At 40.0% G+C, this 117,221-nt stretch overlaps 2 protein-coding genes across 2 annotated transcripts; both read left to right on the top strand.

Moving 5' to 3' along the window:
• Positions 1–2,815: 2,815 nt before the first annotated feature.
• bri3bp.S (BRI3 binding protein S homeolog) lies at positions 2,816–23,817 on the top strand. Its single transcript, XM_018244185.2, has 3 exons — positions 2,816–3,208; positions 20,494–20,596; positions 22,387–23,817. The coding sequence occupies exons 1-3, from the start codon at positions 3,020–3,022 to the stop codon at positions 22,803–22,805; spliced, it is 711 nt and encodes a 236-aa protein (XP_018099674.1). The 5' UTR covers positions 2,816–3,019; the 3' UTR covers positions 22,806–23,817.
• A 22,461-nt stretch (positions 23,818–46,278) lies between these two features.
• aacs.S (acetoacetyl-CoA synthetase S homeolog) lies at positions 46,279–88,867 on the top strand. Its single transcript, XM_018244183.2, has 18 exons — positions 46,279–46,479; positions 51,311–51,414; positions 52,047–52,167; positions 55,108–55,221; positions 56,091–56,188; positions 59,658–59,772; positions 60,834–60,915; positions 64,046–64,196; positions 65,761–65,841; positions 67,381–67,505; positions 70,251–70,315; positions 71,611–71,733; positions 79,215–79,328; positions 82,202–82,327; positions 82,774–82,843; positions 84,031–84,089; positions 85,686–85,888; positions 87,048–88,867. Exons 1-18 carry the CDS (start codon positions 46,350–46,352, stop codon positions 87,183–87,185), a joined length of 2,019 nt encoding a protein of 672 aa, XP_018099672.1. The 5' UTR covers positions 46,279–46,349; the 3' UTR covers positions 87,186–88,867.
• The last annotated feature ends 28,354 nt before the right edge of the window (positions 88,868–117,221 follow it).

The following is a 117,221-nucleotide window of genomic DNA, read 5'->3' as shown; positions in this document are numbered from 1 at the left end:
CCCCCAACTCTGATAAGCCAGCCTATCCCCCAACTCCATAGGTCTAGCCTGCCCCCAACTCTCATAGGCCCAGCTTTCCTCCAACCTTGATAGGCCCTGCCTGCTCCCAATCCAACCAAGCCTGCTCCCAAGCTGAATCGGCCCAGCCTGCCCCAAACTAATTGGCCCAGTCCACTCTCCTATTTCCTCCCTCTCTCACTTACCCTGTGTGCCCCTATTATGTGCCCCTATTTCATCCCTCTCACTCTCTTACCTTGTCTGCCCCTTTACTTTCTATTTTGTGCCTGTATGCCCTTATTTTCCTAAATACTTGGTGTGTCAGTAGCCAGCAACACTTTGTCTAGGGGCCCCGCCAACATGGTCCCAATTGGGCCCCACATTTGATGGGATCAGCCCTGAGTGCTTTTCTCATGGGGCCCCTTATACTGTACCTCCTAGGCCCCCCTGTGGCAGCAAGATCTGCTTCCTCTGTAGTTATCCCTTGTGCAGGTTTACCACAGCAGCTCCTGGTATAGAACTATACCTGTAAAATACTTTTCTAGGAACACTTTGTTGCAACACTGGTGACTTTCATAGGACTTGCTGTATGTTTTGGCACAGAATTCATTAACAGCCATGCCAAATTGTTATAACAAGTGTATTGTGTCTTAATTCACTTTTTACAAAATGACTTACAGATCTATCTCTGTTCTGCAATTCTTATGCTTAATGTTGAAACTGGTATCTGGTTTGAAGATCAACGATTGGACACAAAGATAAGAAATTGAAGTAGGTAAACTGTTCTTGAAAAAATAGACCGTCACAGACAAGGCTGCTCTTGCAATGAGGCAAGGTGAGAACTAGGGGCAGCAAAAAGGCACCTCTGGTAACTTTAAAGGGCAGATTTATCAATAGTCGAATTTCGAATTTGAAAAACTTTAAAATTCGAATTCAAAAAGACCAACTGAAATTAAATCTGTTTTTTTTTTTGCCCGAATAGGTCAGTTTTCGTAATTATGCATTTGATTTGATTTTTCCAAAAAAAAAACCAAAAAAAACAAACAAACTTTGACTTTTCAAAGTCCACAAATTGACTCCATATAGGTTGTAGGAGGTCCCCCATAGGCTAAAACAGCAATTCGGCAGGTTGTAGATGGCAAATGGTCGACGTTGAATTTTTAAAGAGACAGTACATGATAAATTTCGATATTTGAATTTTCTAATTTGGACTATTATCTAGTGGAGTGGGAGAAGGTACAGGATGTTAACCTGTCCCTTCCCCTCTGGAAATGTGGGCAATTTTCTGGCACAGATTGCCAGTCCGGGCATGCATGGGTGCACAAACTTTCTCAGAGATAGGCACGCTATAAGATGCTATCTAGTTTCCTGCGGGCCAGGTCTGGACTGGGAGTCAAAATAGGTCCGCCATTCCAAGTACACAGAGGCCCAAACAGCCCCTACCAGCCCACTATATGGTAGCTTTCTATGGAACCATACAGCAGTCCCTCTGGCATTTGCCAGAACCCACAGATTGCCAGTCCCACCCCCCACAGTTACACCACTGGCCCCTGGTGATAGGGACGTTCTACTGTGGGGAACAGACTGCTGTGACCTCTATACAATCTCTATAAAGTGCTATGGAATCAGGGCCGCCATCAGGGGGGAGAGGGGGGACAAGTGTCCCGGGCCCGGGAGTGCAGTGCTGCACTTTTGAAAGCGACGGGCCCCCCTAGAGAGCGCCGAAGCTGTGCGGCCATTTTGGAAGTCCCGAACAGCCGAAATGTGGAAGTGCCAGAAAGCTGAAGGACCCCACGAAAACAGCCAAAGCCAAACTCCCAAAGCAGCGAAAATACCCAAAGTCACGAAAACAGACGAAATTTAAGTTCTGAAGCAGTGAAAAGACCCAAAGTCATGAATGGAGGCGAAGTTGAAGTGCTGAAGCCATGAGTTCAATTCTACTGACCATCAATAGCTTTTTATAACTTGTGTGTGTGGGGGATTACTTTTTTAGCGCTGATGTCTGTGTGGTCTTTTAACTGTGATGTGGATTGGGAGGGATCTGGGGTGGGGATCAGGCCCGGATTTGCGGTGAGGACGCAAAGGCCCCGGGCCTAGGGCGGCGGAAGCTCAGGGGCGGCATGCCACCCAGCCGCACTTAAATTTATGCCTAGGGGGCCCCGAAAATTGTGTTGTATGGCCCTGTGATTTCTAATGGCGGCCCTGTATGGAATACATTAATGCAATAAACAGATAATATAGTGAATAAAGTACCCCCTCTTGTAAAATATAAGGATATTATAAGTTACCGAGGAGTTTCATGACCATATAAAAACACGAGGCCGAAGGCCGAGTGTTTTTATAGAGGTCATGGAACTCCGAGGTAACTTCTAATATCCTCATATTTTGCAACTGGGGGTACTTTATTTATTATAATACACAAGTTTCAGTGAGTCATGTGACGGAAATGACATCAGAACTCACCGTTTATAACTGATGACATCAGAACTCACCGTTTATAAGGATATAATTTACAGGATATTCATGGCTTTTGTGTATTATAATTAGGATAACAATAAAAGAAGCCTCTCAGTCAGTCTGTTTGGTTGCCAGGGGTCAGTACAAGCAGACACAGTGGTCCATTGGAGACTAGGAAAATGCAATAGAGGGAAAGATAATTAGCAATTAAAATTTAGACATGGAGAAGACAGGCATCTATACCACCCAGGTGACCCAGCTAATAAACTGACAAGAAGTCACAAACAAGCAGTTGTTGCTAACTATGCCTCTGTGCCTCAGTAGCTTTATGTTTCTCGCCATACAGAGATCTACGCCGGTTTTTCCAGACTGTCAGTTTAGGCCGCGCACAATGTGGTGCTTTCTGACAGTTGGTTGCGTGCGGCGCTGCTGTGGAAAGTGGCTGCGCTAAGGAAGGGGCTGTTCTTCCGGTGCGAGGAGGAGTCGGACTGTGCTGCTGCTGCTGCCAGAGGATTGTATCAGTGCTGCTGCTTCTGCTGTTGCTAGAGCCCCGCACTGCCTGCAAATGGTTTCCTTGCGCTCCAAGCTGCTGTGTCTCCTCTTGTTGCTCCTGGTGTCGGGCACATTGGGAGCCCAGGCCAATAGGAACCGCGGCCATGACAAACAGAACAATTCCTTCCGCAAGGCTGCTACCGGCTTCTACCAGACCATCAACAATGTCTTCGGGGAAGAGAACGTGCGAGCCGTCCAAAAGGTCAGCAGGCGCCTTGTCTCTGTATTAGTGTCTGTGCTATCCATTTGCGCTCACATGCACGTCATACATTTCATTTGCGCTCACACGCACGTCATACATTTGCTACTAGTCCCCTAAATGACTAATTGTCTTTGTGCCCGGCCAGCCTGTGTGTATGTGTCATACATGTGATTCATTCAGTGTTATTCAGGGAACGTTAGGGGAATTCAGATAACATTTTATTAATCCTAGAACAGTCTCAGCCTATTTAGAATTGCATAAGGCAAAATACATGCAGCTGTTCTCTGCTTGTGTCACTTCTAATAGAATACTGCTAAAACAGGGGTTATTTTAATATGGGGGGAGGGTGTTGGTTCAGTAGCTGATTTGCATCTAGGTTACACTAGCAGTTTTTGCTCTCTATTTACAACTTCCCTCCTAGGTCTTTGCAAGACACCCACAACTTAGTATTGGGTCATATTGTGAGCAGACATTTCCTTTAAAGGAGAACTCCACCCAAAAACACTTTATTTTAATTTTTTTTTTTGCCTCTTGAAATAAAATGTCATTCTAATCTTCTGATATATATTCATTTAACAATTTCATTGGTTTTAAAGGTATTTGTAAATTGAATCGGAACACGTTTGTCTGGTAGCAGCACCCCCAGTCTTGCTGTCAATGCATACTCATGGGGGGGGGGGGCTGGCTCGCTTGGCCTGGCTCTGTTTGGCTGTCCCTTTCCCCTAGGGCTTTTGCACTGACATTCTGTGTTTTTTCCCCCTGCATTTTATGTGCATTTAAACACAGGTTTGAATGCAAATAACGCATTAACTAATAGTGATGGGCAAATTTGTCGCGTTTGGCTTCGCCTCAAATTTCGCGGGAAACTGGCGAAACATTTTCGAAACGGTGAAAAATTAGCGAAATGGGTGCCAGCGTTAAAGTTGACGCCAGCAGCCATTAAAGTCAATGGACGTCCGTTAATCGTCTCCAGCGTCAAAATTGGCACCGGCGTCGGAAAAACTTTGATGCTGGCGTCGGAACCGTTGCAAAGTCATCGCAAATACATGCCTGCCGCATAAATTCAGCCATCACTGTTCACTAATTGTTTCCATTATATTCTGCCTGGTTGTACTCATGAGTGTTCTGAGTTGCATCTCAGTGCGTTTGTTTAGACGCAGCATGTCTTGCACTTGGCACATGTTCAGCTATCAATAGAACACAGGGTTGCTGTGGAACGGAAAAAAACTGCACTTAGTTGCCTGTGTGTAAAAGCCCTTAGCCTTGAAACAAAGTAACAGGTCAGTTATTCTTCAGGACCTGTGCTGTTAATCAGCGGGGTTCTCCAACATTGTTTCAGAAGATGGACTAAGGTGGCCATACATAGTCCAAAAATTACAGTCCAATAATAGATCCAACGCTTATTGGCCATGTATGGGGCCCTCTGACTGGCTTCCACAACCGATTGGAGAGGTTTAAAAATCTTGTTGGAACGAAACCACATAGGCTCATTGATGTGGGCCTCGCTATCAATGTATCTCCTTCATTACAATCTGATCGTTGGGCCCTATATGCTCAATTCAAGGTGGGGACCTCACCAAACGAGCAGACTTTTAAATGTATGGGTACTTAAGATGTGCATGGGATGCAAACAGCAAGTGAAAAATGTACCGTATATTGTAAAGCTGGTTATAATTAGATTTTCTTTCATTGTACAAACAACAGTTTTGGGAGGAGTTCAGCAGTGGTCTTTGCTATATAAGGTAAAGAATTAGACTAGCAGACAAGAAGAAGCTGCCCCATTCCACTAGGTATAAGCAGGCTCCAAGAGTTCCAAAAGATATTATTATTGTTAGCATGTTTTTATAAAACGCCATTTTATTCCATAGTGTTGTACAGTAAATGGTTGTATACATTAAACATACAAGAAAACATGTAAACATAACCAATACAAAATAATGAAATAATGCTCAACATGCGAAGGTCCTAATAAAGTGTTCATATTGCCAAAAAGTAACTATTTTGGGTAAAAAGTGACTTTTAAAGGGATACTGTCATGGGAAAACATTTTTTTTTCCAAAAGGAATTAGTAAATAGTGCTGCTCCAGCAAAATTCTGCACTGAAATCCATTTCTCAAAAGAGCAAACAGATTTTTTTGTATTTAATTTTGAAATCTGACATGGGGCTAGACATATTGTCAATTTCCCAGCTGCCCCAAGTCATGTGACTTGTGCTCTGATAAACTTCAATCACTCTTTACTGCTGTACTACAAGTTGGAGTGATATCACCCCCCTCCCTTTTCCCCCCCCAGCAGCCAAACAAAAGAACAATGGGAAGGTAACCAGATAGCAGCTCCCTAACACAAGATAACAGCTGCCTGGTAGATCTAACTCAATAGTAAAACCCCATGTCCCACTGAGACACATTCAGTTACATTGAGAAGGAAAACAGCAGCCTGCCAGAAAGCATTTCTCTCCAAAGTCACATGACCAGGGGCAGCTGGGAAATTGACAAAATGTCTAGCCCCATGTCAGATTTCAAAATTGAATATAAATAAATCTGTTTGCTCTTGTGAGAAATGGATTTCAGTGCAGGAGTCTGCTGGAGTAGCACTATTAACTGGTGTGTTTTGAAAAAAACATGTTTTCTGATGACAGGATCCCTTTAAGGCATAGAGGAGGGGCAGGCAATATTTGATTGACAGCTGAGATTTTTGAATGAGTTTACAACAGCTATGAATGCTTTAATAAAAAAGAGAATTTGGATTTTATGTTTAGGACTTTTATTATACAGATTTTTATATCTGGGTGACAGGTAGACTGTCCGTTACATTACAAATAAATTGTCAAAATGCTGTTTACTAGGTACTACATATGTCACATTTATTCTCACAGAGGTGCAATACTCAATTTTCCTCATATGGTTCATAATGATAAAAAGTGATGGAAACAGGAACTAGTAACAAATAAAAACAGCTCCCCTCCCCTCCGCCATCTTTTTTGCTTCCTGAAATCCCCCCTTACTGTGCCAGAGTGGAACATCTCCCGCGTTGAAGCTCTGGGACCGGGCTGAGTGCCTATGTGAGTTTCCAGAGGGGCTGGCGAGTCCTCGGCCATCCGTTGCCGACAGCGTAGATTCAGCAATTGTTGCCGACAGCGTAGTAAGCCGCAATGCCGGTTCCTTTTCCGTTGCATGCGCAATAAACCGGACCTTTACCAACATGGCGGACAGGTAATGCGCATGCGCAAGAATTTGTTAGCAGCGCTACTGGTGTTCAGAGTGGCGTCTTCTCCCCCAAACTTGCTGCCATTACAGTGTGTGAAGAAAGTTAGTCCAGCACCCACTGTTTCATGAATAAAACGGCCTTTATTGGACCAAGGGCATTACAGCAACGTTTCAGACCAACTGGTCTTTTATCAAGCTAACCAACATGTGATTCAATAGTGCTATTTATACACTCACACACCATCTAGTGGTCATTAGTGACAATTAATATATAGAGAAAATGGACTAATCATTAAATCATCATTTTGCATATAACAATATGTCATTATAGCAGTATACAAAATCAGTGCCAAATATAAATAGGAAGACGACCAAATGTGAAAAATATCTGTAAGACATAAAAGATAATACAAAAAATATAAACAACAGTATTAAAACAGATAAAAGTATCAATAAAATCATCGGAAGATAGGACTCAGATCATACTCTTTGTTTAGGCCCCCAGGTTCCAGAGTTTCCAATTTTCTGATCCAATAGGCCTCTTTATACAACAGCTCCTTTAGTCTATCTCCTCCCCGACGCTTAGGTTCAATAGTTTCCATAATCTGAAATTTTAACTGATTAACTCTATGAGCATGCTCAATAAAGTGACCAGCCACTGCTTGATCTTTCTTCCCCGTCCTAATTGCAGATTTATGCTCACGTATCCGTTCACGGACCGTTCTCTTGGTTTGTCCCACGTATGCTAGTCCGCATGGACATTTAATAACATATACTGCATACGTGGAGCTGCAAGAATAACGACCTCTTATTTTTATGGGGTTACCCCTTCTGGGGTGAAAAACATTTTCCCCTGTTTGCACATTTGAGCAACAATTGCAGTTAAGGCAGGGATAAGAACCAACTTTCCCCCTGATTTCCATATTTTTATGTTTACTATTACTTCCAATATCTGAGTGTACTAGCATTGAGCCAAGTGACCTCCCTTTCTTATACGCTATAACTGGGGGTCTGTCAAATGCCGTTACTTGGGGTAAGTTATCTTTGACTAGTGGCCAGTGTCGTCTTAGAATATTTGTAACCTGTTTACTCAGGGTGTTATATTCTGTTACAAATGTGACATGATTTTCCCTGTGCTTCTCTTTCCCTTTTAGCATCTCTGTTCTTTCCTGATTCTTTATTTCTTCTAGTTGACTATTTAGAAGGCTATCTGGATATTCCCTCTCACGAAATTTGTTACACATTTCCGACAATCTTTTCTCTGCTTTCTCACTAGAGGTTACTATTCGCTTTACTCTACTTAATTGAGATTTAGGCAGTGCTCTCTTAAGTTGTGGTGGGTGGAAGGACCGATAGTGTAGTAGCAAATTTCGATCCGTGGGTTTAACATACAAATCCGTCATTAAGCACCCATCTTGTTTGTACACCCTAGTGTCCAAAAATGGGATCTCCTCCAGATGAGCATTTAGGGAAAATTTTTGAAGGGTAGGGAACTGTTTATTTCCTGAACAAACCTCTCAAGGGTCCAATATGGCCCCGCCCACAGCGCAAACACGTCATCTATATAGCGTATCCATTTTTTACAGTGTGTTTTAAACAGTTCATTATCATATATAAATTTTATTTCAAATTGATTCATGAAAATGTTTGCGTATGCGGGGGCCACATTGGACCCCATTGCCGTGCCCCTTATTTGCATATAGAAGTCATTCTCAAATTGGAAATAATTATTATGCAAGAGTAATTCCAAACATTGTAGAGCAAATTTTTTTTGGGAACCATCCATGGAGTCATCTTTTAGCAGCTCAGATGCGACAGCCTCCACACCCCCATCATGTGGGATGGAGGTGTAGAGGCTCTCCACATCAAGAGTCACCAACCAGACCCCTTCGATATCCTGTGAAACGCTTGTTAATATAGTCAAAAAATCACTGGTATCTCTAATGTATGACTGATGAGCCACTACATATGGTCTGATGACTTTGTCAACAAAAATTGCAATAGGGGAGAGAATTGAATCCACACAGGATACAATAGGTCTACCTGGGGGATGTTCTAAGTTTTTGTGAATCTTGGGGAGGACATAGAATACTGGAGTGAGAGGACTACGTTGCTGTAGGAACGCTGCCAATTTCCCATCAATTATTTTTATTTCCAACGCTTCACTGAGCAATACTTTGATTTTTTGTTCGATTTCAGTTGTAGGATTTTTATTTAATTTGCGATACGTTGTATCGTCACTAAGTTGGCGTAGTACCTCAGCAACATAGTCCTCCCTGTCCAGCAACACCAGTGCCCCTCCCTTATCAGCCGCCTTAATCACGATTTCCGGTGAATCTACTAAATTTATCAGTGCCCGGTATTCATCTTTATTCAGGTTATTCGGTAATAGGTGAATATCCCCCTTCCGATACTTTTCCTCCAGTTGATGCACTTCCCTGGAAACATGCTTGATATACGTTTCTACAAAAATGTTATCACTCTTGGGCATAAATGTACTGGGGGGTTTAAGATCTAAAGAATCCCCACAGAAAGTATTAACAGGATTCAATAACTCCCCACTCTTGACATTGCTGAACTGCACCTTTAAACGTAATGTTCTATATAACCTGAAAAGTTCAAGATCTAATTTGAAAAAATCGGGTTTGTTAACAAGACAGTATGATAGTCCCTTGTGTAGTACCTGTATTTCAGTCTCAGTCAGTATCTTGTGGGACAAATTCACCACCGCATCCGCCGGCGTTTGTTGGCCCCCTGCTGTTTTATTCTTGTGGTGTTTTCTCCCTCCTCGTTTGTATCTGCGCGGTCTGGCGTGATTGAGCCCTGCGATCCACCTAAAAAAGAAAGAGAAGTGTCCTGCGAGTCAGACGCTTCCGTGGAGGCGCGTACCCGTCTGGTCTCTCCTGTTCTCTTAGCGGCGTTCTGTGGCCTTCTGTTTGCTGCGGGATATTCGTTCCGGTATGGCACCCATTTGTACACCACTCCGTCCTCATAGTCCATCGCATCACGCTGAAATTTATTGCGCTTGCGGGTCTGTACTTCCATCCGAAAGCTCTGAAGATGGTCCGTCAGCTTTTTCTTCCCCTCTGCAACCACCGCTGGACTAGCATGGTTCCGCAACTTGGTTTCAACCTCATCGCTACTTTGTATCACACGAGGTAATTCTTTATGGATCTCTTCAATTATCGCCACCATCAGGTCTAGGGAGCATTTGTTCAATATAGCTTCCCATTTTTGACAAAATTGTGCATTATTAGAGAACATGGTGGGTCTCAGGTGGGAGCGCAAGCCACGTGGGATCCGCTTACATTTCACATATTCCCCCAATGTTTGGGCATGTAATTCAAATGCAATTTGTTTTCTTTTAATTTTTTCCAGCTCTTTAAAATCAATAGAGACATCTGGCTTGTTCAGAAAATTTTCTGATTGTCCGATCATGCCAGTTATACGTGTAATGTCCGCATCAGTATATACAAAAGTCATGGTGAGATTAATTAGTCGTGCACGACTTACGTGGAACAAACAATAGCAGATTAGTAGTCAGCACAACTGCAACTCACTTCTTTGGCTGGGTGCACGTCCTCCAGTGGCCACCTTCCACTGGCAATATTAGCGAAGAAAGTTAGTCCAGCACCCACTGTTTCATGAATAAAACGGCCTTTATTGGACCAAGGGCATTACAGCAACGTTTCAGACCAACTGGTCTTTTATCAAGCTAACCAACATGTGATTCAATAGTGCTATTTATACACTCACACACCATCTAGTGGTCATTAGTGACAATTAATATATAGAGAAAATGGACTAATCATTAAATCATCATTTTGCATATAACAATATGTCATTATAGCAGTATACAAAATCAGTGCCAAATATAAATAGGAAGACGACCAAATGTGAAAAATATCTGTAAGACATAAAAGATAATACAAAAAATATAAACAACAGTATTAAAACAGATAAAAGTATCAATAAAATCATCGGAAGATAGGACTCAGATACGCAAACATTTTCATGAATCAATTTGAAATAAAATTTATATATGATAATGAACTGTTTAAAACACACTGTAAAAAATGGATACGCTATATAGATGACGTGTTTGCGCTGTGGGCGGGGCCATATTGGACCCTTGAGAGGTTTGTTCAGGAAATAAACAGTTCCCTACCCTTCAAAAAATTTTCCCTAAATGCTCATCTGGAGGAGATCCCATTTTTGGACACTAGGGTGTACAAACAAGATGGGTGCTTAATGACGGATTTGTATGTTAAACCCACGGATCGAAATTTGCTACTACACTATCGGTCCTTCCACCCACCACAACTTAAGAGAGCACTGCCTAAATCTCAATTAAGTAGAGTAAAGCGAATAGTAACCTCTAGTGAGAAAGCAGAGAAAAGATTGTCGGAAATGTGTAACAAATTTCGTGAGAGGGAATATCCAGATAGCCTTCTAAATAGTCAACTAGAAGAAATAAAGAATCAGGAAAGAACAGAGATGCTAAAAGGGAAAGAGAAGCACAGGGAAAATCATGTCACATTTGTAACAGAATATAACACCCTGAGTAAACAGGTTACAAATATTCTAAGACGACACTGGCCACTAGTCAAAGATAACTTACCCCAAGTAACGGCATTTGACAGACCCCCAGTTATAGCGTATAAGAAAGGGAGGTCACTTGGCTCAATGCTAGTACACTCAGATATTGGAAGTAATAGTAAACATAAAAATATGGAAATCAGGGGGAAAGTTGGTTCTTATCCCTGCCTTAACTGCAATTGTTGCTCAAATGTGCAAACAGGGGAAAATGTTTTTCACCCCAGAAGGGGTAACCCCATAAAAATAAGAGGTCGTTATTCTTGCAGCTCCACGTATGCAGTATATGTTATTAAATGTCCATGCGGACTAGCATACGTGGGACAAACCAAGAGAACGGTCCGTGAACGGATACGTGAGCATAAATCTGCAATTAGGACGGGGAAGAAAGATCAAGCAGTGGCTGGTCACTTTATTGAGCATGCTCATAGAGTTAATCAGTTAAAATTTCAGATTATGGAAACTATTGAACCTAAGCGTCGGGGAGGAGATAGGCTAAAGGAGCTGTTGTATAAAGAGGCCTATTGGATCAGAAAATTGGAAACTCTGGAACCTGGGGGCCTAAACAAAGAGTATGATCTGAGTCCTATCTTCCGATGATTTTATTGATACTTTTATCTGTTTTAATACTGTTGTTTATATTTTTTGTATTATCTTTTATGTCTTACAGATATTTTTCACATTTGGTCGTCTTCCTATTTATATTTGGCACTGATTTTGTATACTGCTATAATGACATATTGTTATATGCAAAATGATGATTTAATGATTAGTCCATTTTCTCTATATATTAATTGTCACTAATGACCACTAGATGGTGTGTGAGTGTATAAATAGCACTATTGAATCACATGTTGGTTAGCTTGATAAAAGACCAGTTGGTCTGAAACGTTGCTGTAATGCCCTTGGTCCAATAAAGGCCGTTTTATTCATGAAACAGTGGGTGCTGGACTAACTTTCTTCGCTAATATTGCCAGTGGAAGGTGGCCACTGGAGGACGTGCACCCAGCCAAAGAAGTGAGTTGCAGTTGTGCTGACTACTAATCTGCCATTACAGTGTGTGTCTACTGCTCAGATCTGAGGGTCAGGTTGTAAGTAAAATAACCTGTTGCATGTTACGCTGAGCCTTTTGACGGATATTTTTTCTCTAAAAACCTCATGTCATTAATTTTTCAGTGACTGGTGTAATGATTTCAAGTTGCTCTTACTCAGGCTCCAGGGGGTGAGTTCTTCCTTCTTTTGCTTCACATGGAACTAATAGAGATGTTACTATAACAAGGATTTCCTTCTTACAGAAGTTCCCCTAAGGGAGAGGAGCAAAGGAGAAAGTCCAGCAGATCAGAATGTCTGTCTTGTGGAGAACCAGCATTGCCAAGCAAAAAAGCATGCAGGAAATGCATGGAAGAAGCAATGGGTGTCAATTCAAAACAATTCACAAATCTGATGGATTGGATGCAATAATCCTTTAATAACTCCATGACAAACATAGTCTCCCAAGTTACAGACAAGATTCTGAATAGCATAAATTCAGAAAATGCCAGCACAAGTGGAGCTACTTCCAAATACAGAGAAAAATCTCATTCTGTTTCAGAAGGTGAAATTTCAGGGAGGAGGAATCTGAGATGTCATTGGATATGGTGTAACCATTTAATCAAAGCTATCAGAAAAACCCTGATCCTGAAAGACGAACAGACCCGTCTACTAAAGATAAAATGTTCAAATCGATACATGATGTAATAAAGAAAAACATGGAGTCCGAATGGGAAACGCCAGATAGAAAACTGGCTCCTTCTAGAAAATTCAAGAAAATGTTCCCTTTCGCAGAAAATTATTTGAAAATCTGGGACAACGTTCCAAAGGTGGACGGGGCTATCACCAGGGTAGCTAGGAGAACAACTCTCCCGGTGGATGAAGGCGTGTCACTCAAGGACGCGATGGAAAGTCGACAGGATTCCACTCTAAAGAAATTATACTTGGCTAACGGGGCTATCTGCAAGGCAGAAGTAGCCAACACGACAACAGTAAGAGCCAACAAGATCTGGGTCAACGAATTGGAAAACGCTATAAACGCTGGGGTAGACAGATCCAAACTTCTTGAAATGGTCCATGACATCAAGGTGGCAAGTGATTATTCAGCAGAAGCTTCTCTAGGAAACCTGAAATTGGCAGCCAGAGCCATGGGGTTAGCAGTATCAGCTAGAAGATCTCTCTGGCTAAGGCTTTGGAATGCAGATTCCCAATCCAAACACAACCTATGCTCGTTACCCTTCAAAGGAGATCTTTTGTTTGGAATCAAACTTGACCAAATTATTTCCAAGGCCTCTGCGGCTAAATCCGCCTTCTTACCACAAGAAAAAACGGATAACAGAGTTCAGGGAAAAAATCTACGCACTTCCTTTCGGGATTCAAAACAATACAGGCCAGGCAAATATAACAACAGACAATGGAAATCCAGAAGCCAAAATTTCCAGAATTCCCAAAGGTTCAAACGGGAGCCCAAAGCCGACAAAAGTAAGGCATGAAGGTGCGAGAGTCCAACTGCCTTACTTAGGTGGAAGATGGCAGTTTTCAAGGTAGTATGGGCTCGAAAAATACAAGACAGATGGGTGGTGGATACCTTGTCAAACGGTTACCGTCTAGAATTCAAAAATAATCCCGAGACTCTTTTTCCTCTTTGGAAGGGCCAAGAACAAAGCAGGCCATAAGAAAACTCAGGGCTACAATAAAGAAGCTGCAGCAAGACAACGTGATCGCTACAGTTCCTACAAGCCAAAGATTCAAAGGCATTTATTCACACCTGTTTCTCAGGAGGAAAATAAACGGGAAATCCTGAATTTAAAACATCTAAACTAACATCTTCATGTTCCAACGTTCAAGATGGAAACCTTGAAGTCAATCTCTCTAACTCTGTCCAGATAAGACTGGATGATAAAACTGGATTTAAAAGATGCGTACTTACACATACCAATACACCGAGACCACAGAAAATATCTGAGGTTCAAGATTCTGGGGAAACATTTTCAATATGCAGCAATGCCGTTTGGGTTGGCCACAACCCCAAGGATTTTTAAAAAAATCCTAGCTCCAGTCCTTGCTAACCTGAGACTGATGGGAATACAAATCTTCGCATACTTGGACGACATTTTGATAAAAGCCCAATCACAATATCTGCTGTTAAACCACTTGGAAGTGACAAAGCAATACCTAGCAAGCCTTGGCTGGAAGATCAACTGGGAAAAAACAACGCTCATCCCAAGTCAACGAATAGAGTACCAGGGTACAATCCTGGACTCCAGGAAGATGACCCTCAGCCTCCCGACAACAAAAGCAGGGGATCTCTCAAACAGTATAGGGAATCTATTAACGCATCAGTTTAATTTTCTTGCGCAATGGAACAAGAATCGGAATGCCCAAGACCAACTTATATTCCTGTTGGAGGAAACAAAACAAAGTTTGATGTGGTGGATGCAAACAAACCAACCTATTACCAATGCCAGCAGTTCTGGGTGGGGAGCCCACATGGGGGAATACAGAACCTAGGGATGGTGGAACAAAGAAGACAGTCTAAAATCTTCCAACTGGAGGGAACTAAAGGCGATTCATCTGAGCCTTCTGGCATTCAGTCCCCTCATATCGAAAAAAGTGGTCTTGATTAAATCAGACAACACTACAGCAGTAAGATATATCATGAAGCAAGGGGTAACACGATTCTGGAGTCTTTTGTCCTTGACCATAACTATGTTTGCCTGGGCGGAGAAAAATCTACTATTGATAAAAGCCACCCACATTCCGGGTCTGAGCAATGTGTTGGCAGACAAGCTCAGCAGAGCTCCCCTGATGGGAGGAGAATGGGAGCTCAACCAAGAAATGTTCAAAAAAATCTGGAAAAAATGGGGGCCATTCAAAATCGATCTGATGGCTTCCAGGCACAATGCAGAGATGGTGACCTTTGGCTCGTGGAAGAAAGACCCCAAAGCTGCAATTTTGGATGCATTCTCAGTAACCTGTAACTGGGGGCCGCTATACATCTTCCCTCCAGTAGTGTTGCTCCAGAAAGTAATCAAAAAGATTGTATAAGACCAAGCAGATGTAATTCTGATAGTACCTTGGTGGCCAAGACGGGTTTGGTTCCCTCTACTTCTCAACTTCGCCAAAGGGAACTACTGGAGACTCCCATCCAGAAAAAACTTGCTCACTCAGGGGTCACAGAATTACCCTCAGCCGGGAATGTTTTCCCTAAGGGCATGGCGTTGGAAAGGACCAAACTAAAATCCTTAGGTCTTTCAGACAGTTCAGTTTCCACTCTCTTGGCTAATAAGAAATCTTCCACAACAGAGAAATACTACAGAATTTGGGAAAAGTTCTCTGGTGTAAAGATAATGATTCCTCTACAAAACAAACTTCCGAAATGCAGATAGTGGAGTTTTTACAACAGAGAGTCAATTGTGGCTTAAGTAATTCCACCCTCAAAGGTCAAATAACAGCCATTTCGCACTTTTGAGGCACAAACTGGAGTGCAAAACCTCTGATCAAGAGATTCTTCCAAGCCCTCAAGAGAATCAGACCTGTGATAAAACCTGTGCCTGCTTGGGATCTCAGTTTGGTTCTAAATGCTCTGACGGAAGCCCCATTCGAACCTCTGGAAGAAGTGCCTCTAAAACTGGTTAATATTAAATTAACCTTCCTATTAGCAATTGCCACAGCCAGAAAGGTAATCGAAATTCACGCTTTATCGGCAGAGAAAGATAAGATCACTTTCTTACAAGACAAGGCTATCCTAACCACTCAGGATGGTTTTACACCAAAAGTAATCTCTAAATTCCATATGTCACAGGACATCATCATTCCCACGTTTTTCAAAAACCCCCTCTCTGTGGAAGAAGAGAAATGGCACACCCTTGATGTAGTGAGATGCCTAAAGATTTACCTGAGCAGGACAAAGGAAATAAGAAAAAACAATTCCTTATTGGTTATAACTCAAGGCACTAAATCTGGAAGACAACCTTCCAAGAACACTGTAGCAAACTGGATCAAGGAATGTATCCACATGGTATATTCACACCAGTCAGTCTCTGTACCCTCCAGAGTTAAGGCACATTTGACCAGAGATACAGTGGCGTCCTGGGCACTCCGGGCCCAGGTATCTTCTGAAGACATCTGCAAAGCAGCGGTGTGGAGCTCCTGGAACACCTTTATAAAACACTATAAATTTGACTTATACTCCAAAAGTCTTTCAACATTTGGTTCCTCAGTTCTGAATAGTGTACTCTCTCAGTAAAAGTTTATTATCCCACCCTTGTTTATTTGTTGCTTTTTTACGTCCCTTGTGGAAGGAACAGCAAAATGGAAAATCAATACATACTTACCGAGATTTTCTTTTCCTGGACTGGAACATGGCAGTGGGCAAGGCTTCCCAACCCTAATTTTGGGGGAATTGAATAAAGTCCAAAGATGGCGGTGGAGGGATGGGGAGCTGTTTTTATTTGTTACTAGTTCCTATTCGGTCCACATGACAGAAGGGATTAACCCTATTGTGCCCACTGCCATGTTCCAGTCCAGGAAAAGAAAATCTCTAAGTATGTATTGATTTTACATTATATTGCCTTATTATTGTTGCATACAACGTTTGAATGAGACCATTGACTCTCTGTGTTTTGTTGTTCGGTGTCCAGAATGCAATGGAATAAAGGCAGTGCACTCCTGGGTTTCAAGACGCTATGTTTACTAGATTGATACTATGTTTAAATAAAGTATAACATTTTTTTAACCAACTTGGAGACAAGCGATCAATTTTTGAAACCCAGGAGTGCTCTGCCTTTATTCCATTGTGTTGCTGTTGGCGTTCCCCCTAGAGACGGACTCGGGGCTGGTTGCACCCGGGTCACAACGACTGCAGGGTAAGAGTTCAACTTCATTTACTTTGATTTATATGCACTACTGAAGACTGTGGAGATCCGATCTTTAAAGTTTGAGCGCAGGGTCTGGGGCGTCTAGCACCCGGACCAACTGTTATTTACGGTGAGCAGGATTAGGTCTGTGATTTATTAACAGTTGTAACTGAACCCGCAAGTCGTCTTTATTAAGGAGAGTGAAGTCACTAATGGACTTTTTTTTTTCTTCTGCTTAGAATAAATCGGTGTTCAGAATGCACTTGTTTTTCAGTAGAGCATACAGGAAAGATCATCAGCACCCTGGGCTGTTTTTTTTTGCATTGGGGTCTAGAGATTGTGAGTAATTGTGCACATAAAAAATAGTGGTCTTGCTCCTTTTTGTTTGAATTTATTCTTTACTTAGATGTGAGAAATCTATTTTTTCTGATTCTGTGAGCATGTGGGTAGTCCTCAGGTAACCGTCTGGGTACCCGGCTAAGGTGTGGGACTTGATCCTCCCTAGTGTTGAAGGGAAATTTATAGTCCCTTTCCTGCTGAACAAGCGCTGGAGTGACTTCACTTGCGGTCCCTGGTCAGAAGGTAAATTTAATGATGTAGGGTCCGGGTTGGATAACGGCTTAGGGAGGGGGGTGTATTGGGTGGCAGGTGCAGGTCAGTGGGTCCGGTCAGGCATGGGTCCTTCTGGATAAGGTTTTTTTTCTCCATAATTTGGATCTTCTTACCTTAAAGAGATACTGACACCAGAAATTAAACTTTTTTTTTACATCTATCATAATATTGCCTTTGAAAGCTACTTAAAACTTTGCCATTAAGTATTCGTACAATGCTTTTACATTACCTGTCTGGTGCTTCATGTTCCTGTATGTGTGCGCTGCCATATTTGTGCGCTGCCATATTTGTGCAGCAGGAGAGACTGAATAAGAGACTGGAAGGTGAATAGGAGATGATCTGAATAGAAAGAAGAGTAATTAAAAGTAGCAATAACGATAAATGTGTAGCTTTAGAGAGCATTTGTTTTTAGATAGGGTCAGTGACTCCTATTTGAAAGCTGGAAGGAGTTAGAAGAAAAAGGCATCTTAAAATATGCTATTATATTGAATTTTATAACACCAGTGCTTCCTGCTGGTCAATTTTTCAACTGTACAGTCAGAAAGAACATGTTCAGAAGCACAGCAGAGAATTGTTCTGATGTTTCACTGCTCAGGAAAGACCTGAGAAAGGTCATTTGAGGTTTCTGGTTTATTTTCTGGGCAGAGCAACATCAGGTCTTTTATGTTCTGCTAACTGTAGGTGGAAAACTGACCAGCAGCTGGTACTGTTATTAGTATAAAGTTCATTATAAAAGGTCATAAACAACTTAATTGCAAAAAAAAAAAGCGAAAGTGCTTAGAAGAGCTCTCAAAGCAATTTTGTAGCCATTCATTACTCCATTGTTTATCATGCGCTAGTTTTATAGCTGTAGCTGTCAGACCGGATTGCACTGAGGAAGCAGTTGGCCTGTGGGGAGGGGAATTAAAAAAGGAAATGAATAAGCTGTGGTTTTATGATAGCAATGAAGCATAACGTTATCTATCTATGATAGAGATAGAGACTTTGCATAGACAAGAAAGAACTAAGCACTTGTAAGGTACAGCAGAAAGATATGTTCATTTATGCTCTTCTAGTTTTTATAATTGTTATTTGGGCAAACTTATATAGGGCTGTGTAGTTTTGATAGCAAGCTTTTAGGCTAATACATGGTATGGTATGGTATGGTAAATGCCATTTTTAAAAAATTCTGATCGACATGATTATGCCAGTGCATAAATAAACAAATTCAAGATTTGACCAAACTTTTTCTTTTAACATTCACATACTCCATTGTGATTATTATTAACTTCACGTTCCCTGTGATGAAAAGCTTCACTACGTTTTTGTAATCACAGTTATATGTCGCATCCAATCTGCCTCCGTTAAAAGGCAAACGCTCACAATTCTAACTGTAACAGGACAATAATAGCGTCAATCTGTGCACTATCCTCCCACTATATCGTTCCCTGGAAATCAATCCATGAGCATCCATCTGGATACATTACTGCAGCAGCCTTCCATATCAGGGTTGTCATAGAGTCATAGCGTTGCTTCTGATGCATTATTCTAGCGACTATTTTTCTTAATTATTATAGCTAATTAGAGCACAGCAAACTAGTACAGGTATAGGATCCCTTATCCGGAAACCCATTATCCAGAAAGCTCCAAATTACGGAAAGGCCATCTCCCATAGATTCCATTTTATCCAAATAATTCAAATTTTTAAAAAGTATTTTCTTTTTCTCTGTAATAATAAAACAGTACCTTGTATTTGATCCAAACTAAGATATAATTAATCCTTTTTGGAAGCAAAACCAGCCTATTGGGTCTATTTAATGTTCACATGATTTTCTAGTAGACTTAAGGTATGAAGATCCAAATTACGGAAAGATCCATTATCTGGAAAGCCGCAGGTCCCAAGCATTTTGGATAACAGGTCCCATACCTGTATATGAACAAAGGCACACTCCATTCAATGCTTCTGCAAAAAAGCCAAAGTTTTCTTCATGCAAGGTGAGATCTTCGCAAACGTTTCGGGGTCAAGTGACCCTGAAACGTTTGCTGAGATCTCACCTTAAATAAAAGAAAACTTTGGGTTTTTTGCAGAAGCATTGAATGGAGTGTGCATTTGTTTATATACTAGTTTGAATTACACAATTGCTCTTGTTTGCAGTGGAGCTAACATTGGTCACCTCTCATCGGTTAAGGTGAATAAAGGCAGAAGGAAGCTTTGGATTGTGTGTATGTATATGTATATGTGTATATATATATATATATATATATATATATATATATATATATTTATTTACCACTATACACTCCTGGGCACTTGGTGATGGATATATTGGAGATAATACCCATTCTTCATATGATATATATCTATCTTGTATATATTGTACATATCCTGGAAAAAATGAGTGGAGACTTATGATGAACACTCTCCTACAAAGCTCCACTGTGATGCTGATCCTATATAATAAAGTTGAAGTGTCTTTGCGTCCAGTCCCTGTGTCCGTGGGATTGCACTACTGCCCATGTGCCCCACGGACCATCTCTGGCGAATTCGTCCAGTCCCTGTGTCCGTGGGATTGCGCTACTGCGCATGTGCCCCACGGACCGTCTGACTACATATGTTCTAGCGCCCGTTAATTTAACAGGCTTGATGTCTAGTCCTATATAATACACGTAGCAGACTAATTCGCTGTAACTAGGTTTTTTACATTTATTCTTCTCATTTGTTTTTTTTTTAACATTTTATTTATTCTATTGATCAGATTATATGGTTTTAAGATGCATTCCCTAAAAAGTAAATTGTTTAAATGTCTACTTATCTTTTTTAAAATACATATAGATTGTGTCACACATTGATATATTTAAGATCCAGGCTGACTGGACCTGGGAGAACATTGTTGTATGCATGCAGTGGCTGGGGATGAGTTTCTTTAAAACATATTCATAATCATGTATGAGAAGTTAGAAATAAACAAAAAAATACTAATGGTTTGTTTTCATACCTGTCTAGTTCTTCTCCCGACTAACAGAGAGGTTTGTGTATGGAGTAGATGTATTAGTAGAGACACTCTGGAGGATATGGACGGATCTCCTAGATGTTCTTGGAATTGATGGTGAGTGGTTGATACACAGCAGAACATGTTTGCCAGGTTATTTAAAGCATGGGTGCCAGATGTCCTATTAAAACACTCTAGATAAGGCAAACTGCTCTCAGTATGAACTTTCTGATAGAAGAGACCTTTCTCTTCTTTATTAACCCATTTTCTGCTGAATGGATCTATATCTTATAGCAAAGCTATACAATACCTGATTTCATCCTTTCTAAATTAGCATTTAGGTGCTAAAATGAATTCATTTATCAAACATAAAAGTAAAAAAAAAAAGCAGCTTAGAATTAGATTTAAGTTTGCAGGCAGCTGATGAGCATATTGGGTCATACATGCAGATTTTGTCTGCTTTAGCAACCAGGTAGCACTTCCACTTTTCATTATACTTATGGCATATCAAAAGTTCATTCCTATAAAATGAAAGTGGATATTTAGTTTTCCGATATATATTTCACATACAGTTTTATATATTTATTTGAATCCTGTATGTCAAAGGGTCTGTGTGCTGCTGTAAATTAGGACATGCTTTTCTATTGTGCCGCTTTCATACCTGAAATTCAAACTGGTTGCTATGGTCAGGGACTATCACAACTGATCGCAACAAAACACTGTTTATTACTATATTTAATATGTCACTACAGGCTTGCTCCTGTACTGCTGCTAGCAGAAGGAGCATTTATGTAAGAGGCTGTTATGGTGTACCTCTTTAGCAAGTTAAAACTTGTTTCATTTTTTATCTTGGCATTGCCACTTTTTATAAGTCTTAGTAGTAGTGCTTTAAGTTTGCTAAAGTATTTGCCAGTCTTATTACCTATGCATCCAAGGCAGTACAGGTAAAGAAATTATGCCGTTAGAGAAAGTTCCTTTATTACCAGTTTCTCAGCAACATAAATCAGTTTAGAGCACTGCCTTGAAAGTATTGTTATACATTGTTAAACTTGGGTGATTATACTTACTCTGCTTCATCTTTCCATTCTAGGTAGCCACTCTACCCTCAAATTGTCCTTTATAAATTTGCTTCGTACAAGATTATAACCAACACTGGCATTTTAATCGACTCTCTTGAAATAGACTACAACAATACTTAAGGAGTTGTCCCATTAATCAAGAGTTCCACACCCACAATGACATTATTTCATGGCTCCTTCAGGCTACTTAATATGGGGGTAATGGCAGGCAATAAGAATGCTTGTGGCCAGCCTGAATGAGAGAAATCCCCTGCTTAAGCCACAAGGCCAATAACTACCCAGAAGCTACGGAATACAATTACAAAAGGAAACAAATTATTGTACATTTATCCCTCAACATTTTTATTAGTGAAAGGAAAACAAAACAAAAATAAGGTATAGTGACACTGTAAGGACATAAAATCTATGGTGGTGTTAAAATAGTTCCCGGGTACCAACACCATTTTACAGTTCCATGCTGTGCCATGTGTTTACTGCCAGCACACAAGTGTGCCAAAATTAAGTGTATTGGCACTTAAATGTTAAATTTCCCTAGGGAATGATATATATATTTTCTGATAAAATGGTTGTGGGGCAAGAATTAATGAATGGAGGTAGTAAGAAACAGGCAAGTAGAAATCACGCCTATCCTTTAGGTTTTTTATAGTCAGTGCTGAGAGAGAGAACAAAAAAACTGTCTGGCACATGGATTTACTTGTTAAACAGTTAAACAAAACTTTCAGACACAATAACCTTTAAAATGTTATCAGTATATAATAATGTTTACTAACTTTGTCAGGTGCAGATATATATTTAATATTCCTGTTTTCTCTGCCTGTACCCCCACAGCTTCCAATCTGACACACTACTTCAGTCCTGCAGCAGTTGCCAATAACCCTACTAGAGTCCTCATGCTGGTCGTCGCCATCCTCCTTGCCTACTGGTTTGCATCCCTGCTGCTGGGATTTTTCTTTTATATCCTACACGTTATGTTTGGGCGATTTTTCTGGCTTGTCCGCGTCTCTCTGTTTGCACTGTCATGCATTTATATATTACAGAAGTATGAAGGGGAACCTGAAAATGCAATGATCCCTCTGTGCTTTGTGGTGGCTGTTTATTTTATGACAGGGCCTGTTGGACTTTACTGGAGGAGAAGCAGCACTAACAACCTTGAAGATAAGATTGATCGTCTAGATAACCAAATTCGGCTTCTAAATATCCGTCTTACAAGAGTGATAGAGAGCCTGGACAGAGCCAGTGAGCAGTAGCCATTTGGTCTTCAAAACTTCAAAACACCAGCTTTTTTTGAAAGGGAAAAGCACTGTTTTTTTTTTGTCAAAATATTCATAAAGTGGTAGCTATGGTAGTATTGTATGTAGTAGAAGTATGAGGTGAGGTACATGGTCAGGCTTCTGAAACTGGTCCCTCTGCACTGAAGTTATTCAAATGACAGCTACATAATAAACCACTTTTATAGATTTCTATAATTACACAATGTAGTACATAAATGTTTTTCAAGCTCACTTTTTTATCTGCATTGTATGAGTACATCATCAGTGAGATCCTATTTTAAGACAGTAACCCAAAGCTATTGCTACCAAATGTATTTCTAGAGACTCTTGGGGTGGTTGGAATTTTCCATCTAAGGCAGGAGGTAAAGTTTCCCAAATCTGAGTAAGAAACAGATAAAAACATAATGTATCTGTGTTATGTATGTGTTTATCCAAGCAGTTCGCTGCCTAGTATTTGTATTATGCTCAGTCTATATGAATTTCTTCAAGCACTGCTCTGTCGAGATCATTGATTAGGATTTGTAAAATACATTTTGTGTTGGTTTTTATGCCTTTTGCTCAGTACTGTGGTGTAAGGGTACACTTAGATAAAATGTGCTGTCATTTGTGCTCTTTTTTCATTTGTACATTTAGAGTCGATTTACAGGTCATTGCTTAGATGAATCAGCAGTGGAAATGTTACTGTATTGTTGCTGCTTTTCTTTCTCAGGTTTACTAAGCAGCAATAAATTGCGTCCATTTCCGTTTTTTTTTTTTATGTGTGCATTGATATAGATATACGCCTGTGATCATTTGTAAAAGCAAATGCCTACTTATTAAACTGTTATAATGTATATAGGAAGATATTATTGATTAATGTGTGTGGTAGTTTTAGTCTGGTGAGGAGTTAATCTAAAATTGGTGTTTTGCCAGGGACCTCTGCGCAGTTGGAATAATTTACTTCACTGGTGTTGTAAACATGATCGAATGATTAAAAATTCTATATTAACATGTGCTGCTAATTCAACTCTGCTGTGCAACTTGAGTCAGGGATGGCACAGCTATCAGATCTATCATTGGCAATGCTTGGTACCAGGGATTTTCCAAATTGGTTTTCTTCTGTATTTCATATTGTCATGTACCAGTGGTGAACTTTGAGGGCTGGTCCCCACCACCCAGAATCACAGGTCACCCTCAAAGCAGACTCATGTCTAAAATTTACTGAAACACAACCAAACATAAGAGAATAATTCATTTAAAATTGGCTTATATTGGGTTAGTTGACATCTAGGGGCAGATTTACTAAGGTTCAAGTGAATTTTTGAAGTTAAAAAAGTTTGAATTTCGAAGTAATTTTTTGGATACTTTGACCATCGAATAAGCTACTACAACTTCGAATTCGATTCAAAGTTAAATAGTTTGAATATTCAACCATTCAATAATCCAAATTACTTTCTCTTTAAAAAAACTTCGACTTCAATCCTTGCCAAATTAAACCTGCCGAAGTGCTATGTTAGCCGATGGGGACCTTCTGCAGCATTTTTCTAAGTTTTTGGAAGTCGAAGTAAAATTGTTCGCTCGTACTATAAAATCGTTCGATTCGAAGGATTTAATCGTTCCATTGAACGATTTTACTTCGATATTCGAATTCGAAGTATTTTTTACTTCGAAATTCGACCCTTGATAAATCTGCCCCCAAGTATAAGACATGGCCTTAACATTACAAAGGAAAAGGGAACAAGCAAAAAAATTACCATTTACACAGTCATATAGACAATTATGTCTGCTGGTTTTAAATATTTGTGGGTAATAGAATTCTGAATAATAATTATTTTAAGAAGCCCAATCACAGACAAAGGTTTCAAGCAGTACACAGGTATTAAAGTGCCACTAAACCCTCAGATTTTCCTGCATGAATTGAATTGTGCATGCTACTATAGTCTTTATTCTCTCTCGATTAGCCCATTTTAACCTGGTCTGCTAGTTCACATTTGCTTCTAGCTTCTAGTAATAGGGTAATAAAAACAATAGAAGGCATGTGGGAGGTGATATCAAACCTCTGGCTATCCTGCCAGTGAGACTTTGGGTGCATAAACAAAACTAAAATCACAAGTCTAACCAGAAATAGTCTGTTACAACTGAGCAATAGTGAAATAAACATGCATTCAACTCTTAATAGTTTCATTCGGAAAATCCAGGGAACATAAAAAAAATTAAATTTTTCTAGGCAATTCTTTTAATAAATAGTACCATCTATAAAACATATCTACTGACAATTATATAGTGAATAAAGTACCCCCTATTGTAAAATATAAGGATATTATAAGTTGCCGAGGAGTTTCATGACCATACACCCACAACAGGGGGTACTTTATTTATTATAATACACAAATTTTAGTGAGTCATGTGACAGAAATTACATCATTTCTCACAGTTTATAACTGAAGACATCAGTATAAACTCACCGTTAATAAGGATGTAATTTACAAGATATTCATGGCTTTTGTCTATTATCTAGTCATATTCAGATTTATATAATAGCAATAATTATCATTGGTTTATTAGGGCCTTGTATGTTATATTTGCTGCCTCAGTGTAAACTGTTCAGCAAGCCGCATTTAATGTAAGCCCTGGTACACTGTGTGTGCACACATACCTGTGATCAGTGGCTCTGTAATTCATTGACACAAGGCATGCACTTGTAAAGTTCAATATTATTTTCATTGGGGTCATCACTGTTTGTCAATTAGTAGAGTTTATTATTATTTTTGGGGTCATCATTGTTTGTCAGTTACTTGTTTATATTTTCTTGTTGATTGTGAACTATCATCTGAATTTGCAAACTGAGCAAAGAATGCTAGGGGGCAGACCAACACAGATGTTTTGTAATATAGAAGATCTATTATATTCTGCTGTACAGTTGCTTGCAAACAGGGGTATGCAGGAAGTTATTGGGGGCCCAGATGTCATACAGGGAAATGTAATTTTCTACATACACAAAAGTTCTGGGTCCCCAGCTCTGACATGAAACAACCTATATTGGTTGCTTTAATGATCACTGGAGTCAATTTCTGAGCTTGCTTTCTCTAATTTGTACAAACAATGTGTATATTTTTGGGGTGACAAATTTTAAGGTGCGAAAAATAGACAATTTTGGCCATAGTAATGTTCAACCATGTCAGATGCATCCCCTCTCCTGTCTGATCAGCATTCATAGTCTGCCTGCAATTATATGAACAGGGCAAGAATGAATCATATGGCTGGCACATCTGACTGCTCCACGTCTAAAATAGGGTAAAATATGCCCAAGAATTACATAACACTATCTCCTGCTTACAAAATCAGAACAATCCAGGAAAACTTTTTGTACTGGTTGCTTTTCCAGCAGTCTTAATTTTCACTCCTACTGTAGGGAACAACAAAACAGGGAGGGATGTTTATACATTTAAAAAACCTGTGTGTGAAAGGGATGTATTGTTTGAACTTGTCAGTATACCTACAAGGTGTATGTTTCGAATGGGTTACATTTGATAGGTCTGACCTGGGCAGCTTTCTTATTTCTGTGTATGAAATTTGCATGGAGGCAGTGGTGCCATAGTATTTATATTTGTACCACTTTATATATACTTACATTATTTATATAATATTGTGTTTAATCATTGTTCTTGTTAATACTTTGTCAAACAGCTTCCCCTCAGTTATGTTATGTAGAAGTGCACTGAATGAGCCTCAGGGAAATAAGACACTTTTGTACTTGACACGTTATTAACAAATACACTAGGGGGCAGATTTATCAAGGGTCGAAGTGAATTTGAGGGAAATTTCGAAGTAAAAAATTATACTTAGAGCATCGAATAGGATACTAAGATTTCGGCTTTGAATTTGATTTGAAGTAAAATAGTTTGAATATTCGACCATTCAATAATCGAAGTACTGTCTCTTTAAAAAAACTTTGATTTCAATACTTCAACAAATTAAACATGCCGAAGTGCTATGTTAGCCTATGGGGACCTTCTAGAGCAGTTTTCTAGTTTTTCAGTCAAAGTAAAATCGTTCGATCGCTAAAATCCTTTGAATCGTTCGATTCAAAGGATTTAATCGTTCGATTGTTCAATTTTACTTCGACCGCAGAATAGCCAAATTCGATGAAAAAAAGTTTGAATTCGATATTCAAAGTATTTTAATTCGATGGTCGAATTTCAAAGTATTTTTATCTTCGAAATTCGACCCTTGATAAATCTGCTCCTAGGTATACCCTAAGAAGTTGCAGTATAAGAATGATTAAATATTATACACAATTAATCATGAGTGTTATATGCAGACATTATGTGCACAGAAAGTGGCATATTTATCAAACGGGGAAAGAGACCTTGCCACTGGTGGACCAGATAAAATGAGATTTCACTGTTTGATAAACATTACACTATACTCCTCTGACAATTGGGAATTTCTCTCTAACCAGCTCTATTTGACCTTTTTGGAAAATATGCCCAATAGAGAGAGAAAATGATTGCCAGCACACAATAATATATATCAATAATTATTTTTAAAAATTGGGCCTCCCCAGTATCCTCATCCAACACTTCTAATAGTTCTGAATCTGACATAATAGTCGCAAGTTCCCATTGTTTTCAGCCTAAATGATCATTCCTGTGACCATCGCTTGCAGAAAAGATTTTGTTTTTGTAGAGCTGAATCATCAAATATACAGGTAGAACCAATAGAATTCTATCTGTATCTGACGATTCAGCAGTTCAGAAGGCTGAGGCGAGCCAGCCGATATCCTTGTGTTCTGCCGATATTAGTCATCTCATCTCCTGCCATACATGCACCAGATATAGTTTTGTACAATGTTAACTGTGCGTCTATGGCCACCTTAAATCTTCAAATACAAATACTGGAATTTATTTCATTGAGGGTCATTTATCAACACTGGGCAAATATGCCCATGGGCAGTAACCCATGGCAACCAATCAGATTTCTGCATTCATTGTTCTACTTGCAGCTGACTTTAAAAAGCTAATCACTGATTGGTTGCTATAGCTAACTGCCCATGGGCAAATTTGCCCAGTGTTGATAAATGAGCCTCATTGTCTGTTGTATGGCAGTTTTTTTTTTTATTAAAAAAACTAGCTTGTATGTAAAGTTTTTATTACATAAATCTGATATTCTCATCTATTCTGATATTCTCAACCAGTTCTATGAAAACCAAGCAGTGATGTTGTCACATACCCTTAACTGCTCTAGCACATGAAATTGTTGAATGGAAAATGATTGTTTACTCCTAAAATCCACAGAGCTGTGCCTAAAAAAAAGTTTGACGATTGCTGTGTTTATAGACACAATGAACCATTGTCTCGAAATGCAAATGTGTGTTTTGGATGGATAATAACTCACGTGTGCCATAACTAGAGAAGTTAGCTCTTCTCAAAAATAGCTCTTGGCATTATTCAGAGGTAAAGGAAATAAAGAAAGTACTGTAATGTTAGAGCCTCTCCAAGACACTTTTAATAAAATGGCAATTGATTTTTAAGCTAATGGCATACAGAGGGGTTTGTCCATTGCTGCTATCCTTTGGACAACACTGGCTGACAAAATGCCCCTATCCACCATGGTGTAACTACAGATGAAGCAGACCCTGTGGCTGCAAGAGTGTCAGGGTCTGCTTACTCTGTTGGGGGTTTGCAGGTGATCTGTGACACACAAAATTGCATGTCTTCCGTAATCTTTCTGTGCCTTGCGGGTGACCTGCAATTTTGCCAGGGTTGGGGGCCTGGGCGCCCAAAATTACGCCACAGACCACCCTACATAGAGGTCCATCTGTTGTTATTCCAGTCACAACTTACAAAGCTGCCATTGCCTTAAGATCACAGATGGCTGAACTTACTAAAAACAACACCACCCCTAATACAACTCACATGTATTGCCAGAGGGTGTCCCCAGAAGTATGATCTGGTGTGGCGGGACTGGTTGGAAGCCACAGAGGAGCTTTAATGTCAGAGATGACAAGATAACAGTAGCATGGATATTTATACTACCTATTTAAGTGATCTAGGGCTAACAAATCCGGAATTATAAATAAATCAAGGTATACACACATGTACAGGATCTAAATATTTCAGATGCTTACGTGATACTGTGATATTTACAATAAGATGGAGCCATACATGATATAATGTTTGTTTATTTATTGTTGAAAAATGCAAAATAAAAAGCCCTGTTTTGTACAGTGCTCCCAATGCAGTGTCCAAAGGAGCGGAGCAGCTAACAGAGCCTATTCTACTTTGTAGGAACAGTACCAAAAGGAGCACACTGAAAATGCCATATGCATATGACACACAACATTCCATATGTATTTGGTGTTTCAGTAGGGTTAAGGTACTGGCCCTATAGAGTAGAATGGGTTTACCCCTGTGTTATCATTTTGTGAAATACACAAAAAAGCCACTCTATGAGATCACAGAAAAAGCCTGTAAGAGCCCCAATGGCCGTGTATTAATTAAGAAATGCATTCCTTGTGCCATCTAGCTCCTACTGAACTTTGTTCCACTAATTTTCTACTAAAGGTGCTGTTCTACAGAAGTATCTGGTTTAGGCCTCTGGTGACCCAAGAAATAGGGAATATCTGTGCCATCTTTTGTATAACTGCAAATTAGACATGAGTGATTGTCTTGTGTAGAGAATATGATTATGTGTTACTCTTTGTTTAAGGAAGCTTAAAAGGCAGGCAAGCTTTGCATTAAAGGACAAGGAAAGGCAAAAAAAATAAAATCCCGTTTTTACTTTCTTTAATGAAAAAGAAACCTATCTCCAATATACTTTAATTAAAAAATGTGTACTGTTTTTATAAGAAACCTGACTGTATGCAGTGAAATTCTCCCTTCATTTATTGCTGTGGATAGGAATTGTCAGACGGTCCCTAACTGCTGAGCAGGGAAACAATCATACTTATGAACAGCAGGGGGAGCCCCCGCCTTACTTACCAGCCATGCAGAACTCAAGCAGCTTAGTTTATGACGATGCCTAAGCAGCCCAGACCACACTGAGCATGTGCACTTAGTCTTAGTCTTGCAAAGATGTATAACAAAGTTACAAGATGGTGACCCCCTGTGGCCAACTTTGAAAGCATAAATCATTTGTTTGATTAGGCTTGTGGTGCAGTAAGTTTATGTTTAGTATACAAAATACATCATTTCTAGCCTTATTCTATTTTAGACTTTCCTTGTCCTTTAAGCTGATCATGTCTCTTATAAATGGTAAATATTTAAAGACTTACGACAGATTTTGTTGTTCTACTTCGGGTATAGTGTTGCTGTTCAATATAATATATATGTAAGGTATTTCTGTGACAAAGTATTTAACAAAGTATTTACTTTTTAAACCAATATAGTTGTAAAATATTGATTTTCTATATTTAAATCTTCTATCCATGTAGGTGTATAGATGGTTATTTCTAGCAATTTGAATATAAAATAGGTGGATTATTATTCAGTGGGTATATGCTAGGCTTTAATGCTGTATTAGTGTTGTACACTACAAAGAATATATCTTTTTTTATGGGTAATTTTTTTAGTTCATGACTGTACCATCACCAGATCATTGTTGCTGTAGTGAAATATTTTGAAAGAGAAAAAATTAAATATTGCCTAAACAAAATGTCTTGGTCCTTATTTCATTATGGCTTTAACACTGCTAACTCTACCATGGAATGTGTAATAAACTGATTTCTTTACTCCAAGCAATGATGGCGATTGTGTAGTTTAAAAATATTTTTTACCAAAACAAATGAGGTGTTAGTACAGGTATGGGATACGTTATCCGGAAACCCATTATCCAGAATGCTCCGAATTATGGAAAGGCTGTCTCCCGTAGACTCCATTTTATCCGAATAATCAAATTTTTTCTAAATGATTACCTTTTTCTCTGTAATAGTAAAACAGTACCTTGTAATTGATCCAAAGTAAAATATAATTAATGATTGTTGGAAGCAGAACCAGCGTATTGGGTTTATTTAATGTTTACATGATTTTTTTAGTAGACTTATGGTATGAAGATCCAAATTACAGAAAGATCCATTATCCGAAAAGCCCCAGGTCCCGAGCATTCTGGGTAACCGGTCCCATACCAAAACCAAACTTTGGCCAAAATATGTAAGCTTATGTGCCACAGCAAGGCCCCTCATGTAAAGTGAGTCTTACACTGGCTATTCACATTCTAAATCTGTGGTGCATTTGAAATCAAGTCCCATGACAAACAATTTGATTAAATAGTAAGTCCCTGTTGAACTTACTTACCCATAACTCAGTCTAAGTCTGTAGTGCGTTTAAAATCAAGTCCCATAGCAAACATTGTGGCTTCCACTTATGAGATTTGTTATTCCTTGAGCTAAACAGGGAACATGGAAATTGAAGCTACTCCATGTTTGGTTCTTGCAAGGTAGATAATTCAATTGCCAATATACAATCCACTCCTTTCACCATCTGTTTTTACGGTTTTGTTAGCAAGAGTTAAAAAATTCAATACAAAGGTGTTTTTGAGAAATTACACTATTTGAGCGTTTAAGCACAGCCAATTTTCATTTTTGTCTATGGAAGAGTATTTTCTGGCATTTTGAAGCAGCTACAAAATGCAGGTGACAAATGGCTCCATGTGTCATTGTCCCTATGCAGGGCGATTATATGTGTACTGGTAGTCTATTTAGGAAAGGTAACTGCTTAAAACTGCAATCTCAATTCACAGAGGTGAATAAAAAGTTAAAAACAGTCACTTCTCGCCCTGACGCACGTTTCGCCATAGCTTTCTCAAAAGGCAAGTGTCACTGTGGCGAAACGTGCGTCAGGGCGAGACGTGACTGATTTTTTTTTAACTTTTTATTCACCTCGGTGAATCGTGATTGCAGTTTTAAGCGGTTACTTTTCCTCAACTTTATCTTGAATCTGTATTTCTCTCTAAGAGCTGGAGGGTTTAAATTGCCTCTTTCCAACTAAGATAGAAAAGATTAACAAACGAGACCGCAGCCCTTCAGTCTCTGCCGTCTCCCATTTTGTGGTGCTCCTAGGGAAAAATTAACTAAATTTCTCGGAGCAACTCCACCTACTATCTCTATTCCAATTTCCTCACTTCCGATCAAGGAGCTACTGGGCTGACTCTGTATTGGGAGGCATATTAGTTTTTAACAATTCACCGAACCACTAGCACTGGTCACTTTATAATTTTTTAACACAATTTATTAATCATGAATATGGAGTGAAAGGTTGGATCCTATGAATTGATAAGAGCACAGGCACTTTACAAATCAATAGTAGCAATCAATATTAATTAATGAATTAACAAACAGGCACTTTATAAGTTATTGTGATAATCAACTATTAACTGAGAATTTATTTAAAAAACACACAGTTGACGGAGTGATAATTTATTGGTTTCATAAAAAAAGCACTGGCACTTTATATTTATTTGTTATCACGTGTGTGGGATTAATAAAGAAATCACAAATGTATTTTATAATTCATTAATGTTGGTAAAAATTATTAATTGATTGTGTAAATATTGGGAACCAAAATTCATCTCCACAGATTATATTAATAAAGAGTAAGTGGGAATTAATTGAGCTAAAGGAGAGATTTGTCCAGTATATATTGAAAAACCAACTCCCAAAGTGGGTTTCAAATAGAAGGTATTACTCACCCACAAACAAGGTTTTTTTTTCTCTCTTTTAGATTTTTGTGTGTGTGATTAAAGGGGTTGTTTACCTTCCAACACTTTTATCAATTCAGTTGGCTTCAGATTTTGCCACAAATAAAGACTTTTTTCAAACACTTCCTATTATCTGTTTGTGACCGTTTTCTAATATTCAATTAAATTTAATGTTTCACCTTATGTCTTTCTGAAGCAGCTCTGGGAGGGGGCTTGCCAATTCTGTAAACTGTTCTAAACTGGTACATTTGTTGATAAATTTCTTATCTTAGGCCATGGTGACAGGATTTGTAGCGAGGCCACAAAGGCCCAGGCCTAGGCGGGAAATTGTTAGGACCGGCAAATTGTTAGGGGTGACATGCTGCCCGGCTGCTTGCTGAGGAGCACTGGGAACACTCAGATCCCCAGTGCTCCGGTATTTGCGTGGACGCGAGGACCGTGAGGTTGCGCCACAGATGGGCACTTGCGATCCAAATCTATCCCTGCATGGTGAGCAGAATCCCATTTTTCCTATCATTTAAGGCAACTGTTACAATTTGCTACATTAATTGATACATTTCTCAGCAATAGCTGTGTAATATTAGGAACTAATGTTCCACCTGCGTTAGGCCCTTAAACACTCCTGTGTCAGTACAGGGAGAGTTAAGAGTTGTGTACGTTCCTTCCTGCACTCCCCTGCGGCTGTAAACTGACCACAGAAGAAAACAAAAGAGGACCCCTAATTCAGGAAAATGGTTAAAAATGGAAAGAAACTGAAAAAAAGTCTTTATATATTGTGAACACTGTGAAAACAACTGAACTGGAAAAAGTGTTTGCAAATTGAATAAACACTTTAAAACAATGATCAAGAATTATGTTTAATTGTATTCACTGAACTTGTGTTGAATAAGGGGTGTACTGTCTCTTTAGCACACTGTTTTATGATCCCCTTTTTTTTGTTATCACAGTAGGTCACTGGCTGTATATAACAATCTGTATATCATTGTATCGCTCTCTCTCTTTCTTATCTCTATCTCTATGAGGGGACCCAGAAATGGGCAAAGTGGCCATGAGGCTTACCCTGGGATTCCATCCTTGTGAAAATGCACAAACTATACAGACCGTGGCATAACAACAATGGGCCGTGTCCCTCTTTCAAAGAAACAAAAAACTTTGGAGGAGCCTGCAGTCCACACAGCAGTCCTTACCTAGCCATCCCTTCAGCCTGCTCACGCCCCCTACTCCCTGCCTGCTCAGCCAGGATAAGTTAGAGAGCGGCTGCAGAAATAGGGATTTCTAAAAACTATAGAGAAAACAGACCCTGCAGGCCATTGCCTACAGAAAACTGTGACCAGGATTCAGGACATTCAGCACTATGTGCAGAGCGCAGGGCAGAATGAAATCAAGTAACACATGTGCTGCTGTACAGTTGGATGCATAAAATGCCTAACATGGCGAATAAATATCTACAGACCACAACTGTGGGGACATTTGCTTGCAGTCCTAAATACTTACAGATCTATAGCAGAATGATGATACCATGGGGTATATTTATCAAAGAGTGAAGTTAGAGGTGGCCACAGTCCTCTAAAGTGAAATTCCACCACTCTCCATTCATTTCTATGGAATTTTGAAAGGTGTATTTATCAAAGGATGAACTTTCTCCCATTGATAAATACTCTTTTAAAAATCCCATAGAAATGAATGGAGAGTGGCGGAATTTCACTCTAGAGGACTGTGGCCATTTCTAACTTCACTCTTTGATAAATATACCCCATAACGTTTTCATATATGTTAACCCTATAAAGGGCAGGTCTTAAATAAGTCCAAGCCCTGTCCTGAGTCAACTTGGGCTCATGACCAACACTGGGCATATTTGCATCTGGAAGAACCCCATAGCAACCAATCAGCTTTTCAGCCAATTGTAAGTTGAACAATGAAAATTGGAATGGTTGCCGTTGGTCTGCTCTTGCCCAGGGGCACATTTGCCCAGTATTTAAAGGACCAGTAACATAAAAAAAAACACCAAGGCAAATTAAACGTTAAAACGCATTGCCTTTATTAAGAAATAACCTACTGAAACTCCGCTTCCGCTCCTCTTCAGAAAAGGCGACACATCGACAATTCATCGTGCAGCGTTCGAGTTCTCCTCCCTGGTTATCGCCTATAAAGAAGGCAGAGAGGAGAAATTGAGCGCCGCACGATGGATCGTCCGATCGCTTTCTGAAGAGGAGCGCAAGCAGAGTTTCGGTAAGTTATTTCTTAGCAATTTTAAAGTTTAAATTATCTTGGTGGGTTTTTTTTCGATGTATCCTAACGATTTTTTTAAAAAAAAACTTTTTTTGATGTTTCTGGTCCTTTAAAGCGTATTTAGCTTTAAAGTATAAATAAAATGCCCCTCCCCCGCACATATTGCAGTCTTGCAAAATCTCAGCACAGCATACGTCACTGAACCATTTAACAATAAAGGCGGCTTGAGACAAAAGTCATCGCACGTTATTTCATTTAGATCGGACGGTTGAAGGTAAGTGGTCGAACACAGGGAGGCGTGGCTTCTCACTATCCAATAAAAACCCCATAGTTGCAACACGCGCTATTACTCATAGTTCCGAAATGACGGACGCGCCTCTCTTTTTCTAAGTTCTGATTGGATGTGATGTCATCGGCGCGCTTACACCATTGGTCTCTCCTTCTGACAGCTTCGCATCCTGAAGCTAAACTCTCGGCTGATGTGGAGCCAGAGAAACGTCAGCCAATCAGAAGCCAGGAGCTGGTGAGGCTTAGAAAAATATATCACTCCGCCGTATGGGTCAACTCTGCATCGGCTTTGACACAGAATTGGAGATAGAGTTGAAAAGTGTTAGATGCGAAGTGCTGTACTCTTAGCCATGTATTGAAGTTTAAATGCAAACCCTCTACTTCGCTCCACAGTTAAATGATTTTGTGATAGTTAAATGATTTTGAGATATTTTTCATAAACGTATAAATGTTATTCACAAAATAAATGGGGTTCTTATATCTAGTAATGTCCATACCACACCCAACTGTGCCGTTTTTAGAGGGACAGTCCCTCTTTTGACAGCTCAACCCACAGTCCCTCATTTGTACTGGAAAGTCCCGTTTTTCTCTGCTCTGACACAGACAGAAAAAGAAACAAAGTTTCTCACTTAATTGGCTTTTGGAAGAGAGCCCAGAACAGCCACAACAGAAGATAAGATACATTTGTTACAATTTCTAGATAAGCAAATGAGTAATTGTAACAATATAAGATAAACGGGTCTCTTGGGAGAAGTTAGTCTCACAACTTAAAGGGCAATTCACCTTCATTAACAAAACTGTAATAACTGGGAGAAAAAAACACAGAAATATGTTCAAACGTTCATAACCTGCCAATTTTTTTTAAATGAACATGGTAATTAGGGGGTGTGGCCATAGAAATGGGCATGGCCAAAACCATTTCGCCACGGTAGGCGCACCAACTTTTTTGTCCCATTTTCCAAAATGTTGGGAGGTATGATGTCACTGATCTAAAAACAGCAACAGATTTCTAAATAATATTCCCTTAGGCTGAGCCCCCTAAAAATGTGCATTAGGCACACACTCATCCTTACACATACCCGCAGCACTAAGGACTGGGTGCAGGAGATTCAAATAACTCTCAAAATTTTAGGTGTGCTCCAGGTGTCTGTGGGAACAAAGAACTACAGACACAGCTGAGCGGCATCCCACCCCACAGTCTCTGTTAATCCTGTTCTCCCTGTAAAACTTCCCATAGGCTTGATTATTGGGTTTAAGTCATTCAAGTGCATGTATGGTATAAATGGAAGAGCAAATTGGCTTGGGGGCGTCATCGTCAGAGAGGACTTTACGGCTGGGGGGCCCAGGGGTTGGTGTGGGGGCCCCTGAGGCTGCAGGCCTATATATATATATATATATATATATATATATATATATATATATATATATATTCTGTTTGTTTAATCCGTTTTTCACTTTGAGAAAGGCTGTTGTATCAGCCAAAACACCAGCGATTTTCCACAAATAAAAAAACATCTATCTCTTCTAAGACCTGCGAGTGCGATCTCTATTATTCCCTTAAATTCTACTTCACCGAAGACTGCACCCAGGCATACCTGACTTCATTATAGTGAGTGCCGGTTCTTCTTACTGATATATATATATATATATATATATATATATATATATATATATATATATATATCACACAAAGAAGGTCCGCACTCTCAGGACTTAAATTGAAATAAAAATGTTTTATTGGCAAAACGACTAACGTTTCGGCCTCTCCAAGGCCTTTCTCAAAGTGACATAGGCTATACAAAAATGCATTATATACCTATGATGGCGGGAGAAAGAACTTAATTGGCTAACGTCATCATCATCATCATCACTATGCGTCAAATTGTTAAATGACATAAAGCATTTCTATGTAATTATTAAACAAATAAAACAAATCAAACAAATACACATTTATGTTAAAACCCCTTGTTAGGCGAACCACACAGTTAAAATTAAAATCATGTATTTTGTAACTCTCTGTGATACACAGTCTAAAATGTTACTTATGTTACAAATATCAACATTTGAGTAAAGATCAAAGGTCTGTTTCAGGAACCCCTCAATAGCGATAACTAAATTGCAATCTATCTTTACTTAGATGCAGGTGTAGTGGATTAGATATACCTAGGCGGTCTAATTTTCATTGTATAGATATAAGCGATATATTATCTAATGTGACATGCCTATTAATTTAGCCGTTAACCCGTCAGTGTTAGGCCGAGAATAGCTTGTAAACCCTCATTGTTAGAATCCCAAAAAGCCTCGGAGAGGCCGAAACGTTAGTCGTTTTGCCAATAAAACATTTTTATTTCAATATAAGTCCTGAGAGTGCGGACCTTCTTTGTGTGATGAATACTTCAATAATTTTGGACACTGCACCCAGGCGATGTTGAACCGTTTGACGAGAGTGCCGGCTCCTCCATTGACTCTACTAAGATTTATTTGTGCCTGGCACCAGTGTATTTTTACTATTTATACATTTTTTATTCGAATGCTAATACCATGGTTGGCGCTGCAATATCATTTCTTTGGACTGACGCTTCAACCCCTGGAGGTCTTTTAATGGTCTGGAGTGTGGCTGACTAGGTCGAAGCCGATGGTGATGGCCGACCGACAAGAGGGGACGTAATCAGTCTGCTGCTAAGTTCCCCGCAGCGAGTAGGAGCCATATTTCGTGAGCGCAATGAGCTGCGCTCGAGTGTTGGCATAGCGCTGTCGATAGGGCGCCATGGGCCGGATGGATCACTTTGGAGCGTTGCGATCGGGCGACTCTGTGCATTTGCACCTACACTAGGGGCTCTGGATACTGAGACGCTGGTACCGCATGCAATTTACCTCTCAATTAACTTACATTGACGCTCTCGATGCAGCGTGTGTGCACAATGAGCTATTTGCCCTTTCAGTGCGGGCTCTCCATACATTACATCTCCAGTCCGAACATGCCTTCAAGTCAGGTGCAGAGGATGATGGGATCTGATCACGGCCTGTTTTGCTGTACGAGGCACCCACATTATACATCTCCTGATAGTCAGAGACCGGTGTATACGGTTCAAGCTGGAAAGATGCGATACATGTACTGCCGTTTTCTCCCGAGTAAGTTAAGCTATTCAACCTTTGTGATGAAGATTGCAAGCCTTCTATCTCTGATGCCCAGATGAACATATTACTTGTTTACACTGAGTATATTTCTTGCTTACACGAAGCATACTTTTCTTGGAACATTGACTTTCTATACATCACTCGATTGACTTTGGGTTTTTTTTAATTTTTTAATTTTTCTGTTTTTTTGCTTTTTCTGATTTGTACTCTAATTATATATATTATTTCTATTATTATTTATTTATTATATGTTTTATATTAATATTGGGACTTGTTTAGCACATAGATTGTTTTGGGGATTGTTTAGGTAGATTTTTAGACAGGCTCGATACTCTTTATTTGTATATTTCACTTACTTCATCACCTTACGCAATAATTGGCATTAATTGACACTAACAGGGAAACATTTTGATTTGCAAATAATATCCTCTTTTCTTTTAGTAGTACACTTATTTTTTCGGGCTTTTTGGGATTCTAACAATGAGGGTTTACAAGCTATTCTCGGCCTAACACTGACGGGTTAACGGCTAAATTAATAGGCATGTCACATTAGATAATATATCGCTTATATCTATACAATGAAAATTAGACCGCCTAGGTATATCTAATCCACTACACCTGCATCTAAGTAAAGATAGATTGCAATTTAGTTATCGCTATTGAGTGGTTCCTGAAACAGACCTTTGATCTTTACTCAAATGTTGATATTTGTAACATAAGTAACATTTTAGACTGTGTATCACAGAGAGTTACAAAATACATGATTTTAATTTTAACTGTGTGGTTCGCCTAACAAGGGGTTTTAACATAAATGTGTATTTGTTTGATTTGTTTTGTTTAATAATTACATAGAAATGCTTTATGTCATTTAACAATTTGACGCATAGTGATGATGATGACGTTAGCCAATTAAGTTCTTTCTCCCGCCATCATAGGTATATAATGCATTTTTGTATAGCCTATGTCACTTTGAGAAAGGCCTCGGAGAGGCCGAAACGTTAGTCGTTTTGCCAATAAAACATTTTTATTTCAATTTAAGTCCTGAGAGTGCGGACCTTCTTTGTGTGATGAATACTTCAATAATTTTGGACACTGCACCCAGGCGATGTTGAACCGTTTGACGAGAGTGCCGGCTCCTCCATTGACTCTATATATATATATATATATATATATATATATATATATATATATATATATATATATATATATATATATATATATATATATATATATATATATACAGTTCAAGAGGACCCGCACTCCATGGTTAAGACCCGCACTCCACTAAGAAGACTGGTTCGGAGTGCAAGCGTTTGATTGAGATTGTATATATAAATATATATATAAAGTATCAAAAACAGACCGCACTCCAAGGGCTTTTAAGTGAAAAAAACTTGTATTTTATTCTCGACGTTTCGGCGCCATAACTCGGGCCGTCCTCAGGAAGGTATATATAAAATCATAGAATGCAGCTTATCCCCATGTTGCAATTAAAACCAGTTGGGTGCATGGGTGTGTGGCTTGTATTATATATTGAACAAAACAAATTAATATAGCAAAAGGTTGCAGGTGAACACCTCGTCTCTCAATATCGTGCACGGTGCTTGGGGCATAGGAGGATGGGACCTCCACTACTCAGGACAACTACTGACACTAAGGATAAAAAAAGTAAAGAGAAATACAAAAGAGAAACCCTATTGGCCAGACACTTCTACAATGCGAAACATAATGTCTCCCAAATAAGATGGCAGGTTTTTAGAAGTTATATATAAAAATGCAGGTGTTGATTTTAAAAAATCATTATTGAGGAGAGAAGCTTATTGGATCTGGCGTCTGAAAACACTTTCGCCTAAAGGCCTCAATGAAGATTTTAACTTGACATGCTTTTTGTAATATATGTGGTTTTGTAGGTTTTAGATATTTATACACTATTTAATAATTTATACAATCACCCTTTTCCCTTTACAGATGAAGTTTCATGATAGCCCAGTTACACATGAGAGGTGTTAAGATATTCCAAATATTTGAGCTAAAGTAAACGCAACCAGGGGCAGTGAGTAAAAAATGTTTTTTATTAATTGAAGAAATATATGTTTATTTACAACATTATTTAAAACATGATTTATACTGATATGCATTGGACTTGAATGAACTTAATGAGTTAATTGCATAAATGGCACTAATGAGATGTTACACAGATGAGATGGGAGGAGCTAAGGGTATAAAAATATAGCACTGTGCACTTTGTGAATTTATCCTGAAGAAGGGAGGCTGTGTTCCCCCCGAAACGTTGATTGTTGGTGGCATTAATAAAAGGGGCACAATCCCCGACTGCAATATTGGTGTGTGTGGACCGTTTTTCAAAACTACAAAGCGGTAAGGAGACCTGGCAAGGTCAACGGAGGACCAGCACCACTACGCAGTAAAGTGGAAGTAGGTGTGCGGTAATAGAAAATCATATTGTACCTCCACTACTCAGACCAGCACACGTTTTCTGCTTAAGGGTTAATACCCGTATTTAATGTCAAGCCAAAAGGTTACAACATTTCGGGGGCGTACCCCTTCCTCCTCACTCAGCACTCCTATTATAAAGCTTTTAGGAAAAATCAGATTGAAAGGAAAATGTCTGTATTTAGTAAAAATAGACACTTTTAGTTACATAATACATAAGCTGCGCCCCACCAAGGCAGTGTCCATGCATCAGTCCTAAATAATTGAAAAGAGTATTGTCTTTGGGAGGAGAAAGACCATACCTGCATTCTTTGATTTTGTATATTTTATAGGGGAAATTATCCGTGGCAGTCGGCAAAAGACAGGACCGGACAATGGGGTAGGCGTCAGAGCAGGTACATGCCTGGCGCCCCCCCAGCTTTGCGCCCTAGGCACGTGCCTACTCTGCCTACCCCTAGTTCCGGCTCTGAGTGTAATCATGTCCCCTCGCATGCACCTTTTTTCCAAAGAAAACAACCCCAACCTTGACAGTCTACCCTCATAATTTAAGTCTTCCATCCTTCTAACCAATTTAGTTGCACTTAGTCTCTGCACTCTCTCCAGCTCATTTATATCCCTCTGAAGGACTTGAGTCCAAAACTGCACTGCATACTCCAGATGAGGCCTTACCAGGGACCTATAAAGAGGCATAATTATGTTTTCATCCCTTGAGTTAATGCCCTTTTTTTATGCAAGACAGAACTTTATTTGCTTTAGTAGCCACAGAATGACACTGCCCGGAATTAGACAACTTGTTATCTACAAAAACACCTTAGATCCTTCTCATTTAAGGAAACTTGGCATTTTTGCCAATGTGCATAACCTTGCATTTATCAACATTGAACCTCATTTTCCAGTTTGCATGGACACTGCCTTGGTGGGGCGCATCAGCTTATGTATACTTTGTACAAACGATGTAACTAAAAGTGTCTCTTTTTACTAAATACAGACATTTTCCTTTCAATTTGTTTTTTCCTAAAAGCTATATAATAGGTGTGCTGGGTTAATCTGTTTTGTTCAATATATATATATATATATGATTCCGTAGGTACCTGTCCACGTTATCCACTTTTTGGGTGCTTGGTCAATTAATTATATATAAAAGTTCAAGATGGACCAGCGCAACCAGTTACGTCAATTAGCAAGTTTTATTGCAACATCACTGTGCATCCAATGTGGGCCGAAAGACAGGCAGAATTCAAGTGGCAGATAATTAAAATGAAATTATACTGGAAATATGTTTTATATCATTGCCTACCTTAAAAGGGGCCATAAGGAGTCAGAACAACCTTTATGGGGTCCAGCTTCACAAAAGTACTCGATGCCCAGAAAGAATACATACTGGGTCCCCTGCAGAACAGCAGTCATAGGCTGGAAGTAGAACAAAATGACCATGGTAATGAAAGAAGGTGACATCTTCTTGATTATAAAAACTGATTTTACCCATTGTGCAGAAAGTCAGTGCTATAATCCCAGCAGATGCTGAAGGGCCAAAGGTTAGATCAGAGGTCCCCAACCTTTTTAAACCAAGAGCCACATTCCAATGTAAAAAGAGTTGGGGAGCAACACAAGCATGAAAAAGTTACTGGGGTGCCACATAAGGGCTGTGATTGCCTATTTGGTAGTCCCTATGTGGACTGACAGCCTACATGAGGCTCTGTTTGGCAGTACATCTGGTTTTTATGCAACCAAAACTTACCTTCTAGTCAGGAATTTAAAAATAATCACCTGCTTTGAGGCAATTGGGAGCAACATCCAAGGGGTTGGTGAGCAGCATGTTGCTCATGAGCCACTGGTTGAGGATCACTGGGCTATGTAGAACTAGTCTATAAAACTAATTGAATGCTGGTTTTGCTCCAGAGCCCTAACACTAGTAAAGGCAGCTCTGACAATGGAAGTCTTTCATTTCATTTTGATAATGGGATTCTGTTCATCAGATGCAATGAAGCAAGCTGAATGCTGAGTTTTGCAAAACCCACCATAGGTCATTAATTTAGAAATGTTTTCCAAATATGTTGAAGGAACAATTGTCTGCTAATAATGTGTTCCCTTGACCTTTCTTCCTGTGAGCAGTTTTGCAACTGATGACATTTTTGGTAAATCCACACTACAATTTTGCCATTGGTCTGTTTTTGCCATAACAAAACTTGGTCTGCTGCAGCAGAGAAAAAAAAAATGCAGATGTTATAACTAAGCACCCATTGCCTTCTACATCAACATAGGAGAAATGTGGTTCTTTAACAAAGTAGGGCATTGTTAATGTTTTTGCAGAATTCATCTTTCCCAATGCATTTAAGTGGAATTCTGCAGTTACATGACACTAAATGCTTTAAGTTTGATCATCACTGTTGATGAAAGAGGCAGGATCATTGTGGTACACATGTCAGATATAGAAAGATGAATCTTGGGCTCAAATATTGTGTCTGCTGCTAGTATTGGCCCCATTGAGGTATGCTGGATGTATAAAAATATATCAAGGTTTTATTTATCTCCCATCTTGTGGTTATAGATCTATATGAGTTCCATATGAGTTGAAGTACCAGTGGCAATCTCAGAATAAAACTCCTCACTGCATTATTCTTTTATTGGCAAAGCTACAATCAGAATCAGAGAGCTACAATCAGAGAGATATAAGTTGTTTTTCTCCCTTCATCCCTTACTCCCTAAGTTTTTCTAGGATTATTAAAGTGGACCTGTCACCCAGACACAAAAATCTGTATAAGAAAAGTCCTTTTCAAATTAAACATGAAATCCAATTTCTATTTTTGATTAAAGCATTCATAGCTGTTGTAAACTCATTTAAAAATCTCAGCTGTCAATCAAATATTGTCTGCCACTCCTCTATGCCATGGGCATAGAGGCGGGGCAGACAATTACTTTCACTTTCCATTCAGCACTTCCTAGATGTCACTGCTCTCAACATATTCCCCTGTTCTCTTTACCATTTAATTGTGTAGCCAGGGCATGGGGAAGGACGTGGGGTCCCGCATTCTGGTGCACAAACAAGATTCTGACATGATGCAAGTCTTGCCTTAATAACAGTGTCCACAAAATGGCTGCTGCCCTCTAGTTATAATTTTGAAATTCCAAACTGAAGGAAGCAAGATTCAAATAATTTATACAGTGTAATTAAATTTAATTTTGCTTGACTAATGTAATAAAATAGGATTTTGAATATTTTTTTTGGGTGACGGGTCCCCTTTAAGGTATGAACTCGTCAAATTTGAAATAACATTTTAAATAAACATGAGTGACCACCCCTTTTTTCCAAACCAATTTTACTTTCTTAGTGATTTTTTTGGTTACTGGTTTTATGGAAATATTTGGTGGTGGGGTTGTTTTGTCTTGAATGACTGGAGCAGAGGCGGGCCAAGCAAGCCGGGTGCCCTATTCAAGTCAGCCAGTCAGCTTGCCCCCTCCTTTCCCCCCATCACGTGCGCATGCGTAGTAAAGCCGTTCCTGGCACGCATTCGCACTAATTCCACTCGCGTGTGCATGTGCGATAACACCGCTAGAGCATGAACCGCAAGGCCACTCGAGTGCGCATGTGCTGGGAGCATATCGCAAGCAGAGTTCCAGGTGGTCTAGGGGTAGGCAGATGAGGCAGCTTCCCAGCGACCCCCAATCATTGTGCCCGAGGCAGCTGCCTCTTCTGCCTGCCCCTAGTTCCGGCCCTGGACAGGAGGCTGATTACACACTACAGACCTTATAAGTCAAGCCTTATTTGTGGTCAAGTTGAGAGCCAAAATCATAGTTACTTCAGCCCTACCACCAGAAGGATTAATGTAATATAGAAAAAACAGTAGGCAGGGTCAGACTGGGCCCCACACCTAATTCGCCCTGCCGACTCAGACCCACTCCCTGGCTCAAACTATGGACATTTCAACTGTCCTCCCTCCAATTGTGGCTGCAATGGAAGTACAAGGTCAGCACAGAGGTGATGAGACTGTGAGAGAGAGGTTTGTTAAGGAATAGGGTATTTTGGAGGACTTCACGACTGGGGCGGGGGGCCTGTGGGGGTGCAGGCCTGGTGGGCCTTGGACTCCCAGTCCAACATTAGCAGTAGAAACAAAAGAAGTCTCAGTAGCAGGACTTCATTGCTTGCAAATGTGCATTTAAAGAGACGTTTTGTGTAAAAAATAAGAACGTACCAAAAATGTGTTGTACTCATTTAGATATAGAAGAATTGTGCTAGCAGGACCTGATAGGGAACTGAAGCCTGTCTTTACTTATGTGACTGCAGGGCTGTGATTGACTGTCCCCCACCCACTGTGCTTTTGGCAGGGACCATTAGGGACCATGTCCACCCCTCATTTGAAACACAGACAGGGACCAGTGAACATATAGGGAGCTCCAATAAAGGGGTGATTTTTAAAGATAATATCTATTTTTAGCAGTATGTAAAAGCAACACCATATATTACTTATAATTGCTTACAAAATTAGGTTTTTTTTCATTTATCCTATATGTCTCCTTTAAACATGAATTAAGTCCTGCTGCTGATCCTGCTTTTGCTCCTTCTTCTTCTTCTACTATCAGGGCCGGATTTCTTCCCCGCCCGCCCCTAGGCCGCGCGGTCCGACCAGGCGGCCGCAGCGGTCCTATCGCCCGCCTTCCCAGCGCGCCGGCGAAAAAACGCCGGCGCAGCTGGTGTAGTTGAATGGGGACGCGAACATCCCCATAATGCGGCTGGGCGGCATGCCACCCCTATTTTTTGCCGCCCTAGGCCCGGGCCTATGCGGCCTTGCCGCAAATCCGGGCCTGTCTACTATACAATCACCCTATCAAGATGGTAAGGGACCAATATTTTAAGGTGGTACTGTGTGACTAGGGTTGCCACCTTTTCTGGAAAAAAAATACCGGCCTTTCTATATATTTATCTTTTTTCCCTATTTATAACATTGTGATCAGCCATCATTTTTACCGGCCAGGTGGCAACCCTATGTGTGACTGAGCCCATAGAGCACACAGCAAATACATACTCACACCACTCCATTCAGCAAACCCAACCAGAATACTAGAGAAAAGAGTAATATTAATGGCTTGGGGTTTAGGGTCTGACTGAGCCAGGGGGAAACTAGCCCTCGCGGGCCCCAGGTCAGACCTGCTCCCTGCTTTTCACTGTGGTATCTTGGCCTTTTTCCAGGGGGCGTGGGAGGCATTGGGTCTACCCATTTATCTGTATAGAATCTTTTAAAAAGAGATGCTGAATGGACCAATAGACCAGTACCACTTGCTACTATTTCAAAAGAATTCCCACTGTTAAAGAGCACTGCTCTCATATTTCTCTTGCTGTCCATACAAATTATAATTCAAGGACAACACTTTATGTCACTTAAATTCTGTGCAGTTTTAAAAATCATGGACAAAACGAAATCATTGTCAATAGGAGGTTCAGTATCCTCTGCCCTGTAAACAGCTGTACATTATCATATGGATTTTCATATGTATTTTTGTTATATTATATATTATTTAGGACAATCTGCTATAAAAAGATGTATCAGGTGCGTGAGGAGCAGGTTGGCTCCGCCTGTTGTACGTAAAGTTCGGCACTATTTTTCCTCCTGTGCCGGAGGAAGGATACAGTAAGAGGGAAGCGTGTACATAAGCGCGTACTGGATGCCTGCAAAGAACAGTGTGTTGTAGAGGTTGGTAAAGGGATAGGAGGCTGCTCACACACACCCAGCACGCGCATTCAGCATGTCTGACAAGGGGGAGCTGATGGAGGAGATCATGGAGGCCAAAGTAATGTGGTACCCGGACTCCAAGAAGATCACCCAGATGGATCAGTTCAGGAACAGGGTGAATAGGAATCTGGGGCTCCGCCTGGGTGAGTGGCACAGGGATGCGGGTGCCTCCAGGGAAGGATACACAGTGTCAGATGGGATTGCAGCACTGTTATGTGCCTTTATACACGTGGGCAAGCACAGTTGGGAACATGTACACAGGAGTTCTTACACTAGCCAGTCCAACAGTGATGGAGGGAGTTGCAGCATATATAGTGGAGCTTAGGGAATATCAGGTTGCAGTAAGGCAACAGAGTATGGGCAGGGCAGATGCAGAACCCTGGAGTAGAATTAGGAGATTGCATAAAGGGCTTTTGCCCAGGGACCCAGCATCTTTTGGATCTTTGGGGTGAATGGGAAGAATGTAGATAACATGAATTAGGTATATTATAATATAGTGCAACAGTGTTTAGATATGTTAGAATATACTTCAGGATGTTAGGCATCCAACCATTGTTGAACTGAAACTTTTTACATCCTTCTGACAAAGGAAAGCTGTTTGGGAGTTATAGTTTAACAACAGCAGGAAGTGCTGCAGGTTAGTTGTCCCTGATAACTCCTCTCTTACTTTGGTTCTGCATAGTTTCTGATTTGGCAAAACAATGTGCTGGAAATGTGAGAGTGGTTCTCAGCTTGTGTGTCTGTGACAGCTGCAGTCCCTAATGTCACCAACAACAAGGACACAGCCCAGCACTGTGGGTCATGGGAGAGCAAGGCTAACATGTAGAAGCATGTCTGAAGAATAATGACATAACTGATTTCTACAGCCCTCCTGATATACATAGAAGTACAGCTCAAAGATTCCACAAGCAACCAGAGCTTGGCTAGGCATGCTGGGATTTGCAGTTCAGTCACAGATGATAGACTGCAGGTTTCCAGTTGCTGATAATATGCCATGCCAGACCTACTTAGTGACTATTCTTAGAATAATGTAATTGTGCTTAAACCACCCCACCCTGTATGTAGGTAATAGTGAGAGCAGCCACTGAATCATCATTCTGTTGCTCCACGAAGGAGCTTGTCATTTGCTGCTGACGTGCAGCTCCGCTTGTCACTGACTGGAGAGGTATTTCAGCTGCAGCTGGAGTGAAAACATCCTATACTTCCCCTGTGTAATTAGATCTCATTCATAAGAGGCTGTTCTATCTGTTGTGATAATAAACAGCTAACAGCACGGTGACAATAAAGCCAGATTTCAAAATTAAATAGAAAAAAATAGTTTGCTCTTTTGAAAAATTGATTTTAGTACAGAAGTCTGTTGGATCAGAGGCATTTTTTTTTAAAGAAAAATTGTTTTCCTGTGACAGTATCCCTTTAACAATCTGCTTTGCAACGGCAATTTGTCTTAAAGGGGTTGTTCACCTTTGAGTGTGATGTAGGGAGTGATATTCTGAGACAATTTGCAATTGGTTTTCATTTTTTATTATGTGTGGCTTTTGCGTTATTTCGCTTTTTATTCAGCAGCTCTCCAGTTTGCAGTTTCAGTAATCTCGTTGCTAGGGTCCAAACAACCATAGCAACCATGCACTGATTCGAATAAGAGACTGGAATATGAATAGGCGAGTGCCAAATAGAAATATGATTAATAAAAAGTAACCATGACAATACATTTGTATGCTAATAGAGCATATGTTTTAGATGGGGTCAGTGACCCCTCATTTGAAAACTGTAGTGTAAATAGTCGGAAGAAGAAGGCAACTAATTCAAAGACGATGAAAAATGAATAATGAAGACCAACTGAAAAGTTGCTTACATTTTGCCACTCTATAACATACTAAAAGTTAACCGAGAGGTGAACCTCCCCTTTAACCATTGACAGATATTGTTTTGCCCCCATTTGCTACCCTTCAGCTTCCAGTGGCTGAATATTACAGACTCCCAATAACTCTATTAGATAACGCCTGCCATTTAGTAAGTAGGAAGATTATCCTTCTGTAACAAGATAATGTTACCACTAATAGCGCTTTTATTAAAAGTCTCTTACTGCTCACAAACCTTTGCACTAAAATCTCGTAAGTGCTTGGGACAGGCTGCATTCTAAGAGCAGAATAATATATACCTTAATGACTTTCTTTACAATTTGAACATGTGAAGAGCTATTCATTTAGTGAGGTCACAAAACAAGTGAATCTTGCTCCGTTATGCCCTCAAGCCAAATGATCAGATCATAGCACTGTCTAAGCTGTCAGGACGAGGAGCTAATACAGGCCCAACTGGATTTTTTTAACCCGTCTGATTGCTTTTTGGTTGATTATTATTCGGCCTGTCAGCAGCTTTTAGTTGTCTGTGTATGGCCACTGTAATACAGTGATCAGCAGGTATTCTACCCTATCAGCCAATGGTAGGCTGGAGTATCACAATACTCTTATCTGCTCTGTGTTTACAATAGGAGCTCAAAACATATGGCCCAATTCAGCTGAAACAAAAACTACCCCCTCATCTCCGGTGTAGGTTATTTCCACTTATTAGGCTAAAACACACTCAGAGGTGCAGAAACTTAAGACATTGCATTTCGAGCGGATATTTCGCAAGTATGAGCAGGGGTTAGGGGCTGAAATCAGCCTGCGGACTTTAGCAGGTTGATTTCAACCCCTTCTAGCTTTAGCCTTTAAATGGGGGGCACTCTCCAATTCATATTCCCATCTCTCATTCAAACCACTACCTGGTAAATAGCGTAAATAAGACCATAGAAACCAGATAGCTGCTAAACAAAAAGCTAAATAACTGAAAACTTGGGTTGCCATCTCACCCCTTTAAAACAAACACATATGGAATCCACAGCCTGCATGGCTAATTAGCACTTTATTTAGATGCATGGCTGCACATAAGGGCTCAAACGCAGGTTGAGACGCAACATGCTGCATTTTTCCTGCGTTCGGCGCCTAAACGCGCCTGTGTGAGTACAGCCCCATTGAAAAGAACTTAATGCGTCTATTCCTGCGCTCCCCTGTGGCTGAACGCAGAAAAACGGAGCGCAGCTTCAACCGCTCGTCAGTAAGAGCCCGTAATCAGTTCAGTCTGCAGCCTACATCTAAATGAATTGCTAATTAACCATGCAGGCTGTGGATTCCATATGTGTTTGGGTTTTAATGGAGTGTGGTGGCAACCCTACTGAAAACCCATAAGAAAATGACAGCTGATTGCAAAATGTGTCTACACCATTCTAAAAGTTAATATAAAGGTGAACTACCCATTTAAAAGGATAACTTTTATTACACTTATATAAATTTTACATTTTAGAACTTGTATCAAAGGGATATCCCCAATACATTGGGATTTGGTTGAAATTTAGTCCCAATCTCCCTCCCAGTGCAAAGCATCATTGACAAGCATCATTGGAGGCACTTCCTCCCTCTCACTCCTGGCTACCCTGGACAGGATAAATAAGTTAAAGTTTATTTTTCTGAGGGACTGAACTGATGTGAGTGTGCACCAGCATCAGTTTCAGTGACACCTCTGTATTGCACTGTACCACTATTAAATGGTTGTATGCCTAGATAACATGCTATCTTTATTATTGCACAGCCCTGCAATAAACCGTGCTACCTGACTTTCTAGTATCGCTATAAAATGGAATATGTGTCCTTAGAAAGGTGATTGCGTTGTGTCCTAAGTACCAGCAGGAGGGAGTGCCGAGACATTAAATGAGAGGGCATTGCAGGACGTACGAGGAGGAGAGAGTGTTTGGGCTCTTGCCAATAGGAACAGTGACACGCCTGTTTATTTTCCTACTTTCACGCAGCAAATCCAGCGTGGCTGATGAGCAATGTGTTGCTGTATATTAAAGCTGACCTTTTACTAGGCAAATAGTTGACTGAAGTTCTAAAGTAAATATGAAAAGGCCTATAATATGTGCCCTAGTTTGTTTAACATCCATGACGTTTAAAGGAACAGTTCAGTGTAAAAATAAAAACTGGTGTAAATAGAAGGCTGGAGTGACTGGATGTCTAACATAATAGCCAGAACCCAACTTCTTGCTTTTCAGCTCTCTAAATCTGAGTTAGTCATTGACTTGAAGGGGGCACATGGGACATAATTGTTCAGTGAGTTTGCAATTGATCCTTAGCATTCAGCTCAGATTCAAAAGCAACATTTATGGCCCATGTGGCCCCCCTCAAGTCACTGATTGGTTACTGCCTGCTAACCAATTGGTGGAAACCAAGAGAGCTGAAAAGCAGGAAGTAGTGTTCTGGCTATTAAGTTACACATCCAGTCACTCCAGCCTTTATATATTATATTTTTGGCTAACTAACTATATTGAAAACATTTTGTTTATTTTGCACAGCCTATTTACCCAGTTTTTATTTTAACACTGAACAATTCCTTTAAGGCCTAGTGTTTTCCCCGGCACTGATCTGCTCCTTGTATTACGAAAACGAATGGATGAGTATTAAAACATGATAATGACATTATTTGTTTATTCTATTTGGTGATATCTCAAGCAAGGACCCTCTGGAATCTGTGATACAGAGCAGGTGACTAAACATTTAGACTCAAGTATTTGGGTACAACTCCCAGCATCCTTTACTAGCCTCTGCACTTTTGCTTGTGTCCCTAGTTCAGAATAATCATATGGAGTGAGCGACCCTCCCCGGAATGTTGGGATGCAGAGTTAACTAAAGGCTACTTAATCAGAGCTTGATATTGATTTATGGTAAAGAAAGGTGCAGAATTGTGCATGTCACTACTCGGATGATGGCAAATATAGTTTCTGTAGTTACATACCAAAATTAAATGCACAGTATCCTGTGCACCTCACATTTTTAGGAACAATAACAATTAAATTAAAAGTATTATTTAAAAGAAAACACAATACTGGCAATAGAGTGTTCGCAACAAATAAACCATATATATGTGTTTTTTTTTTTATTACAGCCAATTACAATGAACTGTACCAGTGGTCTGTGGAGTTTTATCCGGAATTTTGGGCAGAGTTTTGGGACTTCAGTGGAATTGTGCACTCTAAAACATACAATGAGGTACATTATTCATCTGTTCATTTTTCTACAAGGGCAAGTGATTCCTGATTGGAAACACCCGGGGAGTGGTTATTGGAAGTTTTCAGTTCATGAACCATTTGGTGGTAGGTTCCTTGGGCAGGACCCTTCTAAATTCATAACAAGTTTACAAATATAGGAAAGTAGTGAACTATTAGATATTTAACCATTCCAGGAATATTTTGGACAACAACTAAATTTTTACAGGACACTCCGTAACAGGTTTTAAATTGTGTAAAAAAGTGAATTGATGCAAGAAGCTATTGTGACCTAATTGTAATTTGATATATATCATTTATTGGTAACTCCCTCTTTTCAGCCTATGCCTAACCAAAATGGTCTACCCCAATAGTATATATGTAACATAACAAAATCAAAACCATGCATTAACATTTTCTAGCTGCCCTGATTTATGGCACAGGATGCTCTTTAGAATGGTTCATTTAGCAGTCACTGCACTGCACACGTTTATATTAATCTAGCAAACCTACTAGTTCAATGTTAGGATGAATCTAATTATATAAGCATATAGTGTGCAACATTTTATAGAGCCATCGATAATTGTGGGGTTCCATATTTTTATTGGTAATTTTTTTGGTCATTGTATTCTGCAGGTAATTGATAGATCGAAAGGAATCGCAGATGTACCAGAGTGGTTTAAAGGGAGTCGCCTGAACTATGCAGAAAATCTCCTCAAACACAAGGAAAATGATAAAATTGCTTTGTATGCAGCAAGTGAGTATTTGTTAGACTGGACAGATCCTTGACCCTGTATCATTGCAGATGAGCACAGATATTTACATGGCATTAGCAAAGAATAAATTAGTTATTAAAATAAGGCTTCATGGAATGGGCATCGACCAATCCCCCCCCCTTCCTTTTTTCAATGGACATTATAGGGCTCATTAACTATGGCCCCAGGTAGAAGTGCAAGAGCGTGTCCTAACTGTTCATATAGAGGGCACTGCCCAAGGATTTAACTGTTCTCTACACTTAGCAGATTGTTCAGGGTTGGTGGGTGCAGGCCACCTCTGTCCTCTGCTTATTAACTTGCATATTTGCCTGTACATCATTCTTGGGGCAGTCACAGGTTCCTGTGCTTTGAAACAGAGCACAGTGACATGTGGCAATGATCAATTATAACTCTAAAGAAGCAGTATGCCCCCTTGTCCAGCATGAGTGCACAGGGCTTGTGCAAGACATACTTTGTTTTGTTATTTCTTGAGCTAAACAGGCAAAATAGCATATTAAACTGCTCTGTGTTTGATCCTTGCAGATTATTCGATTACTAGTGTACAACTAGTGTTCATCCTTTGTGTTTTGGAAGCAGGAGCCCATTATGCAGGGCCATTATCTGTGAATTTGGAATCTTGAAACATGAAGTAGTTGAAATGATCCCATATTTTCCTTTATTTGTAGCTAAAAATATCACTATTTCTAGAATTCTGCCAGATATTGAAAATAGAGAATAAGTTACTCAAACTGGGAATTGGGAATTTTAATTTCTGTTTGTTACTGGATCTTTAGTCCAGTCATATGTACAGGTATGGGACCTGTTATCCAAAATGCTTGGAACCTGGTGTTTTCCCGGATAAGGGATCTTTCTGTAATTTGGATCTTCATAAATTGGATCTTCATAAGAAGATCATGTAAATATTAAATAAACCCAATAGGCTGGTTTTGATCCAATAAGGATTAATTATATCTTAGTTGGGATCAAGTACAAGGTACTGTTTTATTATTAAAGAGAAAAAGGAAATAATTTTAAAAAATTTGGATTATTTGATTATAATGGAGTATATGAGAAACAGCCTTTCCGTAATTTGGAACTTTCTGGATAATGGGTTTGCAGATAACGACTCCCATGCCTGTATTTGTAATACATACCACGATTTTTTGCATTGCCTTCAGAATCAATCTTTATATTTTATTTATTATCATTCTTTCTCCTAAAGTCACCTATGAGCCCAGTGTCAGACTGGGGGGCCCGGGGCCCACCGGGACTGCTGTCCAGGGCCCCCCGCCCCCCTTGCTGCTCCGTGCGCTGCCTTCCTACTGTTCCGTGCTGGCGCACATGCGCAGACGGCGTGGGGCTCTGGCTTTTTTTTTATTTTTTAAAAATACCACGATTGGTCTGGCCCGGTGGGGGCCCATGATGGGTCGGGTCCACCGGGTTTTTTCCCGGTCTCCCACCGGGCCAGTCCGACCCTGTATGAGCCTTAAGACCCCCATACACGGGCCGAGAAAAGCTGCCAACAGACCAAGTCGTCAGCTTATCGGCCGAGTGTGGGGCCATCCGACGGCGTCGTCGATCGATATCTGTTCGAAAGTCGGCTAGATGCCGATCGGGCAGGTTAAAAAATCCTGTCGGATCGCTGCCGCATCTTTCCTAGGGCCAATGATTGGATCAGCCCGATATTACCCACTTCAATGTGGGCATATCGGGGAGAGCTCCGCTCGTTTGGCGACATTGTGTATGGCCACCTTTAGTCATGTATTAAAGTCCCCTAACAAAAGGATGGAAACAAATAACCTAGTAGCATAGGGTGTTGTTTTTTGTGGCTTTATTTATTACCATTTCTGAAAGTCAAATTAGCATCTACTTTGGTAAGTCAGTAACAAGTTGCAGTCCCCCCTGCTTTTGTGTTCCAGAAAGTGGAGGTAATAATTGCATTAGTGTTTGATTCACTTGGCACAAGTCAGTTGTAGCTATTGACTTGCCTGCTACGGGAACCCTGTCATTATTGCTAGGTTGAGTATTATGCTAATTCCCAGGTTCCCTTGTGTCAGTGTGTACACACTGTAGAAACGAAAGAGGTGCATTAGTATGCAAGTACCTTTCTGAGTAGCATTAATGTTTTGCATCCATCTTATTGTGTGTGCTTGCATTCGTAAATTAACCCTCTTTGCTGGCACTTTAAAGGAGAAGGAAGGGGTGTATTTACTTGAGGGTGCCAAAAGTTATGCACCCCTAAGTGATTGTATTTACTTACCTGAACCCCCACATTTATTATTTGTGGTCCCACCAATTTATAATGCATTTTCAATGGATGCATTTCCCTGATTTTAATTTTTTTCCTAGATTTTATATAAAAATGTTGTCCTGATGTACCCAAAAATTGCTGTTTGTCCTCTGTGAATGTTATTATTAGTGAAATAGAGGTTTAAAATACTAACCAGATGTACATTTTGCCATTGTTCTGCCTGTAAATGGTTAATTGCAAATAGTTTGCCCCTCCTACAGTTATGTACCAATCACTTATTGCTGTAGGTTGTGTATGTGGCCTTGCACATGCCCCCCATAGTGCAACATTAATGCTGTTATTAACACAGTATTAACAGTATTAACTGACTTGTGTTTTTATATCCTTTTGTCCTTTATATCCTTTCAATACTTGAAGAAAAGCTGCTTTAACAAATTTCCCTGACTTTACATTTTCCTGAATTTGACATAATTTTTTATTGGTCCCCTGAAAAACGTATGGGTTTCTACTGCATTTATTTCAGAATACTGGCCTTTCAACGGTAATCACCTTTCCCCCAGATATAATGCTGAGGAGTGAGCATTGTATTATTGTGTTTGCTGAGTGGCACATTCTCACGTACTAAGTTATTTTCTAATTTCTCACCATTCAGGAGTATGTAAAGCTATTCTTGACCAACTTGTTTTTGCAGGGGAAGGGAAAGAGAACATAGAGAAAGTGACATTTGGAGAGCTGAGACGGGATGTTGCTCTATTTGCAGCGGCGATGAGGAAAATGGGCATCAAAGCAGGAGACCGGGTTGTAGGTAAATATATATTCTCAGCTATGGTCTCTTACAGAATGAAATATAAAAACAAGAACAGCACACAGACCTGTTCAATATCTACCCGAAGTTTTCTCTTTTTATGGTAATGTTAAATTTTATTACAAGTGTTCTGTCATTCAAGCTTTTTCCAGCGTGGTGGACTGGCAACAAAATGCTTAGAATTACATAGTAACATAGTAAGCTAGGTTGAAAAACGACACACATCCAAAGTTCAGCCTTTCAGGTCTATATATAACCTACCTAACTGCTCGTTGATTCAGAGGAAGGCAAAAAAACCCATTTGAAGCCTCTCCAATTTGCCTCAGAGGGGGAAAAAATTTCTTACTGACTCCAAAATGGCAATCAGACTAGTCCATGGATCAGCTTGTACTATGAGCTATCTTCCATAACCCTGTATTCCCTCACTTGCTAAAAAAAACATCCAACCCCTTCTTAAATCTTTCTAATGTATCAGCCTATACGACTGATTCATGGAGAAATTTCCATATCTTCACAGCTCTCACTGTAAAAAAAAAACCCTTCAGAATATTTAGACGGAACCTCCTTTCTTCTAATCGGAATGGGTGGCCTTGCGTCAGCTGGAAAGACCTAATGGTAAATAAAGCATTAGAGAGATTATTATATGATCTCCTTATATATTAATACATAGTTATCTTATCACCCATTAAGCACCTCTTCTCTAGATCTCGAGATCAGGACAGTGAGCATGTGTAGCAGCCCTGACCAAGGAGTTGGTGGGGGACGCGCTGAGAATTTATTCCCACTATCATTTCAATTACTTCCTCCTGGTTTGTAGCATAAGAACAAAGAAGAATGGAATAAAGGTGTTGACTTTCACTTTCTTATAGGTTATCTTCCAAACTGCATTCAGACAGTTGAAGCAACGTTGGCAGCAGCGAGCATAGGAGCAATTTGGAGTGCCACGTCTCCCGACTTTGGCATCCCTGTAAGTGAACTGAGCATTCCTGTTTTCACTCAGTGCTTTACTTGCTTACTGGCAGTCATCCCACTCATGTATTCCCTATCCATACACCTCTCTCACTATTTCCTCTATTGCTTAATAACTCCTCCATATGCCTTTACTGGTGTTTCAGAAGGTGCAAAGCTCTCTCCTCCATAACTGATATTACAAAGATTTATTTCTCAGTACTCATCTCGCTTGTACCTGAGCATGGCTGGTGCCATTGTCTGTAAATTGGCTTTTTATACCAGTTACTGTATGAGGCCCCTTGTATTCAGACTTGCACCAGTTTGTTATATAGTGTGCTGCATGGCTTTACTTTTTGAAGCAAAATAATGAAGGAGAATGAAGTTATAGTAGATTAGACTCCTGTAAAACCCTAAATACTGTATATTTACTGTAGTATGGCTACATCCATGCCTGGAATAGAATGGCAGACAACAGGATAGTTTTTGGCTCTTTCCTTTTTATAGACTGTAAACCTTTGAAGTATGACACCTCTGTATTAGACCCCTTTTTCTTGGAGACTTTTGAGTGTATGGTTTATTTAAACCCAAATAAATCAGCCCATAAAACAAATGAATATCAAATTAAATAATCTTATCTGGCCTAAAGGCCTATTCAATTTTTGGGCCTAATTGTTTTCATTTTTCACTGATACTATAATGAGACTCTGGGAAAGAAATTCAAGTATTCTTACATGTTGTTAGTTTCTCATGTCGTGGGGTTTGTGCTCTGATAAACCTCAGTCGCTCTTTAGGGCTACACTGCAAAATGGGAACCCCCCTCCCATTCTCAACCCAGCAGTTTATCAGCAGATCAGTGGGAAAGCAATCAATTAACAGTTCCCTGGTACATATGAGAATAGCACTCAATAGTAAAAATCCAAGTCCCACTGCAGTAGTAGAAACAATAGCTTATCTGATAGCAGTTCCATTGTGAAGTACTGGCTCTTTTTGCAAGCCATGTATCTGGCACAAATGACCTGAGATGGCTGCCTACGCACCAATATTACAACTAGAATAAAATACACTTGTTGGTTCAGGAATACAATTTTATATGGTACAGTGAATTTCATTGTCATGTAAATAGTGTTATTAAAAAATAAAAATGACACCATTGAAATCAAGACAGAATCCCTTTAAAGGAAAAGGAAAGCTACAGAAGCAAGTTATTGCCAATAGATTAGCCACAATAGTTCAAGCTATAACACTATATTTATTCTGTAGATTGCTTTACCATACCTGAGTAAACGGCTCTACAACTTCCTTCTGTTTGTTTAGGATAGCAGCTGCTATATTAGCTTGGTGTGACATAACTTCCTGCCTGAGTCTCTCACTGCTTGCTCATAGTTCTGGGCTTAGATTACAGCAGGGAGGGAGAAGGGAGGGGGAAAGGGAGAGGGGAACAAACTGAGCATGCTCAAGCCTGTGCCTGTATGTTTACGATGAAAGAAGGAAGTCTGATACAGAAGCCCATGTGTACACAATAGAAATACTGTGTTTCTTTTGACAGAGGACTCAGAGCAGTATTACTTTGAGGGTTTACTGATCTATTTATATAGACATTTATGTTAAAGCTTGCTTAGTTTTAACCTTTCCTTCTCCTTTAACAATACATTTTTGGCAATTGACATATTTTCCACCCATATTTTCCGCGTCTGCCACTAGAGGACACTAAAGTTCCATTGTTCATCAATTCATTTTTAACCATGGAGACAAGCAAAGAAAATACATAAATTCTTCCTTACACAAATTACTTTTAAAACCTTTTTTTGCTTGGAAGGAGGGGTTAGGAGGTGCTAAAGCTGAAATTTCAGGACTTTATATTTCCTTCCAAAATGCTTGTACTGTAATTCTCATTGTTAGAAATCTATACTTTCCTATAATTCTCTTTCACAGAAGCTAATCATCTCTTCTGGACTGAACGGTTAGCAGATTGTTCCGCACTAATTCATCTGCTAGACTGAAATGACACTATAATATGCTCTGACTATTAAGCACTCCCATCTCTCTTCAACAAGCTACATTTCATGTTCTACACGCGTATTCATTCTATTGCGATCAAATAGCATCTGTATATTCATTTGATTTTTATATGCATATAATTCAATTTCCCCCAACAAATCACTCAGAATAAAACGATAGCACCCTGTGGCGCTTTTCACATAAGCAGCCATGATGAATCTTGGGTAATAATCACGGTGTGCCATACATTTGCCAATGCTACTGCAGGACAACATTGCATGTCTCTTGGATGTAGAGTGCCATGGTATTTTGTAGGGATGCACGAATCCACTATTTTGAATTCTGCCAAACCCACGAATACCGAACCAACTCCTAATTTGCATATGCAAATTAGGGGTGGGAAGGGGAAAACATTTTTTACTTACTTGTTTTGTGACAAAAAGTTGCACGATTTCCCTCAACGTCCCTAATTTGCATAGGCAAATAGGATTCAGATTAATTTCGGCCAGGCAGAAGAATTCGGCCGAATCCGAATCCTGCTGAAAAAGGCAGAATCCTGATTGAATCCTGGATTCGGTGCCTCCCTAGTATTTTGAAATAACACCCCTACAGCTTTCAAAATCTTTACTGTAACCATGTGTTTTGCCAGCCGCTAGTAGCTAATGTGCAGCACTGTGCATAGGAAGGGCATCCTGGAGCTGAGACATCAGTGGGCTGCTAAGTCAGGGAAAGATAAGAAATGTTGCAATAAACCAGCAGCTACTGCCTATGTGACCACAGATCCTCAGATGAAACTTGACACAAAGCCTCTATCATGAATAGCAGACTGTGTGTTTTAATTAGCTAATGTTCTATAGATGATTACATTTAAGAACAAATTGACAAATTCAGATCAATGGGAAAAGGTTATTTTATGTTTTTTTTGTGTGAAAAAATATCAGCAGGATTTAATTTGAGGCGAAAAACTTTTCTCCTAATTCAGTTCCAGTTTTTCCCACATAATTCAGTTTTTTATTTGATAAACTGGAGGGGAGAAGGCTCTCCATTGCATCTGGCTCTGGGAAAATCTGGAATTGAATTTGGACATAAGATTTTCTTATTAAATTGAATCTGGCCTAAAGTGTATAAATGTTTTTAATGAGAGAATTTGCAGCATTTGCAATGACATTTTTCGATAACTGTTAAATTTCTTGTACTAGCAACAAAAATCTGCTAAGGCAGGGATATGCACAATTTATATAACTGCAAGAAGTCAATTTTTATCTGGAAAGGATACAGTACTGCTCTGATTATTTTTGGTAAAATTGTTACCCATGCCTAATTATTTCCGAACCACAATGTATCCATTCCAAATGAAAACGGACTCCTTGCCGTTATGAAAGCATCTCATGTTAATGAAATGTTCGCTATTCGGTGATGCCAGTATAAAATATACAGCGGATTCATGCTTATTTTCCAGGTGGGTTTTTTTTTGTTCTTGTTTGCAGGGGGTATTGGACAGATTTTCACAAATTCACCCCAAATTAATCTTCTCTGTCGAATCTGTGATTTATAATGGGAAGGAACACTCTCATCTAGAGAAACTCCAGTGTGTAGTTAAAGGTACGGTGTGATCCTGTGCATATTGTCTATATTGTCATTGTCACAAGATATTTGTCTCAGTGCTGTATAACACTATAGGGGTTATTTATAGGGTTGCCACCTTTTCTCAAAGTTTTTACTGGCTAGTGGGGGGCGGGAACAAAAGGAGTGTCCAGTGATGTAAAAAGGGTGAGGGCCATGTACTGTGCCACAAAAAGGGGTGGAGCCACACCACGCGATGGCCAGAAGGTCAAAAAAAAGGTAAGTTCTAAGCGAATTGGGGACAGGCCAAGGTTTTTAAAGGGTATTGCAAATTTACCGGCAACGACATTGTCAGTAAATTTGTAATACCGGCCCTGGCCTTGGCAGATGTTTTACCGGCTAGGCCTGGTGGCAACCCAATTTAATTATAATGCTGAAGGAGGTGTAAAAAAGCTGCCATGTTTATCAGACTTTGAACACATAAGAATACAGAGCTGCATTGTATGCATCATGGTCAGGTGGGGGAGGCACTTAGGTGTCCCATATCATGCTCCCTACCCACCTTCCGACACGTATTCAGATGCACAAGGTGCCCAGGGAATATATAAATGAGGCTCCTTTGTGTCACATACTTGTGCAGTATTTCATTTTACTTTAGGTTTAATGGCATAATCAAAATTGCTGAGCCTCACAGTAGAATCATTTTGTGATTAGCTTTGCTTACAGTATATACACATTATAACCTGAGCATAAGTCATGACTCCAACCAGGTTTTATATACCCCAATGCTCCTCAGCAGCCACTGGGAATGACTTTTATTTGGTGGCTGAATATTGCTCATTGGCATCTCCAGACAAAATGCAACTTTGATGATGTGGTGTTAGTGATTGTATGAATCCATTTTAAATATCTCAGAATACCCATGTGTAAAGAGATGACTGCCAAACCCACTAAATGACCTCTATATCCCTTCTATATGCCCTGAACTGAATTGTATGTGTAAATAAAACTGTAAAATATTTAAAATGCATTTGTGTATTTCTTATCATTATAATTATATGTTCCTTTTTTCATAATCTAAAATTTGTTCTCATTCTTAGGGTTGCCAGACTTGAAAAAGGTGGTTGTGATTCCATACGTCTTACCGAAAGAAAACATAGATATCTCAAAGATCCCTAACAGGTATGATAGCAGAGTTTAGGGACACTGTGTTTACTAATAGGGATTATTAATGCATTAAATATTTACAAAGCTAAACTAATACTAACTACTACTCTAAGTAAGGTAGTAACCCTACATGGCCTTCTTAAAGGGAAAGTAACATCAAAAAATGAAAAGTGTTTTAAGGTAATGAAAATATATGAACTTCTGCTCTGCATTGTTAAAACTGTTATGTTTGGTTTATATTCTGTACATATTGTGGGATGCAGGGTGTTGTAGTTCTGCAGCAGTAACTGAACCAAAGGCTGTCTATCTGCGGCCCAGTGGCAGTACTGCATAACCATATTGTGAATGAGTTTAATAAAATGTAACTATATTGGTGCCCCCAATAACCAGGGGCATTTCGGGGGTCCTTTCTGCCTTGAGGCGGCCTTTCTGAAACTGCCCCCCTTGCACAGCATTGCTAGTGCGGAGAGCGAAATTGCCTGCTGCTGCCGTCTGAAGTGAGTTTCTGAACGTGCCTCATGTCAGCAGTGCCCCTGCCAATAACAATATTATTTTACATTTCAGGGCTGTCCAAGTGGCGGCCCGCGATCCCCACTTGTGTGGCCCCCACCTACCTGCTGTGTTTGCTTATATGTAAAATTTAAATAATATCAGTACAGAGATTAACTGGCCCCTGCATTGTTTAAACCTCAAATTCAGATTCACATCCCTTGTATTGTTCACACCTGTGATCCCCCTGTATTGTTCACACTTGTGACACCTCTATTGTTCACTCCCCTAATGCCCTGTACTGTTCACACCTGAGACTCAGACTGAAACTGCCCACATTGTTCACCTGTTCACACTTTATACAAAATGCTAATGGGGCACCAGCACTGTGTCACTGTATGTAGTACATATGAGACTGGTCCTGATAGGTTTCCCTGTCTCTAGCTCTGTTCTGCATTTCCTATGCTCCCTGTGTGCCATACTCTGCTTGCCCTATGCTTCCTGTGTGTGCCCTGCTCTGCCTGCGTGTGCTCTGCTTTGCCTACATGTGCTCTGCTCTTCCTATGTATGCCCTGCTCTGCCTGCGTGTGCCCCCTGCTCTGCCTGCGTGTGCCCCCTGCTCTGCCTGGGTGCGCCCTGCTCTGCCTGTGGAACATAAGCCTTGTATTTGTTCTGGGGGTTTGTTAGCAGTTGAAAATAAATTATTGTTAGAGCCCCTAAGGTGTTTAATCATGTGCTGCGGGTTCTGTGTTATCCAAGGGGAAGAGAAGTTATATGTATTTAAGGGTATGTCTTAATATGACAACTTTTTTCACATATGAGTGATATCCCTGCAGTGAGCACCAACCATTTGGTTTTTTTCGTGTGCTACCACAATTAATGTGGACATGATCTTGTGATTACATGGGTGTGGTTTAAAAACAGGGAGTGGTCAACACTGGCTTCCATTATCGCCCTCCACCATGTAGGCTGGAAAAATTTTCGGGCCTTGGTACCACAGAAGTTGGACAGCACTGCTCTAGACAGTTACAACTAAAGCATTGGATTACTAGTCTTTGCTGGTACCAGGTTGATCTGGCTGATGAAAAAGAGCAGATTGAGAGCAAAGCTTTGCATACATTTATATCACTTGCTCTGTGCAAAGGCAGCATTTCATTATTGTCACATTATCTGACATTATCAGTTTATAGTGACTATATGAGTAGAGGCAGGATATTTCATAACAACCTGTGCTCTATTTATTAATGCATCTGCACCAGGCTTTTCTTCTTTTAATCTTCCATAAAAACCTTCCACATTAGCCTTATCTGCTATTGTGACAAAAAGATGCAAAACCTCTACTCAATCTTTTGTCAAACAAATCTGTTTTTGTTGCCACAAAGTGTAGCGTATACTACAACACCATATTCTATTGATCAGGCATGAACATTTAATAACCTACATTTAAATTAACATGCTGAAAAAGAAGGAAAGATGAGCTGCTCTAGAGAGCTTAATCTAGAAGAGACACAACTGGAAAATGAAGTGCCATGTGCTGCATATCGCTCCATTCTAGTTCAAATGGACCATAGGGAGAGGAGTCTGTAGGTGGATCAGGACCTTTAGGCTACAAAGATGGCAGCAGTGAGTGAGGGTGAGTATGAAGTGGAGGAAGCCAGGAGGGGCATGATTTAGAGTGCTGCTGATATTGGTCTTGGAGTCAGGGATAAAAGAGAGGAATATTAATGTTTCACTTGGTTCATGGGGCTGCTGGGATTATTTCTAAAAGCTTTGGTTTCATGGCTTGGAAAGGACCATGCAATTCTTGGTATTACTGCACAGCCAATACAACAATACAATACCTAGCAGTACCATGTGCCACCAAACAGTTAAGCGGTTTTGCAGCTGCTCCTAAGCTATGCTAATGCAGTGACATTTTTCATGTAAATTTTTGGGACATGCATTCACTTGAACGTCTTCAAGTGAAGATTTATCTTCCCATAATGAGCGAAAATTTAAATTCATATTCCAACCGGTAGACTCCTTTCACACCTCCAGTTTAATTTATATATTTATTACTTTGTTACATTATTTCCCCTGCTTATTTAATTTCTCCTGGAGCTTGCCGCTGGCCTCCCATTTTACTCGGGACCTAGCAGAAAAGAAATAAACTGATTATCAATGACATGAAACGTGTGCACTGTGTACTTGGGAATGCCCCTTGTTATGTGATAACTATCTGCACAATCCCAACACTTATTTCAGTTCAGAAGCATATGGAAAACCTCTGACCTGGCCCTTGTTTCACCAGATTTAAAATCCCTGGCTTGTATTTATTAACGGCAGTGCAGTAACTCGTAGCTGCAAATCAGCAGTTATATTTGCTGTAAAAGCATAATAAATGCTTGGATGTTATCGGTTAATAAAACATTGCATCTATGTGCCGGTCATGCTTTGTGGTTTTACAATTTAAAGCAATAAGTCTGGAAGACATGATATCTGTGTAGCTGCAGAGTGTGCTAAACATTTCCACTGTGTATTCAATGACACTTTATTCACAATGCCTCCCAACAATTTGATTCTAAAAGTTGAATGTACTGTAGAAGGAAAGAAAAGGGAAGTAAAAAAAGAGAGCTATATAGAAAAGCTGATGTGGTTGTCTTTACCCTTTACGCAGCATGTTTTTGGATGAGTTCCTGGCAACTGGAAAAGTTGGAGACCAGTCGCCCCAGCTGGAGTTTGAACAGTTGCCCTTTAATCACCCGCTGTACATAATGTACTCCTCAGGCACTACAGGGGCTCCTAAATGCATGGTGCATTCTGCAGGGGTGAGTATTTAAATGGGGAATAACTTTGTTGTCATATATACACATGTCCCACTAGTAGTTCTACCACTGCAACGAACTTAAAGGGATTCGGTCATCAGAAAACATATTTTTTTCAAAAACGCATCAGTTAATAGTGCTACTCCAGCAGAATTCTGCACTGAAATCCATTTCTCAAAAGAGCAAACAGATTTTTTTATATTCAATTTTGAAATCTGACATGGGGCTAGACATTTTGTCAATTTCCCAGCTGCCCCTGGTCATGTGACTTGTGCCTGCACTTTAGGAGAGAAATGCTTTCTGGCAGGCTGCTGTTTTTCCTTCTCAATGTAACTGAATGTGTCTCAGTGAGGCATGGGTTTTTACTATTGAGTGTTGTTCTTAGATCTACCAGGGAGCTGTTATCTGGTGTTAGGGAGCTGTTATCTGGTTACCTTCCCATTGTTCTTTTGTTTGGCTGCTGGGGGGGGGGGGGAAGGGAGGGGGTGATATCACTCCAACTTGCAGTAAAGAGTGACTGAAGTTTATCAGAGCACAAGTCACATGACTTGAGGCAGCTGAGAAATTGACAATATGTCTAGCCCCATGTCAGATTTCAAAATTGAATATAAAAAAATCAGTTTGCTCTTTTGAGAAATGGATTTCAGTTCAGAATTCTGCTGGAGCAGCACTATTAACTGATTCATTTTGAACATTCTTTTTCCCATGACAGTATCCCTTTAAGGGGCTCATCCTTAGGGGGGAATCATTAAAACAGTAACAGAATAAGAAGCTTTCTAATGTTTTTTTGGTCGAAAAAAAAAAATCAATCGATCGATGGATTAAAATCCTTCGAATCAAACGATTCGAAGGATTTAATCGTTCAATCTAACTATTTGCGGTAAATCCTTCGACTTCGATATTCAAAGTCGAAGGATTTACATTCGGCAGTCGAATATCGAGGGTTAATTAACCCTCGATATTCGACCCTATTTAAATATGCCCCTACGTGTGATAGTAACCCTCTTGGCACAAGTCAAGAGCCCTAAGGGGCATATTTATCAAAGGTCGAAGTTAAAAAAACCTTTGAATTCAAAAAGACCAACCAAATGGTGGTCGAAGTTTTTTGGGGTCGAAGTGGGCCGATTCGGCCTACTTCGATCGTACTCCGATCTACTTCGATTTAAAGTTTTTTTTAACTTCGACCTTCAATTGCCTCCATACATGTTCTAGGAGATCCCCCATAGGCTAAAACAGCAGCTTTTTGGTGGCGAATCGTTAAAGTTGAATATTTTAAGAGACAGTACTTCAAAAACATTTGACCTTTTTTCAAATTCGAATCGAAGTTGGACTATTCCCTAGTAAACACAAAACAATAGCTCGAAATTCGAAGTTTTTGAATTCGAAACTTCACCTCGACCTTTGATAAATCCCTATGTGTCATGGCATTTTCCATCTGATCATTTCATATAAGCAGCTTTTCAAATAGACATTAGCTTTCTGTCTTGAGTAAGGAAAAATGGTAAGATTTTTTTTCGTTATTTTGAGTTTCTTTTGTTTTTTTTGACTAGCATTTCTTTGTTTTCAGGGAACCCTCATCAAGCACTTAACGGAGCATATTTTACATGGAAATACCACCAGCAGTGATGTCATTATGTACTATACAACGGTAATTCCTTCTAAGGTCTTGGTTGCCAGACCATTTCACTTTATACCTGTAATACGTTTTTGGACTATCCAGGCCAACAGGGTTAACAACCAGCTAGTGTACTAGAGCATGGGTTACACTGGACTCTATCACTTAAGACAGGGCCTTTGCAAAGTGGAAGAAGTGAAGGTGCGGGGTAGTGAAACTGCAACTCCCACAGGCTACTGTGCATAAACCAATAAAGAAATGGGCGCTAGGAGGTTTTTGCAGTCAAAGAAAGCAAACTTTTATTTGATAAAGACAAATGATCCACAGGTTTTGTACTTACAAGCCACAGAGGCCCCAGCAGATAATCATGACATGGCTACTACAAGTCCCTCAGAGACAGCACAGGGGAACACTCCATGAGGCAATGGGATAACACCTGGATAGATACACCCTCAGGATCTCAGCACCGTGTCCTGGATCCTCACACGTTGGATCAGGGAACTCACTAGCCCTCATTCCATATTAGACTGTGTCCCTAAACTACAGGCCAGTCTTGCCTGAGGGGAGAGCTACCTCCTTGCTATCCCTCCTAGTTGGAGCCAAGCTGCTCATGCTAATTAACCTACCTATCTTACTCTCCTCCTATAGAGTACTATTACCTGTAGTACCCAATCTCTAGCTGGCCTCATTCAGGGGGTCCCTGCTCCCCGACTTATCTCTGTCTAGAGGTACTGGTCCCTCTAGGGCACATGGCTTTACTGGACCTTGTTGTACCCAGGCTCTCTGGAAACATCCAGCTGGGTCAGCAACCAGAGGATGATCCAAGCCTTCTCACTCACTATACCAAAGTGTGACAGGATGTGGTCACAGCAACTCTTGGCCAATTTACTGTGATATGTAAAGTACAACTAGCTACATGGGCATCTGACTAGCAACTAGGGAGATCAGGAAGTGTGGGGATTTAAAGCCATAGGGGCAGATTAACCCTATGGGTCCCTACATACCCTACGCCAAGGTCCAGCATCCTTTGTCCAAGGTCCCTTTGAAGATCCAACCATGGCTATAATATTGGTGTATCAGTCATTCAGCTATAGTTTCAAAAATGTCTAGTACAGCAAATATATATTTACCCCAAATTTTGACCTAACTTACCTAACCCTTACCTAACAACTATTAGTAGTGTATCTAGCAGAGCCAATTCTCACACTAACTGACATTCCAGTGTTTAGGAACCACAACCATCTTATATAGAACTGCAAGAAATAAGCACTGATCTATACTGCTTATTATACTTCATTATAAAGTAATATCTTGATCTAGTAACTAAAGTGATGGCCATTTTTGGCCATCAGGTTAGTCATTAGATGCTTTGCAAATGCTTTAACTTTCTTTGGAATAGCTAGGAACAAATTTAGATTTTCTGAACGAAGATTTCAAGCCATTATGTTTCTAGTTCACCTCAATTATCTGATATAGTGACACACTGTAATTTGGTTACCAGGTTAAAGTCTGCAATGCTGGAGCAAATACAGCTGTATAGCCATACATATATTAATTGTTTCTCTACAACAGGCTGGGTGGATGATGTGGAACTGGCTGATCACAGCATTGGCGACTGGAGCCTCCTTGGTACTGTATGATGGATCCCCACTTGTTCCAAGCCTGAACGTGTTATGGGATCTTGTAGACAGTTTGGGGTAAGTCACAGTTGCAAAAATGTCTTAAGTAATGTTATCTTATTTACAAGTGCTGTATATATCATTAACTGTTGAGTGTTGAGTGTAAGGGCTTTACCACAAGGGCAGATTCGGGGAGATTTAGTCGGCTGGCAACTAATCGCCTCTTCTGCAGAGCGACAATCTCCCTGAACTGCCCTCCGTCTGCTTAAAACCTGAAAACGCCAGTGGCAATGCACTCGGGGCGCTTCGATTTCCGAAGTTGCCCGAAGTTTCCTGGTGAGGCAATTTCGGGTGACTTAAGAAATCGAAGCACCGCAAGTGCATTGGCGCTGGCATTTTCTCATTATAGCAGGGGGAAGGCAGTTCGGGGAGATTGTTGCCCCACAGAAGAGGCGATTAGTCGTCAGGCGACTAAATCTCTCCTAATCTGCCCGCGTGCTAGCTCCCTAAGAGTCTTGAGGATTTAACAAAACATATTCCAGCACTTATGTACACAGTACAGCATGTATTCACATACTAATGACATGTGTCTGCACTACTGATGAGAGTTCAATTAAGCAATCTGGCCACAAAAGCAAGAAATAAACAAAGTAAAGCATTAGTGGTTCAAACCAAACTCGATTAAAAAGAGAAGAGCAGGGATAGAGTGATAGAAAAAAAGTGGCGAGAGTGTAATTGCGTCTTCAAAGCAGTAAAACAGCCCCTGTCCCTTTCTGAGTGCAAGTCGTATGTGTGTTGGGGGGGGCAACATCGGGTATGCTGTTGAGGATTACCTTTAACTTCTTGTATGCTGTGTGTTTAAAATAAGCACTGTGCCTAAAGCTTAGAATTGTGCAAAGTTATGTGTACATTCAATGTTCACCAGGTGAACCAACTGTCATAAAGTCACACACATATATGCACACACGCATATTTACACAGACACAAATAAAGTTGCTGGTATTTTTGCTTCATTGATCCTGTCATTAATTACAGAATACCCACTGACTAGAAACTTTGTTTATTCTTTTTCCATTTCATAAATGTTTCCCCCGGAGTTTGCCCCCCTGCAGGTTCACAGAACAATTTCAATTTTCCATTTTCAACTAAATATCATATGTCTTCTTTTCTGCCTTGAAAGAGAATCACCATAAGTCACAGCAGATCTCTCTCCATGTCTGTGAGATAAATAGAGCCGTCCCAGCTGTGTATGAGACAGCAGGCAAATGAAGCCTCTGAGATTCTCAGCTACAGAATCCATTAATGTTGATAAATCAGGAACCTTTTAATATTGATTACTGCAGATACAGCTTTTGCGGTTGAAGCCACAGGTTTGCTGGTAGGCCTGGACTGGGATTCAAAATAGGCCCTGGCATTTCAAGTACACAGCAGCCCCTCTGGCATTTGTCAGAACCCACAGATTGCCAGTCTGGGCCTGGCTAGTAGTTACACATACATCATCCAGGCTACATCTTCTCTTTGACTTTCTCCCATGTTGCCTATTTATTGGTAGGTCATTTCACATTACATGGTATGTCATAGTCCCAAATTCTGCCAGTCCACATTGACTGTGTAACCTTAAGGTGTATGAAACACACACGCACACTGCTACACATACTTTTTAAAAGCACATAATAAACAAACGGTGAATGGCCCACAGTGCTACCCATTTAATTGAAGTGTATCACAGCCCTGGCCATTATAGACAAGGACATTGGGCTACAAATGACCAGTTAGCTTGAGTACAACCCTTTTCTTTACATATCTTTATCAAAAATCTTACTTTTAAAGGAAAAAGGCATTTATTTAAAGGGATATTAAAAGGTCAAGGAACACCAAAAAAGGAAATGGTGTGTATCTATTTGGAGAAATTCCATTATAAAGATATAGGAGGCATCTCATTATCTACATCCTATCCCGCACATTGATTTATGGTGTTAATTCACCAGTGTTATTACCCATTACAGTTGTAAGAAAAAAAGATGCTGGTGTATTCTTGCCTGCAAGATTTTTGCACATTATGTTTCCCTGAAAATATTCCTGATGTATTGATGTAATCTTAAACTTAGGTAAATGAGGAGAAGCTGCACCCATTTATTCTTAGGGAAATTACATCAGTTGCAGGCATTTTGCTGCCCAAGCTTTTAGTAGTTGTATGAATAAGAGACAAAAGGCCTGAAATGGCTTCCTATTCATCTCGGTCTTAATTGCCTGGAACAGGTCGCTCAAGATTCCAAATTTTTATGCTACAACTGCTTCACCGTTGCAGGTTCAGACAATTGATAAAGAGCGATTCCACGCATTTTCTCACTCCAGAAAAGCCAGTAACTAAAGCTTCTAGGGACAAAATGGTCATAGTTGATGAGTCTGCTCTTATACAGGGATAAAATGCCTCTCGGCTACACAACGATAGCCTTTGTCACATAAAATAGGACATTTGTTGCCAAGAACCAAATAAATGTAAAAACAATATTTTCACTATATGGGGTAATGGTCCCTTCAGGGTATAATTTGCAGGTTTCAGCCAGTAAATTCCTTCCGTTTAGCTTAGTTACTATTTGTGCAATGCAGAATGCTTTTTTCGAATTCCTTCTGTTTCAATAAGGCTCAACAGACAACGTGTTCTAAATGGGGAGGATGATATATATAAATATATATATTATATACTTATTGTGGAGTACACCTATATATCGGGTTTGAGTTAACTTGCTTGCATCTCAGAATCCGTGACTTTCTTCTCCAAGATTCTCATTTTACTTTTATACATTTTATTTGTTTTTGCAGGATAACCATCTTAGGAACTGGTGCCAAGTGGCTCGCTGTATTGGAGGACAAAGGCCTCAAGCCATGTAAGGCTTTGCACTATGTTACTGTCATGCCTTAGTCAGTGTGAAACAGCTTTAGCTTGTATCGTTGTATGTGTGGGGGGGACTATGACTGCAGCTCAGCAACATATAAAGTGTTGAAAGGCTTAAGCAAACAGTACTGCAGAAAGGCTTGAGCATAAGCACCATGGGACAAGGTTAGAAGGTGTTATTGCATGTGAAGGGCTTTTAGCTCGTCTTGCCCTAACCGGGTTAGGTTCTCTGCATCGCTACTCCACAAGTCCTACCCTCTCAGAAGCCATGTTCCAATATATTGCACTGATAAGATCTAACAAGATCAAAACAGTCTGTCTGTAAGTTTTGGCTCTGAATCATTAGGCTGTATCTGTGCTATAAAACCAGTGGTTCTGGATGCATAGTTGGCCAACGGGACATAGAGTGATTTGCATGTCTCTGCCCATAATGCCTCATGTGAGTGTTAACCTCTCATTTGTGGTATTAAGGCAGTGCTATATGTATGTAGCACAAGGCAAGTAAATACCTTCTATTTTCCAAAGGCTTTCTGTTGCATGAATGAAGAAAATAGTTGATATTCTAAAGAAAGGGTTTTCTGCTCTCCATGGCTGCAACATGACACTCTCATTGAAATAAGTTAAAAATCATTAGATTTTGATTTGGGGGTTAAGGTCTTCATACTCGAATACATATTGTCTACTGGCTTCCACTGTGAATGGAGCAGCAGCCCTCTGACCTGCTTATACACTCAGATTAACATGCTCCTTGAGCAGTATTTCTTTAAAGCCTTATCAAGCTGGTCAGACAAACCTGGAAGACAATAGGTTTACAAAGTACGTGATTTGATCTGTTGGCTGGATGACCAAATTATTGGATCATCCTGAATTGGCAATTCAAATCCTTCAAAGAAAAGTTTTTGGTTTTTAACTCAATTAGACAATCATTCCATAAATGACCAGCTTTAGGGCATTTATAATATTGGTCAGTCCAGTCTATGACCCTTTAACTGTCATTAAGTTTTGGGAGTTGTACTTAGTGTTTAGTATGTTATAGATGGACTTATTCTAAGCATCTTTACAAGTGATCGTTATTTTTATTTTGTTTTGTTTTTTAATGATTCGCCTCCAATGTTTGGATTGTCAAATCAAACCTGACAATGCTATTTGGCCAACTGCATGGATGGATAAACTGTTTAACATTTGTGCGTCCTGCTTCACAAATGGCATTGTACCTGCATTGTTATAACTGTGTGTATGTGTGGCATAAACCAGATGTTTAGAGATGTTTCCCTTCTCTGTCCTTAGGTAATACCCACAGTTTGCAGACTCTTCATACAATACTGTCAACAGGATCTCCTCTAAAACCCCAAAGCTATGAGTATGTGTATCAACATATAAAAAGCAATGTCCTGTTAGGATCCATCTCAGGTGAGTTTGTGTGGCCTCTTTGCTGACCATCAAAAATCACTCTGTAGGGGGCGTGGTCTGGATGGCAACCTAGCAAGACGTGCGCGCTAGGTGCTCTGTACTTTCTACATCCTGAACTTTACTTTAAGCTACTCTGAAAAGCTGCAAAAGGCTCATTTTCTCTCCCCAACACGATTTGGTCTGCCCAGACGAGGATATGGGGAAAAATACCCAGAAGGTGCGCTCAGAGGCCGCTTCCAAGTTGGAACAGTTCGCGCGGCAGCAGGCCCAAGATGGCGGTGGGCCCTCGCGAAGTCCCGCGCAACAACCCTCACCAGATCAGCCATCTGACGCAGAAGCAATAGAGGTAGACCCGCAGCCAACACCTACACCGTCTGATCTAATGACGGCTATTCTGCAATGTCAAACCACCCTGACTACCACCTTTACCTGCAAGATAGAAGAGCTGCGGGTGGATCTCTCCCTGATTAAACAGGACTTACAAAATGTCCGCGAGCGCACCGGCAGGGCCGAAAACAGAATCGGTGATTTAGAAGATCGCACTGCCTCTCTGCCAGAGGATCTGAGGCTTCTGCGCCGCCAGGTACAGACCAACACAGACCGCCTTGATGACATGGAGAACAGGCTGCGCAGGTCTAATGTTAGAGTGGTGGGCCTGCCGGAGCGGAGCGAAGGGTCCAACCCTGAACAATTTGCGGAGGCCTGGCTCAGGGATCTCCTAGGCCCGGCTACCTTCTCGGCACACTTTGTGGTGGAAAGGGCGCACCGTGTCCCTACTAGGCCTGGCCCACCAGGAGCGCCACCACGCCCTTTCCTGATTAAGCTACTGAATTACAGGGACCGGGACGCGGCCCTTAGGGAGGCTCGCAACAGGGAATCCCTCTATTACTCGGGGGCCCGTATATCGCTGTACCCTGACTTCTCCGCCGCAGTGCAGAAAAAAAGAGGCTCCTTTATTGAAGTCAAAAGGAAGCTGAGGGATCTGGGCCTCAAATATGCAATGCTGTTCCCGGCCAAGCTGAAAGTGCTGGAGGGTGACAGATCCCTTTTCTTTGACCACCCAGCGGGTGCCCAGGAGTGGCTGGAAGCCAGGCCCGGTGGGAACCGCCCGCCTAGAGATCCGTGAGTACCTGTTTCATTATGACATGGCTGCGTTGGCCTCACTGCTGTCCTTGGTTTTCTACCCCTACTTTCCATCCGGATGTGCATAGAGTTTCCCTCTCTCACGGGGGTATCCTGCGGGGCCCATTTCCACCGCACGGGGCTGCGACACTGTCGCTGGCAGCGGATCCTGGTGCGGCTAGCCCCTTCTGCACTGTTTGCAGTGATTGGAACCTGGATCTCTGCCCTCTTGCTGCATCCACGCCGCAGGCTCTACCTAAGCTGACCCCGGGACCCAGGGATCCGTCATTCTCCTGCTTTCCGGATGGGATACTGTCCCAGTTGAACGGCCTGCTGTACGTTCCGAAGGCCTCCTAGTTTATTGCCTCCCCTTTCTAGCACACGATACAGCCGTTGCGGCCTTTTACTCTGCTTTACCCCGGCTTTTATGGAGCCTGTTATAATGAGAGCACCTAGAGGCCTTTTCTCTAGTTGTAACGCCCTTGTTCGACGAAGGACTAGAGACTGGAACTGCTGTGACCACGTTCTGAGTTGGAATTTTCCTCTGTTATGGGATACAGGTATCCCCAAGTTGGGGGGGGGATGCGGGGTGGGGGGTTAATGTGGGTGATATGTATGTATTTTTTTTTGCTTTCTCCTTTCTCTCTTCTTTCTCTTTTCTGGGAGCAGGTAATGATAGTCGTGCTTAGGTCTTCTATAGGTGAATGCTATGATGTGCACGCACCGTGGGGGCGACCTGCCCTGGGCCTGAAACCTATGGCTGTCTGCCACACTTTACATGACGCGACGGGCCTTTGGGTAGCGGCTCCCGGATGGGGACCCCCCACCGGTGCTGGGTTACTTTATACAGTAAATTATGTCTGTGAAATTCACGGTGTTGTCCTGGAATACCCGGGGGCTAAATAATAAGATAAAGCGCTCTGTAGTGATGGGCCAGCTTCGGAAATCTGGAGCAGACATAGTACTGCTTCAAGAAACGCATCTTATAGGTCAGCGAGTGCTAGCTTTGAAACGTAACTGGGTAGCAGCTGTATATCACTCGGAATACTCTACCTACTCAAGAGGTGTGGCGGTCTTAATTAGGAAATCCCTTAATTTTGTGCTAGAACGGGTGATCACTGATCGGATGGGTAGATATGTTATTGTTAAATGCAGGCTGAATTGCCTGCTGTACATTTTAGTGACTGTTTATATCCCCCCCCCTGCAGACACTACTCTACTCAATGAAATTCTCCAAAAAGTGTCCACCCTTGGACCCTATCCTACTATTTGGGGAGGGGACTTTAATATGGTACCCGACCCTGGCCTGGATAGGCTAAAGCCAAGTGTCAATGACTCCCAGGTGTTTGGAAACTGGCTAGATTCCGCGCACTATGTAGACGTGTGGAGGTGGAAATATCCACACCTCCGACAATATACCTGCTACTCAGTTGCTACTTCTGCCCTATCTAGAATTGACCTCATTCTGACCACGTCAGACCTTCTGGCAATGGTATCGAATATTCACTTTGGCACCCGGGTATGCTCTGACCACTCCCCTGTACTGCTGACTATTGAGACTGGTGAGACCGCCCATGCCCGCACCTGGCGCCTTCCCACAAAGTGGGTCTCCAACCCTAGGGTAAAGGATAGATATGTCGCCCAGCTACAAAGTTATTGGGAGATTAATGCGCACACAGCCCCTGACCAATCAGTTTGGGACGCCTGCAAGGCACATACTCGAGGCCAGTACACCTCACTGATCTCTGCAGCCAGGAGGGAGGTTGAGGCGGACTTGTCAGTGGCTAAAGTTAAGTTAGGTGAGGCGGAACGGGCTCTAGCCGCTAGCCCCAGTGATGAAGCTAAACAGGGTATGGTAGCTGCACAACGGGATGTGGATCTGATACACATAGACAAATATTCCCAAAAAGAATTATACCGGTCAGCGGCATGGTTCAGCCAGGGAGACAAAAATGGGAAACTTCTCGCCATTCTGGCCAAAGATGACACCCCCCACTTAGCGATAGCAGGAGTTAGAGATCAATCTGGGGTTCTTCTCACTGATAAGGCCCAAGTCACTAAGAGATTTGGGGAGTACTTTCAGGGAACGTATGCTGCAGTTCCTCCTCTGCCTGACCAGTTGCTTTCGGAGTATCTGGGGAAAATAGACTTTCCATCCATCCCCATGGACATGCGGCTCTTTCTAGATTCTGATATCACGGAGGATGAGATAGGGGCAGCTGTAGCGGCCATGCCGTCCGGCCGGTGCCCAGGGCCGGATGGCCTACCAGCTGAGTGGTACAAGGCGCACGTCCAAATCCTTACCCCCCAGCTTCAGCCCATCCTGAACAACGCCTCTGAGACATGCCCACTCCCCGATACGTGCTATATGGCGCATGTCACCCTCATTCATAAGGAAGGCAAGTCCCCGGACCTTTGTGACTCTTACCGCCCCATCTCGCTCCTCAACTGTGATGTTAAGATCTTTGCTAAGGTGCTGGCCAATAGGCTTAAGAGAGTGGTGCGGGGGATAGTCCACCCAGACCAGACAGGTTTTATGCCAAACAATGCCACGGATATAAATATCAGGCGCCTTTTCAATAACCTTGATGCCCCCCATGACAACGCAGGGAGTAGGCTAGTCGTGTCCCTTGATACTGCGAAAGCATTTGACACGGTCTCTTGGGCCTATCTTTGGGAAGTCCTCCGACACTTCGGTATCGGTCCTCGTTACATCTCCTGGGTAAAGGCTTTGTACCTAAAGCCTCAGGCTAGAGTAATGGTTAATGGCAACCTCTCTGATGCCATACAGCTGGAACGGGGAACTAGGCAGGGCTGCCCCCTCTCACCCCTGCTCTTTGCACTTGCAATTGAGCCACTTGCAATACAGATTAGAGACTCCCCGACTGTAACTGGGTTGCAAATAGGCAGACTTGAGGAAAAGGTCTCCCTTTACGCAGACGACATGTTATTGTATTTGGCTAATCCTAGAGGAGCCTTCCATGCTGCCTTAGACCTCATTGATGACTTTGGGAGGTTTTCTGGCTTAAAGGTCAACCGAGAGAAGTCTGTGATTTTTCCTATAGATCCCCTCCCTGCTGAATTTGCTGCTAGCATTGGCCGCCTTAGGGTGGTACAGTCCTTTAAATATTTAGGGATCACCATAACGAAGGATTGCAGAGGCTTTGAGGAGGCCAACTTGTCCCCATTAACCAAGGCGCTGGCCGACAAAATTGATGTATGGACGCAACTACCCCTTACCCTCCCTGGCAGAGTGAACCTTTTTAAAATGGTTTTCCTCCCCAAATTCTTGTACGCCCTCCACAACTCCCCCATTACACCCAGATCCCAGTGGTTTAAATATGCGGATAGGCTTATTAGGAGACTTGTCTGGGCTGGGGATCGTCCCCGTTTAAGTTTTAAAACCCTACAAGCCCCAGTCGCTAGAGGAGGACTAGCCCTTCCCAACCTTAAGCTATATTTTCTTGCGAGCCAGTTGACATACTCGCACTGGTGGCTGGTTCCCTGTCGGGACAACACCGCTACAATCCTAGAAGCCAACATTGTGGGGTCATTGGAAGCCCTAGCACACCTCCTTTATAGGGGACCTTCTATTAGACACGCTACCACGACCCCCATGCGAACAGTACTGGCGGCTTACCAAAAAAGCACTCAAACTGGCACATGGGTCTCGACCAACATGGTCCAAGTGGACACCTCTCTGGGGTAACAGCTGTCTTCCTCAGTTTCTCACTATTCCGGATGTCTCTCATTGGGCTGCATGTGGTGTCAAACATTTACAGGATGTAATTAGGGAAGGGGACTTAAAGTCATTCCAAGCTCTGAAGGAAGAATTTCATCTGCCCCAGGGTATGTATTTCAGGTACCTCCAGCTTTCCCATGCCTTTCGCTCCCAATTCCCTGAGAGGCCATTGCACATATCAGACACTGCTATAGAAAAATATTTACGTAAAGAGGGCCTAACCAAGCCTCTCTCCCATTCGTACACACTGCTAGGGTTGGCCTCCCCTGATCCACTAATTTCCGTCCTGGGTAAATGGAAAAGGGATATTCCTGAACTGTCCGATGACATGTGGGAGGACAGCCTCAGGCAGATCCCTGAGATTACTATACCTGTGAGGGATCGGTACATTCAGTTGAAGTTCCTAAACCGGGTCTATCTGACTCCCTATAGGCTGAGTAAAATGTTCCCTAATGTGTCTGATGTTTGCTATAGATGTGGGGGTGATGTTGGATCATATATGCATGTATTTTGGTATTGTCCCACCATCCAGAAATTTTGGAAGGACATTGTGTTTTATTGCTCTGAAGCAGTAGCCATGCCCCGTGTTGTGTCCCCACTGGTTTGTCTACTTGGCATATTTGAGGACCTGGATCTGGACCGCTGCTCCAAAAGCTGCTATCTCCAACTTTTCTACTTCGCTAAGAAGGCCATTCTACTGAATTGGAAAGCTACTGCCCCTCCGTCTCTACTGTTCTGGCTGAATCTAGTTAATAGCTCTCTGTCTAACCAGAAACTGACGTACCTCTCCCGAGGCTGTCCGGACAAATTTACCAATATATGGGGCTTGTGGCTGGCCTACAGAGAAAACCCGGTTAATCTGCTGAGAAATGTGAATTGTTGAACTGTGCTGTTCCTGATTGCTAGACATGTTAGCTTGACCTGCTCCCATTGCCTTCGCTCTCCTCTCTTCTCCCTTCTCTCTCTATCTTTCTCTTCTCTTTTTCTCTTCTGTTGAAAACCTGAAAATAAAAACTTTTAAAAAAAAAAAAAAATCACTCTGTATCTGTGTGCAAGCCAGCTTCTTACAGTATATGAATTCAGTTTGCTTCATGGATTGTTGGGTAACCCAGCACTGACTGGGAATTCAAGATTTGTAAGTTACTGCTATTACATACCATACAGCTAATTTCGGACAAGGCTGTTTGGAGAAATTCCTGAAACAGCCCATGCTAATCCACTATGAGTAAAGGGATACTGTCATGGGAAAAACATTTTTTTCAAAATGAATCAGTTAATAGTGCTGCTCCGGGCAGAATTCTGCACTGAAATCCATTTCTCAAAAGAGCAAACAGATTTTTTTATATTCAATTTTGAAATCTGACATGGGGCTAGACATATTGTCAATTTCCTAGATGCCCCAAGTCATGTGACTTGTGCTCTGATAAACATCAATCGCTCTTTACTGCTGTACTGCAAGTTGGAGTGATTTCCCCCCCAGCAGCCAAACAAAAGAACAATGCGAAGGTAACCAGATAGCAGCTCCCTAACACAAGATAACAGCCACCTGGTAGATCTTAGAAAAACACTCAATAGTAAAAACCCATGTCTCACTGAGACACATTCAGTTACATTGAGAAGGAAAAACAGCAGCCTGCCAGAAAGCATTTCTCTCCTAAAGTGCAGGCACAAGTCACATGACTGGGGGCAGCTGGGAAATTTACAAAATATTTAGCCCCATGTCAGATTTCAAAATTGAATATAAAAAAAATCTGTTTGCTCTTTTGAGAAATGGATTTCAGTGCAGAATTCTGCTGGAGCAGCACTATTAACTGATTCATTTTGAAAAAAATGTTTTTTCCCATTAAAAGTATGCCTGTAAAGGCATGTTGGCTCTGATGCATTTGTTTTTGTTTTTCGTATACTTGAGTGGCTTTTGGCTGTAAACAGATTTCACTGCACATGTGCACATATGCCAGTAATAACCAATCATGACATTCATTTTCTAAAAGATTGCTAAAATTCATTGCTGATTGGTTGCTGTTGGCCTCTACACTTGTGAATGTAGCATTTATGCTTCTAAATCAGCCCTCAAGTGTCTGTCTAGACTAGTCCTAAAGCAAAATAGGGCTTTTGTGGTTAGCCAAAAAGGAAATAAAACAGCACAAAAAGTGACAATAACTTTTCTGGCACTAACGTACAGGATTACATAACACGATATTACACATTATTTAGGTATATATAAATGTTTTGTATTGTGATTATTGTATTAGTGTATTTGTATAATGAGTATCTATTAAAGGGGATGTAACCCTCTTCCCCCCAAATTTTTTTTTATTGCTTAGAGAAAGAAAATTTTAATTCTAAAAAACATATTCAGATAACCATAATATCGTTGAATGAAATTGTTTAAAACTGGCGATATACCCAGAGGCTGACTGTTGTGATGTCAAATTCTATATTCTGATATTGTAATGCCTATAGGAGAAATCTGATTTCTATGACTATTTGCCCTAACCAGTATCGATATGTTAGAACAATTCATTTCATTGACTCTCAGGAACTACTCTCTTTCTAATTTTATAAAAACGACATTATTGTATTGTATATAAGTCACATTATGCCTTTCCTCTTTTAGGTGGCACAGACATCATATCCTGTTTCATGGGTGAGAATGTGTCTGTTCCAGTGTATAAGGGAGAAATACAGGCCAGACACCTTGCCATGGCTATTGAAGCCTGGAATGAAGAAGGTAAACCATCTGTTCTGGCACCAGTGAGATAAATATGGAAGTTAAATTATAATTTTAGGAAAATGAATTACAAATATAAACATTGTATATTGAATGAATTGTGTATTATTAAGCACTCCAGTAATTTTCTATACTGTCCCAGCTCCTTATAGTCTTAGTCAGACTGCAAGTAGAGGATATCAAATTTCCTGTAGGACCTGGGACCTTAGTCCTGGGATCTTACTGGGCCTTTTCAGGAGGGGAAGTTGGAAGTGTGCTTAGCATAGATATCATTTTGAAACGTCAAATTGATCTTTGAAACTTCAGCCTGCCAGAAGGTTTTCATGTGCCTTCTTGTCCTGCTAAAAAGAAGCAGCTTTCATGCTGACACCGCCATGCACTGACAGTAGGTATTGTGTTCCATGGGTTATTTGCTGGCTTGGCTTTGTGCCACATTACAAGAAGATGTCTGGTGAAACCATTTTTTATGTCTTTTTTTATAGCTTCCGCTTTACAATGACTTTGCATTGTATATAGCACTATTTGTATATGTAAAGCTTTATATTCTTTAGAATACAGAATTGTACAGGCTTGGGAAATAAATGCAAAAATACAAAATATACAGTTGCAAAGATTTAATGTCACATGTTAAGAGGCACAGAAGGAATGAGGTTCTTGTGTGTAGAGCTTACATTTTAAGTGGATGGAGACAAAATGCAAGGGACAAATTGCTGTCATTATAATAGCTGGGGCATTTGGAACATTGTAAGGGATTTAAGGCTGGAATTTTAAATTGGAGATATTAAAAATTTAGGATAATGGATGTGCAATTACATGGATAATTAGATCTTTAGAAGTTGGGAGTTTTAGAAGGAAAAAATCTCACTTAGTAGAAGGGTTAATATTAGTTTCACCATGCAATTCACTTCATCCAAAGGTGTAATAACGAGAATTGCTATGAATACTCTTAATTAAATAGGTCACGCTTAACAATCTCGTTCAGTACCTGCAAACTGTGAATTAGATATTCAGACGCCATGGAATTTGCATAGCAAACAAACACATTGGAATAAAAAAATAAATGAACTTGCGTACTCACTGTTTAGAGAACAGGAGATGATTTTACTCTGCCAGATATTTTATTTAAAAGTGTCTGTTCTGTGTTAAAAGAAAAAAAGGTGAAAAATGTGTGTGTGTGTGTGTGTGTCTCCGGTCTGCAACATCACATTCCCCCCTTGCTGTATGCTATTTTGTAGACATAACACCTCTGTCACATGCAAGTTTTAGGGAGCTGAATCTTTCCACGCATTAAATAATTTAGTTTGTGGTGCTGCAGGATAGATAGATAGATAGATAGATAGATAGATAGATAGATAGATATACATACAAAACCTCCATGTTGCCGGCACTCTCGAAAAAAGGTTATGTGCCTGGGTGCAGTTTCCAAATAATTTATCCACTCCAAATACAATGAGATCCGCACTCTCAGGACTTTTCTTAAAAATAATTTTTTTTTTATTTCAAGGCTTCAGACTGACGTTTCGACCTGATCACAGGCCTTTCTCAAAGTGAGAAAAGGCCTGTGATCAGGTCAAAATGTCAGTCTGAAGCCTTGAAATAAATTTTTTTTTATTTTTATGAAAAGTCCTGAGAGTACGGATCTCATTGTATTTGGAGGATATATATATATATATATATATATATATATATATATATATATATATATATATATATATATATATATATATATATATATATATATATATATATTTATTTAAGACAGAGACATTTTGTGCATACTGCTACTGAAAAATGCCTTACAACAACACAGGGATTGTTTGTCCATATATAGCAATATATTTAAGCTGGCCAACTACGTCAAAGTCATCCCATATCTGGCCTGTCCTATGCTCAATTTTCATCTGATTCATTAAGAATTCTATTGCAATAGAATTTGTCTATATGTATTTTGTGTTCACAGCCTCATTGCACCTCCGCCTAATGGTTTTTAAAAATTTGTGGTGAGCACAACTTTCCCTTGTTTGTTTTATTTATATATATATGGTCTGCCACAAGTTGGCATCCCCAGGATGCTCTCATGCATCAGGATTAAAGGAAAAGTAACTCCAAGATATGACAATGTTTTAAAGAAACTAAAATATTATGTACCGTTGCCCTGCACTGGTAAAACTGGTGTGTTTGCTTAAAATTCTCTACTATAGTTTATATAAACAAGCTGCTGTGTAGCCATTCAGCTTAAAAAAAAAAAAGGAGAAAAGGCACAGGGTACATAGTAAATAATAGAAAATTTCTCTAGATACGATTGTATTCAACAGAGCTTATCTGTTTTCTGCTATGTAAACTCATGCCTTTTCTCCTTTTTCAGGTTTGAATGGCTGCCCCCATGGCAGGCTATGAACAAATGTCAGACCTCAGAAACTGGGGATATTATACCCAAAATGTCCAAATAAACACTGGTTTAGAGTTTATATTTCATATATAAGGAAAGCCAGCAGGTGGAGCCATGTAATTGCCGATCAAATACAAAATTTTTTTTCCCTGCCTTTAAAATGTATATTTCTATATGGTTGGTAAAAACTAGAACAAAATAATTTGATTTGAAAAGAAATGCAGACCTTATTTTAATTATCAAAGTGTGCCTAAATGTGATCTGTTGGCTTCCTCGCCTCTGCTCATATGAGAGGGTGTTTCTGTGAATGTCAGAACAGCAATGTATTCCTATGCCTAAGCCTTCAGCGAAGTGCATCGTTATGGGTAAATGTATTCCTTATTAATATCCTCTGTATATTTTTACTCACTGATTCTGTTATTATCATGTCATTATGCAGATGCATGCAATGTGCTTTTGCTAATATTCTCTCTATCTTCTCCAGGAGAATCTGTGTTGGGGGAATGCGGGGAACTGGTGTGTTTAAAACCATTACCATCTCAGCCCACACATTTCTGGAATGATGAAAATGGCAGCAAATACCAGAAAGCCTATTTTTCAAAATTTCCAGGTACTCATTTGGGACAACGCAATGTTTATTGAATAGTTTTCTTATATTGAATAGTTTTCTTAACCATTTTAGTGCTAATGTTTTGCCAGCATTACTGCAGAGTTAAACCCTTCCTAGAACCCCACGTAGAGGCCCCCTCCCTCCCCTCCCAGCCTAGCTGCCCCCGGGGGAAATGCCCCTAACTCTTTACTTACCCCTCGGTGCAGATTCAGGCATCAGAGTTCACCGCAGCTGTCTTCCGGGTCTTCGATAAGCTGAGACAGAGACTGGTGAAGCGGCGCATGTACAGTTGGAGCAATTTACCGGTTTGCAACAACTGCGCATGCGTCGAAATGGACGGAAATTGCCGGAAGATTGATATTATTGATTGATTATATCGGTGTTACTGATAACATGATGGGGTTATTTCAAGACAAACTGCTGATACTTAAAATTGTCCTTTTTAGGAGTTTGGGCTCATGGAGACTACTGCAAAATAAATCCAAATACTGGAGGGATTGTCATGTTGGGACGAAGGTGTGTATGTCTAGCAGTCCATTCATTTTCACAGTTTTATCAGAAATATTACCTGTGGAGTAGATGCCATTAGAGACGCAATCAAGGCCTGTATTGTCTTTGGCATTGTATCACATTTTAGAATATTAAATAGTTCATGGTAGCCAATTTCAATACATTTTTAGTCACTTTTGAACAAAATTACTTTTCCACCCATGTTAAGCTTTGGGTTCCCCCAATGCATTCATTTCCTCCGCAATGCATTCATTTCCTCAGCAATGCATTCATTCCCTCCATCATTCCCTCTACAATGCATTCAATTCCCTCCACAATGCATTCATTTCCTCCATCATTCCCTCCACAATGCATTCATTCTCTCCACAATGCATTCCTTCCCTCCATCATTCCCTCCACAATGCATTCATTCCCTCCATCATTCCCTCCACAATGCATTCAATTCCCTCCACAATGCATTCATTCCCTCCATCATTCCCTCCACAATGCATTCATTCCCTCCACAATGCATTCCTTCCCTCCATCATTCCCTCCACAATGCATTCATTCCCTCCATCATTCCCTCCACAATGCATTCATTCCCTCCATCATTCCCTCCACAATGCATTCCTTCCCTCCATCATTCCCTCCACAATGCATTCATTCCCTTCATCATTCCCTCCACAATGCATTCCTTCCCTCCATCATTCCCTCCACAATGCATTCATTCCCTCCATCATTCCCTCCACAATGCATTCCTTCCCTCCATCATTCCCTCCACAATGCATTCATTTCCTCCCCAATGCATTCATTCCCTCCATCATTCCCTCCATCATTTCCTCCACAATGCATTGTGGGTACATATCCTAGTGGTAATAACATTTGAAATAATTGTCAGAAGTTCTTAGCTAATTAAAATCATCCACAAGTCCCAAAGAAACTGTAAAGCGAATGTTAAGAAATAAGGGTATATTTATTCACGTGGAAAAACTGCCTTTTTGCAGTAAGCCATGGCAATTAGGTTTGATCAGTTTGTTAACAATAGAATACTGAAAGCAAATATCTGAATGGTTGCTATCAGTTACTACACTGAGGATTAGGAATACCATCAAGCCCCACATTCTCCACAAGCTTAATGGTAAAATAGACTTGCACACAATGAGATTGGTGTTCTTTTGTATCATTTGCTAATTTATTGTATATTTAATTTGCAGTGATGGAACGCTGAATCCAAACGGGGTGCGATTTGGAAGCTCAGAAATCTACAATATAGGTAAAAAGTTGTTCAGCTTTGACAAATCCCTTGTTCATTCTGCACGAGTCTGCACCTTTCTGCATAATTTGCGATGGAACTAAATGGGTTATTTTAAGGAAGTTAATAAATGAGGTTCTAAGTTAAATCCTGCCAGAATTTTAAGTGGGAGAAATGGCAATGCTTAGTCTGGGTTTGTACTGCACAAATTCACTTTTGGGACTTGCTAATTAAAGACATTTTCAGCTTTCAGTTGCTGACTGGATACACTAACAAAGCCATTATTTTGTCTGCTCAGTAGATACGCTGGGTTTCAAAAAATTCTCTTGGCGGCGTAACTACGCCAGTGCATAAACAGCAGCAGATTCAAGCTATCTCCAAGCTTTCTTTTTTTTTTATTTTTGCTTTCCCATACTCAATTGAAATGATTACTTCTAATTTCTCAGGATTCCTTACATCATTGTGTTTGCATAATTATGAGGGATGCGCCGAATCCTGGATTGAGTAAGATAGCTTGAATATACTGAAATGTACAGTAAATTGTCTTATATGTTGGTAACTCAATGATGTTAAATGATAACAAAGTGGGGCTGATTTATTATGATCTGAACTGGGAATTTTTTATTGGAATCTGGCAGATCTTATCAAATCAAACAGCCCATTCCATTGACTAGATAAAGATTTAGTTTATTTCAGCTGAAACCATTGGGATTTGTTATCCCAAACCATTCAAAAGACCATCTGAATCCTAATTTGCATATGTAAATTAGGGGCGGGTAGGAAAATCACATGACTTTTTGTCACAAAAGAAGGATTTTTTCCACTTTTTCCTTTCCTACCCCTAATTTACATATGCAAATTAGGGTTCGGTTTCGGTTTGGTATTCGGCCGAATCTTTCACGAAGGATTCGGAGATTCGGCCGAATCCCAAATAGTGGATTCGGTGCATCCCTGATAATTATGTAAACGTAATGACACAGGGCATCACTAATGACAAGGAACCATGTTTCTGGTAATGATGCAGGGCCACCGTTTCATTTGAATTGCTTCTGCCATCTTGAAACTGCAGTGTATTTCAGCCATGTGTGATAGGTACTATTTGTATTGAGTGTAGTGCCCTGCTTTGTTTGGCGTTTTTACGTACATCAGAAATGCTTGTATTTGACTGATGCAATTAATTTCAACCCGAATGCATTATTAGCATGATTATGCCTTCGGAGGAATCTATTAATACATTAGGTGTAGCATTAGCCTTACTCTTCCCTGGGGCTGAGGTCACACTGTTACTAGGGACAAAGTCAATGCCCTGCAATCTTAACCAGAAAACAGATTGCCTTGTAGGAAAAAACGAGAAAAAAAGACAACGCAGGGGGATAGGGCCAAAAACCAAGAAAAGGCTTGCAGGCCTCCAGCTGGGGTTAACTGCAGCTCCCACAACCCTTCAAAAAACAGTTGTCGGTAAGGAGATTTTGGGTATTAGGCAATGGTTAGATATCGAAGCAGAAATATAGAAAAAGGATAACTGTTCTTACTTATGACCTAGCAGTTAGCAGGGTGTTGGCTATAGACAACAGCATATTTTCAGTGCATATTTTAACATACTTGTCCCTATTGCAGTTGAAGCCTTTGTGGAAGTATCAGACAGCCTGTGCGTCCCGCAGTACAACAAAGATGGAGAGGAAAGGGTCATTCTATTCTTGAAAATAGCTGACAACTTTGAGTTCAGCAAAGACCTGCTGAAAAGGATAAAGGATGCCATCCGTATTGCCCTTTCTGCCAGGCACATTCCAGCCTTGATTTTAGAAACAAAAGACATTCCAGTAAGTGTTGAACACTAGCACTCTGAATTCTTTATTCTTTCAACCTCTAAAAGAGTATGGCTTGTGGGGCAATCTGTACACATTAGCTGAAAGAAAGAAAGAAAGGTTCAGAGGTCCCTGTATTAGAGCCAGTATATGTGCACCATTAATATTATTTCATGGCATGCATTATGGTAGTCACGGCCAGTCTTTCGGTTGTGTGATCTGTACATGTGTTGCACATTCCACATTCCAATTATGTAAACACTTGAAAGACATAAATTACAGTAAAACTATATATATATATATATATATATATATATATATATATATATATATATATATATATATATAACAGCCCATACAACAAACTTTCATAAACGGCACGTAATCTTTGGCTTTCAAAGTGTTAAAGCCTTTAACAGCCAATCACAAAGTACTGCAGCAAAATGTTCTAAAAGTTTGGCAAAAAGAAAAAATCACGACCTTGAAAGATTATGGAGCTGCCAAGTGTCATCATGATCAGAGTCTTTTATCCCCATAAGTCATAAGCAGCCGAAAAACTGGATTTTGCATAATGCTGCCTCGCTAGATTTAATGTAAAGAAGTAAGGGTTTGGCAGACAAGTGCACAGGCTGATATGCATTGGAAAGGCAGCTTTAATGTGCCTGTAGGATGGCAAATGTCTTTATTTCTGCTTCTTTCATAACTTCCTTTTTCACTTTATTGGCTTAGCCAGTCCCAGGTGATTATTCCCACCCCAGCCCACGTTTATCCACTGATCTTCATTCTGTCTTCTCCATTTCTCTCCTAACCACTCATTTTGTTTCTGTCTTTAATATTTAACTTTACTTTTAGATTGAATTTTAAAAGGAGAGGATATTGGTGTGTGTTTGGTGTCTTCAGTATATTTTAAATATGCCTTGCAGTCAGTTAGGGTGTTCTGCCGCTCCCACAGGATTAGATTAATCGTTGTAAATATGATTCAGTGCTAGGAAATTATACCCAATCATATCTGAATATTTCAGATATACAAATGATTCTCTTACAAAATCAAGGCTCCCACAAGCTTCTGCTGGTATATCAGATGTGAAATAGAGCCATGACAGGGCTTTCCTAGTTATTGCTATTGAATGTGGCAAGCCTTGTCTAAACTCCTCGTGTTTCCTTTGCTTTTTAGTACACCATCAGCGGGAAGAAAGTTGAAGTTGCTGTAAAACAGGTCATTGCAGGAAAAGAAGTTCTGCACCGGGGGGCCTTCTCTAACCCCCAGTCTTTGGATCTATACAGTAATATTCCTGAGCTTCAGAATTTCTAAGCAATTTACAAATAAACTCTTCGCCCTTGTATTTATATAAACACAGTATGTACCAGTATAGGTATATTAGAAGCTACTGGGTTCTTTTAAAACAGACCTTACTGCTTATTTTATTGAACTTGAGAGCTGCATTTTTATCCGTGCCTGTGTAACGTTCCAGTCATTGCACGAGGAGGTGAAGAAGTGGCAATCGAAATCGCAATAACCATGGGATACTGCAGGTTTATTTAAGAAATATGTATTTAACAGTAACTGTATTATGCAAACATGGAATTGGTTTCAGCATTTCTAATGTTGATATTTAAGCTCTAAGACATTGGGGTATTCACAACATAGGAGTAAACTGCAAGTTTACACTTTGGCAAATGGAAGATATGCCCTATTTACAAGTATGGTTTACATTCTGTACAAAACGATATATATATATACACATAAGGTTTGTGGCTTCATAGCATTATTGTATTGTTTGTGTATGGGAGGAGCCATAAGGATTGCTTTGAAGTTATATTGGCTTTAGGAATATTTATTGAGCTGTCTCCGATATAGAAGTAGGTGGAAAAGGAAAGTGCAGCTCTTTCTCATTCCTTATATACAGCGGATAAAGCCAAACTGGAAATGTATCCTTTACTTCCTGTACATAAGAAATCTAGTGAAAAGCAGCTGCACAAATCGTCGTTTAGAGACACTTGTTTAACACATTCTGATAAATGGGGCCAGTGGATTGTGCTGATTTTTGTTTCATGAAATTACATTTTGCTTTAGTGTCATACATTTTTTTCATAGTTTACATCTTTTTTTTGTAATGAAATAAGCCTCCCACCCGCACAATTTGAAGATTCCTGAATTTCTGTATTGTATCTCAAATTGTGCGTGGCTGTTGAGGAATTTTAATGTTGCGATATTTCCCAGTTTGACCTGGTAGCCACTGCTTCAGTAACCAACTGTACAGAGCCTTGTTCTGTATTCCACTCTGCATTATCACTATGGAATAGAAAATCTCTCGACATGGCTATTGCAAGGAAAGGCTTTCACTGAGACAGTGTTAATAAAACACAAGCTGAATACAGTAAAACAGGAAGACCTGTAATTTACTACTGTAAATGCTCCCATTTAGTTTTATATTTACCACTTTAACAGCATCAATGTAGGGTTAACAAGGGGGACATATGTATGTACGATTCATATTTTAGTTATAGTTTTCCCTAATGCTGCCAAATTGTCACTTGCTGAGGTCAGGTCACAATATTAGCATAACTCTCCGATCAATGCAATTTTTTTTAGTGTTTCTTCTATTATTTTAAAGAATCTGTTTTAACGCATCACGTTGCCTGGTATTGATTAAATGGAAAGTCTTCTATCCTTAAATGACACCCAAAATCATTTATTTTCTATGTATGTTGCAAAATCTATGTTCCTGTTAATTATATTGTAAAATATCGAGGCTGTTCTGTAGATTAAATCAATATAAATGTGGTTGTCTGATGCAACAAAATGAACACTTGCATATATTTGTTTACTAGCCTTTTTTTTATAAGCAGGGCTTTGCTCTCCAAATACTTAAATAGAAAATGTGTATATTTCATTCAGTAGAATTCCTTGGTATGTTGTGCTTGTAAAAATCACATTAAATGCATATATTTTTTTGGATTTTGAGCAATGGTTGCATTAAATTTATATAAATATTTTGTGTTTTAACAATTTCATTATTTTATATAAAGGACTCCTTTGGTTTTCTGGGTTTAGCATATTGAAATATTTTACTTTGGTACCTAGACCTTATAGAAATCCAGCAATTTTTGTGCTGTTGGTTTTATAGCTCCTATTTCAGGTTCAGAACAGTCAAGATGCCATTGGGGAAAATTCACTAAAGGGCAAATTTTCACCAACAAACGCTTCACCAGGCGTAAATTCGTTACCACTATGCTAATTCACTAAAATGCGAAGTTACGTCTCAGCTGCCGAATGCTAGCGAAGTTTCACTGGCGTTTCATAGTGAACTTTCACTAGCGTTCATTTCTGCCTAGCGAAACTTCGTTAGTACAGGTATGGGACCTGTTATCCAGAATGCTCGGGACCTGGGGGTTTCCGGATAACGGATCTTTCCGTAATTTGGGTCTTCATACCTTAAGTCTACTAGAAATTCATTTAAACATGCAATAAACCCAATAGGCTGGTTTTGCTTCCAATAAGGATTAATTATATCTTAGTTGGGATCAAGTACAAGCTACTGTTTTATTGTTACTAGGGATGCACCGAATCCAGGATTCGGTTCGGGTTTCAGCCAGGATTCTGCCTTTTTCAGCAGTATTCGGATTCGCATATGCAAATTAGGGGCAGGGAGGGAAATCTAGTGACTTTTTGTCACAAAACAAGGAAGTAAAAAATGTTTTCCCCTTCCCACCCCTAATTTGCATATGCAAATTAGGGCTCGGTTCGGTATTCAGCCGAATCTTTCGCAAAGGATTCGGGGGTTCGGCCGAATCCAAAATAGTGGATTCGTTGCATCCCTAATTATTACAGAGAAAAAGGAAATCATTTTTAAAAATTTGGATTATTTGGATAAAATGGAGTCTATGGGAGACGGCTATTCCAATTCGGAGCTTTCTGGATATCGGGTTTCCGGATAAGGGATCCTATACCTGTACTCTTGTCCCCTAGATCAATATATATATGTCTTTATTAGAGATATTGGTGCAAATGCTTGAAGTGGCCATTTATTCTTAAAAATGTCCAAGGAAGCAAAATAAAGACAAAAGAGATCCTCTAATTCCCTAGACATGAGCCCACCCTAAAAAAAATGTGGCATGCCCCTCAAATTGGTAAAAAAAAATGAACACACTTTTAATAGTTAGAACTTTCGAAAGGCAATACCGCTTTAATATGAATAAACGCCAGCTCTTTTTAGAACTTTTATGACTTTTCGTCATACAGGATATGATGTCACTGACCTAAGATTGAGGAGGATGTAGCTTCATCTTATCAGTTCGCCTGGTCTAATCTGGCGAAGGAAACTCTGGTGAAAGAGGTAACTATCGGTAAAATTCACATTTTTAGTGAATTTGCAAAGTAAAGATCGTTCGACTGAGAGAAAATTTGCCTGGCTCAAAACTGCACCAGCGACGGTCTCTTTCGGTAGCGAATTGTCCTCTACGCCTGTTAGTAAATTGCCCATGTCCCTGCAGATTGGATTTCTGGAGAATTGTCCCTAGCGACGGTCACTTCACCCTTTAGTAAGTCTGCCCCCACGTCTGAACCTCAGGAAGCGCATTCACTCATATTTACTGCACACGCATCTCAGCAGCAAGTCCTCCGTTCAATTTTGTTACTTTGCTTCTATTAAACTAGTAGATCTCGCTCATGAAACGTAAAGTCTTGAAGAGGAGCCGCATGATTCTTCATCTTAAAGATGCGTGACTGAAATGGTATTTTTCTGCCTTCCTGATTCAGACCTGCAGACTTGAACACGAGAGAGACTGAAATGTATAGCCAATTCTTTACACAACGCCTCATTATTCTAGATGCTGTATTTGACAGGACCGGACTTGAATCCGTCTTTCTTTAGGTTTAAGCTGCTTATTAAATCATTCTCGGCGGAGGAAGTGGCATGCTGTGTCCTCACTTATCTCTGTCAGGATTAATCTCCAAATTTATAGCTTCTTGTGTAAGGGGAACCTTTCATATTTTTTATGTTAAACTACTGTGTGTGGCACACAAAGGCCATTCCGGACACCTCCAACTAATCACAACTGATTTACATATGTGGTCAGCAATGCCAACTTTTTCACAGTTTGAGATCTTTCCAATGAGGAATTGTATATGTGATTACATTGCAGAAAATACACAAGTAGGCTTAAAGATAATATGACAATGTGATACCTGACATTGTATCACATAATGAGCAAAGGGGCTGGTGTACATTTCATTATACACGGAGTAAACTGCAAATCAATTCTTACATTTCACTCCACTCTCCAACAGATGAATGCAGGCATCACTGTCAGGGAGATTGCAGGCTCATACTTCCTCTTAACTAATCCATGGGCTGGAAGTCATGGCTTTTCTAACATATTGGGCATATTTACAGTATATAGTCTGGAAGCTGCATCTTGAAGTATACAAAATATATAGCTACATGATTATTGTCTCTTAATAATTAAGTAACAGTCTATTTCACATCTCTGTATATATGGCTCAGGCACTTGTGGGGTTACACGCCTATCCAGGATCTGAGATTCATGGCCCCCTCTTTCCAGCACAACACTCACCGCACTTAACCTGTAAACCAGAACCAGTAGAACATCACCATCCATGATTATTTATTGCACCTTTAATGGAAAGCCAAGCCTGGTTCAAGAAATAAAATATAAAAATCAACATTTTTGTTTTCAAAATATAAACTTTATGCCCTGGACTGAAAAGGCAATACTATTCCATAATGTCTGGGCCCGGTATTTTCTTAAAGTGTTTAATTTTCTGTTTCAAAATAATAATTACAGCAATAAATAGATAGCTAGATTGATTATAGGCAAAGCAAAGGGCATATAGCATAATATAAAGAAAAAAAATACACAGCTGGTTTATTTTAACTTTCACTTGTAGTTTTAGATTATTATGATTAGCATGTATTTATAAAACATATTCCACAACTTTGTACAAAAAATAAGTGTATACATTAAACATACTGGAAAACATAAAAACACCAATATCCTGTCACGTTCGGCACCCTATATCAGGAACCCAAGCTAAGCTCCCTGGTCTCGGCTCTCACTTCTGCCTTTAACCGCCACCTTTCACCTCGGGAGGAGCCCTCGGCTAATCGAATGCCCTCCAGGTCTTAACTGAGAGAGGAGCAAAGCTAACGGTTCTGGACGAGCAAAGGGGCACGATCGTCTCACCAGGATACTGGAAGGAAGAATACCACCAGGAACTGGCAGGCCAGGCCAGCACAAGCAGAGAATTGTCAGACAGGCCGGAATCAGGATAGGAGAGCGAAGAATAGTCAGTGTACAGGCAAAGGTCGATTGGAGAGGTCAGAGTAGTCACAAGCAGGCAGGATCAGGATTGGAGAGGTCGGAGAAATCAGGCAGGGAAAGGTCAGGATTGGAGAGGATCAGAATAGTCAAAAGGCAGGCAAGGGTCAAAACCAGTAATAACAATGAGAATCAGGCACCTAGGAACTTTACAAATAGAATCTAACAATGGGCAGTGATTTTAAGTACCAGGCCCCTTTAAATACTTTGAATTTCGCACCGTTGTGCGATGACGTCATCACACTGGCACATAAGCATGGGAGTGTGCGGCCGCACGCGCCATAGAGAAACCGTCAATGAAACAGACAGGACGCATGCGGCAGGTGTCCCCGCCGAAGGCATGGTTGGCGCCCCCGCATGCCAGAGGAAACACCACTGGACCACCAGGGTAAGCGGCAGAGTTTATTACATAACCAATACAAGAGGAAAAAGATCCTGCCCAAAAGAGCTTACAATCTTAAAGGAGAAGGGGTAGAGATTCAATGTGCAGGAACGGGCAAGATCAGAAGTTGACACTAAAAGATGTGGCATTGGGTATTTCATTTAGCAGAATATAGTGAACACTGAAACTATGCTAAGATACTGTAAGCTCCTTTTGAAGGCAGAAAGATTGAGAGAGAATTCCAGAGAAGGGGGTGCAAAGTCTTGAATGTGAGTGTGTGAGGAGGGAATAGAGAGGAGTTGGGGAGTAGCTCATAAGAGAGCACAAGAAGCAGTTTAGTGAGTATCTGGAGATGAATTTTATAGATGTAGAGTGGGGAAGAGATATGAACTGCTTTGAATGTCAGGGTCATCAGTTTGAATCTTATTCTGAATGGCAGTAGAAGCCAGTGGAGGGAATGGCAGAGTGACATGGCAGAGGTGGAATGGTTGTTTAGGTGTATGAGTGTAAACTTATGACACAAGGTATGGAAGACTTTCTCAAACAGTTCTAGTTTATTGCTGTGACCTTTTCATTACGGGTAAATGGTGGCACAATCGTTTCACCTCACCTTTCCCTAACATAGACTATTGTCCCTTCCTCTATCACTGCCACCGTATTTCCTGTTTCTTTATTCATTTTCCAGTACCAACAACTTTATACTTCACAGTTGAACTTAAGAAGCACTGCCACCTAGTGGCCAAGCTAATTATACATTAACTATTTAACCATTCACATTTTGCCTCCTTACATGAGTCTAGTGGCACTTAGGCGGAAGAACTGTTGCTTGAACAACTAAAACATGTCCCCTAAAGTGAAATATGGTAAATCCAATTTTTGTGATATCCTATAGACACCCAGCTCTAAGATAGAGCAACATCTAGAGCAAGTGTAATGGAAAGTTAGTGATTTTGAGCCATGATGGGTGTGTGATGGTTAGACATGACCACCATCCAGCCCGTGACCTGTTACTCAAAGAAGTAATGTAGCTATTCCCCTACAAGACTGTGCCCCCTACAACCATAACCACATCCACTGTTATTGTAGTTTCCAGCTATCCACAGTATGCCCAGAAGGTCCCATAGGGAAGGAAGGGCCATGATATAGTCGCATCCCTACCCCCCCCCCAGTCCCTGCTCAAATACAAGCTCTCTAGTACAGAAGATGAAAAGATGGACATTCTAAGTTGAACTTTTCCCTCAGTTATGGACCGAGCAGGCTATTATAAAGCAGAAAATTGTTGTCAGATAGCAGTAGGAGAGATCAATGTGTCAGATTTCTATTCTCAGCCTCCAGCAAATGTGTTAGTAGAGGGCATAATTCAACTGCTGTGGTGTGAATTGGATTACGAGTGCTAGTGAGGCAGAATAAAATAGAGTCTGATAGCAACATGTGGATGTCTCTCTCTGGCTGGTACGAAGGGGATCTTTTAATTTCACACAGGAATGGGCATAAGATAGGATTGGCAAGCATTATGTAATGAAATGGATCCACACTCTCTGAATAGGTGTAGAAAATGTCTGGTTGGAAGCAATACAGTCTACTGATGTCTGTTTAGTATAAACCTAAGGTTGGATGTGCAATCAGAAAGAAGCAACTGTCTGAAAGCATTTGGAGTCAGATACTGAGATGGGCTATGCTAAAAATTCACATGGATTAACACCTGCAACCTAGGGGTTCTTGGATCTGGTTAAACTGTGATACATTCCAATGCATTGTCAAATAATGGTACATTTGTAACCTCTACAAATAATGGCAGCAACAGTAATAACACTATCATAATGGCGACCTGAAGGTTACTGATGAACAGACTCGGTTACTTAAAGGAACAGTCACTCCAAAAAAGTGTTATAAAAGGGGGACGGGCACTAGGTTTGCCACCTTTATGTCTGGCTGAGACCGGGCCGGGGGGTCCGTGACACCAGTGGGCGTGTATGTGACATCAGTGGGCGGACCCGTGACGTCAGTGGGTGGGGCTATGATGTCAATGGGCGGACCAGTGACGTCAATGGGCGAGGTATGACGCGGCGATTGCCCGATCGCCGTGTCAATCAAGGGAATCCCGCCCGGTTTTCCTTATTTGGAAAACCGGGCAGGAAGTATAGACCCGGGCAGCCCCTCAAAATACAGAGCTGTCCAGGTCAAAACCGGACAGGTGGCAACCCTAACGGGCACCAAGCACGTACCTTCCCTGCTGCCTGCTCCAGTCCGGGCAGATGAGTCCTGCTCTATGCGCCTGTGTGTTTGTATGCACGCTCACGTACACGTGCATGGTGGAGGGGGTCGATGCAGCCCAGCCTTGGTTTTAAAGTAATTAAAATACTGTTGCCCTGCACTGGTAAACTGGTGTGTTTGCTTCAGAAACACTACTATAGTTTATATAAACAAGCTGATGTGTAGCCATGGGGGCAGATATTTAGTCTGAAAAAAAGGAGAAAAGGCACAGGATATGCAGCAGATAACAGATAAGCTCTGTAGAATACAATTGGATTTTACAGAGCTTATCTGTTATCTGCTATGTAAACCTGTGCCTTTTCTCCCTTTTCAGCTTTGAACCGCTGCCCCCATGGCAACACATAAGCTTGTTTATATAAACTATAGTAGTCTTTCTGAAGTAAATACACCGTTTTTACCAGTGCAAGGCAACAATACATTATATTTTAATTACTTTAATAGACTTTTATTTTTTGTGTTACTGTCCCTTTAAAAAGCATACCATTAGGGAATAGAGTTGCCACCTTTCTGTGGGCGGGGGGGCATGACATCACAGGGGTGAACCAGTGGCAGGGGCGATATACATCATGAGGGTGAGGCTATGGCATGGCGGTCAGAGATTGGCTGATCGCCACGTCAATCAAGGGAGATCCTGCCCGGTTTTCCTTATTTGGAAATCCAGGCAGACTGACTTGACACGGGCAGTCCTTCTGAAAACTGGGCCGTCCGGGTCAAATCCGGACGGGTAGCAACCCTACTGGAGGAAACACTGCTGCCTTGCAGTGTTGGGGTTCTGCATTTGATTTAGATCTTGGCACTACATACATGTATGTTATCCTTGTGTCTACTTCAGCTTCCTCCATTGCACTCAGTTATCACTCCCAAAGAATAAAGGTGGTAAATTGGCTACAATTAAAACCAACCCTACTGTGTGAGTGTAAATGGATTAAAACTTAAACCACAAGCTTAGATGAGGCAAACAAGCCCTGACAATCTCTGTAATACGACAATAAAATATAAATAAAGGTTCTGTTTTAGAGAATTTACAATAGGTACCATTATTTGAGCTGGGAACACATTCTGGTCAGCACTGTAAGTAAAAACTCCAACCTTGCACCAAAAGGGAAGGATAGTTTTAAAAATTATACAGTACATGCCCACTAATGTCTTCTGTGCAGCCACATAAAATTCCCATGAGGATATGAAGCTTTGGTGGAAAACTTTGGAGCCATGAAACTTTTCTGTCTGAGGGTCCTGGCTGCCAATTTACAAACCCAGCCAATAATATATACCTATATTGAGAGGGCGCTTCGATGAGGCTATAAAAGAGAAATTTTAAATAAACATAAAAATGCATAAACTAAAAAAGTTTAAAAAAAACTAAAAAAGAAAATAAAAAATGTATGAAATAGAGGAAATGTCTGTTCAATAAATATATAGTCCAAAAAGTCCCAATAGCCAATGGGCATTAATTCTAGCCGCACTCCTTTATTCTTCGGGCGCTGCCTCTTCATATAAATGGGTGGTCAAACTGGTGTATATCTATAAAGTTAGGAAAAAGGGTGGTGCCTTTCCCTAGTAAAATTCCATTTGAAAGATTTTGGCTTTAGAATAAAATGCACTTGCAAAGTCATAGGCATCAAAAGGCTCGTCGATTTGTGATAAAATCCGCCCAACGTGTTTCCTCACCGATCCGTGACTTCTTCAGGGGCACACGATCGGCAAGAGTCGTGGCAGACACAAACCGCTTCGGTTCAGATCGGTGACGTAATGCATTTGGTGGATTTTATCACAAATTGATGAGCCATTTGATGCCTACAACTTTGTGAGTGCATTTTATTCTAATAAAGACAAACACTTTCAAATGGAATTATACTAGGGGAATGTGCCCTTCTTTTTACTTACTTTTCAGCCAATAATATGTATGCTTGGTGCAAATGTAGGTGCCACGGAATATGATTTGGCTGGTGGGGGGACAACGTTTAAGCAGAGGTAAAAATATGGAGGCGCCATGACTATCCTGGAGTCCCTGGTTCCAACACACTTGTTTTTAATAGGGACAGAAGAAGGATTACAGACCTAGGAAGCCTGGTCATTTATTTATTAAAAAATGGCACTGATGGTAGCTGTTGGAATCAGTCTACAAATGCATGTTTGGTTTAACTAGAAATGTGATCTCATTACTATTGGTAAGCTAGAGGTAGCCCAGCAATAATAAATCCACTGTAAGTTAATTATGTTTCCTACTGGTCCTAGGTTCGGTTAATGTGTTACAGATTTAGGAACCATTCTTAATGGCATTGACCTTTGGTTGGTAAGTATTTTTCAGATTTGGCATGCACAAGCTATACAGCGTTGCTTGGTGGAGCAACTCTCCACTTATAACAGTTTCCAGCCCCATGCAATCAAGTGAACTCTAGATCTCTGATTAGCACTGATTTGTTGCTCAAACATCAGTAATCAGGTTTATTTAACAGCAGCATGCTGGAGTACAAGCATCAGTGTAATGCAAAGCGGCATTTCATTAAAAGGACATTGATTTTCTTTTTATTGCCCGCAAAATGAAACTGACAAAAAAAACAAACCCTGCGATAAGAAGAAAAGAAATCACTGCGTCAAAGGGGACAATTGCTTTTGTAGAATGCATTCATCTGTCTCTCATTTTATCTGTGAAATTTGGATCCTTCTAACCATTTATCTTGGCTTTGTGAGCACTTCTTGTAGCGGACTATTTATGTTTTATCTATGCCCGGTGGGCATTGTTAAATACTCATGTTCAGGTAGAATTCAGCAATAAGCATAATTAGGGGTGACAATATTTTTCCTCTCCAACCATTATTTCAAAGAAGCATTCTCGCTCTCCACCTCTGAGTTTTTCCTTTCTTCTTAGCCTCTATGTATTCTCAAGTCTCAAAGGCTGCAGTGCTCGCAGTGCTTTAGATAACATAATTACTTTCTATGTTGAGAAAGCACTTGAGCAAGTCCTGATGTGACAATGCTATTAAGTTTCAGTGGGCAGCATATTGACCCTGTAAATTCAAACTCTGTGAGGTTGTTGATTCTGTCTTACCCTTGTATTTAATAATTCCACTCAAGCTATGGAGTATGTTACATATTTCATTTAAATCAATGCCTACCAACCCCACAAGATATTTTCCTAGTATAACAGGTACAGGATATTATTCTCCTGTATTGCCATTGCATCTAAATTGCAGAAGATGAATGGCGCAAAAGCTTTAAGTATGGGACGTCTGTAAAGAGAAGAGGGTGTCATAACTGATGTAGAAGAGGCATGCCTATTATGAATTCATAAATCCTTTCCCTGTCAACCAGTAGGACAGAGAGTGAAGTCATGGAACAAGTTGTGACAGTACCAACCATACAGAATCAGGAACCAGGAGCGTAGTAAGGATAAACAGGCTGGATCAGTACCAGTCAGACAGTGCAGTACAGAATCAGGAGCCAGGAGGGTAGTCAGGCCAGATCAATAGCAGTTAGGATTAGGAACCAGGAGCATAGTTAGGATAAACAGGCCAGTGTCAAAACTACAGTACAAAGTGAGGATTCAGTAGAGTGGTCAAACAGGCAAGGGTCAGCTCAGGCAGCGAAACAGCAAGGTGAAAAACAGGCAAAGGTTAGGAACAGATCATCAAACAAGAATCACATCTCACTATTGAGAATAGACCTACGTTGAGCAACGTAGCTCAACGTTGAGTGTTGAGTCAGTACAGTGTAGGTGGTTTTATAGGCAGCTTCATGGCTTACACTGATTACCTGTTGCCAAATTGGCAACAGGTGAAACAAGCCAAGCCAAGCAAATACATGGAAAGCAATAGGAGTGAACCAGTGTCTTGGCTGTCTGCTCACATAGTGCAAAACACCTGGTTCAACTCCAAGCAGGTTGTTGCAATTTATTTTACAGAGCCTCTGAATATCATCATCAGAATATTAGCCTCAACTAATCTGCATTGCTTTGTCTGATATTAACTACAAGTTTCTAACATATTGCACACATTACTTATGCAATTGCACTTTGTGAAGTTCATTTCACAACGCTTCAGTGCTTTGCATTGTAAGTAGAATGATATTAGATATTTTAATAACTAATAACATGTAAAATGGTTCAGTGCCTTTATACTGTTGCTTTATGTAGAACATTTTAATAGATGGAATTGACTCCCTATGCTTTGTTCTACTCTCAAAGCTAACTTTTCTTTTCTTCAGTTGTGTTCAAGAAAGAGCTAATTATAAACTTCATTTTTCATTGTTCATTAGTTATATTTGCTTCAGTTAGTGAAAAGACGAATTATTACCCTCTTATAATTGGCTTAGCTCGAAAATGTAGGTTACCAGTTTCTGACAGTAAAAAGTAAAAGGATATCAAGGATTCTGGCTGTCCGCTTCCTCTGCCGGTATGTCGTAAGTCTGTTCTCCTTCAGACTCAAAATAAGGATCCAAATTTTTAAAGGAAAACCAGCGCTAACAGCACGAGGTCAGGCTCACAGAGAAGAGAATGAAAAAAAAAAAAGAAGAAGAGAGAGATTTTCGCCAATATGGTGTAGTATTTTCCAAATGTGTTTGCACACCTTTTGTGATTATCTTATATAATAAATAAAGTGTCTCTTATATTCACTCCAGCGTATTTTTGGGATTTATTAACCACTATCTCAAGCCTTGTACCGTGAGAATTTGTATAGGGCGGTACTCACAGACGTTTAAGGAATAGTGCACATTAAGAAAGCGTGGATATCAGCAGCGGGTTTTGCATGCGGCTCCAAAACGTCATCCCAAATGTTCCAGTGATAAGTTCGCATATAATACAATGTTTCCCGCAGTCACTGCTTTCGCGTTCCCAAGAGTCTCCAAGCTGTTGGTGTATGTGCGAAAAGTCACCGGCGTCTTTTCCCACCGCGTGTAGACCTCAGGCGCTTAGCGATGGCGTAATAGCCTTGACGCGTTTCGTCCTTTGACTTTTTCAAAAGGCTTTTACCAGTTTCTGACAGTTGCCCTCAGTCTGCAGAAAATGTGAAATTTAGACAGCAAACAAAGCAAAAACTTTTCTAAAAGCATCAGAGAAAAGAAAAGCTATAGCATACTGTTTAGAAATTACCAAATATATTTTACAAATATTTATTGAAGGGTCAAACAGCTACTAGAATGCAAAGCATGCATTCTATTAATAAATATTACTATACATCACTGTTTATCAGCTATTTATTTATTCCAACTAATACTCATTAAGAACTTTCTTAAAGAGGATCTGTCACCCAAAAAAATGATTCAGAATCCTATTTTATCACATTAGTCAAGCAAAATGAACTTTAGTTACACTATATAACTAAATATATATAGTGTAACTTTAGTTACACTATATAAATGCTTTGAATCTTGTTTCCTTCACTCTGGGAACGTATAATTATAGCAAGCAGGCAGGAGCCATTTTGTGGACACTGTTATAAGGGCAAGCCTTGCATCATCTCAGACTCGTTTGTGCACCAGAACTGTTGTCCATCCCCATGCCCTGGTTACACAATTAAATGGTGAAGAGTACAGGGGAATGTGTGGAGAGTAATGACATCTAGGAAGTGCTGAATGGAAATTGAAAGTAATTGCCTGCCCCGCCTCTATGCCTAGGTATAGAGGAGGGGCAGACAATATTTGATTGACAGCTGAGATTTTTAAATGAACTTAAAACAGCTATGAACGTTTTAATAAAAAATAGAAATTCGATTTCATGTTTAACTGGAAAAGGACATTTATTATACAGCTTTTTGTGTCTTGTTGACAGGTAGACTTTAACTGTGTTTTTATGAAAAATCTATACTACGCAAATTTTCATATGGTATCACACAGAAGGCTACTGATATTGGCCTGGAACAAATTTATAATCAGATACAAAACTGGCTTGAGGATAGATTACAAAGAATGCCACTAAATAGAGAAACAACAGTGGCATACCGCAGGGCCTATCCTTTGCTATTTCAATTGTTTATTAATAAGCCTGGGATTCTAAATACTGTTGATATTAAATTGTGCAAAACTATAACCATTGTCCCAGGGGCGTAACTACAGTGGAAGCAGACCCTGCGGCTGCAGGGGGGGGCAGGAATTATAGGGGCCCCATAAGGCCCTAATACATATACAATGTCAAAAAATATTGGTAAAACAGGTAAACCTCTAGACATTTTGGGGGCCTGAAAAATAATTTGCTGCATTGTCCCAGTGTTTGGATTTTTTGCACTGCACTTGCTGGATAGGGATTGGATAGTACTGGGGGAGGGCAGAAGGCTTAGTGCACTCACCAGCACAGAGAATAAAGAGGATAGGCTCAGGAATAAAGATCTAAAGACCACCACCGTAAAGGCTTGGTTCATGTTATCATGTGAAAATGTGAGAAGTGAATATCTGTAGTATCTAAAAAAGGGAGATCTGATGTAACCTACAGTACTACAGCAAAGGTGCCATGCAGAGTCATGTGTAATATGTACTTAAATGGAAACCGCAACTGCTTGGTCAAACTAGCATTGTACTATAATTATGTCAAGCAAACTATATTTTCGTATTTTATGTCTCAGATGTGAGACAAATGTTGTTAATTAGAAACAGTGTTTTCACATACAAACAGATTGCGTCATGAGCCATTTCTTGCAGCTTAGTTGTAATGGAAGCAATGCAAAGTAGGACAAAAGAGTAGACAAAACAGCTATTTCCTTACTAACATAATCTCAGCTGAACAGCTTTCTCAATTTTTATTATATAACTGTATTTATATACCAGTGCTACAATATAGAGCACTTTACAGTGATCCACCAGTCTCTGGCCAAATGGAGCTGATCCACAGACACAAAATATACACAACACCTGCAGTTTCATCAAGAGACAATCAAGAGTTTTTGGGCTGTGGAAAGAAACCTATGTAGATCAAGCTGGACACATAAACTAAATGTTCTGGTCAGAAACTGCTGTGCAACAATGTGTATAATACTATTATATTTTGTGTGAGTGTGAAGTTTAACCTCTCAGCATGCAAGTTTAGTACAGATAGGGTCAAATCTACTTACCTTCAAAGTTGCGCCAGCGTTGGCTGCGCCGCACTTCGCCACACTTCGCCAGGGCGCCGCTAATTCACTAAAATCCGAAGTTGCACTCAGGGAGGCGAAAGTTAGCAAAGTTGTGCTAGCGATGCCTAATTTGCATACGGCACCAAGTTAAAATACAATGGACGTATATGTAGCAGCAAATACATTACACTACACAAGCCTGGGAAAGCTTCATAAAATAAAACAATAATTTGCCATTTACATGTGCCCACTGTATAGTTTAGGTGCCATATGTTAGGAAATGTAGGGGGGAAGAAGGGTACGCCCAAAAAAATTTACGATCTTTTTCAGCCTATCACCCTTAAAAAAGACGCCTGGTCTGAGGTGGCGAAGGCAAGTATGGCGAAAGAGGTAAAGTTCACTAAAATGCGCAAGTGAATTAGCGCAGTTACGTCCCTTCGCGATAGCGCAACTTCGCCTGGCGTAATGGTGTGAAGTAGCGTTAGAGTAGGTCCACTTCGCTAGCGAATTTACGCTAGCACCCGTTAGTAAATCGGTGAAGTAACGAAATGACGTCACGCCGGCGAATTTGCACTAGCGTTAGCCGCTTCGCTCTTTAGTGAATTTGCCCCATAGATGCAATGTTTCTATTCCATCTCAATCAACATACTAATAGGAAGGTTTGTAATATTCATGGTGACTATAATTGTTAGAACAGTTACCTGAGCTTAGGGATTGAAGCACAAGTTACTGAAAAAAAAAATATATATAGTATACATGTCACAATACAAGGCTGAGGCTGATAAGTAAATAATTAATTTCGCATGGCAGCTCACAAACCAGCATAATTAACATCAAAATGTAATAATCAACCCAATCAGCTTATATAACAGGTATACCTCATTTTCTGCGTGATGATTTTCGATGACCCCTAAGCTTAGCTACTCAACAGCTGCTCCGAGCCCACTGAGCATGTAAGTATCGCAGACACTCCTAACTAAATCCAGGATGGGAAACTCTGAATGCCTAGATTATTACCGTGTTAGAGATCCTGAACCTTTGGGCTTTTTCAATATATAAAATATGACATTTATAGTTATATTTATTTTTAGGGTTCAATTCTTCTTTACCTAGTTTCAAGCTGATTCCCTTGAGAAGCCTGCATGGAGGAGTGTTGATTCCAGGCATCTATGCAGCTGAATAACTAAGCTGCTCAGATGGATTATTATGAGTGAGTTTATACTTTTACAAATGATATATATATATAAGATGCATATATTCATACTAAACCTGTTTAGAATGCAAAATATACAGAAGGTGTATGTGGCAGGCACATGAAAGCCTTATTAATGACACGTGCTGTTCTTTGCAGTTGCTGCCACCATACTTACAATATGCAGAGAACAAGTTACAAGAAGGTACAGCTTCCCAAACATTATATATAGGATTTGCAGCTGAATGGCCTCTGAATGCATAGAAAAAGCTGTTGCTTCTGAAGTACTAAAGATTGTACTGCACAGCAGAGGAGTGTACAACACAGTCCCAGTTGCTAGTTTAACCAGTGCATAATTCTCTCTGATTTCATTTTATAATAAAATTAGTCATTTAGATTGAGGCGTTCCCCATTTTATGTGTACTACCACGTGAGTGATGCATTGAATTAACTAGTGAAAACCCGTTGTCATCATTTCTGTTAAAAAAAGAAGGGCAAAAGAAGCTACTTGATGTGATAGGCATGTGATGGACTCCTAATATGAACTATATAGTATAGTTGCTATTTCATTTTCCCCAAAGGGAACAACCAAGAATTAGAAAAAAAATCTGATTTTATTTACAAAGGTAACATAAATTACATTTTTCCACCCTAGCCATGAAACATTTAGGTCAGAATTCCCGAGGCATTAATAAATATAATGATGGATCTGGTGATGTCAGCCAGGATGTTTTAATTTTCTTTCTATTGCATGACTTTAACATTACTCTTTCCCCCCCCCCCCCAAACACACATCACAGTTAACTGAAAAACAGAAAACAGAAATATTGAATACAGATATGGGATCTACTATTCACAATGTTTGGGAGCTGGAGTTTTCCAGAAAGAGATCTTCCTATAATTTGGCTCACCTACCTTCAAGTCTTCTAAAATTAATTAATATTAATAAAACCAATAGGATTTTTGACTTTGACAAGGATTCAAATGACAAGGAAGTCTAAATTACATGAGCAACACTTTTCCCATTCCCCCATTTTGCTAATGTTAATAATAATTTGCAGTCTCACTCACAACTATTTTCTTCTTTGTTGTCCTGAATTATTGGGTGCACGGTTCCTTTTTCTGTTTGCAGTTTGTCTAGTGACCCACATTTCCTAATACTTCTAGTAAGTGGTGGCCTGGAAAGGAACTGTGAATGGATAAAATGGAGTATTATCGATTTTGCCTAAAAGCAGGAGGTAGGAATTAATTTTAGAAGTCTTTGGAATTATAGTGTTTACATGGAAATTGCATGTGTTCAATAGTGAACCTGTTTTTTTTTGTTTTTTTTGCTGAGGCATGTTCAGCCAACAACAGAAAGCAGTGTACATATAAGTGATAGGCCAGCTTCTTCAGTCATTATAGAACAGTTAGAACCAAATTGCCTAATGAGTGAGGATCAACTAGACTCTACTGACATATAGGCTTCTGCATTGTTTTATCACCAACTGATCCAACCCTGGTGAGATCACAAAAGGATTAGAAGTAAAGCAGTAAAGAAAAATTTAGGAATTGTGTATGATTCCATTTCTCTTGCCTTGCATCACTAACACAAAGTAGGAAAGTCCTAAATATGACTCATATAACAAAGCATCATACTGTAAACACAATATATATGTTTTAGAACTAACCACCCCTATAAGAGATCTTGCTCACAGTTTTATATACAGATCTGTAATCCAAAATGCTTCCGACCTTTAAACATAGGATTGTTTTGCCAACAGTATGAATTTTTGCTAGCTTTGTTACCCTGTTCCTGTTATTTGAGTGCAATAAAGTAAAGCATATTTTACAATGATATTCAGATACTACATGTAATCTAGACAATCAGGTCTTCTGCAGAGTGGAAGTGTATCAAGGAGCAAATTTACTAAAGGGCGAAAATTTGCCAGCGTGACGTCATTTTGGTACTTCGCTGATTTACGGTCGCTGGCGTAACTTCGCTAGTGAAGGAAATAGACTCTAGATAGACTCTAGGTACTTCCCTCCCTAACGCCTGGTGAATTTGCGTTCTGGCAAATGGACTCTGGCAAATGGATGCGGATTTTACTGAACGTTACCTCTTGCACCAGACTTGCCTTCGCCACCTCATCCCAGGCGAAGTGCAGATTGATTGTTTTTTTCATTGTGATAGGCTGCAAAAGAATGGAAAATCTTTTTGGGGTAACCCGCTTCCCCCCTACATTTCCTTAAATATGGCACATAAAGTATACACTGGGCACATGTGTATGGCAATTTAACAACTCTATTTTATTAAGGTTTCCCGGGCTTGTGTAATATAATGTTTACTGCAACATATATGTCCATTCAACTTTAACTTCCCGCCGTATGCAAATTAGGCAACGCTAGTGCAACTTCGCTTTGCTTGGCGCAGTAACGCTAGCGCAAATTAACCAGCATTCGGCGCCCTGGACGCAACTTCGGATTTTAGTGAATTAGCGTTGTCCTGGCAAATCTACGCTTGTCGAAGAGTTGTGCTGTGAGAGAAGCCGTCACTGGTGAATTTTCTGAGGTTAGTAAATTTGCCCTCCAAGGTCTCTTTTCTACAATAATAGTCACCATGAATATTACAAACCTTCTTATTATTATGTTGATGTTGATTGATTGAGATGGAATAGTAACATTGCATTTATCTATTAGATACAGATGAACAACTAAATCTACATGGTTAAACTTCACACTCAAACAAAATATAATAATAGTATTATACACATTGTTGCACAGCAGTTTCTGACCAGAACATTAAGTTTATATGTCCAGCTTGATCTACATAGGTTTCTTTCCACAGCCGAAAAACTCTTGATTGTCTCTTGATGAAACTGCACGTGTTGTGTCTGTGGATCAGCTCCATTTGGTCAGAGACTGATGGATCACTGTAAAGTGCTCTATATTTTAGCACTGGTATATAAATACAGTTATATAATAAAAATTGAGAAAGCTGTTCAGCTGAGATTATGTTAGTAAGGAAATAGCATTTTGTCTACTCTTTTGTCCTATTTTGCATTGCTTCCATTACAACTAAGCTGCAAGAAATGGCTCATGACGCAATCTGTTTGTATGTGAAAACACTGTTTCTAATTAACAACATTTGTCTCACATCTGAGAAAAATAAATACAAAAATATAGTTTACTTGACATAATTATAGTATAATGCTAGTTTGACCAAGTAGCTGCTGTTTCCATTTGAGCACATATTACAGCCTTTACAGTGTTGGTCTTTCGATTACAGATTATTTATCACATGTATAATATATATATATATTCAGTATTTTTTGCAATGATCCCTAAGCTCAGGTAACTGATAGTCACAAAGAGAATCAGCAGAAAAGAAGATGGGGAGTTACTGGGGCATCTTTGGAGACACAGATCTTCCCTATTAAAGGGCTGTGGTTGCCTTGGGCTGGTACAGAAGCCCAAAACACAATGTACAACATTTCTGCACCACTTCTTTAGTTTAGCTTTAGTTCTACTTTAAAATGTTTCCAAAAATATCTGCAGTAAGATTGCAGATGAAAGTATACAAAGGTATAACAAAGGAAAACAATTAGAATAAGACAGGGATTGGTGCTATACTTACTATTTATAAGTCTCCTTATAAATGTAATAATGGGATTTGCTTTCTGTATTCACAGTTAGAGGGCCACAGAATACAAAGAGCATGGAAACTCCCAGGTGGGTCAACAGAAATTAGGTCCTTCCAGTAACATAACTAGGCATAGTCGGGCCCAGGTTCAGGCCGTGCAGCCCGGCCCCCCACCCCCCTTCAGAAACCGTTTTTCTAGGCAGCTACCAGGGCACACAAATCGCCAGCTATTACAATCGCACTCCATGCTGCCCCGGTAGTTCCACCACTGGGTCCGTCCCTTGATAATCTAAGGATCACTGAAACATCCTCTGGGAGAATTGTCTGTTGAAAATAATTTATGACGTTGTTTGATCAAAAAGAGTCTAGTGCCTCCATTACTATAAGAGGATCTAGTGATGAAATAAAATAAACTGTAAAAAGTAAGTTCTAGGAGGTCCCCTATAGGCTAAAATAGCAATTCGGCAGGTTTTAGATTGCGAATCGTCAAAGTCGAATTTTTAAAGTGACAGTACATGATACATATTCGAATTTTCGAATTTTTTTCAAATTTGAATCGAATTTGGACTATTCCCTAGTTGAAGTACACTACAAATAGCTGAAATTAGAATTTTTTTCATTCGAAAATTCACCTCAACCTTTTGATAAATCTGCCCCTAAGCATTTTATTATTCATTGCTGCAAACAACATGTCTGCTGTGAGTGGTAGAAGGAGCAAACTGAACTGTGTGTACCAGGTGAAAATGATTAGGTTGAGGGCACATGGATCCTTTATGATCATTTTGATCAAACTTATTCCAGCAGGACATGGTGGAGCTGAAAATAAATAAAATAAAACTTTATTTCTATTATCTTTCTTTAGTGGATGTCATTTTGGCAGCATGTAGCACTAATCACAAATATGTATATGTGCATTAAGAAGGATGCCTGTTACTTACACATTTCTAGGCAAATAAGGCAACTGTAGCATGACAAGCACTGGAACCGGAACTTTTTAGGTGATTTCAATACATATTTATGGCAGGTAGTTCCAGGGCTGCAATTTTTGCTATTTAAAAAAGTAGTGCTCAAAGCAATGACCCATGTGCCATTACTGCTCTGATCTTTAATGTAGTTCTATATGTTTATATTTCCCATATATCTCACTAAGTAGTGGTTCTCTCAGCTGAGATTCTAACTCTCTTTATAATATTTAAACCACCTATCTGAAATCTGCTCTTTACATTACTATAATATTTCGAGCTGTTTCAATGATTAATTAGCAGGGTAACTAAGCTAAGCATATGAAGGGAACACAAACAGTATATATATTGAAGATGCTGTACTAATTTGAAGTGCATACATTGTAACACAAATAGTAATAAGTCCTAATTTGGGATGATCGTATCCATTTAAAAATGGCAATAACATAGGTGCAAATTGAAGCAATTGCTTAAAATATTGTACATTAAAAGAAGTGATAACTACAGTCTATACATTGCCTATTAAATTTGTTTAGTCAACAGAAATATATAACCATCATTTGCCGTCTTTATCTTTTCACCCCAATTTTTGCCGAAAGATTTAAACTTCGGAGAAAGTCGGAAGAATTTTTATTCCGAGTTCTAATATACTGACTCAATTTTGATTCCTTTTGCTAATCATACCCTGTTCTCTCTCATCTACAGAATGGGACCTGGCATTGCACTGCTGCTGCATAATCTTCCATTCAAGCCTCAGCTTTTTCAGTGCATTAACCTTTTCAATTATTTGTTGGAGAGCTCGCAAATATCTGCCGTCCCATAATTAATGTTAAACGACCAAGATGTCTTCAGATAGGCGGTGCGGTTTCAAAGCAATATGAGCTCTCTAACAGAGAATTAAACATCCACAGCACTTAAAGTAATTGACATGCCCTCTTTCTTTCTGTGGCTTGTATAATGTGGCATAATTTCCGTGTACCGTCCTTAATTAGTCTTAGTTTGTAGAATGAGGCTGAGCAGGTGTCAGCATCTTGTTCCCTTTATGTGCTAGGATGAATGGCTGCTCTGAACATTCATTTTCACACTTCTCCTTTGACGTCGGAATCAACAACTACATCTTCTAATCTAACATCGAAAAGAGAAAAAGTTCAATTGAATTTATTGTGGATCCTCTTTATGAGATCGAGGTTTGTTGAATTAACAGCCTGGATTGTGGAACAGCTTCACAATTGTCAAAGGAAAATTCATTTTCATAGAAAAGTCTCACATAGTCTTGTGTTACTTTGTGCAGTTCAACCTTATCTCAGGCAGTTGCTATATTTGGACCACATGCCTTTGGGCCAGGACTTATTAAAACAATAAAACATACAAATCCAATAAAACGGTGAACCATAAAACTGTAAAACAAGCTAAGCAGGAGTCCTTGCAAGGTCTCAGCCTCAGACTTAAGGACATTTTATCAAACATCAAAAATAAAGTTTACCACAGATTACAAAAAGGTAAATTCCCCAACTCTCACTTGTACATGATTTTTAGGGGCACATTTATTTGAGCTTCTTGGAATCCTGTGCTCTCATGGCTTAGGGGTTGAATTACTGCTTTGCAGTGCTGGGCTCCTGAGTTCAATCATAGCTTGTACTCACCAAGGGGTATATTTATCAAAGAGTGAAGTTAATAGTGAAGTTCCGCCACTAGAGTGAAATTCCGCCACTCTCCATTCATTTCTATGGGATTTTTATAGGTGTATTTATCAAAGGGTGAACTTTCACTTTCACCCATTGATAAATTGCTGCTTTTCTGCAATTTAGCACCTATGTTTGTAACCCAGCCCCATTATATACACAGCATAATACATGGATAATTTTTTGCGTTACTACATAGATGACAACTCAGCTGTGATTACATAGATGTTAGTTGGCAGGAGTCCATATACTCAGCTTGGTCCGTTAGCTGTACTTCCATTACTAGCCCTTGAGAACCTCAAAAAATACTGAAAAGATTGCATATTGGAAATGACATATACTGTATAACAGGAGTTGACAGCTAAAGAAAAGTATTCTGCTTTATAAAAGAAAACCCAGAGTGCATTTAGAATAGATAATAAATGTGGGCGGCCTACCGGGTAACATGTTCATGCTGATTTCATTTATCTGACTGGCTTGTTTCTTGGAAGCCCAAAGCCCTTTGTGAGACCAGGGTCATCCAATTTAGCAAATCTTCCTTGGAAACATCTTCAGTGTCCTGCTGCCATTGTCACATCACTTTCATTTCATTTTGTTACAAAGAAAAAGACTTGGACACTTTCTCCTGTTCTCAGTGTGTTGCTTTATTGATGCAAACAGTTGTCATGTGCACCAGCAATTTATTTCTTCTTCATTATTGTGAACTCTGCCCATAATGGGGAGGGCTGCCCCCTCTGGCTCCTGGTATAATTCATTATCTCTGCCTCACCTTTCTCTGTCTTCTGTAAGAGTTACTGGGGCTCTGATGTTCTTCACTGTGGAAACCTCTTACCACCTGTTGCTTCCTCATTTCTTGCAAACCCTTTAATATAATGCCTCTTTCATGTCATATCACAATGAAATCTACCAAAGCTTCTTTAGCCACCCTCTATGGTGATGTACGTGACCTCAAATCCTTTCAATATTTGGTGGTTCACAAAATGCCGGATGTTCATCATCATCACCACCATCGTCATCATTCATTTATATAGTGGCAGAAAGTTACCCAACCCTTAACATTAATTTAGAAAAAATCAGGGTCTCACAAAATTTGAGCAAAAAAGGGTTACAGAATAAATATATGTTTAGAAATTCCTGCTCATTAGAGGTTACAATCTAAAGGGGTTAGTACTTCAGACTTGGGGGGTTATTTATTAAAACTCGATTTTCTTGACTTTTTAGAGAAAAAAAAATATTATGCCCCGAAGCTGCTAAAAGTTTCAATCCAAAAACACTTCCTCTAAAACCTGTCAAATTCATGTGAAAGTCAATGGCAGCTGTCCCATTTGAAGATGTTTTTAACTTTCACATTTTTTGGGAGTTTTGGGGTGTTTGACAATAGTTGATAAATTCAAGTTCCTTACGTGGAAATTTGATAAAGACATATGATTCAAATTGAAACTGGAATTTTCGAGTTTTTTTTATATAAATTCAAAAATTTTGTTTATTTTTTCGATTAAGTTTTTTATACCTGAAGTATTAGTAAATAAGCGAAATTCGTGGATGGGAGTAAGGTCAAGTTTGCTTCTGGTAAAATATGAGAAAAAGTTGTAATAAATAACCCCCTTTGTGTTTATCTTGAGTTATTTATTTGGCCTTGAATATACTTTAAAAGCTTGACTTGACCAGTATTGGGCCATGTCCACTTTATTAAGAAAAAAAGTTCCTATGTGTACAATATATATAGTCTGTTAAAGTATTATAGCGGTCTGTCCAAGCTGCATGTTTAATATCTGATCAAAATGACATGCCTTCAGGAGGCTGCTGTTATTGCATGAAGCTAATATTAAAAACATAAACCACACAGCAGTTTATGAGAATATTTATTGCAGAGCTAATGTACAGAATGAATCTAATAATTTCCTGGCCAGAGGAATGTGTGTGTGTTTTTATATATATATATATATATATATATATATATATATATATATATATATATATATATATATATATATATATATATATGTATGTGTGTGTGTGTGTGTGTGTGTGTGTGTGTGTGTGTGTGGGGAGAGAAACAATCGATCCTCTGAATTTGGAGGAGCAATTGTTTCTTTTCCTTTTAAAATTTGTTTACACCATCATTACAATCCCACATAATAATATTAACAAACTACTTATATAATTAGAGTTTTGAGCACAACATTCCCAATTACTGTTACATTTTACAGCAGAAAATATTTTATACTTTCTGGTGCTCACACAAAAGTAGGCCAGCACAGTTATCTGCTAACAGGGCTATCCAATAAGTGCATATAATAACTAGGGGTGGGGTTAATGTTCGGCACCCCCAAGTTATTTTAACTTTGCTTCTCCTTTATGCCAGTTGCAGGCAAAACAAGTCATACATATTAAGAGTTAAGATCCACTTGATTGCCATTGGAATGTATATTTGTCTGTTTTGGTCACCAATGTGCAGGGCTAAATTGGCCCCTAGGTCAACAATTGAATCAAAATGTAGGCAGGACCGTCAGGTGAGGAGCACATCATTGTGCTGATATGGCCCTCGACCGATGGGATCTTGTTACCTGCCTGATAGAGGTTTGACAGATATCTGTCAAACCTCTGACCCCTGTAAAGTTCACTTGATAACAGGTATGAATGAATAGCTTCTAGGCATGCTAAATGAATCACCCAATGTATGTGAACCCTCAACAGGATTCATGCTGTAGCTAGTTGTGCCATTTTCCATCCATTTTATTTATTTCTGGCAGCTACTAATGTCCCTACATGGAGCAACTGTGTCAAGCAGCGTATCCGATTTTAGCCCAATTTGCCAGCCTTCACTTGAGTCTTTTGGGAGGCAATCTTACAGACTGGAAAGAAAATCTGATCTGCCAATCAATCCCATAGGGTGCCTGCCTCCACTGACCTGGAACGTGACAGGGTTCATTTCTCACATTCTTGAGATCTGTACAATCTGCTCATCTAGGCATGTGGTGAAATTGCACAATATCCCCTTATTGGCACTAATACTGTCACTTGAATGCTTTATTACATATACAGTATCACTACTCTAAATATGCTTGAGTAACCTGAATTCTATCTGTGTGCATGTGGTGTAGCCAGCTGTCGTCGTGTTTTGAGGTCTTAAAAGTCTGCACTTGCTTATACATATATGTACAATCATTTATTTATGTATGTTCATCAAAAAGCCCCACCCTGCTTCCCAGCGCAGTTATATTATACAAATAAAACGTTCATATCAGTTTCTAAATTACAGCTATGGAGCAAACTCCAGTGACATTAAATCAATTTTTCTGATGCACAGTATCAATTTGGCATCCATTAAAACCTGATGCTTTGCTAAGCAGTATATCATTTTGTACTTTTATGTCATTAAGCTCATATTGTGAATTCATAAGCTGACAGATGAAAAGATGCGTGACCAAATAGAAAGCACAAAAGATCAAGAGGAGAATTTAGTGAAGACAAAACGGAGAGTGATAGAGAGCAGCAGGCACAGTGGAGTGACAGGAGTGGGTGAGACCATTTACCCTTTAGTATTAGAGAGTATTGAACAAAACAAGCAGTTCCCAGTTACTGCCTCTGATATGTGCTGTGTGTATTGCATGGTGCTGCCATAAATGGACCAGTAATTCCTAAAGGCCCATGACAGAGAGGTCAGACAAAAAGATTTTTTTATAATCCACTATATATCTTTTTCTTAACTATCAACATACTATATATAGTTTATAAAACTAGAACACAGTCATCTATTATAAAATAGAAATAATGTAATTAATATTTAAAGCTAGGGATGATCAAATGTCTTATTTTGCGAATCTGCTCTAGAATTTTGGCCATGTGTTTCAATTCTCAAAATGTTTTAGTTTTTTTGCATGAGACATAAATGCAAAAATAAATGGGCGTTAGCTCCAATGCATTTGGCAAAGAAAAAACTGAGGAGGAAAACACCTAATGACTTCAATGCATTTGGTGCAAGAAAAAAAGCCATTGACTGCAATGCATTTAGTGCAAGAAAAAACAAAAGAGAAAAATAACGCCCTTTAACTCCAATGGATTTGGTGAAATCAGACAAATGTTTCGTAGGTTTCATAAATTTTTTGTGAAATGGTGCAGCTCTGCTCTTCACGATTTAAAACAAATGCCTTGCAGACCCTCTTTTCTGTCTCAAGAGTTTGATGTGAGGTCAGAATAGAGTCTGAACCAAGGGGGAATAAGAGGCTCGAAAAGGCTGGAGTACCAATATCTGCAGCCGATCACAACATTATTCTGCCCCCCCTCCTAGCGTGAAAGATAAAACCAGCAGGAGCCCAAAATATTAGGAAATGCAAGGTAAAACAAAGTAGCTAGGAAAGGACACACCGAAAGCAAACAGAAAATAGCCATAAAAGTTGGTACTTCCTAATGACAAATTATACTGATTTGCACATATGTAGCTTTGTCTCACAATTTATTGTTATTTTAAGCGTATACAAAAGTTATATGCCTGTATATTTATTTTACCCTAATTTATGTTCTGTGTTCTTAAGATCTGTGCTCACAATGCTAAATACCAATTCACATCCCCACTTATGTATTTTTGAACATATGAAGTGTTTTTAGGTCTATAAAATATTATAACTTACATACATAACCAGTTAAAGGAGTTGAACTAATGAATTATGGGTACAGGAGTCACAGGAGAGTGCAAAGCATTGTGAGGGCTGACAAACCCCAGAAATGTGTTTAAGGCTGCAGGTAAACCACCACTAGCTCTGGTAAAAAGGCAAGTCCTTTGCATCTCAACACTACATGACAGTGCAGATTACCAGTAATAAACAGCTTCCATAGACATTTCCATCTGAGTGGCAGCACCTATTCAGCACCTTGGACAGCGCACAACAGAAGCAGCCACATCAGTTGTAATGAAATGCAGCAAGTGAACAAGTATTGCACCTCCATTCATTCTCCCTACAAAATTTAAGTCATTCCTTACATGCATCTTAGCTAACAGTACTCATTCCACAATGGGCACCAATACCATCACCTTTAGAGACTGCAGTCTACTGCAAATGCAGCTACTCATAGACCTCACTGATCTCTTCACTAGAAAAACAACACAATATTTGGGTACTTGGGTATTTGTTTACTTATCTTCATTGAAGCCAATACGTTCTTTCCAAGGAGGTAGCTGGCAAAGGTATAAATAAAAAATTCAAACACACATATACAGACTTCTTGAAAGGTATTTCATAGTTTGTGGGTTATTGGGGATGGAGGGATGGTTCTGTACACAGATATCACCGTGGTATTAATGGGCAGCTAGACAATACCTTCCAGCAAGCCTTAAATACACCCTACCTAAAACAATAATCTATTGCAAATACTTGCTCAGAGATCAGGCATGCACCCTAGATGTCCAAGAGATTATTGACAAATACTTGTTGCACCCTCTCAGTGAGAATAAGTACTCCTTAGATCACAGATGTTGTCTCAGCCTGAACCCACTCTGTTTTGAAGCAAGAGCCACAGTGTCTGAGATGCTGAGATCCATAAAACGCTTACTCTGAAAGCCTCAGACTATAATGATGAGTAACTGTATGAGTTAATTATATGACACTAGTTGTTGATTTTTGTCCAAGATCATAAGCTGTTATTCAGTATGTAAATGCTGAATAACTGATTGAAACGAACAGTATGAATAACCATAATTACTATTTAAATGTAACTTATTTTTAAACATCTGCTAAACCAAAGAATTACATTTGGGATGTCCAACCTGTGGTTTACTGCTGTTGTTAACATAAACAGTCAAAGTCCAGCAGATCCCCATCAGGTTGTCCAGTCATTACTGGTATTGGCTTCTAAATGAAAATCCTAAAGCATGAAAGGATTCTATACCCCAACCCTTAGTTTTTTAAGCTTCATCTGATGATGATAAAGAACATCTGTGCAGAGTCTGGCTTAGGTATTTGGGGCTACTGATATTTAATTGCTCTCCTATAACCTCTCTTATAGTCTTACAGTCCAATTATTCCAGTATTTGTCATAATTTAGGCAATTGAATCAGGATTTTTTTGGAGTGTCAATGCCTTATGCATTGTATTCTGTGCAATATAAAATGATCAGTGCATAACTTTAATTTCTACTGCCAGAGATGAGCAAGCATTATGGGTTCAAAATTTGTCGCAACTTCATTTTCGGAAGTTGCCAGAAGAGACCTTTTGTCAACGGGCAAATAAATCGCCACAAAATCTTAGCATGTGCCCTTACCCTTACGCAACATTTTACACACATTTAGATTTTCCTTTGCCATTGGATCACTCTCAGCAGTATCTGTGTCTTGTATTATTGATTGTGCTTTGCACTAATGATTGTGAGTGACTTTCAGAGAAGAGATTCCCCATTTTTTTTAAAAAAGCCAGTGTGGGATAATACATGCATTTTTACCTAGAATTGGAGCAAAATGTTCTTCTCATTGATGAATGCAGTAAGAGTTTTATGCATTAAGCATCACCTCCTGTTAAAAGGAAAGTAAAGCCTCATTTCAAATCTTTTGTTTTAGGACCAGTGCATCCAGAACTAAAGAACAACACCCCCAACTTTGTATGTTACATATGCACAGGCCTGAACTGGCAATCTGTGGGTTCTGGCAAATACCAGAAGGTGCCATAGAAAGTCAGTATTTAGTAGGCTGGTGGGGGCTGTTTGGGCCTCTGTGTGGGCTGAAATGCCAGGGCCTATTTTGACTCTTAGTCCAGACCTGCTTATGCAGTAGCCAGGGCCGGAACTAGGGGTATGAATAAGAGGCACCTGTCTAGGGTGCAACAATTGGGAAGCGCTGGGCAGGTACCTCTTGAAGAGCATTTCACCTACCCCTAGTCTAGACTTTGTTGTCACCTCTCTGCACCACTCTGCTCCACCGCACAATGATCTATTGTTATATGCACAAAAGGTGGGAGTGGGGGGGGCAAAGTGGCTTGCCTCAGGATCACAGTTTGTCTTCCAATGTGTATATGACTGCTTCTTGATCAAAAAGATGGATTCTGGGAACAAAAGTGACATCTAAAAGTTGTGGCCAATATTGCTGAGCAGCTCTGTATCTGCTGGAACACAGATAAGTTTGGACATGTGTCAGTGACACATTCGGGAGGGACAGGGGCTCTGTAACAATACTAAAAATGTAACAGGTAATATTAGCATATTGAAGCAAAATGCTAATATTGCCTCATCCATCGGTTGGGAGGGGTCTGAGGGGGTCGAGGGAGTTGGGGAGGTCGCAGGGGGTCAGGGAGAGGTCGGGGAGGGGGTCAGAGGGGGTCGGGGAGGTTGTCTGAGGGGTCAGCATCTAATATGGGTGCTCCGGCGTCAAATTCGGCGCACTGCGTTCATTGTTTGGCGGCCCAGTTCAGGACTGTCCGTGGCCCAGTTCTGGGCCATGGCCCGGTGGTAAGGGACCCCTATTCTAAATTGAAACTTTAAGTAGATACAGTTCTTATCTTTTTCCTCCTGAGCAGAATCCCTGTGTTTCATTAAAGGCAGCTGTACAGTAGTTGCTAATATTCCACAGATACTGCTGAGAAACATATCAACTAAATGTATCAACTAAATGTAGCACATTGTAACAGTTCAGAATCTGCTTCTGGATCCCTGAGCTGCCAGACTGAAACACCAGAGACACGAACATTAAACTTTAAACTTAAAAGAGAACTAAACCCCCCCATGGACGTTCACAGATAGGTGCAAGGGATTTGTACCTCATAATAAAGGATATTTCCTTATATTGTTTTGTAATTACCATTAAGAAACTGCCATAAATTTCGAAAAAGGCTTACATCATATGGTCAGCACCCCTTCTAATAATGGT

This window comes from Xenopus laevis, chromosome 1S (assembly GCF_017654675.1).
Source record: "Xenopus laevis strain J_2021 chromosome 1S, Xenopus_laevis_v10.1, whole genome shotgun sequence".
In the NCBI taxonomy this organism is placed as follows: Eukaryota; Metazoa; Chordata; class Amphibia; order Anura; family Pipidae; genus Xenopus; species Xenopus laevis.
The sequence above is the reverse complement of the archived record's forward strand: the minus strand, read 5'-3'. Positions and strand labels throughout refer to the sequence as shown.

What these genes read in the sequence shown, in the direction of transcription:
- aacs.S (XM_018244183.2), top strand. Translation starts at nt 46,350, where the DNA reads ATGTCTGACAAGGGGGAGCTGATGGAGGAGATCATGGAGGCCAAAGTA. An exon ending in TGAAGCCTGGAATGAAGAAG is followed by an intron (nt 79,329 to 82,201) that starts GTAAACCATCTG and finishes TATCTTCTCCAG; the next exon opens with GAGAATCTGTGTTGGGGGAA. An exon ending in CTCAGAAATCTACAATATAG is followed by an intron (nt 84,090 to 85,685) that starts GTAAAAAGTTGT and finishes TCCCTATTGCAG; the next exon opens with TTGAAGCCTTTGTGGAAGTA.
- bri3bp.S (XM_018244185.2), top strand. Translation starts at nt 3,020, where the DNA reads ATGGTTTCCTTGCGCTCCAAGCTGCTGTGTCTCCTCTTGTTGCTCCTG. An exon ending in ACGTGCGAGCCGTCCAAAAG is followed by an intron (nt 3,209 to 20,493) that starts GTCAGCAGGCGC and finishes ATACCTGTCTAG; the next exon opens with TTCTTCTCCCGACTAACAGA. An exon ending in AGATGTTCTTGGAATTGATG is followed by an intron (nt 20,597 to 22,386) that starts GTGAGTGGTTGA and finishes GTACCCCCACAG; the next exon opens with CTTCCAATCTGACACACTAC.